This window comes from Pogona vitticeps, chromosome 1 (genome assembly GCF_051106095.1).
Source record: "Pogona vitticeps strain Pit_001003342236 chromosome 1, PviZW2.1, whole genome shotgun sequence".
NCBI classification, from domain to species: domain Eukaryota; kingdom Metazoa; phylum Chordata; class Lepidosauria; order Squamata; family Agamidae; genus Pogona; species Pogona vitticeps.
In genome coordinates this window covers 165,814,779-165,958,957 of record NC_135783.1, presented here as the reverse complement: position 1 = coordinate 165,958,957, position 144,179 = coordinate 165,814,779, and the positions used below count along the sequence as shown (strand labels likewise).

General features: G+C 41.5%; 1 protein-coding gene across 1 annotated transcript; it reads left to right on the top strand.

Annotated features, from left to right (window-relative positions):
* The first annotated feature begins 62,010 nt into the window (after positions 1 to 62,010).
* On the top strand, positions 62,011 to 142,921 carry PTCHD4 (patched domain containing 4). The gene is made up of 3 exons (XM_020796733.3): positions 62,011 to 62,553; positions 106,075 to 106,555; positions 137,514 to 142,921. The coding sequence occupies exons 1-3, from the start codon at positions 62,113 to 62,115 to the stop codon at positions 139,145 to 139,147; spliced, it is 2,556 nt and encodes an 851-aa protein (XP_020652392.3). The 5' UTR covers positions 62,011 to 62,112; the 3' UTR covers positions 139,148 to 142,921.
* The last annotated feature ends 1,258 nt before the right edge of the window (positions 142,922 to 144,179 follow it).

The following is a 144,179-nucleotide window of genomic DNA, read 5'->3' as shown; positions in this document are numbered from 1 at the left end:
GTGTCTTATACATGGGGGCATCTTATACATGAAAAAATATGGTATTTTTACTTCTGCCAAGGAGGTTATGTTTTTATCGGAATATTGTGTTCTTTTTCTACTGAAATTGTACAAATTGTGTATAAATTTCACAGATTGCATACGAAGTTTCCCCTGCTTTCATTTATGGGGGGATTTCCTCCCCTTCAATTTCATGACCCTTGGCGGAGGTCTACACTCTCTGATTGCTCTTGTTATTATTGTATATATTTGTATGTAATTTTTTCATGGCTGCACCATTTGCAGTTTTGCACCATATGGCCCATGATAAATTCAGCTATGGAAAATTTCTGTGGTGCCCCCTCCTCCTTTGATGCCCCTACGCACGTGCTTGTTGTGCTTAATGGTTAATCCACCCCTTGGTGTTAGTCTGTACGAGCATTACAATCTGTTTGCCTGCTATGACAAGTGGCTCTGTTTCATCATGTGTCCCACTGTCAGATGAGAATTTTCACCTTCATTGTGCAAAAGATAACTTTTGAGAGGAGGTAATGATTGGTACAATTTCCACACCAGTCTATATGTGCCTTGCTTGAAATGGCTGCACTGGTCACTCCCAAGGGAAACATGATACCCTCACTCTCTTGAATAGGGTGGGTTCTGTGCAGCATTGTGATTTGATCACCTTAAAGCAGCTGGCAAACCTCATCAGAGCTATGCTGCAGTGAGATGCACAGCAGTGTGTGATCCTTTAATTCTTACCATCAGGGTCATCAGGCTCCACCCTGGTGTGTCAAGTTGTTCTGAATGTCATATATCAATTTATCTTCCTCCCAGACAGTTTGTGTGCTCAATAATACAGACTTGAAGTCAAGTTTACTGACCTGGAGAAACTGAAAGTGGCTAGGAGGTTTCTGGAGATGACCTTTAGGGACTGTATGGTGGTGACAAACAATGAAGTTCTAGGTATAGATCTTATTAGCAAATTAAAAACAAATACTTCACTGGGTGAGAAGTGGGTGTAATAACATTTTGTCCCTAACATTTAGCCTCTCTGGCAGACAACAAAGAAGTGGCCAGTTTAATGTCCATCTTTACTAATGGAAATTCAAACTGGTTTAACATTCGTTTTGGTTAAAGTGGTGGAAAGCAGTATTAAATAAGAAATTACAAGGCAGAAGAAGGACTAGTATAGCTTGGCTTTTGCAAAGTCTGATCTTATGGACATTCCAAAAAACTTTGAGACTGTCAATAAGCACATGAACAGGGATAGCACAGCATGTCATGTTTACTGGGAATTTCAAAGTGCATTTAATGAAGACCCTCATCAAAGGCATGGAATAATAGAAGTTCTCTTCTATTTCAGCTGCCAGGGTGCTTATTGCTCTGCTGTTTCTCACAGGATCTTCTATGAAACCCTTGCTTACTTTTGTGATGAGATGGTAGTCTCAAAAGCTTCCATTATGGTTGGTCCATAGAACTACAGGCCGAGAGTTCAAATCCCCAGGACATGAGCCAATCAAGATCACCTGGGTCATGTGCGACTAAAAGAGTTATGTTCTCTGTCATGTGTGTTGCTGTGGGCTTCACAGTCTCACATTGTCATCAGAAAGAGGGACTGGTAAACCACTTTTTAAGGCATTTTTTAATCTACAAAACCTTGGGAGGGCCACCATGAATTTAAATTGATTGGATGGTGCCTAATTGTTAATTAATAAAGGTATCACCTTGGTATGGACTTTGGAATTTGTTTTGTGCCAACATGGTGACTCCTGCTTTTGCTCAGGATACTTAATTTAGCTGTTTAGCATGGCAGCCTTACACTTGGACGATTTTCTACAATAGGAAGCTTAGGACTTTATTCATCTCAATAGATCTCCAGCACTGATGGTATAAAGATGACTTGGTGGCTCTTAGTTTTCCACTGACTAGTAAGACTGTCTGCTCAGACAGAAGCGATACAGTTATTAGCTTAGCATGAGGGAGTTAAACTGGCTAAGAGCCTGTCCATACAGGGGAATTTTAAGAGATCTGGTTTGCACTTAACAAGTTCTTATCTTCTGTGTGATCTTTTTTCTCTCTCACTTGAGTGATCCTTCTGTTCACAGTGGAGATATTATCCCATGAGAAGAGTCTACACAACTCTACAGATTGCCTGTTTACTCACAGGTAAAAGTACCCAGTTTACTCATGAGTATGTTTATCCAGTTTGCTTGTGAGTAAGGAGGCAGCAGTGGAGGGCTGTAGCAGCAGAGAAAACTCGTGGGAGGGACAAAATTTCTTTCTTTCTTTCTTTCTTTCTTTCTTTCTTTCTTTCTTTCTTTCTTTCTTTCTTTCTTTCTTTCTTTCTTTCTATCCCACCTATCTGGTAACATGACCTCTCTAGGCGGCTCATAACATCATAATACAATAATAGAATAATAACAGCAGCAATAAAAAAAGAATTATTACAATCAATATTAAAAAACATCAAGATGGGAAAAATGAAAAATGAACTAAAAGGAGGAGAGAAGAGAAAAGCAAATATTAACTGGAGGGGAAGGCCTGCCTGAACATCCAGGTTTTTAGTTGACTTTTAAAAATGCCCAGCGAGGGGGTAGTGCGAATCTCTGGAGGGAGATTGTTCCAGAGGCGAGGAGCCACAGCCGAGAAGGCCCAGTTTCTTGTTTTTTCCTTCCAGGCCTCCCTCGGCGTCAGGCTCCTCAACCTCACCTCTTGGCTCGTGCGGGTGACATGGGTAGAACTTGGTGGGAGTAGACGTTCCACCAAATATCGAGGTCTTAAACTGTTTAGGGCCTTATATGTGAGCATCAAAATTTTGAAGTCGACGTGGAACCGAATGGGCAGCCAATGCAATGCGGCCAGAATAGGGGAGATATCTTGGAATTTTCTCGCTCCCATCAGGAGTCTGGCCGCCGCATTCTGCACCACCTGGAGTTTCCACGTCAACCTCAAAGGCAGCCCCACGTAGAGCGCATTTCAGTGGTCTAATCTTGAGATTACGAGCGCATGTATCAAGGTAGTGAGCGCCCCCACATCGAGATAGGGTTGCAGCCGGGCTATCCGCCAGAGATGAAAAAAGGCGGTGGGGACCATGGACGCCACCGGAATCTCCATGGTGAGTGCCGAATCCAGATAGATCCCCAGACTGCGTACCCCACTCTTTGCAGCAAGGGACACCCCCCAAATGAGAGGGAGTCACCCAGTCCACCAATGGTGGGAGCACCCACCCTCAGCACCTCCGTCTTGTCCGGGTTCAGCCTTAGCCCATTTTCGTGCATCCATTGCAATACGGTCCCCAGGCAGCGCTGGAGGGACAGGACGGCATCACCTGCAGTTGGTGAAAAGGAGATGTAGAGCTGGGTGTCATCAGCATACTGGTGGCACAATGCCCCACACCCCCTGATGACCCCACCCAGTGGCCTCATATAGATATTAAACAGCTTTGGGCTATAATTGACCCCTGTGGAAACCCACAATTGAGACTCCACGGGGCCGAGACATTCTCCCCAAGCTGTACTCTCTGGGGGCGGTCCTCCAAGAAGGAACAGAGCCAAGCAAGCGCCAGGCCACCAATTCCCAACTCGGAGAGCCTCCCCAGGAGGATACCATGGTTGATGATATCAAAGGCCACTGAGATGTCGAGGAGGAACAACAGAGACATTTTATCCCTGTCAGCCTCCCTCAACAGGTCATCGCAAAGGGCAACCAATGCCGTCTCTGTACCATGGAGCGGCCTGAAGCCTGACTGAAACAGATCCTGGACAGCTGATCAGGCACCACCCTCTCCACCACTTTGCTAATGAAAGAAACATTGGCGACGGGCCTATAATTGCCAATTTCGTCCGCCGCCAAACTAGGTTTCTTTCTAATGGGCCTAATGAGTGTTTCCTTGAGGGCAGGAGGAACCCTGCCCTCAAGGAAAGCCCCATTAATTATTGCCGTGGCCCATTCTGTTGTTATAGGCCTGGCTGCTTTGATTAGTGGGTAAGGGTCAAGGGAGGAGGTGGTGGTAACAGGAGGGAGGAACCCTTCCCCCCTTCTTCTAGCCTTTTCTCTTCAGCTGGAACTCTCCAGGGACTGTGCTTCCTTGTGAGGGTGAGGCCCATGGAGCTGACATAGTGCCCTTTCCTGTTTTTTCTTGCAGCAGTCATTCAGCCAGCTGCAGTGGCTTTACTTAAAAATAATAATAATGGGATATCAAAAGAGCAATGCTTCAATCTAGCGTAGTATTAGAATTGTGCTGCATCAGTTAGAGAAATATTCTTTTAAAAGAAGACAAAACTAGAGGAGGGGCTTTCTCTTTTCTCCCTTTTAATGCCACAATTCACCTTTTAGATTGCAGGATTGTCACCTCTGAGAATGCCACTCACAGCTCCATTTGGATGTGAACTATCTGCACAATGGGATAACTAGGTGTAGCTTTCACCCTTTGTTAGGTATAAGTCATGTATTATTTATGTGCTATGCTAATGTGGTTGAGAGGTGGAGTCGAGAGAGAGGTTAAAACGCAGATCCTGAAAGGATGAGTCAGTCAGTCAAGAGTCAGTCAGAGTGAGTTGGTGAAAGAGAGTTAGAACAGTGGTCGGAGAACAGGGGTAAATTACCACAAATGGAATAAACGTGAAAATCCTGGGGGTAATGAGCAGAGTGCTACCTCCTCCCTCCCACCCCCACCCTCTGCAGCCAAATCTCAAATTGTAAACCACCTTTCCCTGTTACTTCCTTGGTTGCAGCAGGGCACTTGTAAATCCTCTGTTCTTTCAGAGATCGGAGATAAGCCTGCTTGATTGGTTACAGCTGTGGATTAGCCCCAGGCAATCAATCAATCCAGGGCTTCTGAATGACTACTTCCTCTGGAAATGACTGCAAGCAAGCAGGAGGAGGGAAAGGATCAAGTTACCGAGGGAAGGAGGGAAGGAAGGAAGGTGCAAGAGACCGAAGGCTTCATCAACCTTATTTAAATGTATGTAGAAAATGTATGTAGAAAAGGGAGGGAGGGAGGGAAGGTGGGTGGATGGATGGATGTGTGTGTGTGTGTGTGAGAGAGAGAGGGGGGGGGGAGAGAGAGACTGACTCCAAACTATGAAAAAGAACAGGCAAGCAAAAGAGAAAGCTTGAATTAAGGCATGGGAGGGGAGGGTGGCTTTTTAAGGTGCTGTCTAGGTTTATCATTGCTTTCCTTCCAAGAAGCAGGTGTCTGAATTTCGTGGCTGCTGTCACCCTTTGCAGTGATCATGGAGCCCAAGAAAATCAAATCTGTCACTGCCTCCATATCTTTCCCTTCTATTTGCCAGGAGGTGATGGGACCAGTGGCCATGATCTTAGTTGTTTTGATGTTGAGCTTCAGACCATTCTTTTTGCACTCTCCTCTTTCACCCTCATAAAGAGGTTCTTTAAGTCCTCCCCACTTTCTGCCATGCTTTTGCTTAGCAGAAGTAGATGTTTTTCTGGAACTCTCTGGCTTTCTCCATAATCCAGCGCATGTTAACAATTTGGTCTCTAGTTCTTCTGCCCCTTTAAAATCCAGCTTGTACTTGTGGGAGTTCTTGGTCCACATACTGCTGAAGCCTGCCTTGTAGGATTTTGAGCACAACCTTGCTAGCGTGTGAAATGAGTGCAATTGTACAGTAGTTGGAGCATTATTTGGCACTTCCCTTCTTCGGGATTGTGATGTAGACTGATCTTTTCCAATCCTCTGGCCACTGCTGAGTTTTCCATTGATGATAATTAAAAAAGCACACTGGTCCTTTGATATTGGACTGTGGCACCAGGGTGGGTGACATGACTTTTAGCCTGGTTTGTTCCTTTTTGCACACCACACATAGAATGATTAAAAAGGTAGGGGAAGCCCCCCACCCCAATTCTGCGTTGGCTGTCTCTAGCAAGCATGTCATTGCTAGCACCACTCTGGCAGCCACTGATGATGATTAAATCCTCTGAGAGCTAGCAAAAATTTAATGCAACTTGCTAGGCACGCTGGGCACCTTACTACTCCCTATGCCACACCATGGCTGGAGTGCAATGTGTTCCAGCAAAAATAGTGCACATCTTTATCAAATTTGGTGCATTCTGCTAGTTCGGTACACAGTCTGTGTAGATTGAATAATATTTTTAATTCAAATAATGTATGATTTCCTTCCTTTCAAATCAAAGGGGTAATGTCGGTATATATAAATTGGGGGGGGGGGGGTAAAAGGTAAAAAAGTTCCTTGACCCCTGAGTTAGAGAGTCAGAGAGAGAGAGAGTCAGAAGCGATAGAGATAGAGTTAAAGACTGGTTGAGATAAATATATAGAGAAGGTGGAAATTATATGGCAAAAGAATAGTATGTACATCTGAAAAACTTCTGTGATTAATAAATTGTCTCCATTTTAATGAATAACTTTTGTTTGCATTCACAATACAAGTGTTTGATCAAATGTCATTATTTTGTGGATTGAGGTAATCCACTGGCGGCAGTGAAAGAAAAACACGACTGGAGCCTTTGTGAGGTCACATAACCTAGGTGCCTCAAGGAGGTGAACGTCACACTAGGTGTACACCGAATCATGCAAAAAACAAAACAAAACACTTCGCACCAGAAAGAGAAACAAAACCAGATATCCCTAGCCCTGTGCCAGAAAGGAGCAGGGTAGCTCTCAAGCAGCAGGATGTGTGGATCTGAGTAGAAACATGTGTGGATGACACAATTTGGTTTGAACCAAACTGTACCAACAGTGATCCATATATCAATCAATATATCCTTCTGGACAGGCCCTAAGACAGAGGACCAAACGTTTTTAACTTTCCAGCTTTATTAAGTCTGTGGACTATCCCAGGTAAAGTCTAATACCACTGCATCACTGGATGAGGCTCATTTTATTGTCTGCCTCCTGCCTTCTCCATTCAATTTCAAGACAGCATACAGACTATGTGGTTTTAAAATAAAACCATTTTCTCCACTTCCACTTCCCCATTGCTTACTTTTGTAACATTGTGCTGGATAAAGACATACTAATCTCCAATATTTCCAGACGTCTGTCCCTTTTTTGTTGTTGGTTCATTAAAGGCATGGTTCCCCATATGGATTTGACAGTCTGGTTTGTGAAAGACTGGCATACTGGTAATTTTTCAAAATCCAGTTAGTTCTCTTGAAGCACATGTGGATGAATACAGTGCAGTCTGTACTTTGTTTGTGGTGAGTGTCACATGCTGCATTTGCATTAGGGGCTAGAGACTAAGCTGCTGTTCTTTTTAAGTTTGGCAACTGAATGTACACATTTTTTGCAAGAAAGGAATGTAGGCTTAAAAATAAATCATTTAGTTATTCACAGCTGCAGAGCTCTGTGATAAACAGTGATAAATAGCCTGCACAGTAATCAAGAATTTCCTTCTGCAAAGCTCATCAAAATCCATGTGAATAAGGTTACGATATCTCAGAGTTGGTAGGAAAGAAGGAAGGTAGTCAGGACATGCTGCCATTCCATGTTGTTTTGTTTTTAAGTTCTTAGTAACTGAGCAGGTTTTGAATATGTAAGGTTAAAGTAAGCATTCCTCATGAATGGTAAAAAGCAATACATTTTTTTTTGCATGCCAATCCTGTCAAAATCCCCAAGAGAATAGAGCTAAGGAATAGTAGCAAGATGTGATGGTAGAAGAGGGTATGTACTGCAAAACAAGACCTGTCGCTTTAAAGCTGGTGAAAGTTTAATATTTAATATTCAAGAAACAAAACACACACAACTAGAAGTGCACAAAAAATGTAATCATCAAAAATATTGGAAAGTAGAATACTGAGAAAGAAATACAATATTATCCTATGTATAAAACACCACACGTATAAGACACCCTCCTTTCTAACCCAGAAATTTTTTCTTCACAGGAAAGTGGAGGGGGAAGGAAGGTACCAAAGCACGTTGATTCCTGCTTTCCCCCTCCCCTTTCTTGCAAAGAAAGTGCTTTCCCCCTCCAGTTTATTGGGAAGAAAGTGCTTTCCCCCTCCACTTTATTCAAAAGAAAGTGGAGGGGGAAAGTAGGAATCACCAAAGTGATTCCTGCTGTTCCCCTCCACTTTCCTTGCAAAAAAAGCACTTTATTGTGAGGAAAGTACATTCCCCCTCCACTTTCTAAGTGGAGGAAAGTGCTTTCTTGTGAGGAAAGTGGGGGGGGAGGAGAAAGCACTTTCTTCAAAAAAAAAAGTGGAGGAGGAAAGCAGGAATCAAGGCACTTTGATGATTCCTGCTTTCCCCCTCCATTTTCTTGCGAAGAAAGTGGAGGAAGAAAACAGGAATCAAAGCACTTTGATCCTTCCCCTCTCCTTACTTCTGTATATAGGACGGCCCTAAATTTTTAATCTAAATATTTTAGAGAAAAATATTGTCTTATGCGCAGAAAAATACAGTAAATTGCCTGTATCCCTTTTCACTTTTAACCAAATAGAGTATATTTCCCATGGGTACAGGGGAGTGCTCTATCCCTACTATCTGAGTTTCTGGGTTTTGTTACTATCCTGCATGTGGCAAGCAATGGGTCTGAAGAGGAGAACTCTGCAATTCCTGTGTAGGATTTGAATTGTGGAGAATAAAACAAAAGAAAACAAAAAAGGAATTGAACAAAAGCCTTCTACCAAGAAAATCTCACTGGGATTTCTACTTATCTAAGAATAGGCCATTAATAAGAACTATGTCCCTCTAGAAGGGAGTGATATGAAAAAACCAGATGCAAAAGCTTTGCTATATGTACCAGTAAGTACACCTTGAACAGAATGTGAACAAGATTTTTAAAACATGAAAACAAGATTTGAAAAAAGGGTTGCCATGAAACAATAAGTTTAGTATGAAGCCCCATCACACATCTGAATTTTAGGTGCAACTTCCTTTCATATATATTTTGGGGACTGTGAGTAGGTTGCCAAGGCAGCTGCCTCTAGCAGGCTGTCTAGCCCAAGCCAAAACCAAGGGATTTACAACGGAGACTCTGAGAAGTCCAGGACTAGAGGAGAACAGAGCTTGAGCCAGGCACACATAGAAGCATTGCTCTCTGAGGATGGTGGGGCTGATCAGGGAGACACCGCAGCAAGTGGGGAAAAGAATAAGGTTTTTAGAGGAGGGGGTGACAGTGGAGCAGGATAGGTTATGAGAGAGCCCTAGATGAAAAGGAGGCCAGGAGGAGATGAAGGGAAAAGTAGTGAGTGAAAACGGAGAGGGTACGGAATAGCACTCAGACTGGGAAGAGGAAGGGGCTTGGGGTGATACCCTAGAGCAGTGGTCCCCAATCTTTTCCAAATCGTGGACTGGTTGGGGGGGGGTGGGGTATGTGCATGGGAGGCAGGCCAAGCTTCCGGGTGGGTGGGGTACACTCGTGCACATTTGCGAATGGGGGCATGCTCTCAAGTGGGTATCTTGGATGTTGAACTGGATGGGACCTTGAGCCTTTAGGCCAGGAAAATTCTCTACGTCAGAGACTGGAGTCAAGCTTAAAGGAACTGGATTGATTACTTTAAGCATATGGACAAATTTAACTTGGAATACAAATTTTTGACAATTAGAACATAATGACACAACAAGGACAATTTTAGGGGAAAATGAAATCTACCCTTCAAGTAATGTTAGAAATAGTGAGATGCCACAACTAACAGGCAAAATTATTCATGGCGCAGTCGAAGAAGAATTATAGTCAACAGGAGACAGGAAATAATGATGAAGGGAACAAGAGGGTGGTGGATGGTGTATGCCAACCCAAAGAAGGGCTGACAGAAATTAATGGGGAAAACCTAGTGGAGTTGAGGAGAGTCTTATGGGAAGATAATGGGAGAAAATCAGCAGCATCAATTAAAAATAGCCTGGAAGATCTATTGGAGATAGATCAAGTGTATAAAGATCTATTGGAGGTAAATCAAATGCATAAAATAGCCTCAGAGGACACAAAAGATGGCAGAAGTTTTAGAAAGACAGAAACAATTGAAAAAAGATTAAAAGAAGGAATTACATAGAAAGATGAAAAAGGGAAAAATAGGAAGGTGGCCCTCAATGTTGGAAAGCATGTATATACCTAACTTTGGAATTGCAAAGAGATAACATTTTTATTACTTACAAAACAAACCTTCGTCGTTGTTTAGTTGTTTAGTCGTGTCCGACTCTTCGTGACCCCATGGACCAGAGCACGCCAGGCCCTCCTATCTTCCACTGCCTCCTGGAGTTGTGTCAAATTCATGTTGGTTGCTTCGCAGACACTGTCCAGCCAACAAACCTTACTTACCATTAATTCATATACAACATAACTTATATTTTAAATTAATTTTCAAAGTAAAATACACTCTGGATGTCAAAGTCTTGTAGGTGTAGGGCCCATCTCATCAACTTATTATTGTTCGCTCTGATAGTCCGCAACCACAGCAGTGGGGAATGGTCTGTGCAGAGAACAAAATGTCTTCTCCATATATACTGTCTGAGCTTCCGCAAAGACCATACAATCACAAGGCACACAAGTTCTATAGTGGAAAGGAGTCTCTCGCCATTCTGCACCTTCTTGCTCAGGAACGTTACCGGATGAAGGTCGCCGTTGTTGTCCTCCTGCCTCAGCATGGCTTGATGGAACTCTGGTGCTCTCGGGACAGGACCAGTCATCAGTGCAGTTTTTACTCCTCTAAGGTCTCCTCACAGTCGCTCGACCACTGGATCTTGTCAGGTTTTCTTTTATGGGTTATGTCAGATAAAGGGGCCTCTATTTTGCTGAAGTTCTGGATAGAGTGCCTATAATAGCCAACTAACCCTAAGCAAGATCTGATCTTCTTCCTTGTTGTTGGTCTAGGCTGGTTACTGTTTATTTCAGTATTCGATGTAAGGGGTTTGATTAGGTCTCCCCCAGCAATATGGCCTAAGCATTTTAGCTCAGAGTTACCCAGCTGGCATTTACTAGCCTCCACTGTTAATCCGGCCTCATTTAACCTTTGTAGCGCTTTCTCAATATGGTATAGGTGATCTGTCCTCAATTGGGTATATTTTCTCCTATCATTGATGTATGCTACAGTGAATTATCTAAACTTGATCATGTTTGCATGGACAACTTCGACCTTCTTCTCCCTCCTCCTGAATTATGTAATTTATGGTACTTCCTTCATTTTTGATATTATTCTAAAAGGACCTGCCCAGTTTAATTGCAGCTTATTCCCTTTTATAGGGAATCATCAGGACTTCCTCTCCCGGACTGAACAATCTTTCTCTGGCCTTTTTATTGTACCATAACTTTTGCTTCCCTTGCTGGCTCTGCAAGTTTACTGTGGCTAACTTCAGAGATTGTTGCAAGGAATTCATTAAATTAACTATGTACTGGATCACTGGCTCAGGGTCTTCTCCATGTTGTTCCTCCCAATTTTGTCTGAGTAAATCTAAGCTCCCCGCACTTTCTGCCCAAATAACAGTTCAAATGGACTGAAACTAGTGCTTTCCTGGAGTACAGACCGGTATGCATATAACAAGGGTTGCATCTTGTGATCCCAGTCATTGGGGTTTTCAGCAGTATAAACTCTGATCATTCGCATTAGGGTCCCATTAAATTTCTCCATTAAGCCTTTTGTCTGAGGATGGTATGGGGATGATGTAATCTGAGCTATGTCACAAAGTTGCCCCAGCCTTTTCATTACTCTGGAAGTGAATGATGTTCTTATATCAGTGACAATTTCTGAAGCGAAGCCCATGCGACACATATTGTTCACAAAGGCATTTGCCACAGTTTCAGTCTTTATATTTTGCAATGGAACGGCTTCTGGATATCTGGTGGCATAGTCTATTATTGTTAAAATGAAATGGTTTCCTCTTCTAGTTACTTTAGGTAGTGGTCCCACAATGTCTAGGCCTATGCGTTGAAATAGGGTTGATATAATTGGTAAAGGGCACAATTTAGCTTTCGTTTTGTCATTGCCAATACCCTGTCTCTGAAATACGTATGTCATAGCTTTGACAATATGATCTTATTTGCTTCCCCATCCCAGGCCAGTAATTTTTTGTGGTATCCTCTGCTTTGTGCATGTGGTTCCCAAATGAGCAGCAAACGTGTCTGTATGTCCCTTTTCTATAATCTTTTCCCTATATTTAAATGGGATGACCAGTTGTTTGTGGATGCTTTCCCCTCCCCTCTTAGGATTTACCAAGACCAATCTTTCAGGATACCCAGGGTTGGTCATTTTCTGGTCAACTTAAAACATTGTTGTAAAGTAGAATCCTGTTTTTGTTCTTGTTTAACACTGTTTTCATGAGGATTCCTTATATTCACCACCTCAGCTAGTTCATTTGCTTCATTTTCTCCTATTTCTTCATCAGAAATCTCACATTTTTTTCTCAGGTGTTTCTTTCTTTTCTATCTGGGAATGAGTAGTTATTAAAAAATCTTAACATGCTCAGATAAATCCAACCTAATCAAACAAGGGCAGGAATTTGATTTGTGATGGCTACCTTACACCTTCCATTCCACCCTTGATAATGCATGTGTACTTTAGACATGGGTAGAGTAATTAATTCAGTCCCTATCCCTTTTATGGTTATTTGTTCATTTTTCATGATATCTCCCTGAGGGACAATATCAGAATGACACAAAGTTACCTGAGAGCATGAGTCCTCAGAGCTAGATACTTAGTATTATTTATATAAATATTTTCTCCAGAGCAATGAAGCAGCTTCTGGTTGCTTTCAATAAAATAACATTGCACTACATTTGCTAAAGGTGGCTGTTCTTCCTGGCTCTCTGCTCTAGCAGTCACTGCACCATTTTAACTGCCTCAGCATTTTGTCTCTACTGTTGTATACAGTACACTTTCTTGGGCAACTTCCTCCTCCTTTTTGCTGACTAAATTCTTTATTCTTTGATGTCTGACATTGAGAAATGAAATGTCCTTTTTCTCCACACCCATAACAAATTTTGGGGCTTGTCTCTGCTTCACTGCTTTTATACCTCTGTTGATTTTGCTCTGATGGTTTGCCCCTAAAATGGCTTCCAGTTGCCTGTTTGTTTCTGGGGTAATCCCTGGGCTCTTTCTTTCTGTCCTCCCAGCTTCTACCACCAAATTTTACCTCAGAAAATTTCAGATTTTTGATTTCTGATATATAATTAGCCATCTCACTTGCTTGCTGTTTATCTCTGACTAAATATCTTAGTTTTCCAGGCAGAACTAAATAGAGTTGTTCTAGCCCAATTATATTTTTCATATCCTCTAAAGTTTCAACATTAGCTTGTTCTAGCCATTTTTCCAAATATCTGACCAGATTTGCTCCTGACTGAGAATATGATTCCTCAGGTTTTCTTGTCAGTGCTGTAAATTTCCTTCTGAGGTGTTCAGCATTGATTCCAAATCTCGCGAAAACCAGTTTTCTGAATGCCTCATATTCTCTTGCTTGATCTTGTGGCATTTGAGCATAAATCTCAGCTAGTTCCCCACTTATTTGCGTTCTTAGATTAACCATTTTCTCTTCTCTCACATTATAATCCCAGCACGCTCTCTCAAACAGGATCAAGAAAGATTCTGGGCAATCACCATTTCAAAATTGAGGGAATTTCTTAATGTCCACTTTTCAGATCCCCTCCGCTGAATTATTACTGTTGTTACAGTTTAGAGATGCCAATTCTAGTTTTTTTCATTTCTAATTCGTTTTCCATTTTGCTCTCATTTCCAGCTCTCTCTTTTCTGCTTCAGCTCTTTCTTTTTCCCTTTCTCTTCCAAAATCTAACTCCTTTTGTCTGCCTTTAGCCTCAGCTTTGAGCTGTAATTGTCTTTCCTAAGCTCTGGCTTTTCCCCTTTCCGTTTCAAAATCTAACTCCTTTTGCCTGGCTTCAGCCTTGGCTTTAATTCCTCAGCTCTGGTTTTTTCTCTTTTCTCTAATTCTTTTAATTTAAATTCCTGCTGCAATCTCCACCTTTCAAAGTCCTGGGAGGTCGACCCAGTTTCTCCCCCTGAGGCCTCCTCCTGAGCCTCCTCTTGCTCTCTCATTTCAAGAGAGCTCTCCTCTTCATTAGGTAAAGTTTGCACATCAGACCCCTCCATAGCTTAATTTTTCCCTCTCTTGGAAGGCATGTTTCTATGTGTTTCTTTGGACAAGTTGGCTGGTATTTTTACAGAGGCAGGCAAGCCTCAGTTTAAAATCTTTTTTCCTTTTCTTTTAGAAATATTGAGACACTGTAGCTCTCCGCTGGCAGCTATGGATGGCTATTTTATTTCTTTAGGCACCTAACCTCGCTGTTCCTGTGTCTGAGACCCTGTTTCTTTTAGCCTCCAGACACCCAGCTGTTTTAGAAGTATTTCTCTTCTTTAAGCCTCAGTTAGTTTCAGTTACCTCAGCTATTTCTCTTGATCCTGGGTTCTACTTTAGTCCCCTCAGCACTCCCTTTTCTCGGACTGTTGGGATCTACAGCTAGCCCCTAGGTCCTTCCTTTCTAAGCATGAGGTAAACTTTTAAAACCAGACTTCTCTTCAGAGTCTTTTCCCTGCCTTAGCCTTTCCTAAAGTCTGTGATCTGGATTCCCTTCCAAGATGTTCACTAAGCACTCTAGGGTTCCCTACTCCCTTTCCACAGCCTTCGACTATCACGTCCCTCAGACTCAGAAGATTTATCTTTACTTAGGCTCACTGGAATTCATTCATTTTGAATCCCACCACTGCCACCACTTTTGACTTGTTCTTTTCACCCCTTTTCACTGCCACCAGAGGGTATTACCCTCACTATACCAATTATGAATCTCAGACGCTGTCAAATATAATAAGGTTTATTTATGGTTGGTAGGTACATCACAGAAGTAAAATAATGGGTGTTCTTTTATTATTCATTCAATAAATGTGGATTTAATTACATGTAAGCTTGCATTCATTTACTTTAATCAAGGTCTCAATATATTCTTATTGTCTATGTATTTCTTATTACTTTTAACTCTTATTTTCTCTAACACACCAACTTTCCAATCTCTTGTCTAAATACTTCACAGTCTTCTCCCTAACTGACCCTCTGACTCCCCCAGTTCTGTTGATTCTGCCTCTCTGGTCCTGTCATAGGCTCCTGCACTAGAGCTCTAAAATGACTGACAGGAGTGATGTGTGGGCTGTCCGCCACACTAGGTTTCAGTGGAGGTAAAAAGCATATTTGCAGAGTTTTGACTAGTGCAACAACTGGAGTTCATATGCTAGAATCATTCATCCTGCAATTGCTCTGTTCCTCCCCTGATTTAAGCACGAAGGCAGTGACTCTTTCTTTAAAGGTATATTAAGAAAGCTATATAAGAAAGATAGAGTAATCCTATATTATGTTTTTCAGGCTGTACCTCAACAGTTGCTGCACATGAACATTTTGTTACTATGATGTTCCCCTTCCTTGGAACTGTAACTATGTCCGTAAAGGCATTTTGGCTGCTATGTTCTTTTGCTAATGATAGATCTACCAGACAAACCTGAAGAATTTGTCAGCTGTTCAGTTAAATGGTGGCTATACATTCCAGCCGTAAGTGATTTTCCAGTGGCTCACTAAATCCTTACTCTTTGGCTGGGAATGGAAAAATACAGGCTGTCTCAAATTCTTGGTAGCACTTCCTGTAAACTACTGGATTGTATTTAGATTGGTGAGACTCAAGTTGTCCAAATAGATTTTTTTGTTTCCTTCCTTCCATCCTTCTTTGAGAACCTTTTATGGTTTAAACGCAATCTACCGGATGCTGTTTCCAAACTCTCTTAAGTGTTCAGAAATAATTTAAAGAAAAAAAATCCTCGCATCATTCTTGGTCTTTCTTCTTCTACATTTTCTTTTTTTTAACTGCTGGCAAGAAACTATTATGAAGAAGAGTTTGTAATGTATAATTGATGCTTTGCAAGTATCTGAAAACTTGGAGCAATTAGGCCCAAGGTACAACATTACTTATTCATCACCATCTGGGAACTTACAACTCAGTAAGCCCTGGTCTGTTTATGTTTCCTTGGAAGGAACTTTTGGACATTGGAAGGCTGCATTATGCTGCAGAAAATAAATATTTAATTGTCTCTGTACTTAGTGTAGCTGAGTCATGGAATGTGCATGTTGTGTGGCCAGGGCAGAGTGGCATGCTGATGAAGCACAGTGAAAAGAAGGACACTGCATGCCCCTTTGCATTAAATTGTGTTTTTCTCACTTTTTCCTTTTCTTTTGCTTCCGTGTTGATTAGTAAGTCTCCCTTGGTGAGAGACACATATCTGCCTACAGACAACCGTCCAGCCTCAAGCAAATACTTACACACAACAAACCAAAAACCAATACAGACAGGGCGACTATGCAAAATGGAAACCAGTGATGCCAGGCCAAAACATTCACACCAGGGAGTCAGAGAGTGAAGGCCCAGGAAGGCTACACATAAACATACCAATAGATAAGAGGAATAAATACTCTTTTCCTCCAGACATTCAGGCGCATCTTGGACATGGATCAAGGAAAGATGGGGGCACACAATCTGCATATCTAAGAAACCAATAGATCAGTGTAGTTGGCATCACTAACCAAAGGGGGACTGGATCCAAACTTGGGGTACAAATTACCAATAGAATTGTAGCATTTTATGACTCTTTGTCTGTATCATATAAAACATATGTACACTGTGTTTTCGGGGTCTACTCTGCTTTTAAGAGAAATCCCAGCTGACCTTTTCTTTGCTGTTATTCAAATAAAATTGGGCCTTTGGTTCAGCTGTTGTGTCTGTGCCTGATTCCTTGCCAGAGAATCTTAGAACCCAGGTTTGGCTGGTAACAACTACACGCTGCCACAGACCCAGATGCCAACTCTGCCCACACATCTATTTGGCAACACAATAATGGAACCTAACAATGCTGCACAGTATCAAAGGCAGCTTCACTTGTTCCTCAGCTAATGTGATCTATGCCATCTTTTGCCAACAATGCCCTTTTGCACTCTACATAGGGCAACAGGACAATCTCCAGGCAAAAGGATCAATGGACACAAATCAGACATCAGAAACCACAATACACAGGAACCTGTCTCCAACTATTTCAATCTACCAGGTAACTCTGTAGATCAGTGGTCCTCAACCTTGGGGCTCCAGATGTTCTTGGACTTCAACTCCCAGAAATCCTGGCCAGCAGAGGTGGTGGTGAAGGCTTCTGGGAGTTGCAGTCCAAGAACATCTGGAGGCCCAAGGTTGGGGACCACTGCTGTAGATGATTTAAAAGTCACTATTTCAGAAGAGAATCATTACAAATCAAGAATGTAGGAAACAGCTGAAATGAAATTTATACACATGTTTGACACCAATAGAAATGGATTGAATATCAGCCTAGGTTTCTTAAGCCATTACCAAATGTAACACTTCTATTGATTTCCACTGCCACTGTTATTTTCTTCACTACTACCATGCCCATCTCTCATCACAAGGCTCTAAGGTAAAAACTGTCTATATTTCCTGCATTAACATATGTGGTTCCTCTGCTAACTTTTGTTCTTTCTTTCCCCTCTTGAGGTTTACTGCATCTTCAACCTCCCCAACCCCCCTTCTCTCCCCACCACCTCTCATCTCTGCTCAGACCTAGTGTCTGTTTTCTATCTTCCTGAATTATTTTTACAACAGGACTGTAAAACAAACCTAGGCCTAATTACTGCATGTAACCAATGAACATTTAGAATGTGAAACTGCTATTTAATATACATTTCATTTCATTCAATTCTGTCTCTTCATGTTTTGTTCCTTTGGTTTTTGTCTGATATGACATGGACCAGACACAGAATGAGTCTTCCATCCTCCTAATCAGTGGGGAAAGCTTATAGAGACCAGTGAGGCTGGCTGGGCAGGTTCCTGCTTTTGAGATGGGTTGGCTGGGTGAAGATTATGCCTCAATTTTCAGCAGTTTTGATGGAACCCTGTTAATGTAGGACTGGTGCTTATGCCTGATACTTATGTTTGACTTTCAAAATTGTCTTATCTGACTTTTATACATGTTTCTCCCCATTTATTTATTGCTATATTTATTGCTGTTTAATAAATGTAGAATTCTTTGGAACCCAAAGAGAAACGATAGGACAATAAATTACATTACATTAAATTAAATATGTTCATCATGGCTGATGACATAATTATCCTTGCATAGTGTAAAATTTTACCAACCAGATTTCAACCAGTATCTCAATCTGATACATGAGATTTCCCCTGGAATTTGGGTGGTTGTCCTTGAGTTATCCTTTCTTTCTTGATTTGTGCTTATGTAGCAGTCAGAATCGGCAGCTATGTTAGCATTGTTTCAAGTTTGGACACATCATTTAATGCCACAGTAATACCTTTCAGAACTAGGCAAAACTAGAATGTGGCTGCCCTGTGCTTCCAAGCCACTCTGACGGTGCAATCCTACATGTGTCTATTCAGAAGTAAGCCTGCCCCTGACTGCTGGCCTGGGAAGAACTCTGTGTCCCAGGGGTGCTGCTGGTCTGGGAAGAGGGAAGAGATGACTCTGGGGGCGGGGAGAGGGGGTGGAGCCTGCCCTGCCATTACTGGTTCCAAATTAGACTGGGGATCTTCAGAAACTAGTAATCTCAGAATCCGCTAGGAAGAGGAGCAGCAGTTGTTTTGGCCCATCTGGAAGCTTTGCTTCCATGCCTGCCTGCAAGGCCGCTGGAGGAGGAACGGTGGTGGTGGTGGTGGTGGTGCCACTGCCTAGCCTATGTAGTTTCACAGCCTTCCTCCCCTTTGATTCCCGTGGTGGAGAACTCCCTTCATTTTCTACTGCCTGCCAAAAACCAACTAAACAAATAATAAAGCAATGCAATGAGGAAGGAAGCTAATAGAGTGTCAGAGAGTGTGTGTAAATTTTTTTTAAATGATGGTGGGGAGTGGTGGACTATTTCTTTTACTAAAACCTGCCTAAGCAAAGCCCCCCAAGTGTAATGTAAATTAGGAAAAAGGATTCCAATCCACATACACAAATTCCCCCCACCCACCCACTGTGGCTGAACACAAGCCAAAAATAAACTCCAAAAAGAATTACGCTTTTAAAACTTAAAGTCCTGCCAGCTAAGTCTCAGTCACACACACACACACACACACACACACACACACACACACACACACACAGAGAGAGAGAGAGAGAGAGAGAGAGAAGCAAACAAATCAGTTTTAGGGGAAAGGAAAAGGGATTCCAGTCACACAGCAAATTCCACCCACCCACCCACTGTGCCTGACACAACCCTCCAAAAATAATTAAGTTTTAAAAACTTAAAAAGCCCTGCCAAATAAGTCTCACAGACACACACAGGCACAACCAAATTAATTAGGGGAAAGGAAAGGGATTCCACAGTCACACACCAAATTCCCCCCACCCATCCACCCACTGTGCCTGAAGAAGACACAACTTAGCCTTCAAAAATAAAGTTTTAAAAACTTAAAGCCCTTCCAAAGAAGTAGCCTAAGCTACCTGAAATCCCTCCCTAAATTCTCATTAAAGTTGATGATAATGAAATAAATGAAAAAGAACAATATGTCTTTGCTTTGCTGCCACAAAAGTGAAACCACAAGCGTGGCACAAGCACCAGCAAACCAGCAGCAACTGTTCTCACTCTGGAGAGAATGAACAGAAGTGGGGAAAAGCTGGAGGAGAAAAGCTTGTGAAGCCTTTGTAAAAGTTAATTACACCTTTCAGCAGCACTATTGGCTGCCAGACATGCCAATCCAGGATCTCTGTCTTGATTGGCCAGCGCTTCTAATTGGCAGCAGCAAGCTCAGAGGGCCCCCCAAAAGGGTAACGTATATTAACGAATTGATGGATTGACGAATAAAACCAATAAAATATTCATCAATCCATATTTGTTGTGACTTATAATTTGACGAATATGGATAGATGAATATATGACAAATTGGCTATAATCCTCAAAAAGTACGATCCGTTTTTATATTCATCCCCATCTCTAATTATGAACAATTGGAAACACTTAATGAAGACATCTATATTGAAACTGCAAGCATTTCAAAGAGACACAATGTAGTAGTGATGGGAGATTTCAATTATCCTAGTATCTGCTAGAAGGCAAATTCTGCCAAGTATGGCCCTTCCAAAACATTCCTGGCTTGTTTGGCTGATAATTTTCTCCCACAAAAAGTGGCGGAAGAAACTAGGAGACTAATGGTTTTTCGGGCTCTAAGAGAGTATCTATCCTTGACTTTTCTAACCAATAGAGATGAGTTGGTGGAGGAAGTGACAGTAAGGGGAACTCTGGGCAAAGAGTGACTATGTTCTACTAGAATTCCTGATTTCAAAGGAATCAAGAATATGAGTGTAGCTACACATATATGATGGATTTCAAAAAAGCCTTCAAAGTTCACTTCTGTTCATAAGACTTTGGTAGTCCAATGAAAACATCACCCTTCCTTGCTTCTGGATTGTGTATAAAGACCATGTGCCTTTTTAAAAATTAAGCCAGAAACATGAGCTTCACCAAGTAACAGACCACAAAATGCTTTGTCACCTTCCAGAGAATGTATTCTTCAAATGATGCTGTTTTTAAACTATCGACATAACAAAGCCCACTGTTTCTTCCTGATGAACACTCGCTAAAGGGGTAGGGGGAGAAATGAAAGAGGGAAGCCAAATTGCATCTTGCAAGGCTGCAAAGCAATGATGGATGGTGCTTCAACTTTCAACCATTTTTACTTATGTCTATCTTCTGGAATGGATTATGGTCGTAAGTGGAGGCACCACTGTATCTGGATAATTGAAATCTCCCATGACTACTACTTTGTGTCTCTTTGAAAGACCACACAATTTGTTTTTCAAAAGTTTCATCTGCTTCCTCTCTTTGATTGGGTGGTTATTAGTAGACTCCAACTACCAAGTTCCTTTTGTCCCCCCCCCCAAAATAGATTGACCCAGATGCTCTCAATGGGACAGCCACTCTCCTCCTCCTGTATTTCTGAGCAGGATTGTGTATTTTTTGACATATACTGCAACTCCACCTCTCTTTTTTTCTCTCTGTTCTTTTTGATCAGTTTATTTGCCTCAGTTGCTGTAGTCCAGTCAAGGGAGTCATCCCACCAAGTTTCAGTTATTCCTATCAAATCATACTTACTCTCCTGAATTAAAATTTTGAGTTCTTTCTTGTTTGTTTCCCATACTCCCAGCATTTGTATACAGACACCGGAGGGTGTGTGATTTGTGGCCTGTTTGTCTTTGTACATTTTTATGAATATTAGAATCAAAGAATCATAGAAAAGTGAAGTTGAAAGGGACCTACGAGGCCATCAAGTCCAACCACCTGCTAAATGCAGGAATACAATCAAAGTATATCTGCCAGGTGATTATTAACAATGTCTCAAAGATCATCCCGGAGAAGGAACATGCCCATTTTCAGTTCCCATGCCAAATACTTCCTCTAATTCAATCGGGGAAGTTGAAAATTGGAAGCAGTTGCTGTCATTCTGTTCAAAAATGAGGTGCTATCTCTCACGCTCACACATATACAACAGCAAAAAGCCTGCACCCATAACCTGTCAAAGTATGCAGCACTGTTGATAGTGTTGTTTGAGATTAAGAACTCCAAACATAGAGCAGTGCAGAGACAAAAATGAAAACACAAGATGCAGGTGTGTGCCCTTCACCACCAGAACTGTATTTACAAAATATACATACATATAAGCGCCTCTTCAGAACTGGCAGTACAGAGGTGGTAATCACAGTCCAGTTCAGTCCAATACTCCAAGATGCTGACAGACAAAGTGACATGCTGCTTCTCCATGAATATCCCAACTGTCATGAGATTGAAGGAGAGTGGGACTTGTAGTCAGAGATTAAAGGAAAGTGGGATTTGTGAGAAAGAAAGAAAATGGAGTCTGTTAGGCTTTAAAAATGAAAGGAAGACATGGGAATGTGAGAAAGGCAGAGAGGTTGTTTTTCTTAATTTACAGCCATCCTGGTACAGCGTGAATCCTGATAAGAGGGCAAGGACAAGGAGGCCCAGAGAGCACGAAGACCCAACAGATTCTTTTCTAATTGGAATGGAGATAAACCACCTGCATCTTCATGAGAACTGTGGACGGAATGGACAGTTATGCCTCTTTGAGTTTATTGGTTTATGGTCATGAAGAAGGAGGTCCTAGGAATGTAGAAAATGGACGATGGGTCCATGATGATGGAAAGAGAGTGAACATGATGGTTTGTGTATGTAGCTTGAAGGAAAGAGAATGTAAGTAAGAGAAAGAAGGAGGTGGGGGGTAGCGTCCCCCATTTATTAGGTCTATGGTTCATGTTTTATGTAATGATTCATGATTGTTATGTAAGGTAATGGTTCATGCATATTCATGTTGCTGAGAGGCGGAGCCGAGAGATGCTATAAGAGGCGGAGTCAGAGAGTCAGAGTCAGCAAGAGTAAGAGTCAGACAGAGAGTAACAGAGAGGGAAGAATGAGAAGAGGGAGAAGTAGATAAGAGTGTGGAGTTTGGGGAATTATTCTGAGGTGTGATTAGCTACTGCAGACATTCATGAATCAATCTCTGTAATCAATAAACTGAAGTTTTATTTAAAAGACCTTGAAGTGTGGACATGAATCTTTCTGAGGTAATGGTGATTAGTGATCACCTGGTGGCAGCAGTGAAAAGAGAGATTGTTTACCTTCGTGTGCTCTGAGGCTTGACGGTCAATCAAGGGGCACAAGGGTGAATGCCACATGGGGCTAGCCCACCTTAGCCCAGTTTTAGTATTTGTTATTTTTAATGGGAATTAGTTGTTGTATTTAATTATGGTAATCTTTTGTATATGTTCTTTATGCTATGCTTGAGCAAAAACAAACTGTTTCTATGAAACTATATATTTTCTGAATAAAAAATTAATTATAAAAAACTTCACCAAGGATTGTCTCTTGGTTCAGCAGAGTTTGACTAAATCCAGAGGAGTGGTAATAGCCATTGACTAGCTACCAGAAAAATCCCAATTAACTGAGCTGTTGTGAGTTCTTAGGAACTACAAAGCCCATGTGTCTGTACATGCAAAGTAAAAGTAAAGTGTTCTTTTAAGGTCAGGCTTATTCTAGACGCAAAGGCTACACACTGCTGGAGGTTGAGGACTTGCCCCAGGATAAAGGTGGTAGATTTGTGGCTGAGGAATTCCCTGATCAAAGGACCCATGCTCCTTAGGGAGATTTCGTCCTGACACCAACACCATAGGTTTGTTAACTGCCTGCCTATATACCTGTGTATTGAGCATTGCACATGTGCAGGTATGTTTTGGCTAAATACCAACTAATCTTTCCTTTTCTACTTAGTCATTCTCCCATAATTCAGATTGACAATTCCATATTTTTCTATCATACGTTAACAGCTCCTAACTGTGGCTCTTTTCCATGGTGGTTCCTCCACTATGTTTACACTTTCCTCCATTGCTTTGCTTTGGTTTTCTTCCGTCTCCAGTGCCCCCTGTGACAGCCGCTGCTGCTCAAACGTTCTGTCAATGTATGCTCCAATGTATATTTACTTAGGCAGTCTTTTTTATTATGGCATTTATCATATATAGACACCCAGTCCTGCCTAGAATCTCTCCAATAGTGGGTTTTTAAAAATATATGTCATAATGGAGATCTGCCCCCCCCCCAAGCCCTGGAGGAGCCCACATGCAACCTGAAGGCTACACGCTACCACCACCCCTGCTATTGACAAACATTATTTAGAAATAATCATTTGAACTGTCATCATAGTTTTCATTTATGTTTTCCTGAGCACAAGAACTATTTTGATTGCATTGTTTATAGGCATCATTTGGCTAAACACAGAATAAATGGAACTATATATTATATATTTAATATATAATTAAGCTTATAAATATCTTATAATTAAAACCAAGCTTTGCCCTAGTTACCATAACTGGCTAAACTAATTTGAGACAATTAGTTTAGAGAAGATATGCCAGAGAAGATATGCCATTCAAAATGGGTTTTTAAAGGTTTCGGCTAAGAGGCTTGTTAGAAAAGCCGCTTTTTTTAAAGTAATGAAATCTATCTTGCATACTTCTATTGTGTAGAAAACGTAAGTTTCTGAAAATGCAGCAGAACTATACCAAGAAAAAAAATAGGGTAGATAGCTTAAATGAAAGCTATCTCCCCTATACAAACTATTCAAAATCAAGATGAGTTATTTTTAAGAGGGTTCTTCTCTAGTAATGCTACTGTCTATTTCATGTGGAGTACTGAAATATGTATCTGTATATATTACAAAACACTTTTCTCAGATACAGTTCCTTTTCTCTTTCTTCAGGAATGTCATTGAACGCCCTAAAAGGAAAACAAAGTAGATATGAACTATTGGGACATATGGAGGTATCAAAAAATAATTTCTAAGATTTATGAAGATCTTTTAATAAAGAGGAAGAATGACATTCGAGGCTCCAGGAGGACATTAAAGCCTAACTCTGTTTTAACTGAACCAGATGTATAGAAGAACAATTCTGTCCTTCTGCTGAAGCAGCCTGTTTTTCTATGCCATTCTGTACCTCTGAACTGTTTGCATTCCCGAGAGACATCTTATCAGGCAAGCACTGTTCTGCCCTCTCAGAACATGACAGATTGGTATTAGATAAAGGAGAAGGTTAATAAAATAGAAGTCCAGGTTACAGGCAGTGTTTTAGCCTCAGGCGTTTTACAAGCTTATAGAACAGAAACAGCAGGTTCCTCAGCAGCCACTAGGCACAGTCAACACAGCTCCTAGTGGGCTCTGTTTCAAAGAAGTAACCTGAAAAGCCTTATGCAGCTCTCTTGAGGGGCAGCTGGTAGCACCTGGATACTTCACTCTCCAGAAATTACCAGCCCTTTTGGCATTTCTCACATATTCAGATTTGAAGAAGTGCTGCCAAAGGCAGAAGACAGAATGCAGTAGGCAAGCCCTTTGTGCAGGAGGCAGCAGAGCAAAGAATGGTGAGAGTCACAAAGAAGAGAACAGCAAGTTGTGTTGTTGTTGGTGGTGTGGTAGCCGCAAAGCAGGGGTTTTGAAAAGCAGATGTTCCACCTGCACAAATGCCTTGGCAGGCCACCCCACCCCAAAACAAGTCAAACACAAAGCTTCAGGCAGAGTGGCTTGCTTTAATGTCTGTTATACAAGAGGGCCTGAAGATTTTCAGCACTGATGAAAATGAACAAAAGCTGCCTCCAACCTTTACATAAATTGTGTTGCATGACACTGCCTGTCCTCTTAGGTTCTTAGCAAGGAGCATACATGACCTGTCTCAGTTTTTTTTCCTGTTTCTCTATCTGAATGTCTTATCAGTTTCCAACTGCAGTTTCTTTCCAAGCAGCTCTTTTTGTGTCCAACTGCACACACACACACACACACACACAAAAACAAAACAAAACAAAACAAAAAAACTTGCCATGAGACCTGGTTATACCTGGCCATCAAGTATTCAAGGCGGCAGCTGAAGGATGTCCCCGTACAGGAAAGAAAAGAGAAGTGGAGGAGACAGTGAGAAACAATTATTTAGTGTTTGTCACACTTTTTAGCACAAGTTTGCTGACCTGAGGACATTTTACACATTTTAAAGGATATTGGTCCACCAGAATGATAAATTTCTCACTCCTCCACTGATGCTGAAACAGAGAAAAGTGATTGTTAGAAGGAAGAGGTGGAGAGAGAGAGAGAGAGAGAGAGAGTGAGAGAGAGAGAGGAAGTAAGAAGTAAGAAAGGGTGGGATCTCTCACACAATTCCATTATGGACTGGTGTGGAGTTGGGCAAACTGTTAGATATAATGAAGCCCCAGAAGGTGGTTCAGAATTGTCCTTTCCCATCCCATCCTCTGGCAGTTTTATAACTTAGCCAGGAATACATTGTGCCCATGATATCCATCTGCACTGCACTACAGCCAGGAGCTGAGTGGGTGCTGCTCGTGCCTCCCAATGCTACTGATGGTGGGGGTGGACTTCTCCACTGTACTTCCTGCTCTTCATGCAGCAGTTAGAGAGAGTTGCAGGCATGATGGAGTTTCATTCCAAGGGCAGCAGGGGCAGTACTCTTCCAGGGCAGATGACAATCAGAAATTTATTAAGTGCAATTTTATCTCGGATAGGTGGATGGAAGTAACACCTGTGGATAATCTACCTACATATATCAGTGGATATATTCTGACTGTATAATAGGGTCCATAGGAGGAAGAAGGCCAGTGTGGCTCTGTTTAATAGTTCTGTGGCTCACAGAATGGGAGTTAGTCCAATTTAAGGGGGCCTCAGTGTTGCAGCCCACCAAGTTCTTCTAGCAGTGGGCAAGGGTGAAAGAGACTAGCAAAGTCTGAGGATAGTTAGAAGCAATAGAACAGAAGAAGAAATTGCAACAGATTAGTAAGAGACTTTGAGAGGTATGTGGTGGGAGAGGGAAATGACGTAAAATTAAAAAAACTTCTCTGCTTAGCTAGAACATTTGAATTGAAAATTTTTATCTGAAATAGGGAGGCTCAGTCATAATATTTCCAGAACTGATACTGGAATTTAATTGATGATAGCTGAACTTGCTACAATAAAATTTCTGCAGCAAAGAATTTAGTTGTTTCCAAAGAAGTATTAGATGTTAATCTAAAATGATATTGGTAGCTGCCAACTTGAATGGTTGCCTGCCTTGAAGGGAGCCTCAGGAATTTCATGAGTTCTACTTAAGGAAGGAACGCACAGTTAGGGAGAGATTATGTGAGCTACAAGCCCTAACTGGGGGGGGGGGGTGTAGAATGGAGGCTGGAGAATTCTCCAGGTTTTACTGGAGGATGTTGCTTCAGTGGTTAGAGCTCTGTGGTGCTTAAAGCAGTAGTTTTCAGCAAAATTTCCTTTTGTTCAATATGAGAGTCTAGGTGATAAATCCAACTGTCAGACAAAAATTCAGAAGGTAGAATAAAGTCCTTGATTCTTTTCTTTGGGGGGAATTTATTGCATATATATGTTTGCACAGGATAGTGTAGGCTGAAGTCCTGGTCCTCCCTTAAAAATACATCCTCTCATGGTTAAAAGAAACTTACTTCCAGCCAAAATAGGCTAAGGTGAGAGACAGCGGCCCTGTTTGGACATTGGGTAAACCAATTTAATTACATGCACAAGGAAGGCAACATGGTAACCCCGGCCCTCCTGTGGTTGCTCACCACATCTGGTCCAAAGGGGAAAATATCTCCAAGGTTCCCAGTTGGATGGAGAACCCTTCATACATAGAGATTTTCCTCCTCAGACCATCAGTCTCCTTGTGAGGTAAGCAGCAACGAAGAGGGTGCAATTGGCCCATTTTGTCCTTGTCTATGGCTTTACGTATCAGGATAAAAAGCATCTGTCCTTAATGGATCTGAAAATTAGGAAAATACAACCTTAGCCAACTGCTTAGTTTTTCCATACTGTTACTGCTTCCATAAGAATTAAAAGGCTAAGTAGCAGCCTGGTGCTGCTAACCAAATGCCCTTTAGGTATGACCACCTCCGGTGGGCCAGATAGGCAGGGTATAAAATAAATAAATAAATAAATAAATAAATAAATAAATAAATAAATAAATAAATAAATAAATAAATAAATAAATAAATAAAAGCTGAAGTTTTAGCAGTTTGCTGGTCTAGAGCATTCAGGTATGTGCCAAGGAGGGAACACATCAACAACGATTATTGAGAAGCAACTATTGCTGCCTGTCAATCTAGGAAGGGTTATAAGGCCATTTCCAAACAATTTAAAGCCCATCATTCTATCGTGAGGAAGATTATTCACAAGTGGAAAGCATTCAAGACAGTTGTCAGTCTTCCAGAAGTACACCAGCAAATCTATAACAGAACGGCTGAAAAACAAAAGCATCGAAGTGTTGCAATGTCCCAGACAAAGTCCAGACCTCAACCCAATTGAAATGCTGTGGTGGGACCTTGGGAGAGCTGTGCATAAACAAATATAGCAAACCTCAATGAACTGTAGGCCAAAATTCCTCCACAACAATGTGAGAGAATGATAAACTCATACAGAAAATGATTATTTCAAGTTATTGCTGCAAAGGTGGATCTACAAGCTATTGAATAATAAGGTATACTTAGTTTTTCACACATGGCTTTTCCATTTTGGCTTTATTTTGCAAAATAAATGATGACATGGTATAAATATGTCATGTATTGTTTGCTGTTCATCTAAGATTGTATTTACCTACTTTTCAGAACTGCTAAGGACCAGATGATTTTTATTATGTCCTGATAACTAAAAATACAGAATGCAAAGAGGGTGTACTTTCTTTTTTACTCAGTTTCAGGATCTGTCCTTCCAGTGAGCAGTCAGGGTTGATTTCCTTCAAAATGGATAGGTTTGTTCTCCTTGCAGTCCAGGGGACTCTCAAGATTTATTTATTTATTTATTTATTTATTTATTTATTTATTTATTTATTTATTTATTTATTTATTTATTTATTTATTTATTTATTTATTTATTTCAGATCTTTGGTGGTCTGCTTTCTTTATGGTCCAGCTCTCACTTCCATACATCACGACAGGAAAAACCATAGCTTTGACTATTCGGACTTTTGTTGGCAAGGTGATGTCTCTGCTTTTTAAGATGCTGTCAAGGTTTGTCATCACTTTCCTCCCAAGAAGCAGGCGTCTTTTAATTTTGTGGCTGCTGTCTCCATCTGCAGTCCATGAAGGGGCTGTACTTAATGGCTCTTATCAAAGTTCCATCCATTGGAAGCAATTTGGAGATCATAAAAGAATTACAACAGGCATTGGTGGCTTTGTATGATCCTGTCAGGAGTACAAGATGTTTTTCAGAAAACACTTTATCTACAGGTGATAGATAAATACTTCACCTAGATGCTCATTTTGTTAATCCCCTCATCCTGGTAGAGTCCATAATCTCTTCCAATCCACTGCTATTTACAGGTAGAAATATAGCTAGGGTAGCAAGGGAAGGAAACTCAAAGCAATCTGTTGGAGTGATGGCTAGACTGACCATAAGAGCCCTCTGCGGGCCAGATGACATAGAAGGTACGATATCACTGGATCTGATGTCTGATGTGCTGCAAGGAGGTTTGGTCCACAAGCCTTTTCACCTTGCCAATTCAAAAAGAAATTTGCCACTTTATGATACAGATGATGTGACATTGCAAAGGCATTCATTCCATCTCATGGGCAGTGACTGATCTTAACAATTTTTTGCTGATCATTCATGTATTATTGGCAGTCAAGAGAAGCTGAGTATAGCCGCCACTGTCCAGGCAAAGAAGAAAGAGTGATAACATACAGTCACCCCCTTCCTCTATTAACATGGGAGGCCACAGTAGGTCTTTCAACCACTGACAATCACTTTCTGACAGCCAGAAAGGAGAAGGAAGTAGCAAGGCCAGCTAGGAGAAGTCACTGGTTCCTACCAAGGAAAAGGGCAAGTAAGCTGTATTTTTAAAAACCTGTATGTGATAAGGCATAACATCAGGGGAAAATAGTGGTGGTGATTTTTTTAAATGTACACATATCTGGAAAAGCTTTGTTCAATAAATCTGCCGTGACACCTCCTCCCCCAAATTATCATTAAGGTATCAGGTTCCCTGTTAACTTTTCTCATGTTGCATATTGCTTCTTTTATTAGAGTGAGGGTGTCCATGGAACTAGAGGCAAAAGTAATTTCATTCATGTGGCTGTCTGTCAAATTCTTCAGGAGGATCTGTGATTAGAAACAGAAATAATTCAAGAGAAGTAAATGAATCTTAAAAATATATTTGATCTAGATGATGGAAATGCATCATTAGCACAGTGGTTAAATAATATTTTTAGGTCTACCACTGGTGGATTTCCCCATTTTTATTTTGGTTTTTACATCAGGTGCATCAATGTAAAACAAGACAGCACTGAAACCATACTTTTCAATATCATACATATGTTTTCTAACATTCAAATAGACCCTCTCTTTCTCTCCCACATCCTTAAAATGTAATTAAATAAACTGGTTATATTTTGTGCTGCCTCTTTAAGAAGCAGGCTAAAAAAGGCATTAGTGCTAACAAGCTATGGCAAATTTCATTGATGAAAGTAACATTTTCCCACTTTGGAGCAGAAGTAAGGAGCCGTAGCTTGTACCAACCGCTCAAGAGCAAGGACAATTCTGTGCCTATATTCAAGAGTTTCTGCCAAAATGGATTGCGGCATGTTCCCATAATTTCATGGGTATAACCTTGCCATTACAACAAAATGTGTCTATCTGTGTACATTAAAATAACAAATAAATTTGGGATTGAGAGCAGGTCTCCCCCAGTGCGTTTGGACACCACTGGTCTAACAGGAAGCAACGAAACTTGTTATGCTGTTCTGTTTCTTTGGAGTCAGATGTTACTCAGTCAGCTGAAGGCACCTGTCTGTATTGCTGTTTCCTATTTTCAAATGTCTAATGATAAATGATGTGTTTTAACATGTATTCTTTGCACCCAAAATACCAAATCATTCAAACTGGAATGGTGCATACTCAGAGATACAATACTCTCTCTCTCTCTCTCTCTCTCTCTCTCTCTCTCTCTCTCTCTCTCTCTGTGTGTGTGTGTGTGTGTGTGTGTGTGTGTGTGTGTGTGTGTGTGTGTGTGTGTGTGTGTGTGTGTGTGTGTGTGTGTGTAGTTACAAATGTTAAATTAAGGATGCCTTGTTTTGAATATGCCACTATATCTACTCAGATTTTCTAATTCAGAATAGAACAGATTTTCTCTGGATTTCTAAAATGTTTCCAGAGGAATTTTGCATGGATATTTGTTCTCAAGCGCATTGCATCATACCACTGATAGTTATCAGAGTTATCAAAGTGAGCTCACATAGGCAGTGCATAGGACCAGCCACTCTGAATCCCTTCTCGGGTTTTGATGCAGAAAGGAAGAGAAATGCAATATTTAGATTTTTGGAGATCATTCATTCATAAGGTCGCAATACGTTGGAGGTGACTTGATTATACATAACCAACAATTTAGATTTTAAATGGGTGTTCATACAAAAGGTGATACAGTGGGATTTTTTTAAAATTATATAATAGAAATGTAGGCAATTTTAACAAATTGATATTAAAACTTTAGTTTATCGATACCTTTAATACAAAAGGTACTAATGCAAAAGGTCTGGATTCTTCAGAAGCCACATTACTGGAACCTCCATATATAACTGCACATTTCAGTGAAGGATTTATCAGCAATATTTTCCTGTTGTTCATTCAAATAGAAACTCAAGAATACAAATTTTGTGAAAATTTTGTAAAAAGTCTAAAATTTCTGGACATGTCTATCTCGAGGAAATTTACCTCTTGTCAGTCACTGCATTGTTAGGTGTAACTGTATTTGTCATCTGGAGAGACTGTGCCAATGATTTTTGTTTGGTCAATCATTCTTGCTTCATTCTGTTTTAAGATTTTGACCAGCTTCATTAGTTCAAATTCAAGTCACTCTTCTCCTCTTCCCTTCCCCATCATTTCTTGGCCAATGAAGCTCTGGAAATCCTGAAAACTGTCCTACAGTTCTTCAGTTCATCCTAACATTCCTATTGCCTGGCAGAGGATTTTGGTATTCACCTTAGTACATTTCTGCTGTACCCTCTACCCATGAACATACCAAATATTGCTAGGTTTGCTACTTCCATTGTTATGCATGGACAAGCTGCTTCCAAATCATGCCAGTCCAGGTAGGATTTTTATGATATATATAGGATATATATGGGATGTTTAAGGAATGGGTTTTAGCAATACCATGCCCCCAGGGAATTTCCATGGCCAATCAAGGATTTGAACACTGGCCTCCTGAGTCCTAATTTAGCACGTTACCTGCTACAACCATACTATCTTGTTACAGCTATACCTGTAAGCCTGTTAGTTTTAGGTGCATTATTATGAGACAGCCGGAAGTGTTTTCTCACACACTGAGTCCTACAAGTCCTACTTGTGGGGAAAAATGTGATTCATGACTGGCTGACTGCAATCAGAACTGAACAAGGCTATCACTTTTAGTTGCATTTTATAGCATTTATGGATTGACCCTGCAGTGCCAGTGCTGAGGACAGAAAAACTGATGAATTACAATTTATTGAAAAGTTCCAGTCTTAACTGGTTTCTTAACAAACACTGCCATCATATCTTAATTGGCTTACCTAATACCAGGATGTTTGGGTTAATAAGAACAAAAATCTTGGGGGAATAGCTACTGTTAACATAATGGTGACCAGCAATATTTTTGGCATTTAATTTCCCTCAGGCCTGGTTTATGAAGTCGTTTGATATTTTATCCTTATGTGTTAATTTTTTTTTTCATGCCTTGCAAATAAAAGTCTGGGCTCCTTTGCTGTTAACAAAGTTTTGTAAACACCTGGAAATAATTGTCTCTGAGTAATACAGTTGCTAGCTGGACATAGGTGGAACATGTTTTCATTGCAATATATCCACTTTATTTGTCATTATTACATGAAGACAAGGCATGAAATTAATTTATAGCTCCACATAGCTTTCCTCATTTTTGGGGATTAGGTTGTGCTTTGCATTCAGACCAATCCTGAACCCTCAAACAGTCTATGGTGATTCTGACAGATTCAGGAGATGTCCAAATCAAAGGCAACTCCTCCAAGTTTAACTAAATCCTGAAGATATATTAGCAATTTGGATTTGCAGGAAACACAGACAGTGTGTCTTCATAACTGATATGTATATATCAGTTTGAGGGTTCAGGATTAGTCTGAATGCAAAGCACAACCTAATCCCCAAATCCCCTGAATGCAAAGCACAACCTAATCCCCAAATATATATATATATATAATCCCCAAATATATATATATTCACCCAAGATGTGCATCTAAAGAAAATACCAAGTTGGTAGAAGATAGTGTGCACTTTTGTGACTGACAATTCTATCTGTGGGCATGATATATCACAGTGATTTTTGTTAGGTCTGTGTCTCAGAAGCAGAAATTTTAAAGCTGTTTTGTTGAATTATGTGATACCTGGGAGGGGGTAGCATTGATTGATTGCTTAGAAAATGCTGCCATGTGTTCAGTCCTTTGAAATGAAACTCTGCTCAAGAAGAAAGACAACTCACTGCCCAAGGCAGGAACTTGCTATGATTGTCATGTGAAGAAACTGTGAGTGATAAAAGCTTGCACCACTGATCTGACTTTGTTCTCTGCACCATGAATGTAAAGGAATAAAAATGCCTTTTTAAAAGCATACTCCTGAAATAACTGGATAGTTAAAACTGTTGCCCTTTTTATAGAGAGAGCTTGACTTGCAAGGATTCAGATTTGGATACAGCTTAGCAAAATAACCAACATTATAATGACAGATTGCTGTTTCAAAAACCTAGAAAAATCAACAACCTGCTGGTTTAAGAAGGCTCAAGTTTGATGGCAATCCAAAAGGAAACAAGAAAAAAACCCCTAAGAAACTGGAAGCTAAGGCTGATGTCTTAAGAGATGTGCCCGATGAACAGGAATTATCTTGTGCAGTGTCACAAATGATTGTAAGCAGTGCCCTTGCTTACAATCTACCCTCCATGAACCCACACTCAGCTTTCAGACCCAAATCCAGAGGGACAAGATGGAGTGCCTGGGACTCCCTTTCCTTGGTCTTTTATTGCCTCTTATGAAAATCCACTGGTTCCATCATCGTAAACACCAGTTGTAGTTTTCTAAGAGGTAGCATGTCAGGCAAAAATAAAACAAAAATAAAAAATAAAGAAGACAAGAACATTGTGGCACCCTAAGGTCTAATTGCTATACTTTAATGTGAGCTTCTGTGGACAGATCCACTTCAGAAATTGCATGGGGAATCACTGTTCTTGAAAACAAAAGGACAGTTTTAGCCCCCTGCTCTGTGGAGATGAGTGAGGGATTGCCATGTCTTCTTCCATCTACTTCGGAGGACAAGGAGGTTGTGGGGAGTCAGACTCATCAGTGACTGGAGATAATAGAGACACAACCAAACAATGCGTGTTTACATTTGCAAGTCTTGGAGGTTTGGTACCAACACAATGTCTAAACAGCCCACACACTTCCATCCTCCCATCTTCTGCATGCGCTTGGATTCAAACCTCTGTAATGCTAATTTAATATCTGCCCTAAATGAAAACAAAACAAGTGGAAGACATGCACATCCCTGGTGGGTGTGGGTAGATATTATATCACTCCTTGGAGGCATTGTCTCAGCTCCTCAGGCAGCCAGGTGAGAACGATTAATGGAAGTGTCTAATTCTCCAAGCCTTACATATTGTTGCTGTTGTCCTTTTCATATCCCTAATTAGGGGAAATTTGAGGTGCTGGGCATTACATTTTTTTATGTGCTATCAAATTGTTCCTGACATAAGGTTCAATGAATTAGTCACCTCCACAAGGTCCTGTAATTAAGAGCTCTGCTCTTCCAAACTTAAGGCTGCAGCTTCCTTTATGGAGTCAATGAATCTCACATTTGATATTCCTCTTTCTTTGCTATCTTCAACTTTTTGAGGCTTTATTGTCTTCTCCAGGGAGTTTTGCTTTTTCATCATGTGCCTAAAGTATGACAGCCTCCGTTTCATCATTTTTGCTTCTAGAGAGAGTTCATGCTTGATTTCATTAGCACCCAACTCATTTCCCTTTCTGGCAGTCCATGATATCCATTAAAACCCCTTGAACACTAAATTTCAAATGAACCATTTCCCCCATTCCTGTCTTATTTCACTTTCCAGCTTTCACATGCATGCATAGTAATCACTGATCTGGAACATTACAGGATACCTTATCTTCACCTTGGTCTCCAGTGATATATACTTCAGGATCTCTTCTGGATCCATCCAAGTCTAAGTCACCTCCTGATTCCTTCGTTGCAGTCTCCATTTGGACCAATTATTGAGCCATGGTATGCAAAATCTTTAACAACGCCAGTTTCGTCACACTCAGTGTTAGAATTATTTAGTTCTTCTGTAGTCATGATTTTTCTCTTCTTAATGTTTGGTTGTGATCCTCCTTTTACACTTCTTTTACCTGAAACAAATCCATGCATCGATTATCATTGTTGCATGTTTTAACCATAATTTCTTCCCCCCTTAATTAGTGTATTTAAAAAGCAACTCAATTTAGTTCTCCTAAGTGTATTTTTTCCTCATAAATAATAATTAAACGTGCATTTAACATATAATTAAATGTGCATTTTTTTTCTCAATAATTCTCCTTAAGTGAAGGGGTTGATTAGATGTCTGAAAATTTCTCACAGAATAACTTGTTATTGATTAAATTGTCTGTCTTGGTTTATTAGAGTTTTGACTTGGCAACACAGCCTGTTCAGAAACTGCTGATGCCCTCTAGCGTGAGAATGAGATAAGAAGCCCTTTTCTTCTCAGTGGGGTCTGAGCAAAGCAAAAGCACAAACTCCACACTTTTTCTTTCCATGAACCAAAGCATATACCGAAAGTGCAGAAAGACTGACACAAACAATTTGTCTGATGCCTCTGATTTTTAAACATCTGTGCAACAAAGCATCAGCTCTGGTAGTTTTCTACAGTTTGTACAGTTTACACAGACAGGAAACCCTAACTGACACTGGAAGGAAATTTCATGTAAGCTGGCAATTTATTTATTTATTTATTTGTTTGTTTGTTTGTTTATTCATTTATTCATTTATTTATTTATTTACCACCCATTTAGACCGAAAACTCTGGGCGGCTAACAATAAAAAATAAAATTAAAACAATATGATAAAATTAAAAACAACAATAGTAGTAAAGTTCAAGATGTGGGAAAAATATTCAAGTGATGACAGGAGGGAAAGCCTGTCTAAAGAGCCAGGCCTTAAGTTTGCTCTTAAAAACACCCAGTAAGGAAGCCAGACAGATCTCTAGGAGCAGACTGTTCTAAAGGAGAGGGGCCACTTCCAAGAAGGCCCGGTTTCTTGTTCTTTCTCTCCGGTCCTCCTTCGGCACTAGGCCCCTCAGCCACCCTTTCTGGCTAGAACAAGTGATTCGGGTAGATCTAGCTGGGAGGAGGTGTTCCTCTAGATATCGAGGTCCTAAAGCGTTTAGGGCTTTATATGTCATCATTAACACTTTGAAATCAATCCGGAAACGAATGGGCAGCCAATGCAAGGCAACCAGAGTGTGGGAAATATGCTGATATTTTCTCCTCCCACTGAGAAGTCTGGCCACCGCATTCTGCACCATTTGAAGCTTCCGCATCAATCTCAAAGGTAGCCCCATGTAGAGTGCATTACAGTAGTCTAATCTCAAGACTACAAGGGCATGGACCAGAGTGCTGAGTGCCCCAACATCAAGATAGGGACGCAGCTGGGCAATCCGCCAGAGATGGAAATAGGCAGAGTGGACCACTGACGCCACCTAGGTTTCCATGGTGAGTGCCAGATCCAGATGGACCCCCAAGTTGCGAACTTCTCTCTTTGCAGTGAAAGTCACTCTCCCAAAAGAGAGGGAGTTTCCCAAACCACCAATGGAGGGGCCACCCACTATCAGGACCTCCGTCTTGTCCCGATTCAGCCTCAGTCAATTCTCCTGCATCCATTGCAGTACAGCTTCCAGGCAGCGCTGAAGAGACGGAACGGCATCCACTGTGGTTGGAGAAAAGGAGAAGTAGAGCTGGGTTTCATCAGCGTACTGATGGGACTGACGTATTAAAATAATACAATTCTGTGTTCTCTTAAATGAGATTTAACTGCCCAGGATTTACAGCCCTAGTGTATCACATTCAAACCATTGCAGTGACATTAAAAGATGTATAAAATCAGTTGCGGGGGGGGGGGGTATCTACTTCTCAGTGCAAGCATTACTCCGATACAGATCTGAAGAGTATACCATGTTAGTGTGGAGATATTCATTCATTCGTTCGTTCATTGAAAAGCAACCGTAGCTGGTAGTCTTTCTAGACCAACTTCACTGACTAATTCATCTATCTGACTTATTGACTGACTGTGAGGTCCATCATAAGACAAATTACATGCAATTTGTCAACTATAAATGTACAGGCAAACAGGCATATATGAAAACTGAGCTGTATAATAAAAAAGGAAGGCAAGGTTTTTACATCACACATTCAAGTTATTGTTTGACCAAGAATTAACCCTTTGATCTACTCAGCTACACTTCGTGTTTTTTAAAATAGTGCCAGATTCCAGGCCATCAGAAAACATAAAAAGTTCAATCGATGAAAACAATATTTGGAACATTTTATTACCTTTAGTTCTGGCTATGTATGTTGAGAAAAATTCAGGCCATTGTCTGCCAGTATTTATGATAAAATGTGTCATTTCTGAAATCAACCTCCATCTATCCCTTTAAAGAGAGAAACGTAGCCATCTCTAGTCCTCTAGTCAGAGCTTGGAAAAGTTATTTTCCTGGACTAAACCTACCAGAATGCCCCCAGCCATTATAGCCACTTTCCATAAAGAGTGGGGTATTCTGGGAGCTATATACTCTGTTTTCACCATTACACCTAAATCTCAATAATTCTCAAAGGTTAGCAGCATTGAAAGAACATTTCCAAGTTCCTTCAGAAATGTGGGATGTCCTTCATCTGGTCCAGGAGTTCTGAACTCGTTTTTAAGCAGCTGGTGGTCTCTTACTATTGTGTTACCAATCTGGTGTGCAGGATCCTCCTTATACCACATGCTCTACTCTTCCCATGTTGAACCTAGTTCCTCTTCTGGGTCAAACCGAATGTTAAGGGAGATTAATATCTCTGCCACAAAAACATGTACACTTTAGGAATCGTAATTGTAAATGAAGCGTTTACATTTCAGTAACAAATCACAAAACAAAGCACACTAAGTAGAATACATATAGTTGAGGAAAATAATGTGCAATGAAAAACTAGGAACTTTCACATCTTCTAAAAATGTGTAAAGCGCATAATATAGTTCAGTCTGTATGCAGAACATATTATATGGAAAGCTAGACTAGATTCAGATGAAGAAATGAACATTGGTGGAAGAAATATCAATAATTTAAGATATACAGATGACATCATTTTACTGGTAGAAAGCAGTGATGATTTCAAACAACTTTTAGTGAAAGTGAAAGAAGTGCCAAAGCAGGATTACAGTTGAGCATTAAGAAGACCAGAATCATTACTACCAAGGAAATACACAACATTTGACATTGAGAATGAAGAAATTGAAATAGTTGGAGATTTTGTATACCTTGGTTCAGTCATCAACTCTAATGGAGAGAGCAGCCAAGGAATCAAAAGAAGGCTGAAATTAGGAAGGGCAGTAATGAAGGATCTAGAAAAGATCATCAATTGTAAGGATGTGTCACTGGAGACCAAGACCAAGACTGTTAATCAGGTCCTACATTTATAGTACAAGGATGTAAGAAAATGGAAGGAAACTGGGAATTGTAGTCATGCAAAAATGGAGTCTGTTAGGTTCTGTGTAAGATGAATTTAAAAGAGAGGTTTTTCAGGAGCTTGTTGTGCAGAGTTGTTTGTCAAAGTCACAAGGTTGGACAGTCCAGGAAAAGAAGATGAAACAAAAGACCAAAATGAGACACCTGGAGCCTTGAACATGAGAACTTTGGGCGGTGATCAGAGTGATCTGAGAAGAAGGAGAGGTTACTTACCTGTAACTCTGGTTCTTTGAGTGGTCTGCATAGGCAACTAAGAAAGTTCAGCGAATATTGTCAGCTTAACAATTTAGTTATTAATAAGAGTAAATCAAAAGTTGTTGTCTTTGGTAAGAAAAGGAAACAACATCAGTGGTTCATAGAGGCAAAAGAAATAGAACAGACTGGAACCTATAATTATCTTGGAACATTTTTCTCTGCAACAGGATCTTTGTCACAACAGATAAAGAGAAATGAAACAAAATCTTTACTAGCAGTTAACTCTCTGAACAAGCTATTTAATTATAAATTCCCTGGCTCCCTCCAACCAGTTATAAAAGTATTTAAGGGAAAAGTATTGCCGATACTAATCTTTGGTGCAGAAATATGGGGCCCGGGTATTAATAAGAAAAGTGAAAACGTTCAGAACAAATTTATAAGGGAAATCTTGGGCATGCCAAGAAGTTCGCCCACTTATGCCATTAGAGCAGAACTTGGTTTGGTAACTGCATTCAATATATGTCTTCTTAGAAGTTTTAACTACAGTATTGGATTAAGCTATGCCAGATGTGTGATGACAGGTTACCCAAGATGTGTTTAATTGAGCAAATGTCTAACCCCACAATAAAATCCTGGTTTGCAAATTTTTCTCAAATGCTTTCTAACCAGGGCTTGAGTGCTGAGGCCATTAGTTTAAGTAATTCTACAAGCAAAAATGCATTCAAATAAAGAGTGTTTGACATCAGAGCTCAAACAGATATGGCGACCTTATCTTCAATGCAATCTACAGTATGAACTGGCTAGTGAGGTCTAAAACCATTTTTCAGGTAGAAAAATACATGATCTTTCCAATGAAAAAAGATCTTTGTATGGTGTTTACCCATCTCCACTTTGAGCTAATGGATTCAAGGATGTTATAAGGCCCATATCAGGGCATTCCCATACAGGATAGGCTGTGTATTTGTGGGACAGCAAAAGTTGAAGATCTGGCACACTATCTGTTACATTGTCAGTTATATGCTAACATCAGAAAACTCTACTTAACACCCTATTTGGAGTGTTGGGGGGGCTAGGGCTGATGAGAGTAATTTGACCTATTTACTGAAAGGTGTTAACCCCCACTTAACTGATAAAGTGGCAATTTTTGCTGTAAAAGCAGCAGTCCTGAGGAAACAAGAATTTGGTAAGGGGTCTGTTTAGTCGAGGAATGCCACTAAGGAGGTTCACTACTTAGGTATAACCACTAAGAGGTTACCTGGAGTGTCAATAGGGTTTGTTTTAAATACTGTAGTTGTTTTAAAGGTAATTTTAATGCGTGTTTATACTTGTTTATTAGGGACGTGGTGGTGCTGTGGGCTAAACCGCAGAAGCCTCTGTGCTGCAGGGTCAGAAGACCAGCAGCCGTAAGATCGAATCCACATGATGGAGTGGGCTCCCATTGCTTTGTCTCAGCTCCTTGCCAACCTAGCAGTTTGAAAGCATGCAAATGCAAGTAGATAAATAGGTACCACCTCGGTGGGAAGGTAAAACAGCGTTCCCTAGTCACGCTGACCACGTGACAACGGAAACTGTCTTTGGACAAGCGCTGGCTCTATGGCTTGAAAACGGGATGAGAACTGCTCCCTAGAGTCGGACATGGCTGGACTAAAAAATGTCAAGGGGAACCTTTACCTTTATGCTTATTTATTATGTAATATTGAAACGGTTTGTTGACTTATTCAATAAAAACGTACCCAAAGCTGACTTACTGGCTGGCTGGGCTGGCTGGTTTATAGGCTGTCTTTTCTTCCAATGAGGGCAGCTCACTATGTTAAAACAAGTAAAACTGAAAACACAATAAATTACATATAAAAAGCAATTAAGCTAGAATAATTATCAAAACATATTAAATGATTAAATACATTTAAAACTTTAAAAATAATCTCAGAAAAGCTAAAAAACAACACTCAAGGACTCATGGTTATTAAAAACCTAGCTAAAGAGGTGGGTCTTCAGCTCTTGGCAGAAGGATAAAAGGGAGGGGCCTCTTATGGGAGAGCATTCTCAACCTGGGAGCAGCAATAGAGAAGGCCCTCTCTTATATCTCCATCAGAAATGCCTGGGACAGCAATGGGACCCAGAGGATGGCCTCCTCTGAAGATCTTAAGGGACGAGAAGGCTCCTAAGGGGACATACAGTCCTTCAAATAGCCTGAATCCAAATAGTATAGGGTATCAGTTCTTAACCTGTGGTCCAGGGCCCACAGTGTCCTCACAGGGGGTCTGCAAAGGCTTGAAGAAATGTTATGATCTTTTGCAGTTAAAATAGAAAGAAAGAAAGAAAGAAAGAAAGAAAGAAAGAAAGAAAGAAAGAAAGAAAGAAAACTTAATTTCCCTTGCTTGTCTGTGTGAAACTTGGCTTTTTTAATCTACCACCTCCATTACAATTTATAAAAGTAAAAATTGGATATGAAAATAACTATTTAATAGCAAATAAGTGTTTCATATTTCTGCATACGGTAAGAACATGCAAGTGAATAACACTGGATGAGTGAGAGCATGTGACCTTTCTTGGTACTGTGCAGTTAGAAGCTGCAGGAAGACAGAGTTGGAGTCAGTGTCGGTGTGAGTGAGTGTTTGGATGGACTTTGTGACTGTGTTTCTTCTTTGATTTCTGCTAATAAAACCTTTTGGTTATTGTCAGATAAAGTGACTTCAATATTATTGAAGTGAATTTTATAACAATACATTTTGGCTGAGATTCAGACTGGATCACCAGTTGAATTTGAAACATAAAAGAACTTATGAAGTTGATGAAGGTGCATCTTGTACAAACCAAAATGAAGCTTCATCCAGTCATGTTTAAAAGTGTTACCGTCATAGTAAGGAATATCTCTCGACTTCACATGTGCGGGTCCCAAAGACAAGCAACTACCACAGTATGCGTCGTTTTATGAGATAATTTCCAATCGCGTCATGAAACTGTCAAAATTGCAAAGACATCTTGATGGTAAAAATAAAGAACATGCCAGAAGGAGCATCTTTTTTTTCCACATGTAAGTAGTGTGAGCTTTGGGAAATTAAGAAAATGGTAAAAACTAAAAAAGACTGCAATTGGTTGTAACAATGAAAATGCAGTGAGGGCCTCATTCGAAGTTTCCCAACAAACAGCAAAAATCAGAAAAACACACACAATAGCTGAGGAACTTATATTACCTGCTGTAAAAGTCACGATTTCTCCATTGATTAACAAGAAAGCTGCCAAAGACCTTTCCTTAATACCTTCATCAAATGACACAGTTAAGAAGTGAACCAACAGTTTGCCAGCCAAAACCAAGGAACAATTATTAGAAAGAATTCACATATTCCACTACTTCACAGTGCAATTGGACAAAAGCACAGACATAACAAAGTGACCTTACAGTGCTATGTCAAATATGAGCACGAGAGAAATGTTTTCAAAGACATAGTATTCACATCCTCTTTGGTACACACGACAGCTGAATAAGTATTTAACAGCTTAAATAAGTTAATAACATCTCATGACATGGACTGGTTGAAATGTATTGGAATTATCACAGATGGGGCACAAGCAATGTTGGGAAAGCTTACTGGATTAGAAGCACAGATTAAGGAAACCATACTGTTGCTAACTTGGTGCCATTGTTGCACACATAGAGAAGCTAATAGTTGCCAAGAAGATACCAGAAAAACTACAGCAGACCTTAAATGAATCAATCTAAATAGTCAACTGTATAAAAAGCAAATAGTTGAATATGAGACTTTTTGAACACCTTTGCAAAGATACGGACAGTGAACACCGCCAACTTTTGCTACAGTGTGAAATGTGTTGGCTATCATGAGGTAAAGTTTTGTCTCGTTTTTGGGAACTGAGAGACAAGATGAGCTTATTCTTCATGGAGAAGCAATTTCATCTCAGTGATCATCTGACAGATTTTTCCTGGTTACTCAAATTAGCTTATCTGTCAAGATATCTTCACCCATTTAAATATGCTCACTTTAAATCTTCAAGGAGAAAAGGTTATAGTTTTTCAACCTGAAGATAAGATCAAAACAATGATCAAAAAGTTGAAATAGTGGCATCATCACCTATCGAACCAAAACTATAAGATATTTCCAAATCTCCAAACTATAAGACATTTCCAAATTTCAGACAGAGTTGTCTGAGGAGGACTCACACAACATTTGGAAGACTTGCAGCATCATTTCTGTGAACATCTTCCTGTTTCTGATGCAAGAAAAACTGGATTAGAAATCCATTTTTAGTTAATGTGTATGAACTAGAGAGGCTCATAGCAGCAGAGGAAGACAAGCTCATAGAAATATCCGTGGATGGTGATCTGAAACTGCAGTTCAAGGAACAGTCCCTTCCAAATTTCTGGGCTCACTTACAAGCAGATTTTCTAGAACTATTAAAGAGGGCTATGAAAATATTGATGCCTTTTGTATTGACATACTTCTGCAAAATAATAATTCTCTGCTATCACTTATCTTAAAAATAAGTATAGAAACAATTTGAAAAATGTAGAGTCAGAACTCAGAATACAAGTTTCAGCTATTAAGCATACGTATATAACAAGGCTTGAAAGTGAAATGCAGCACCAGCCTTCACATTAATTATAATTATATGAATACAATATGTTCCTTTTTTTCCCACCCAATTTGTCTTTAATGAGGTACAGTTCTGTACAAATTATATTTATGCTACTTTCTAGCTTTCATTTTCACACGCTATTTTGTATGCATCATATTAATGATTTTATGTGCATTCTCTAGTAAGAATTAAAGACTACTGTGGTGCCTTGACTTACGATAAAAGGTAAAAGGTAAAGGTTCCCCTTGACAATTTTTGTCCAGTCGTGTTCGACTCTAGGAGGCGGTGCTCATCCCCATTTCCAAGCCACAGAGCCAGCGTTTTGTCCGAAGACAATCTTCCGTGGTCACATGGCCAGTGCGACTTAGACACGGAATGCTGTTACCTTCCCACCGAGGTGGTACCTATTTATCTACTCACATTTGCATGCTTTCGAACCGCTATGTTGGCAGGAGCCTGGACAAGGGACGAGCGCTCAATCTGTCACGTGGATTCGATCTTACGACTGCTTGGTCTTCTGACCCTGCAGCACAGGCTTCTGCGGTTTAGCCCACAGCGCCACCACGTCCCTTTGCGGCACCACGTCCCTTTTGACTTACGAACTTAATCCATATTGGAACAGTGGCCGTAAGTCAAAATGTTTGTAAGTCAAAGCAGCACTAGTCTAGAAGAGCAAACCGCATCAGTGGCACTTGACCATTCAAGCCTGGAACCCCCCTTTTTTGCAGGACGGATCTGAGAGGTTTGTATTTTGGTTTGTTTATTTTACCCCACTTTTCTTCCTGTAAAGGACCCAACACTGAACACTGAAAGACAATATTTAAAGTTTAAAACAATGATTAGACAATGGTGGTTAACTTCATCAAAAGACAACGTTAAAACTAGGAACAATATGTATTTAAATATTAAAAAGAAAAAAAATGTTACGCTGAGCAATGGAAGACCTGGAAGTGGAAAACATAATAACGATCTATCTAAATATCACACACAGGCAGCTGGTTGCTGAGGGAAGGCTTGCCTGAAGAGAAAAGGTCTTTGACTGCTTACAGAGGAACAGCAAAGATGAGGCCAGTCTGGCCTCTTGTGGGAGGGAGTTCCAAAGTCTGGGAGCAGCAACAGAAAAGCCTCTCTTCTGTGTCTCCATCAGACACATCTGTGAGGGTGGTGGGACTGAGAGAAAGGCCTCTCCTGATTATCTTAACACCTGAGCCAGCTCATAATGGGTGATACGGTCTCTGAGATAGATTGGATAGGTTCTTTGGCACAGCAGCAGCCTGCCAACACCCAGAACTACACATACCTGTCCTTCTCTTCATCTGATATGGGGATCTGCCAGCAGTGACTTATCATTTGCTTCAGTATTCCCATTAATGATAAATTTAGCCAGCTTAAAAGGATGAGCTATGTGCCCTCAGGTTGTGTCTAAATTGAAACTACCACTTAGCCTGCAATGAAGTGCTTACATTTTGATTAATAGGCTGAATTCCAACGCTGACCTTTTCAAAAAATTTAAATTACTGTATTCCAAAATGGGCAAGAGGGCTCTGCTGATAAGGGGGAAATAGATTGTGAGCAAAGTGCAAGGTCACCTATATGGAATAACCAAATGTGCTGTAGTTGGCTGACATTCCCTTGGAGAGGATATCCTATTTCTGTAAGAGCTCTACACATACCTGGGCTTTAGTATAAGGGAGTGCTTTGTTTCTATAAACCAATGAACCCTCATCCCACCTCAGATGCAGGGCTGTGGCATGTTTTGCTCAGTTTTTCCAGCTACAAGAGGTCAGAAGTGCAAGTAGTAGGCAAGCAGGCAGAACCAGCTGTTGAACTGTGAGTGTTTGTGCCCATCTTTTCTATTTCAAAACTAGGGGGAACCCACTGTAAATTTTATTTAACATCTGCCTTCACCCAATATATGAAAACATTGCAAGCGTTAAGAGAGGAGTTTTTATTCTTAATCACTGTATACCACCTTTCAGTGATGACAGAGACAGTACTTTATCTATCAGTCATAAAATCACCGTATCTAGTAGTTTGTATTCTCAGTAGTCTCTCTCTCTCTCTCCCCTGCAAAAGTGGACCTATTAAAGTGGTCCAACTTTAGAGTTCAAGAGATCTGCTGAATTCCAGCCGGCTGTGGGTGAATCTTCATCACAGTATGTGTATGTGTCCTGTGGACGCTCACATTACTCTGTGTAATAACTTGAAGCCAACATGGATTTGTCAAGAACAAATTCTGTCAGACTAATCTGATCTCATATTTAATTGGATAACCTTCCTGATAGAAAGATACCATGACAAAGCGCCCCCTGATATCCTGATTAGAAAGTTAATTAGGTGTGGGCTGGATAGATCAAGTGTCAGGTGGATACACAATTGGCTAGAGAATCATACTCAAAGGGTGACAATTAATGGCTCCTTCTCCAACTGGGAGGAAGTGACAAGTGGGTTGCCCCAGGGCTCTGTCCTGGGCCCAGTGCTCTTCAACATTTTTATTAATGACCCTGATCAGGGAATGCAAGGAATGCTAATCAGATTTGCAGATGACACAAAAATTGGGTGGAATAGCTAATACCCTGTGAGAAAGAAACAAAATTCAAAATGATCTGGATAGGCAAGAGCATTGGGCTGAAAAGAACAGAATGAAATTTAACAGGGATAAGTGAAAAGTCATCCGAAGCAGAGTGAAACAGGGCTGTGTCCTCGCACCAACCCTTTTTGGGATCTTTTTTGCTGTCATGCTGAAGCATGCCTTTGGAACTGCAGCCGAAGGTGTCTATCTCCGGACTAGATCAGACGGAAAGCTCTTTAACCTCTCTAGATTGAGAGCGAAGACCAAAGTCCAACTGAAATGCATGCGGGACTTCCTCTTTGCAGATGATGCAGCCATTGTTGCCCACTCTGCTGACGACCTTCAACAACTCATGAATCGTTTCAGCAAGGCCTGCCAAGACTTTGGACTAACGATCAGCCTAAAGAAAACACAAGTCATGGGCCAGGGCGTGGACTCACCTCCCTCTATCACCATCTCCACACATGAATTGGAGGTTGTTCATGACTTTGTGTACCTTGGCTCAACCATCTCTGACACCCTCTTTCTGGATGTCAAGCTGGATAAACGCATTGGCAAAGCAGCTACCATGTTCTCCAGACTCACAAAGAGAGTATGGCTCAATAAGAAGCTGACAATACATACCAAGATCCAGGTCTATAGAGCCTGTGTCCTGAGTACACTCCTGTACTGCAGTGAGTCCTGGACCCTTTGTGCACGGCAGGAGAGGAAGCGGAACACCTTCCATATGCGTTGCCTCTGACGGATTTTTGGTATCACCTGGCAGGACAAAGTTCCAAATAGAGTAGTCCTAGAATGAGCCGGAATTTTCAGCATGTACACATTACTGAAACAGCGACATCTACGTTGGCTTGGGCACGTCATGAGAATGGCTGATGGTCAAATTCCAAAGGATCTCCTGTATGGAGAATTAGTGCAGGGAAATCGCCCCAGAGGGAGACCACGGCTGCGATACAAGGATATCTGCAAGCAAGATCTGAAGGCCTTAGGAATAGACCTCAACAGATGGGAAACCCTGACATCTGAGCGTTCAGCCTGGAGGCAGGCATTGCATCACGGCCTCTCCTAATTTGAAGAGACCCTTATCCAGCAGGCCGAGGTGAAGAGGAAGTCACAAAAGCAGCAAAAGCAGGGAGCTGGACAGGGGTCAGATTGGATTTGTCTTCAGTGTGGAAGAGGTTGTCACTCTCGAATTGGCCTCCTCAGCCACACTAGATGCTGTTCCAAGTCCTCCATACAGAGCACATTACCATAGTCTTTCGAGACTGAAGGATGCCTAACTGGTAACTGGTAACTGGTAAGTGAAAAGTACTGCACCTCAAGAAAAGAAACCAAACATACAGTTATAAGAAGGGGGATACCTGGCTCAGCAATACTACAAGCGAAAAGGGTCTTGGAGTCATAGATCACAAGTTGAATATGAGCCAACGGTGTGATGTGGCTACAAAAAGGCTGCTTTAACAGAAGTATAGTCTCTAAATCCTACGAGGTACTAGTTCCCCTCTATTCAGCACTGGTTAGGCCTCCCCTTGAGTACTGTGTTAGGTTCTGGACACCACATTTTAAGAAGGATCCTGACAAATTGGAACAAGTTCAAAAGAGGACAACAAGGATGATTAGGGGGCTGGAAACCAAGCCCTATGAGGAAAGATTGAAAGAATTGGGCATGTATAGCCTTGAGAAAAGAAGAATGAAGGGAATTATGATAGTACTTTTTAAATACTTGAAAGGCTGTCATACAGAGGAGTGGCAGGATCATTCCAGAGTGCAGGGCACACAACAATGGGCTCAAGTTACAGATTTTGGTTGAATATCAGGAAAAATGTACTGTTAGAGCAGTACAGCAATAGAACTAACTACCTTGAGAGGTGGTGAGTGCTCCCACACTGGAGGCATTCAAGAGAAATTTAGACAACCACCTTGCAAATATCCTCTGATCTGTATTTCTGCATTGAGCAGGGGGCCTCTATAGGCCCCTTCCAACTTCATTATTCTATGATTCTATGAACTGCATGCATACTTGCTTTTCACTTATCTTATTACACCTAGCAGGAAAAGGGAATGGCTAGCTGGATGTGGGTGGTTATAACCTTTCCTTTGTGAAATGTTCTTATTTAAAGGAGAAAGTAAATAGACTGTCAAGCTTTGGGCTGAAGAAGCTCAGGCTGAACCTAGAAGATATTAAGGAGAATAGACCAGATGCCAGCATCCTCTTCCCAAGCAAGATGTTTGGGTGAGTCATTGCCAGTCACTTATAGAGTCTTAAATGTCTTAATTCATTTCAGTTAGGCTTCAGATTTGTTTCTGGAAGAAAACCTGACATGGCTACTTTATAGGGTGACCTTGCTGATATAGGGTTGGGCAGGAATGAGCTTTACCTGGTTGAGTCTCTGTTTTGAGAGCTTTCTGTTCCATCAACCATGGTATCTGTCACGATCCCCCACATGGTCCCTGCTTGTTTCATCAAACTAAGAGCTCACGCTATGTGTCTTTCAGCTGCCACCAGTTGATTACATCAACATTATCATTAAGGATAGATGTCCAGGACATATGTCATTTTAAAATAACCAAATAGAAATTGTTTATTGTTACAGAGGTTGACTGAACAAGCAATGTTGTTATCTCTTAAACAAACATTCTCCTTTATCCACTTTCAACCACCACTCTCCTGCCCAAACTCTTAAACTTCCTTAACTAATCTCAAAAACCCTATCTAAACTCCTCCTGCTCCTACTGAGTCTCTTATATCTCGTGACTTCGCCCCACCCACATTCCCATTGATCTATGCAGATAGCATATGAATATTCATGACCTGGGTGGATGCCACATTCCTCCCACCTTAATAAGTATGTTTTAGGAGGGGAAACCTAATGGTTTGCCCTCATAAACAAATGAAAATACCTGGAAGAATATAAATATTAACCTCTTACATTTCTTACAATACTAAGGATACATTACTTACACTAATAAGGATACATTACTCACATGAATATGAATTACATTACATTACTTTTACATTAATAAGGATACTTACTATTATTTTATCATCACTATACAAACCTCAGTTCACCAATATCCAAGCAAACTCTGCACTTTAAGCATATTCCACAACCATTACAGAAACAAAAGAGTTAATACAATATTACAATATTTTCTCCACCCATTAGTCATTTGGCCTTCAAGACAAGGCATCAGCAACCACATTCTGGGTCCCTTTTATGCTGCGGATCTCAAAGTCAAAGACTTGCAGAATCAGCATCCTTCTTGCAAGTTTGCTGCTACTAGATTTCATAGTTCGTAGCCACATCAAAGGGGAATGGTCGGTGTAGAAGATGAATTTCCTTCCCCAAATGTAGGGCTTCAGCTTTTGCAATATCCATACAATAGCTAGGCATGCCCTCTCAATGGTGGACAAATGTCTCTCACCAGGTTGGAGTCTCTTGCTGATAAAAGTCACTGGGTGTTGACTCCCATTGTCGTCTGCTTGGCACAGCACGGCTCCCAGTCCCACCTTTGATTTATTCATGCAGATGATGAACTCACAGTTGAAGTCCGGTGCGACAAGGACAGTTCCTAAAGTCCGCATCTTCTTCAAACAATCAAAGGCTAGCTGGCACTCTTTTTTTAAAAAAAATTTATATCCCGCCTATCTGGTCAGGTCAGGACCACTTTAGGCGGCTAACAACCATAAAAAGTACAATAAAGATATATAAACAATTTAAATAATAAAAGCCATACACAGAGTAAGAGAAACAATAGAAGAGGAAAGAAAAGGCATCAGGAATTATCTTATGGGAAGGCCTGCCGAAACATCCATGTCTTTGATTCTTAAAGATACCCAGCGAGGGAGCCCCGTGAATCTCAGGAGGTAGATTGCTCCAGAGGTGAGGAGCCACCGCCGAGAAGGCCCGATTTCTTGTCTTTTCCTTCCGTGCCTCCTTCGGCATTAGGCTCCTCAGCCTCACCTCCTGGCTCGCACGAGTGACACGGGTAGACCTTGGTGGGAGTAGGCGTTCCGCCAAGTAACGAGGTCCTAAACCATTTAGGGCTTTGTACGTGAGCATCAACACTTCGAAGTCGATGCGGAATTGGATGGGCAGCCAATGCAGTGTGGACAGAGTGGGTGAGATGTGTTGGTATTTTTTTAACTCCACTAAGTAACCTGGCCGCCGCATTCTGCACCACCTGTAGTTTCCGCAGCAGCCTCAAAGGTAGCCCCACGTAGAGCGCATTGCAGTGGTCTAATCTTGAGACTACGAGCGCATGCACCAAGGTAGTGAGTGCCCCCACATCAAGGTAGGGCCGCAGCTGTGCTATCCGCCTGAGGTGAAAAAAGGCGGTGCGGACCACCGTCGCCACCTGGGATTCCATGGTGAGCGCCAGGTCCAGATGGATCCCCAGACTGCGGACCCCATCCCCGGCGGGCAGAGTCACCCCCCCAAAAGAGAGGGAGTTTCCCGGATCCCCAGCTGTGGGGGGACCCACTCTCAGTACCTCCGTCTTGTCCGGGTTCAGCCTTAGCCCGTTCTCCTGCATCCATTGCAGTACAGTCTCCAGGCAGCGGCGAAGGGACAGAACGGCATCTCCTGCGGTTGGCAAAAAGGAGATGTAGAGCTGAATGTCATCTGCATACTGATGACACAAGGCTCCACATCCCCTGATGACCCCACCCAGCGGCCTCATATAGATGTTGAACAGCATTGGGGAGATAATAGACCCCTGTGGAAGCCCACAATCGAGGCTTCATGGGGCCGAGACACTCTCCCCAAGCTGCACTCTCTGGGGGCAGTCCTCCAAGAAGGAATGGAGCCAGGCCAAAGCCAGGCCACCTATTCCCAGCTCGGAGAGCCTCCCCAGGAGGATACTGTGGTCAATGGTATCAAAGGCCACTGAGATGTCGAGGAGGACCAGCAGAGACACTTTGCCCCTGTCCACTGGAAGTCCTCAGCTTGCCTCTTTTGGGTTAAGCCTGTATTCTTTTCAATTAGGGGCTTCATTTTCTCAATTGTGGGAAAGGTAGGCAGTTTCTTCCACTTCTCCAGTACAGCTATGGCTACATTCTTCTTTGAAAACTTCCTATTCTTGCCTTTACCCTCACTCAAACTCCCCCACAGGTACTCTTGTCACAAAGCTCTTCATATGTGGGGGACCACTTTCCCGGGTCACCTCAAAATTCACAGGCAAGTTTCTTTTAAGTGCAATCTCAAACACTTGGCTTATTTCAAATGTATTGAGATTTCCATCATCTGTCCCCTCTGGTTTCTCAGGTAGGGGCTTGTTTTTCAGGATTCTCAGTGCTTTTGCAGCTACACGTGGAACGTTCTTAAATAGTTCCTTGAGTTTTCCAGTGCTGTCATAACAAATCTACAGGTCCTGACCAGGCTAACTGCAATTTATTCCCCTTTATGGGCCTCAGCATCAGTACCTCATCCTCGGGACAGAATGTTCTTTCCTTTTAATTTTTTTTTTAGAAACTAGGGATAAGGTAAGGAATACAGAAGGTAAAGGGGGATGGGGGAAGAAAGAGGAGGGAGAAGAACACAAAATGTACTGTCATCAAATCCTGTTTGTTCGTGTTGCGATACCAAGTTCTCTTTTCACCTTTCTCCTATTCGATTGCCCTCCAGATTTCTACTTACAGTTACATCTTAATTTAAGTTTATGTTACTCAAGCTCTATCTGCTGACTCAAGCCATTTATATAATAAATCCCATCGTTCAGTTGCCTTTTGTATTGGACAGTCTTTCACACTTCTGATAATATATCCATTTCTACCACTTCCCATATCTTCTTGATGAGTTCCTCTTGTTTCAGTATCTCTGATTTCTTCCAGTTCTTAGCATAAAGAATTCTGGATGCAGTGACTACATATATATAACTAGGTAGTTCTTTGTCTTATCTATATTATCTGGTATAATGCTCAGTAAAAACAATTCTAGGATTAGTGGAACATTACAAAGCAATATTTTTTTGTAACAGAGTATGTACTGCTATCCAATACTATTTCTCTACTCTACAAGTCCACCACATATGGTAAAAGCTTCCCTCTTGTGCTTCACACTTCCAACACACATTTGACACCTCTGTATAAATCTTTGACAAATTTCTGGAGTCATATACCACCTATAAAACATTTTATATATATTCCCCTTAAAATTTACTAATTTTGTGAGATTTATGTTATTTTTTCATACAGTGGTGCCTCGCTAGACAGTTACCCTGCATGGCAGTTTTTTCGCTAGACATTGACTTTTTGTGATCGCTATAGCGATTTGCAAAACAATGATTCCTATGGGGGAATTTCGCTGGATAATGTTTGGTCCCTGCTTCGCAAACCGATTTTCGCTAGACAATGATTTTGACAGCTCCCTCCGCACTCACAAAATGGGTGTTTTTGGAACCTAAACTTTGCAAGACAGCTATTTAAACAGCTGATCGGCAGTTCGCAAAGTGGCTTTCCTATGGCCGATCTTCGCTAGACAACGACGATTCTTCCCCATTGGAACGCATTAAACAGGTTTCAATGTATTCCAATAGGGAAATGCTTTTTGCTAGACAATGATTTCGCTAAACAGCGATTTCAGTGGAACCGATTATCATTGTCTAGCAAGGCACCACTGTATTTGCAACCATTGATCAGTATCAACATTATGTCCTATATTTTGTGCCCACCTAATCATACATTCTTTTACAATCTCATTTTGCATTTTAGTTTCAAGCAGATAATCATACACTTTCTTAATTACTTTATTGTTTGAACCCAGCAAAACTTTGTTAAATACTGTTTGTCTGTGTAAAAGCCCTCTATTTTATCTTTTGTGTACCTAGATTCCATTTGGGAGTAATCCATTTAGCTCCTGTCATTCACTCCCAGGTCCTGTCAATCTCAGTTTTAGCGATATTCTGAGCATGAGGTTACATGACATTGATAATCTTATCTTCCGTGGATTTGGATAGGCTTTTCTATGCTTATAAGTAGTTTGTCTGCAACAGTCTGGAGGAGGCTTAAAATGTTGCCCACAAGCTCCAGAAGGCTGTGATACCTTGACTTATCCATAGAAAATGTATTACTGTCAGAGATACGGAACAATCTGGCCCACATACAGTAGGCTTTAGTCCTGTTGATTTCAATTAAAGATATCTAAATGTGAACTCTCTCATCGAAGTGACCAACATGAATTTGACCCAACTCCGGGAGGCAGTGGAAGACAGGAGGGCCTGGCCTGCTCTGGTCCATGGGGTCACGAAGAGTCAGACATGACTTAACGACTAAACAACAATGAAGTGTGAACTCAGGTATGTTCTTGAAACCAATGACATGTCTAACCCAATCCTGTGTTTAGTTAAAAATCCATTCTATTGAGTTTTGTGGCTTTTATTTACTTTAAGTGTCCTTACAACTCCAACTTGAAAAGTTACAATATTGCCCTGAAATGGGCCACAGTCAAAATCACTAACAAATACACTACACTATGGGCTCAATTGTTATTTGTATTATTTTGAGATTTTGAAAGAAGAGATAAATTAATACAGGTCTGTTAACTGGTCTAGAATGTTTTTTTTAAAAAAAACCTTAAATATGTTCATAATTATTGCAGGATGTGCTTCTAGAAAACATGCATTCTTGTAAAAACTTTTCTGCTCTATACTGATTGTAAAGCTCTTCTGATAATACAGTCTGAATCCTCTGAAAACACTACCCCGTCCCGCAACTACAAGACTAGAAATTACAGTCATTGCACAACAGGAGTGAGGTCTATGGGACTACAATCGTCAAAAGACCAGCCAGCATGACCAATGGTGAGGAATGATGGCTGCTCAAATCTAGATGGGGTGGCCCTTCCCTGAACTAATGTAGGCTTGAGGCCTGGTAAATATAGGTTAGGTATTCTGCCAATCTTTCCCTGTTTCCACAGATAAAATCCTTGTGGCTTTGCCTCAGTTCTATATCTTGTTATTTTGCCTCTTTCTTCCTGAACTCATTGAGGAAGAGAATGCAGACCTGGCTTGTATCACAGGGACCTGGGTGGGCTACCTGGGAGGAGTTGCTCTCAGATGTGTCCCCACCCCACCTCCCCAGATTGTACAGCGCAGCATCAGGGCCATTTGGAGTAGTTTATAGGGACTCCATAAATGCCTGTAGGACCACCTTGCTTTTGAGCCTGAGCCTAGAGTGTTTACACCTGATGGTGGGGCATAGGGATAGGGTTGGATAGTGCTAGTGTACCATTCTCCCCACAACCCAGCACTCTCCCTGTTAGGGCTGGGCAAAGTCATTTTGGCAGGAATGTTGAGGTCGTCCAGACTACTGATAGCCAGGGACTTCAACATCCATGCCAAATCAGAACTGTCTGACCTGGCCCTGAAGTTCATGGATACCATGACAACCATGAGCCTATACCAACATGTCCTCTGCCCCACACATTTAGCTAGTCACATTCTGCATCTGGTGTTCTCTAATGAACAGGTGCTGAGGGTGGGGACTGTGAGCTTCTGCCTTCTGTCATGGATAGATCACTTCTTACTGAGATTTGACCCATCTGTGGCCATCCCCCTCTGTGAAGAGAATGAACCTGTGAAACTAGTCCACCCTCAAAGGCTTCTTGATCCAGAATGTTTTTGAGAGGCTCTGGGAGGGCTTCTGACTGACCTGGTAGATGGCCCTGTCAAAGTCCAGTTTGATAGATGGTATCTGGAGACAACCCGGGCAGCTAACATGATCCACCCCAAATACCCTCTCTGCCTCAGAGCTTGCTCTGCTCTTTGGTATACCGAGGAGCTATGAACTATGATCAAGGAGATGGCTAGATAACAGGTGGAGAAGAGATCAGCCAGCACAAAATAGGGCTGCAGTTAAGACCATGACCGATAAAGATGCTAATGTTTTTAAAGGGGTGAGAAAGACTTTGAACTTCCAGAGGATTGGTGAGGCTGTGAACCAACAAGTGGAACTGTTCTGGGTGGTCTGCAGTCTAACCAATTCCTGCTATTCAAGGCCTCATTCTGAGTTCACTAGTGATCATTTTGCAGCCTATTTTCAAGCAAAAATTGAGGCCATTTGTGCCAACCTTGATTCTACCAGCAGCTTAGCTAATCTGGGGGTGACTATCACTGCCCCATCTCTTGCTGCCAAATTGGTTCAGTTTGACCCTGTATCAGTGGAGGAAATATCCAAGGTGCTAGCTAGCTATAGGCCCACTGCATCCTCACTTGATCCCTATGCCCACTAAGGGGGCAATGATTGATTGGATCGTGAACATTGTTAGTTCATTGTTAAGGGAGGGGATTCTTCCCTCCCATTTAAAAGAAAGCATTGTCCAATCCATTATCAAACACATCCAGTTAGGAATGGACAACCTTAATAATTTCTGTCCAGTCACTAATATACTATTCTTGGGCAAAGTGATCAAGACTGGGAGTGGCAAATTAGCTGCAGATATACCTGGAGGAGCAGGATTGCCTTGACTGATTCCAGTCTGGATTCAGGCTGCAATGAGGTACTGAGACAATAGTGTCCTCCTTGAGGATTGTGTCCAGAAAGCCCAGCTGGGGGGGGGAGATGTTGGCACCTTGGACCCTAAGATACGAGGTTCCCCAGGGATTAGCATTATCCCCAATGCTGTTCGACATCTATGTGAAGCTGTTGGGGGAGGTCATCAGGATTCACAGAATTATAGTCACAGAATACAGCAAAGGTTTTAGTAAATGATGGAATAACAAACAAAACATATTTAGGCCAAGGAACAAAGCAAGAATGCCCATTATCTCCAATTTTATTTACATTGATAATAGAGATGTTAACAACTGCAGTTGGAGAGGATAAGAAGAATAGAACACAGGGAAAATAACAAGGTGTATTTCTTTGCAGAACATAAATCACGTCTAAAAACACTAACAACACTTCAGGAAGATCTTAATTTTCCATCTTAATTTTTCTTTAGCCCTCTATCAAATATAAAAGAGATAATAATGAGCCTTTCCCCACAATTAAAAAAACCCATAGAATTTACCTGATAAAAGGAATCTTCATACTCTTGAATTCAGTCTTGAAGAAATACAGCCTTGAAGGATGAACAGAGATAATTAAACACTCCAGGACAATCCTCTGTCCATGTTCCCCCTAAAGGGACCTCTCACTAATTTCAACAGAGATTGGCTGTTGAACTACTGGTGAACTCAAGTCTTCAGGGTCAGCTAAACTGTACGCAAGGGTACAACTTGCCAATGTAATCTCAGTGCCTCCGCCTACATTCTTTGTGAATTCTTGAAGAAATGGTGAGGGTGCTGAAGGCTGGAGGTATTTATTTATTTATTTATTTATTTATTTATTTATTTATTCATTCATTCATTCATTCATTCATTCATTCATTCCATTTATACCCTGCCTATCTGGTCATTGCGACCACTCTAGGTAGGCAAATCTCTCCATCTTTAGAGGGGACAGAGTAGACAATTTGGGCAATTACTAATCAGGTGGCTTAATACCAGTACCAGAACTTAAAGTGTTAGTAGCTGAAAACATAAACAAGAATGTGGCAATTATTAAGAGTCAACATGAGTTTCTTCCAAAAATAAGTTCTGTCTAACAAATCTTACCCTGCCCCCTCCCCAGTTCAGTTGCAAGCTCTAGATCAGTTTCGGAGAAGACCTCCAATTATATCTTGTGCTCAGGCTGGTAACATGTGGGTTTGAAGGGACCGTGTACACAAAAGTACTACATGAAACACGCAAGAAGAACACACCTTTAATAAAATTGAAAACAGTTTGGAAAGATAAAACACAGTCAGCTATACATATATATGTACATGTTTTTTGTTCCCTCAAAGAGTCTCTGTAAAGGAATAAGAATGGCTGGGTTTCGACTCTTTCCCAAGGTGAATACCAGGACCAATCTTATGCAAATTGAAATCTGGAACCTGGACAGTCACTGCACAATCCCTTTTTCCTATATAAACATTTGTTTCCTTCTCACCTTGGAAGTCTCCTTTTCACCCAACCTTGTAACCTCTTTGCAAGATAATAAATTGCTTTCCTTTCAGAATAATACAACAATGTAACAATGTATTTCCATAATCTGCTGTCTATAGACTCTGTTGTAAATTCTATCCCTTTTGTGATTCCCACTCTGATAAATTTGGGATTCCTTTGTAATCTCATCCCTTCAGCCAATAGGTCATGAACCACCCATTTCTCCTCGCATTCCTTTACGTAACCAATGTTTTAAAAGTCCTGGTCTTCCTGTGCATGGCACAGTTTTTCTTGCCTACACTTGGAGGCATGACTTTTGTCTGCCTTTTATTTAGCTAAATAAAACAACAACCATTTGAACTCTCTCTCATGTCAAGGTTATTGGCATTCAAACTGACTTGCTATTCTGGAGACTAGCTCCTGGCTTCAACAGGTTATGTAATGCTGTCTGGTGGATTTGTAGGGCTTATGGGCTGTAGCAAAGCAGTGTTCAGCAATGATTCCTTGTCATTCAAAAGGAAAGTGACAGATGGGGGTGCCACTGGATTCCCTCTTGAACATAGTTTTGTTCAACATCTTTATAAGTGACGTGAACAAGGGCATGAATGCTCATCAGTTTTGCAATTGATTTCAAATTGGGGGCCAGGGCTTAGCTAACACTTCAGAAAGAATTAGGATTCAGATTGGAGAACTGAGTCATCAAGTCACATCCAATTTATGGTGAGTCTATAAATTAATGATTCCAAAATGTCCTGTCATTAACAACCCTGGTCCTGTCTTGCAAATTCAAGGCTGTGGCTTCCTGTCTAACCCTAGTCCAGTTTTGTCATTTTAGTTCTAGTGAGAGTGAGGCTTTGTTTGGTATAAAACCCATTTATTTGTCTTTTTGGTATTCTGTTGGTCTTTTGTAACACCTGTAAAACTCTCCCCCACCACCATATTTCAAACACAACTTTCCCCCCATCAGTTGTCTTTATTGTTCCATTATATAATAATTTGGAATACAATAGTCTGGAAAATTTTGGTCTTGGTGTCCAGCAACACATTCTTATACTTGAGAATGATTTCTAGCTCCTTCAAAGCAACCTTTCCAAGACTCAGTCTTCTGTTGAGTTCTTGGCTGCAATCTCCATTTAGATTGACTATTGGGTATAGAAAATCTTTAATTTTTCTTCATTGTAAACATTAAAGTTAGGTAATCATTTTGAAACTATGTTTTTTCTTCTTATTGTTCAAATGAAATCCTGCTTTTGCATTTTCTTTTTTCACTTTCATAGTGAAGTTGGAAGGGACCTATAAGGCCATCAAGTCTAACTCCCTGCTCAATGCAGGAATACAAATCAATAGATATCTGCCAGGGGGTTGTCTAAGTTTCTCGTGAATGCTTCCGGTGTTGGAGCACTCACCACCATCTCTCGAGGTAATTGGTTTTACCAATCCCACAAGGTGATAGCTCCTCTCTGTTCAGCACTGGTCTCCCCTTGAGTATTGTGTACAGTTCTGGACACCACACTTCAAGGATGCTGACAAACTGGGACAAGTTCAGAGGAAGAGGACAAGGATGATCAGGGGGCTGGAAACCAAGCCCTGAGGAAAGACTGAAAGAATTGGGCATATTTAGCCTTGAGAAAAGAAGACTGAGTGGGAGATAGGATAGCACTTTTCAAATACTTGAAGGGCTGTCATACAGACAGCCCTCGCTTTGACATCCAAAGCGGAGTAAAACAAGGCTGTGTCCTTGCGCCGACCCTATTTGGGATCTTCTTTGCTGTCATGCTGAAGCAGGTCTTTGGAACTGCAACAGAAGGTGTCTATCTCCGGACTAGATCAGATGGAAAGCTCTTTAATCTCATTAGATTGAGAGCAAAGACCAAAGTCCAACTGAAATGCATGCGGGACTTCCTCTTTGCTGATGATGCAACCATTGTTGCCCACTCTGCTGAAGACCTCCAACAACTCATAAATCATTTTAGCAAGGCCTGCCAAGACTTTGGACTAACTATCAGCCTGAAGAAAACACAAGTCATGTGCCAGGGCATGGACTCACCTCCCTTTTTACTATCTCCATGCAAGAACTGGAGGTTGTTCATGAATTTGTGTACCTTGGCTCAACAATCTCTGACACTCTCTCCCTAGATTTCAAGCTGGATAAACACATTGGGAAAGCAGCTACCATGTTCTCTAAACTCACAAAGAGAGTATGGCTTAATACGAAGTTGATGGCATACACCAAAATCCAGGTCTATAGAGCCTGTGTCCTGAGCACACTCCTATACTGCAGCAAGTCCTGGACCCTTTGTGCACGGCAGGAGAGGAAGCTGAACACCTTCCATATGCGTTGTCTCCGACGCATCTTTGGTATCACCTGGCAGGACAAAGTTCCAAATAGAGTAGTCCTAGAACGAGCTGGAATTTTCAGCATGTATACAATATTGAAACAGCGCCGTCTACGTTGGCTTGGGCACATCGTGAGAATGGCTGATGGTCGGATTCCAAAAGATCTCCTGTATGGAGAATTAGTGTAGGGAAGCCGCCCCTGAGGGAGACCACAGCTGCTTTACAAGGACATCTGCAAGCGGGATCTGAAGGCCTTAGGAATGGACCTCAACAGATGGAAAACCTTGACGTCTGAGCGTTCAGTCTGGAGGCAGGCGGTGCATCATGGCCTCTCCCAATTTGAAGAGACACTTGTACAGCAGACCGAGACAAAGAGGCAGTCCCGAAACAAGCAAAACCAGGGAGCTGGACAGGGGACAGATTGGATTTGTCTTCAGTGTGGAAGGGATTGTCACTCTCGAATTGGCCTTCTAAGCCACACAAGACACTGTTCCAAGACCTCCATCCAGAGCACGATACTATAGTCTCTCAAGACTGAAGGATGCCTACATGTCATACAGAGGAGGGGAAGGATTTGTTCTTGAACATCCCAGAGTGCAGGGCACGCAATAGAGATGGGGATATTCATATTCGTATATGAATATCCCTGCACAGGTGGCAATAAAGAGGGTCCAGCTCCATGGGGTCAGATGGTCCACTCACCAATCCACCACTGCTGAGGATGCTGCGCTGCAATCTGCAAGCCATTCTTCAGCCTTGCAGCGAGGCTTGTCCTCCTGCCTCCTGCCAGGAGTGGCTAGCCGATCGTGATCTACAAAGCCATTGATAGAATCATGGTATCTGTGGCAGTGGTGGATTGGTGAGTAGACTGTCTGGCCCCATGGAGCTGGACCCTCATTATCACCACCAACACTGATTCCAACACTGAATTCTCCAACTACATTTGGTTCTGCTTTGTTCCCAACCTTTGTGTTTGAGTTATCTAAGATTATCAACACATGGATTTTTTTACCAGTTTCCTTATGTAGAAAAGTTTTCAGTTTCTTCTTCCTTAGCATCTGCTGTTAAAACTTATACTTGAATGAGGATTATATTGAAACGTTTCCCCTGAAAATTAATTGATATTAATTGGTTAGACTTTGCTTTGTAGTCCATAACTATTTGTACTAAATCCCTTGCTATTACAGCTGCTATCAAGTCCAAGGTAAAACACTTTGTAATTTTCTGATAAAAAATGTCTTATTCCAGATCATTTTAGTTCACTTGTACTGTTACATTTAAACATTCCATTTCTTATTTTCAATTTTGAGTTTACCTTGATTCATTATAAATTCTAAGTTCCAATTATATGCAACATATAGCTTTGGACTTCCTTTTTGCATCTATACACATCAAGAGCAAAAGTCCTTTTGGCTTTAGTCCACTTGCTTCGTTAAGATAATCACTATTCTCCATAGCTCTTCCCCAGTAGCTGCTTGAGTGCCTTCTGATGTGGGAGTTTATCTTACAACTGTCTCCTCATTTATTTTGGATTTTCTTATCCAAAGGTATTCCAGGTATAAAACCTTCAGAAATGGTTCACCACTGTTTTCTGCACAGTGCTAACAAGAATTAGCTTGAGTGTCACTGCTGTAGTCCATGAGAGATCCTCAGGTGGCCTTCACTACCACTGCTATCCAATAGCCAGCCTTCAAGAGCTTCTCCACCCCAGTTGCTGCTGGAGCAGGCAGTTCTCTTCTGCTGGTATCATGGTTCATTCCCAAAGACGGTGGATGCCTCTTAGGCTGGTACCTCTGCTTTGACCTTGGGTGACCCTGCTAGGAGTCCAGAGGCAAAGTCTAACTTTCTGATGGTCTTGTTCTCAGTTTCCCGGGCACAGCTCAAATTCCCTCGCCACTTCGAAATGTGCATCCAAAAGGGGAAGGTTGGACTAGTACTGCAATTTCCTCTCAGTCCAAGAAGTCCATTTTATTTTTCACTGTGTGTGTGTGCGTGTAGGTGTGTGTGCGTGCCCGCGCGTGCAGAGGGGACACCGTTCTCCATTTCCTTCCCCTTCATGGAGTCTCTCGACTACATCCCACTCATTCATCCACAGCCTCATCTCTTGCACCGTCGGGGGGGTGGTGGTGGTGGTGGAGTGTGTGTGTGTGTGTGTGTTCCTCTGAACTGCTCCGTCGGGGAGCTGCAGCGCTCGAGCCCGGCAGGGACGGCTTCGGAAGCTCTGAGGCAGCGGGTCTTTTCCAAGCCAGAGCTGAGCAGGCAAGGGGAGCGAGCGAGCGAGCGGGCAAGACTGTGGCGTGACGGCAAATCAACGGGGCTGGGTTAAAATGCAGCATCATCTTCCTCCCCCTCCCATCCCCACCGAAAGCAAGCGAGGCAAGCGAGCTTCAGGTAGGCAGGGGTGTTTCCCAGCCCGGGGCTCTCCCCCCCCCGCCACTTCCTCCCCTTTTCCACTCAACCCTCACCCGCTGGGTCTTCCGCGCCCCGGCAACCCTCCCGGACCCACAGGTATTCCCCGACCCGCTCTCTCCCATTCTTTTTTCTTCTCTTTTTTAATTTCTTCCTTCCTTTTTTATCGTTTCTTTTCTTTCTTTCTTTCTTTCCTTCCTTCATTTCTTTTTTATGAGGCGGGGGAGGGAGTGCGAACAAAATCAACCAAGAAGGTTCTGCGAAGCTCCTCTAGAGCCCCCCCCCCCACACCCGGCCACTTCGGAAGCGGTGGAAGCCGGCGGAACGCGCTCCGGAGGGCTTCGCGGAAGCAGCCCCGGGAAGGCGGCGGCGGCGGGGGAAGGAGGGGGAGGAGGGGAGTGCTGCAGCGTGCCCTGCCGCCGGAGGAAGAGGAGGAGGAGGAGCGCTGGTGAATTGGGGCCGAAGAGACGAAGGAGGGAGAGCGGGTCCGGGGGAGAGAGAGAGAAAGAGAGGGAGGGAGGGAGGGAGGGAGAGCCCCTCGGGAACTCCCCTCCCCGAGCTCCCCTCCCTTCGCCCCCTACTCCCGGCACACACATACACACACGCGCGCGCACGCGCGCACCCACACTCCCTCACACACGCACGCACGCACCCCATTGATCAATATTGGGTCGCCTTGCTGCAACTTGCTGCAGTGTTTCAAAGGAGTCGTGGCGGCGGCGGTGGCGGCGCGGATCGAAGCGGAGCGGAGCGGGGAGCTGCGGGGCTGGGCTCGGAGCTCCCGATGTCACATGTGCTTTCTAAGAAGAGGACCGGCGGGCGCCTCTGCAAGCTGGCTCGGGTGGCGGAGGAAGAGGATGCTGCGGCAGGTGATCCACAGAGGGCTCCAGTCGTTCTGCCACAAGCTGGGCTTGTTCGTCAGCCGGCACCCGGTGTTCTTCCTCACCGTGCCCGCGGTCCTGACCATCATCTTCGGCTTCAGCGTCCTCAACCGCTTCCAGCTCGAAAGAGACCTGGAGGTCCTGGTGGCCCCGAGTCACAGCTTGGCCAAGATCGAGCGCAGCCTCGCCAACAGCCTTTTCCCCCTCGACCGCTCCAAAAGCCAGCTCTATTCGGACTTGCACACCCCGGGGAGGTATGGCAGGGTCATCTTCCTCTCCAAGCCCGGAGGCAATATTTTGCATCAGGCTGAAGGACTGCTGCAGATCCACCGAGCCGTGCTGGAAATGAAGGTGAACCACAAAGGCTATAATTATACTTTTTCCCATCTGTGTGTGTTGAGAAATCAGGATAAGAAATGCGTGCTGGATGATATAATTTCAGTGCTAGAGGATCTGAGGCAGGCTGCCCTCTCCAATAAGACAACAGCCAGGGTGCAAGTGAGCTATCCCAACACTAAATTAAAGGTATGCTCTTAACTGCATGCTTTTGCCAATTAAAGAGGCAGCACTTCATTTCTTGTCCTCAGCAGCAAAAAATAAGCCTTCTTGTCCTATGTGTTGTTGTTGTTGTTGCCATTGTTGCTGCTGTTGTTGTCATTGTTTGAAAATGAAGGCACCTGCTGCCATGTTTCCATTTGAGGGTAGAGGGTGGGGGGTGGAGAGGAAGAAAATGGACCAGTTTGGAGCTCAGCTGAAAATCAGCCAAAGGGAAGCCTCTGCAATACCCATTTGTGGTCAAGGGTTAATCCATCATAGTATAGTTAATGGAGTGGTCCATAAGAACACAAATGGTTTCTAAAGCAAATGCAGTCACTTGTACCTACCACAAACTCATCTTGGTGCGATAACATTCTTTTTATACAGAACAGGCTTCTCTCAAGTGCCTTGTAGGAAGCCTGCACTGTGATGTGCTATTAACAAGAGTATTGCAGTGATTCTAGGAATTGTGTTCATCAGCTGCAGGCCAAAGGACTGGGTGGCAAGTCCAGTATCAGAATGACCCATTTTGCCATTGGCTTGGCATATCATTGTGCACTATAAGCACAGTTGTCCAGGAAATCAATATGAAGCACAGAGGTTGAAAGTTTGTGCCTAACTAAACAGCTAAAATGTTTTGTATCCCAAGGCAAAATGTTGTACCTGTTAATTCTTTTTTTTTTAAGTGATCACACCTTAGTTTAACATAATTTCTGGATCCAGAAAAAAATGTTTTAGAATGCTTTTTGAACAGGGATGGGGAAAACTGAGATCAGTTTGTGTTGGGTCTCAAACTTACCAACTCATACTTCTCAAATCAATAGCTGAACTGGAACACAATATACTTCTCAAAATGTGGTCAGGCTATTCTCTGAACAACTAGAAAAAAGGCATATACAAAGAGTAAGATAAGGAAAGTGTACTAAAATGTGCATGTTGGTGGAGGAAAAATTTAAACATTGAAAGTTTGTATGTTAGGCAGACTGTGTGTATAAGAAACTAAGTGAATTAGAAATTGACAATTGTAACACATCCTGTGGGAGGGGGAGCTCTGTTGGTGGCATTATTAGCTGGTGCTCACTACTTGAAAAATGTTATTCTGTTACAGTGAAGTGTATCATGGAAACTTAGTCAATGCTGTGAAAGCTATCCATTCCAAACACATGGGAACTCCATCTAAGCCACACTCAGTACGTAATAAGGTGTTTAATTTCCCTTTGAAATGCCACTTGAACCTTTCACCATTCTTATGTAGCCAAATAAATAATCCAATCAGAATATAAAAATACTTCTCTTTTTTCCCCCTCCTCAAGCCAGAGCATCTCCTTAGCCTAGCTGCTTGGTCCTGTCATTTGTTTAAATCCCTAGGGAAACCCATCTCAGGAAATAAATCCAGGCACCACAGCCAGTCAAACCTGCACTTGCGGACCATTCTTCTTCTTTTATGACTAATTTTAAAAAGTGTGTCTTTCTGTGCTATGATGTCTAAAAGCCAAACATTACCAAGCCCAAATGTTAAAACACTATAAGCTCTAATGCAGCACCACGTTTTCTTCCCTTTCAGTTTGTTGAAGGAAAATTGTGTGATTGCAATTTTTTTGCAGCAGACAGAATTTCCAGTATAACCTTTACCATCGAGCCTTACCATTAGCATCCACAGATGGAGAACTGCAGTATTCTAAATGGTTTGAAAATAGCTGCAGGTCTCACTGTTCTATACATCTTATCTCACTCTTCAAACTTTTCAGGCCCTGGTCCCTTTTTAGGCCAGACAGAGATCTGGTAAGTTGCTTTATAACTTTATGTACAGTGGTGCCTCGACTTACGACCATAATTTGTTCCAGAAGATGGACATAACTCGAAATGGTAGTAAATCAAAGCACAATTTCCCATAGGAATGCATTGGAACGCGATTAATCAATTCCAGACAAAACAATAATAATAATCACAAAAAAACCACTCCAAGCCCCATTGGAATGTGATGGGGGTGAAAAATAATCCAAAACCCCCACGCCCCCATACAGCCAGCCCATTGGAACACGATGGGGCAGGGTGAAATTTTTTAAAAAAAAACCACTCCCCCACATACAGCCAGCAGCATCAGAATGCAATGGGGATGGGGGAAAAATCAAATATCCCCTCCACCCACACAGGAACATGATGGGGCTGGGGATTTTTTAAAAAAAACCCCCACTCCCCCACATACATTTGTATTTGTCCTGCACTTTTCTTTAAGCTGTGGTATTATTTAGGGTTCTGTTCTTTACTTTCTTTTATTTTCTATTAATATGGAATGGAAGACCTGTTTGCCCAGCAAGCGGCTTTTTAACATCCCGGTGATCATGGGTAGAGGGAGATATGGCGTTGGCGCAGTCCCCACTCGTGTCAGAAGAACAACGAACAGATGTTTGAAGGCTGTCTGCTGTTCTGAGACTGTGACCAACCCTCAGTATCAAGGTAACCAGCCCAGCCAGCCCTCCACTCTAACTCTGGTACTGTTGAATGCCAGGTCTATAGCCAACAAGCCCCAGATGATTCACGATCTTATCCTGGAGGAGAATGCAGACCTGGCATGCATAACCGAGACGTTGATCAGCGGGGAGGGGGCTCCTCCCCTGGCTCTTGTCTGTCTGTCTGGTTATGCTGTCCAGCACCAGGGTAGACTGGAGGGGCGGGTGTGTGTGAGTAGCCATTGTTTATAAATCCAGCTTGGAGGTTACTAGGCCTTCCTCGGTGGTAAAGCCGGGTCTAGAGGCACTCCACATATCGATTGGGGCCAGGGATGGTATTGGGATTTTGCTGGGTTACCGCGCTCCCCGCGATCCAGCCACTTCCCTTCCGGAATTGACCAACTTTGTCTCCGCAGCACTACTGGGATCACTGAGGCTTTGGGTCTTGGGTGATTTCAACGTGCACGTGGGGTCAGAGGCATCTGGGTCAGCTCTTGAGTTCTTGGAAACCATGGCTTCCTTGAACATGTCCCAACATGTCAACGGCCCCACCCATGTGGGTGGTCACACACTGGACCTGGTCTTTTCCTCCAGTTGGAGTGGTGACGGACCTCATGTCAGTCCCCTTGTCATGGTCAGATCACCACCTAATAAAATGTAACCTCACGGTGGCTCTCCCCCCTCGCAGGCAGCAGGGACCTATTTCTATGGTCCTCCCTCGAAGACTACTGGATCCGGTCGGATTCCAGGATGTCATGAGAGGGGTGATGGCTGACCTGGCTAGCGCTCCTGTCGACGTTCTGGTTGACAACTGGTCTGCTGCTGCCACCAGGGCCATAGACACGATCGCGCCTAAACGCCCTCTCTGTCGTAGAGCTCGGCCAGCACACCAGGAGCTTCGAGTGATGAAGCGAATAAGGAGAAGGCTAGAGCGTAGATGGATGAAGTACCTGACAGACCATAACTGGATAGCTGTTAAGGTCACAACTAGCCTTTACCTGAATAAGGTAAAGGCTGCATGTCGATCATTCTTTGCTAACTGGATAAGTGAAGCGTCCAACCAGCTTCAGGCCCACTTGGATGAGACAGATGCCCTGGATCCATTCCAGTTGGGCTTCAGGCCATGCCACAGTACAGAGATGGCATTGGTCGCCCTGTTGAGGGAGGCTGACAGGGACAAAGTGTCTCTGTTGGTTCTCCTCGACATCTTGGCAGCCTTTGATACCGTCGACCACGGTATCCTCCTGGGGAGGCTCTCCGAGTTAGGAATAGGTGGCTTGGCGTTAGCCTGGCTCCATTCCTTCCTGGAGGACCGACCCCAGAGAGTACAGCTTGGGGGGAATGTCTCGGCCCTGTGGAATCTCAATTGTGGGGTCCCACAGGGGTCAATTATCTCCCCAATGCTGTTTAACATCTATATGAGACTGCTGGGTGGGGTCATCAGGGGGTGTGGAGCCTCGTGTCATCAGTATACTGATGACACCCAGCATTACATCTCCTTTTCACCAACTGCAGGTGATGCTGTCCTGTCCCTCCAGCGCTGCCTGGGGACCGTACTGCAGTGGATGTAGAAAAATGGGTTGAGGCTGAACCCAGACAAGATGGAAATTCTGAGGGTGGACGCCCTTGGAGTTGGTGGCCTGGGTGGCTCTCTCACATTTGGGGAGGTGACCCTGGCTGCTAAGAGTGGGGTTCGCAGCCTGGGGGTACACCTGGACCCGACGCTCACCATGGAAACCCAGGTGGCGTTGGTAGTTCGCACCGCCTTTTTCCACCTTTGGCGGATTGCCCGGCTGCGACCTTACCTTGACATGGGGGCGCTCACTACCTTGGTACATGTGCTTGTAATCTCAAGAATAGACCACTGTAACGCGCTCTGCATGGGGCTGCCTTTGAGGCTGATGCGGACACTTCAAGTGGTGCAGAATGCAGTGGCCTTACTGGAGTGAGAAAACACCAACATATTTCTCCTGTTCTGGCCGTGCTGCACTGGCTGCCCATCTGTTTCCACATTGAATTCAAAGTTCTAATGCTTACCTATAAGGCCCTAAATGGTTTAGGACCTCGATACTTGGCAGAGCGCCTGCTCCCACCAAGATCTACTCGGATCACCCGCATGAGTCAGGAGGTGAGGCTGAGGAGCCTGACGCCGAGGGAGGCCCAGAGGGAAAAGACACGAATCCGGGCCTTTTCGGCGGTGGCTCCTTGCCTTTGGAACAACCTTCTTCCGGAAATTACTGATTTCTTTTGCTTAGCTATTTATTATTTATTTATTCCTGCACTATTTGTTATTTTTGTATGCTAATGTTTTTATGTTTTTTAATTGTTTTGATATTCTGTAAGCCACCCAGAGTGGTAGAATATACCAGATGGGTGGGATATAAATTGAACAAACAAACAAACAAACAAACAAACAAACAAACAAACAAATAAATAAATAAATAAATAAATAAATACAGCCCGCCCAATCGGAACGTGGTGGGGCTGGGAAAAACACACAGCAAAAAACAAATAAAAATCACAGCACAGAAACATAACCACCCAAACTTAAACCCACTCTGCAAAACCCTACAAATGAACTCACCCAGAAGCAGAAAGCAGCACCAGGCAGTCCGAAGCCTCTCTGCAAACGCTCATGCACTAACCGCTACAAGGAAGCTGTTTGCCGACCAACAGTTAGTCCTGTAATCTGAATTCCCCGCCTTTTTCCCCTGCCTCTCTTGTTTGCAACTAGAAGCTCCAGCTGCACGTCGAAGCAAAATTTGGGGGCCAGAGCTGGTTGCAACTCGAAATGGTTGTATGTTGGAACATTCATAAGTCAAGGCACCACTGTACTTTCTTTTTATACTGGTAGCTCTGCAGTCACATTCACCTTGGGGCCTTGACCCATGCTAACTGAAAACTAAGCAGTAAGCGTGTTACACACACAGTCCATCAAACACCAGTAATGTCTAAGTCCCATAGAGATAAATGGGACAAGTTAAGGCTTCAGTTTTTGCATACTTACTGCAATCTTTTACATACTGGGAACTGGTCCCATTAAACAAATTGGGAATTTATTCTATAGCTGTACCTAGGATTGTGCTGCATTTCCCACCCCAATAATGTTACTGGGGCTTTATTATTATTTGACATCCACAGGACTTTGCCTTACATGCCTCTTTTTACTGTTTCATGGATTTCCTTTTTTTCCTTATATGGTAACATCTTACATGAGAAATAATTTTGGTCTAGGATAAAACACTGAGAAGTATGTTGTATCATGTTTACCAGATACCTTGAGGGTAAATACCTTGTACCTGGTCTGAATTAGATGGCATCAGTTTTGCAGATCAGTTAGTGAACGGACCAAGTGCTGGTGCTGTGGACAACTTTTTATCATGGGAGTCTGAGGATATATGCAGAGTGCTTGGACTAGTGTAGTGCAGCTTATACTGAATTCATTATACTGAATCTTTGCCCTTTGTGGCTGATAATATCCCACTGGATCCAGGAGGTAAATAAATCTGCTCTACAAAGGGCAGCCTTCACCACTTTGAACAATGTGGCAACAAAACCATTTCCAGATTATCAGTCAGACCCAAATATTCCCTTCCTGGGCTGGACACATTGGCCAGAGAAGTCTAGGGTTCCTGGATGAATACACATCAGATCATTCCCATATGGTTCCAGTGGGCCTGATTTTGGCACAGGAAAATGTCTTTGTCTTTCTGAATATGTCACCTTTGCTTAGGGGGTGGCGTTGTTTGTTCATTTCTCAGACTTCTCAGTGATTTGATCCCAGTAACTAGGAATAGGTTTCCTGAGTAGAGAGTGAGAAATGAGATGTTCTGATGGTCCTACTCCAGCTTTAGCTGTTGATACTAGAAAATTACTCTGAAGACTACTGATTAACTTTGTGGCTCTTGTGTTATGAGGTCACATAGGGTTCCTTCTTGTCCCCCTGCTGCTTCTCAATATCTGCATGAAACCAAGGGTAGAGGCCATCCAAGAATATAGAGTGAAATTCTACTGATGTGTGGAAACAAAACTTTTTAAAAAAAATATTTCTGTGTATTCAAGTGAGACAGTGGTGTCTGGAGTCAGTAAAGAGCTGGTTCGTGAGCAGTAAACCAAAACAGAACGCCGACCATATTAACATACTCCTGGTGTGACTAGGTGAGATCTCTGTTGAGTGAGATAGTGTTATGTGTGGCTTTGTACTCCCAATAAGGCATCAGGAACTCACTGTAGGAGTCCTGCTTTATCCAGCTGGGAGGTTCACGTAGTTCTATGGAATAGAGCACCCTTCGTTAGTTAAGAAGATTGATGTTCCAGATTTGCTGTCTTCTGGACAGGGATAATCTGGCCAGAATTAGCTATGTTCTGCTAACATCCAGGGTTTACTTATGTGATGAGTTTTATCTGGGGCTACTCTTGAAGACTATCCAGAAACCCAGTTCAAAAAACACCTACTAGAGTATAAATGAATGCTTATCAACTAATGGGAACACTTTATTCCAGTACTAATAGAAATAGCAATTGGGTCCATGGCCATCTCCAAGCGTAATTTAATGCCTATGCAGTTTTGGAGCGGTACACAGTTCAGAAGCTAGTTACCTGAAGAAACACCTACTCTCCACATCAGCCTTCCAATATGCAGAGTTTTCTTCCACGTGCCCTACCTTGTATCTAACAACTAGCATATGACATGATTAACAAATGGACTAAAAAAATTTTTTTTAAAGTAATAGTGCCTGCTCATGGAATTTCTTCAGAGGGCACATCAGGTGCTCACTTCATTACCTTTTTGACATCGTGCAGACATTATTTTTGTCTTTGCCAGACTTTTAAACTTACAAATGTTAAAACTTGAATCTTCTGATTTTATCACTTGTCTCTGTTTTGCATATTAATGTGCAATTTTATACTGATTGTATCATTAAGTTATTCTTGTAAACTGCTCAGGACACAATTTGGTCAAGGTACAATCTATAAATGTGTAAAATAAATAAAAGGTTGCATAAGCAAATGTACTGCCAAAGAAAAAGTGGCAGACAGTGCGATCTGTCCTTCTTAACTGCACACACTTCACGATACTGTAGTAGGAAGCAGCTCGTACTGCCCACAGCCAGCCTTTCTTTTGCTAGTGAAAAAAAAGCCTGTGGTCTATGATTTTTAGAATAATATGTCAACTACTGAGAATGTATTTTCACTTATCAGATCAATTCAACAAAACTTGAATAATCCTTTCATCTGATGAAATAAATATTTTCTCCTATCTTTCTGCAACAAACTGTTTAAAAAGGAAAGAAAATAATTTCAGGGGGAGTTTTAATGGAATAGTAATTACTGCATTTAGCCCACCACTTCCTGCTCCTGAAGTTAATTACACAGTTCTGGATAGGCCTGTGTGGCACCTTGGGGTCACTGCAGATTGTGTCTAGCACATCCTGAATGAAGAAACAGATGCTGTGTGTTGCTGCTCTTAAAACAAAAGATCTTAAATGTCTGCTATTTAGTGGCTGTAGGAAGATAGCACAGTGGGAAACTAATTCTATTTAAGAGAACAAGTTCCTTGACTTGTAAAATAACTCCTAGGTATTGCAATTTCTTAAAATGGCATGTTGGACCAAAGAAGCAAAGGCCATTTCTTCAACTTGTTCTTTAGCAGACAGTAAGTATGGCAGTGGATTAACCCACTGATTCCCAGCCTGGGGCACAAGTAACTCAAGCAGTATAAACCAGGACATTTAGGGGATAGGCAAAAAATTGAATAAAGGCAGTAAAGGTACATATGTCAACAGTAAGGCAAGAGACAAGTCAAACGTTGTGGAATTAATTGAATGTTATGATGAGTGGTGGGACAGGTTCTCTTTGTTATTTAACCTCTAGAAAAGCCCCGTTCTCTTGTTTAGTTATTTTGGTGAATGGTGGAAAATCCCTCCCTAAACAATATCATGTGAAGATGCCACTACATTGTGCATGCTTGGTAGTGTGCCTCTCACAGGCTCAGCTTTCACTCTCCTCCACTTCATGAGCATTCATGTGCTGTTGCCCTGGTTGTTGTTTAGTCATTAAGTCATGTCCGACTCTTTGTGACTCCATGGACCAGAGCATGCCAGGCCCTCCTGTCTTCCACTGCCTCCCGGAGTTGGATCAAATTCATGTTGGTAGCTTTGGTGACACTGTCTAACCATCTCGTCCTCTGTCGTCTCCTTCTCCTCTTGCCTTCACACTTTCCCAACATCGGGGTCTTTTCCAGGGAGTCTTCTCTTCTCATGAGATGGCCAAAGTATTGGAGCCTCAGCTTCAGGATCTGTCCTTCCAGTGAGCACTCAGGGTTGATTTCCTTTAGAATTGATAGGTTTGTTCTCCTTGCAGTCCAGGGGACTCTCAAGAGTCTTCTCCAGCACCACAATTCAAAGGCATCAATTCTTCAGAAGTCAGCCTTCTTTATGGTCCAGCTCTCACTTCCATACATCGCTACTGTACTGGAAAAACCATAGCTTTGACTATGTGGACCTTTGTTGGCAAGGTGATGTCTCTGATTTTTCAGATGCTGTCTAGGTTTGTTATCGCTTTCCTCCCAAGAAGTAGGAGTCTTTTAATTTGGTGGCTGCTGTCACCATCTGCAGTGATCATGGAGCCCAAGAAGGTAAAGTCTGTCACTGCATCCATATCTTCCCCTTCTATTTGCCAGGAGGTAATCGGACCAGTGGCCATGATTTTAATTTTTTTTAATGTTGAGCTTCAGACCATTTTTGCACTCTTATCTTTCACCCTCATTGAGAGGTTCTTTAATTCCTCCTCACTTTCTGCCATCAGAGTGGTATCATCTGCATATCTGGTACCAGTTCATATATAAGCAGAGGACTGGCTGATTGCTAAAAAAAAGTTACTGACAAGCTGTCCAGTGCTTCTGGTTCTTAAAATCCACACAGCAAGGCAGGAACAATGATAATTTTGAGCAATTTGCAGGAGTTGTGCAGTTAGGTGATAGGTACAAGAGACATGATATGTGCATGATATACAATTTGCATCAAAGCTGTTAAGATCATAGGATGAGGAGAACTTTTTTGAAATTCCTCATCCTTGTTTGGGAGAACAACAGAGGCAAGAATTAAACATTCCTAGTGCAAAAATGATAAATGCATTGTTTATAACAATGTGTGTATTGTATATACATGTGTCTGGATGTGGACAAAACATGTATAGTGCTTCAAATTTCCACTTTTCCAACATATAATTTATCCAGGTGCCCCAAAGTCTTCTAATGAGATCTACAGTATGTCTGATTGATATCCCACAATGTCCATTAATGATGTCTATTATTTAGAGCAGCTGCTTCTATTTTGTTTCCTGAATAATTTTTCACACAACAGGTACTACTAGGTGGCTTAAGTTTCGCAAGTGTTTGTGAATGAATCTAATTGTGCTGAAGCGGAATGTGCAGCTTTTTCTTTGTCTGTTCTGTCTCTCCCCCCCCCCCCCCCGTAATTCCCTTACCTCACTTTCTGTTTGCTTACTGAAACTGAAACAAACAGAGTTGGCAGGGATCTAGCAGGTTGTAATCCAAGACTGGTTTTCTGCCTGCATTTGGCCTGAGAGATCAAGAATTGTGCGGCCTCCTATAGATCATTTAGTAGTTATTTTCCTGGTTTTGAGTTCTGTGGATTTAAAGCCTAACTAAATGAAAAACCATCACAAGTGTGAATGGCTTTTAAGAAGCAACAACAGTAGGGAGGTGATATGGATCAAAACAGGGCAGAAAGCAGAGGATCGGTATCTCATGCCCAGTCCCGCCATCCCAGCGGCTATCAGCAGGAAAAGAAAGGTTCCAGATGGTGTAGATGAGAACTTTTGGTACAGGAGCAGGGCCCTAATCCAAACAGGGACCACACAAGGGTGAAGAAATGACTTAAAGCCTCCCTGCAACCGCCTTCCACATCAGAGTCCCAGCCATTAGGGTTGAGGCTCCCATTTTTAGCATTCAAAAGCAGCTCATACAAATGAGGATGAAAGGCAATTGCCATCTTTTCTCCTTTGGCCCTGAGAAATGTCTCTTTGCAATCATGGTACTCATATTCATTAGAGGGTGACTACACAAGACAAAAAAAAAAAAAAAAAAGGAGGTACTCCTGGGCTGGAGTGAACTATTCACATTTTTTCCCATTGATTATTTAATGCAATAGGAAATGTGAATTAGCCTGGAGCCCCACTGCCCCAATCTGGAGTTTTTTCACCCCACCAGAGACCAGTCTACTTTCACTTTACTTCAAAGTGAGTGAATGCTTTGAACTGATGCAGAAAGGAATGACCAGCCAAATTTACACACAGGCACACACACAAACAGCGCTTATACTCACATCCCTCTGCAAAGCCTCTCTCCCAAGACACTCGTCTCTCCCAAGGAAACTGAATAAAATTTGCTTTGAGTGGATCTGTAGCATGAGAGAAGAGTTACGGTACAGTTGTGTCTGGATTTACAAACATCCCAATTTACGACCATTTTGAGTTACGACAAGCTCCGGACACAAGATTTTACTTTGATGCCAAAGCAAAATCTTTTCTTCCATGCCAAAGAGTGCCATAAGTGTTCCATATACAGTGGTGCCTCGACTTACGAACGTCCCGACTTACAACCATTTCGAGTTGCGACCAGCTCCAGCTGCAAAATTTTTGCTTTGACTTGCGGCCGGAGCTTTGAGTTGCAACTGGAAAAAGGCAGGGCAAAAAGGTGGAGAATTCACATTGTTAACCGTTGGTAGGTGAAGAGGCTTCTTCTTTGTAGCTCTTTCGCCCCAACGGTTAGAGTGAGCGCAATCAGAGGAGGCTTCGGACTGCCTGATAAGGTAAGGTGCTGCTTTCTGCTTTTTAAAAAACGGTTCTGGGGGGGGGGTGTTGCAGCATAGTTTTGGGCTGGGGGGTTATGTTTCTGTGCTGTGATGGGTCTTGGGGAGTTTGTTTATTTTTTGGTCCCCCCCAATTTCCAACGAGTCTTGGGAGTTTGTTTGGTTGCTTTTTGCTTTTTTTGCATATCTGATGGGCCTTGCACGCTTTCCTTGCTTTTCGCTTTGCTTTTTTTGCATTTCGAATGGATCTTGCATGCTTTCCTTGCTTTCTGCTTTGCTTTTTTTTTGCATTTCCGATGGATCTCGTACGCTTTCCTTGCTTTCTGCTTTGCTTTTTTTGCATTTCCGATGGGTCTTGCACACTTTCCTTTGTTTGCTTTGCCTTTTTTTGCATTTGCAGTGGTCTTGCATGCTTTCCTTGCTTTCTGCTTTGCTTTTTTTGCATTTCGGATGGGTCTTGCATGCTTTACTTGCTTTTTGCTTTGCTTTTTTTGCATTTCCAACAAGTATGCACGTGTTCCTTGCTTTCTGCTTTGCTTTTTTGCATTTCTGATGGGTCTTGCACACTTTCCTTGCTTTTTGCTTTGCTTTTTTTGCATTTCCAGTGGGTCTTGCACGCTTTCCTTGGTTTCTGCTTTGCCTTTTTTGCAATTCCGAACTGTATTGCACACTTTGCTTGCTTTCTGCTTTGCTTTTTTTGCATTTCTGATGGGTCTTGCATGCTTTTCTTGCTTTCTGTTTTGCATTTTTGCATATCTGATGGGTCTTGCATGATTTCCTTGCTTTGTGCTTTGCTTTTTTGCATGCTTTCCTTGCTTTCCTTTTCTTTTGCCCCTTTGGCCGGAATGGATTAATCTTGTTTCCGATGGGTCTTGCAGTGGTTTGGTGGGTTTTTTTTGGGGGGGGGTGGCTATTTTTTTTCAGATGGAACAGATTAATGGGGTTTCAATGCATTCCTATGGGGAATGGTGCTTCGACGTACGACCATTTTGAGTTACGACTGGAGTTCCAGAACCAATTAAGTTTGTAAGTTGAGGCAGCACTATGCAGTGGTGCCTCGACTTATGACCATAATCCATTCCTGAAGATGGGCGTAACTTGAAATGGTCATATGTCAAAGCACCATTTCCCATACAAATGCATTGAAACCCCATTAATCTGTTCCGTCTGAAAAAAATAATCACACAAAAAACCCCACTCCAAGCCTCATCACAAGGGACTAAAAAATAACCAGCAACCCCCCCCCCACAGCCCCATCTGAACATGTGATGGGGCTGGGGAAAAATACCCCCCCACACACAGCCAGTCCCATCCGAATGCATGATGGGGTTGGGGGAAAAAACACCAAAACACAAAAAACATTACAGCACAGAAACATAACCCCCCAGAAAAACCGAAACCCACCCTGCAAAACAAAGTAAATGTACTTAATCAGGAGCAGAAAGGAGCACTAGGCAGTCTGAAGCCTCCTCCGATCACACTCACTCTAACCGTTGGGGTGAAAGAACTACAAAGAAGCAGCCTCTTCGCTTACCAACAGTTAGCAAATTTGAATTCCCCGCCTTTTTCCCCTGCCTTTTTCCGGTCGCAACTCAAAGCTCCGGCCGCAAGTTGAAGCAAATTTTTGTGGCAGGAGCTGGTCACAACTCAAAATGGTTGTAAGTTGGGACATTTGTAAGTCGAGGCACCACTGTATATGGAACCCTTATGGCACTCTTTGGCATGGAAGAAAAGACTTTCTCTGCTTGTGTTTCTACTTAGAGTGATCCTTCTTATTTAAGGACTATAACACACTTTTCTGGCACAGTGGTAGGGCATATATTGCCATTTCAATATGCCACTTTTTTTAACAAAAGGAAAAGAAAAAAAAATCCACTGCAAGGAACTGAATGATGGCTGAGAGAAGTGGCAGGGAAGGGGGCTATGTTAACTCCTTAGGTTCTACTGCCTAAGGCAGCACAGCCCCAGCCGAGGAAAAAGATGGGGGGGAAATGGGGAGGTTGCCTCCCCAACCTTCAGCCCAATGTTCTCCCCTCACACTGCAGCTGTCCTTGACTGCTTGTGCTGGTGTCTCCTTACTCACTGGGTAAACTGGGTAAACTTTGCTTTTTGAATATCTGGATCACTAGATTCCAGCGATGAGCCTTGTCCTGCTAGGATTCAGTCAGTTAGTGCTTATTAAATCATATTTGCCTTTCTCTACTAAGAGCTTGAGTTTATCATGTTTATTTTCCATGCTCTGTGCATTGATATAGAGACATCTGAAAACATGAGTCTTTTGCTCCATGTGGTTCTTTGTTTTCCTTTCTCCTCCATTGGCAGATCCATGCAGCAGCATCTCAGCTTTTGATGAATCACTGACACTCAGTGTCCAGTGTTGTCTTCCTGTTCTTTGGAATATTCTCCCCAGCAGAATAGCTCAACTTTTTCTGTTCCTAGAGCCAGAGAGCTTCACCAGCAAAACCAGCCGGACTTTATATCATCCTGGTATAAGAAATGCTGAGTTGTTAGTCACAGGGCATTACAGCTAAGCTTAGAGGAATTATGTGCAGTCACAGGAGTCCCACAGTCCTTGTCATATTCCCCACATACATCAAAAGTCTCACAAGAAATATGGTCTTAAGCTATCCTACAGCAATAGCTGTTAATTAGTTATTTTTGCACTCTCCCTCCCCCCAATACATACTCAAAGCTTGTCATTAGGAAACAGCTATAAGAATTAAGCACCTAGCAGTACATAGATGTCCATGTCATTTCTGTGCCTCAGACAAAACCAATTTGCCAGTAAGCCAGAAGAACAAATCAGAGGTTATTGCTTTTAGCTTTATCACATGAGCTGGTGCTGCAGTGTATTCCTGCAACAAAGTGAAACAGGAAACAATTTCCCCCTCTCATATTCTAGCAAGATCTGAAAACAGGAGTCAGCAGGATGTAGCAGATAGGTATATGAAAAGCAACTCTGGGTTAAACTGTTTTCTCAGCTACAAAGTTAGTTTCACTAAAGCCTAACCTATATCTCAAAGTAACTGTGAGGATAAAACAGGGCATCACCTAGATAGGGATTAAATCTGTTGAGATCTGAGGCAGAAACAGAACCCCCATGATGACACGTGACAATAATTTCAGTAATTGACCATTGAGGAAGACATCCCCAAAGGACTCTCTGAATGAACCACACTGTTTCACTTTCAGAAATAAGTGGCATTCCGTTTAACAGAGTTTTATTCCCAGTTAGACTGTGTAAGTATTGCCACCGCAACTACTTAGAGAAAGGGAGAGATGCAGATGTATAAGTAGATGAATAAGACTAATAATTGGATCAGTGGAGTTGCTGAAATGTACATAAATGGTTTGATGATGTATAAATATGTATTTCAATGGATATAATATATTTCCTGTCAAGCGGCCAAATTTTGGAATCGGCCCTGCCAGGATTGCCATATGGTGTGCCTAGCCAGATTCTTGTTTATGCCAGCCACTATTCATTTGGACCATTAGCTGATGCGGATTTTCAGGGTCAAACTGGATGATGGCATTAGCACATCGTTCAAGTAGATCTCCCTTAAAAGGTTAAAGATGTCTGTCTATCCTAATGGAAGCTGGCCTCAGTCCATATGTTGCAAATTACCTTGCTTTCTGTTTTACAAACCCTAAATGTCATTCTGAAGTTCCTGAAAGCTCTAATTCTGGAGAGAATGTGCGCAAAGTTTATTAATAGTATCCATGGACTCTTAACTTGACTGTTGTTTTTACACTATTATATTATTATTATTGTATGTATAGCATGTCTATATCTTATAGAACTTGTACAAAGAACAACATCATGAGATCAATTCCCTCTTGTTCCAATCAACTCTCCTTAAAACAGGACAAAGGGTCCTGATCTCACATCTTGAAACCCCTATTCAGTCACTGATCTTGCTGGCCTCATGGACCGCTCTACCTACACATGCCCTTCTGTGCAGTTGGACTGTGTGTGTTTGTTTAATGTGCCTTTTATGAGCGTGTATGGGCATACTCGTAGTCAGTGTTGACTTTTGGCACTCTTTTCAGGGTTTTCTCGGTAGGGAGTCCTCAGAAGTGGTTTACCATTCTCTTTCTGTGTGGGGTGCCCTGGGATTGTACATTCTGCCCAGTCTGGCTCTTCTGGAATGCACATTGGAGAGCTGAACTCCCAATTTCTGGTTTTGTAGTTATATATCTAACTCACTCATCTATCCACCAGCTTTAATGTACCTGTCTACATTTAAAGAAACACCAGATTTAGTACGTGAGGGCAGGTGCCCTTCCTTCTTTCCCCCCCAGTGAAAATCCTCCATAGTGCCACCATTTTCGCTGCCTTTTAAGCGAGGAAAAACAGCGGGCAGCCATTTTGTTTTCCTGGCGGCCATTTTGAAACCGCCGATCAGCTGTTAAAAAAGGGTCGCTTTGCCATGATCGCTTCCCTGCGATCATCGCAAAGCGAAAAAACCCCATAGGGACCATCGCAAAGTGATCGCTTTTGCGATCGCAAAAACTCCGTCGCTAAGCGATTTTGTCACTCAACGGAGTGATCGCTGTATGAGGCACCACTGTATATTATTGTTCTTGCACTGGATTTTTGCAGTGTCTTGTGCAAGTGGAACCATGAGACCAATTATGTAGATTCAGGAAGATGTTTTGTAAATTCATACCAAGAAAATTCATACCAACAAAGAAGAAGGTGTTTTTTCTGTCCACAGTGGTGAGGAGACAAGAATTAAAGAGGAAGCCAAAATATCAAGGCCTCTGTATATGGGTCCAATCAGCTGTGTTCCTTTTTATAAAATTAACACATGGTGAAGTTATAAGATGCAAATGGCACTTAGTCCTTCTGGATTCTGGAATAGCCCCTAGAGCAAATAAATAATCAGTAAGTGAGCCATCACTTGCTACTTGACTTAGAATGGCTACATGTGATGTGACTTGATTCAAAAAGAAAAATCAAATGGTGAGTGTGTGATCATTAGCAACATAGTAATAGATAAAGGAGAGGAATCTACTAGCCGTTCCCAAGGTACACCTGTTTGTTATGGTCTTACTTAACATCTTCATTAATTTTCAGTAAAGTAGTAGCAGACAGCATGCTAATGAATTTCACAGATAATGGTAAACTGAGAGAAGTGGCAAAAAGGGCAGAGGACCCTTACAAATGCCAATGGAAAAAATTAGGCACTTGGCAGAAAGGAAAAGGTTTGTACAGTACTAAGAAAATTCTTGGCATACCCATACCTTTATTGGTATGTTTGTTAAAAAGTTACTAATTTCTCCAGAACCTTTTTTTAAGTTCATACAAAGGGTTCCTGATGCTGGTTCCAAGGCCAAAGGGCACTGGATGGTATCAGGGAACTACTGTATTGCAACTATCAAGGTCACTAAGAAGGAATTTGAGGTGAGGAGAAAAATGTCTGATTTTTGTGGAGGAGGTGGTTTTAAAGCCTTGGTTCCCATCTCCACCACTTCTCAGCTGGCAGCAAGGCTCGTTGGCTCACCGCTGCCTATTGTGCTTTGTACAGCCTTGGAAACACGTGAGGGAACGGAGGGGTGAACCAGCAGGTGAAGGCTTCAGTTTCGTCATTGCCATGAGATACAAGGCAGCGAGGGAAGGGCCAATGTTGTGATTTGGGATCTTCCTGTTGTGCAAGCAAGTGGCAAAGACCCAGGTGACAAACTGGCTGTGGGCCGATGTAGTTTAAGCCTTTGAAAATACTTATTAAACATATTCTTATGTATGTTTATTTCCTACAATGAATTCAGTGGGTTGGTGTTATTGGGGAATGCTGCAGCTCAGAGAAAGAACCTGCACCTCTACAAAAGGTCCCAGGTTTACTCCCTGCCTGGCATCGTAGATAAGGGTAATCCAAGCAACAAAAATCAGAAAAGGCTTGTGCCTGAGCCTGGAGAGTTGCTGGTGGTCAAAATGGGAAAGCTGCCATTCAGATAGTTACTTGCAAGCAGTAATTCGCTATGGTTACCTTTCCAATATCCCAGACTAGTTACAAGTAAAGCAAAAAAGTTTGTTGCTTATATACCTCCCCATACTGCTTAAAGCACTTTTATTATTAAAATTATAATTAAAAAATATATATTTCCCCCATTTCTTAAAAGTAAGTAAAATACTGTGAGCTGCTTTGAGTCCCTTTATCAGAGACTGTAAATAAAATAGTTTATTTTTATTTATAAAAAAGAACCATTTGAATGGGATCAGCCATTTAACTGTGATACAAGACGTGCCTAAGCAGACTAAGGTTAAAAATGTTGTTTTGCACACATGTACACAACTGTTCTGAGAATGTTATTTGAGACTAAATGGATGCACATAATTTGCTTTAAATCTGACTTGCAAATATCACGGTGTCATTCAAATGTCCTTCTTGAGGGGCTCACCGCAGATCAGCTTTGGACTTGCTTTACCATTGCAATGACACATTTCAGCATAAAATTATAACAAGCTGCTTGGTGATTTCCTCTGCAGCTGCTCTGGGACTACTGTATCAAATCTAACTTACATATTTATGGGAACCAGAAATTATCCTTCCCAGAAGGAAGAGAAATTAAAAACCAGGTTACTGCGAAACATATTGCCTGATGTTGGCAGCATAGGCTGCTGTGGCATTATGGCATGAATCCCAAGGGGCCCAAAGCAGCCGTTCCACATCCACTGAGCACCATTATCCCGTCATGCGCGTACTTCATCAGAGGTTTCCTAATGACTTTTACTCTTTGCAGCAGTTTATATCAAGGTCAAGTAGCGTGCAAAACTCTTGTTAGAAACAGTACCATTTCAAATAAATATGTAAAACCACTAAACAGTGCTCAATTATGATAACAGTATCATCCTATTTATTCAAATATTATTATTTTTTTAAATCAGCGCATGAAACAAGAAATGCCCTATGCTGCTAAGGGAGGTCTTATGATTTTGTGCATTCATTTCACTGTACGTGACCTACTTTGTTCATTATAGAAAAGGGTGTGTAATATATTCTAGTTAACAAGAGAACAGGCTAGCTCAAGTTTTTTGCTGCCTGAGACAAGGAACAAAATGGCACATTAACTCATTAGGTGAACAAAATCCAACTGAATTTGCAGATGAATGTTTCTTCAGCAGTAAACATGAACAGAGCGTGCCCCCGGGAAGTAGCAGGACTAACTCAGGGGGTACAGGGCAGACTGCAAGGCACACAGCACCTCTCCTCCAACACCTGTCTGTTCCCTATTAGTATATATTGTTTGAGGCAACTGCCTCATTCCGCCTAATAATAAAGGTGGTCTCGAGTGAGATCAGCCTTTCAAAACTGCAGGAGTTTCTTTGTGAAATGTTACATGCCAAGTCTTCAGTGAAATGATTTGTAGAACAGAACACAGTCCACGTAATTTATACCTGTGTACTATATTTCAAAGCAGAGTGTAGTCACATATATATGCTGGATTTTTAAAAAGCCAACTTTAATGAGCTCAGAACAAGGATAAGTAAGGTCCCATGGCAGGAGATCCTAACAAGAAAAGGAGTCCAAGAAGGGTGGAAGCTTCTCAAAAAAAGAAATTAAAAAAAAGGCACAACTGCAAACAATTCCAACAAGAAAAAAAGGTGGGAGATAGCAAAAAGGCCAATATGGCTTCATGGAAAGCTCAGGGAAGACCTGAAAACAAAAATGGACACATACAGGAAGTAGAAGGAAGGCCAGGTCACAAAGGAAGAGTACAGACAAGTAGTAATGAATTACAGAGATCACATTAGGAGGCCAAATGCTGTGAATTTGCTGAGGCTAGAGACATTAAAAGCAACTGAAGGGTTGTTGTTGTTTAGTTAAGTCATGTCTGACTCTTCGTGATGCCATGGACCAGAGCACGCTAGGCCCTCCTGTCTTCCACTGCCTCCCAAAGTTGGGTCAAATTCATGTTGGTAGCTTTGATGACACTGTCCAACCATCTCGTCCTCTGTCATCCCCTTCTCCTCTTGCCTTTACACTTTCCCAAAATCAAAGTCTTTTCTAGGGAGTCTTCTCTTCTCATAAGATGGCCAAAGTATTGGAGCCTCAGCTTCAGGATCTGTCCTTTCCTTTAGAATGGATAGGTTTGATCTCTTTGCAGTCCAGGGAACTCTCAAGAGTCTCCTCCAGCACCACAATTCAAAAGCATAAATTCTTCGGCAGTCAGCCTTCTTTATGGTCCAACAGAAGGATAGTACTGTATAACTAATTTCTAGACATTAACCTGTCTCTGATACTTTTTCAATTAACCAGAGACAAGGAGATCCGATACATTTTTGTTTATTTTCAGCTGAAAAGACACTAAAGTACATGGACATAGCTCCGTTCGCCAGAACAAGTAGACGGGAGGCATAAGGCACCTATACAGAATATACATTTTATAAGCTCAGATGAAAAGGAGGGAGGCTAATGGGTGTGGAGAAGGAGGAGTCAAAGGAGGAGGTCACTGGTGCCTAAGCTCTTGGCCATAATTCTTCTCTCCCATCTTAGTACTAGGTACCAAAGCTCTCTTATCAGTAAGCAAGGATAAATTCCCAATTATAACCAGTTACTTGCAAGCAAAGGAATGCAGGTGGTTTTCCTCCTTTTTCTATTTCTAAGCGGAAACCTGATATAATAGGTTACACATTCATGTAGCAAAGCAAATAACAGAGGCAAGATGGCTGCTATTAGGCTAAGTTATTCTTTTATATAAATGTGTTCATGTAACTCATTCATCCCCCCCTTTTCAAATTCTGACCCTTAGCGAAGCTTATGGGTCTGAAACAGGGAAGTGATCCACTAAAGAGGAATATTCCTTTGGAATGCATATTAGGACCATTGCTTTTGTAGGGCCATGTGGCTGTTCAAGGTGGGATGCTATTACTAACATCCCTTCCACAGTATGGGTCACCATGGACTGAATCAAAGGAATTATGCATGGCAACAGCATGACTCCCTCCCCAAGTACAAGAATTGCACAAATTTTGGGGGAGTCTGGAACAGGCCGTGTTACCACAAATCCAGAAGAAACCTCCTGGGGCATGTCAAATAATTGCCATGTTCGTAGGATCTGCCCAGTATCAACCTAGCATTGTATAATTATTCCAGGGGTTATAGTCTACATTATGGGTGGTGTTATTAGATAGCCTCGAAGACTTGCTATTCCCGTTTACTCTTAAAATTGAAGTGCAAATGGTATTCCCCACTAGTTGGTCAAATTTATGCCCACAGAAACAACCAAGGCAATTAGAACCTTTGACTGATATTTCAAGTCACCAAGATGTGGGGCAGTGATCATGAGGTGCTTGAACTGTATGGTTCTAATAAGCAAGCATTTCCGGTATTACCTCCGCCCCTACCCAAGGTCGTTGTTCAGTCTTTAAAGATCCTCCATAGACCCAGCAATTTGTAACATTAAGAGTAGTAGCTATTTGTTCCACTCACGTAGTGAACAGATTTTTACCTGGAGTGGAGAGAGGTAAATCTCGCTCCATTTTCTGATACAGGGATAGAGACACCGGGTTTTGGGGCTTGGCTAGGATTGGACAGGCAGCCGGAATAACCTTATTGTTTTACTGGAGTAGGAACTTGTTGGTCTGTTCCCCCTAGTTCAGAAAGGATTTTATAAACCCACCGTTCCCCTAGGGGCCAAGGTATCTCTGATACAGAGCAAGACCTTCCCTTATTTTGAGACATTTCATAAAACCTCTGGGCATCCTTGCAAATATATATAGGACTCTGTTGACATCGGTAGTCTATGTGCTTGTGTGCCATGAAGGCACGGGAATCTTGTATCCCATCTCTAACAATTCTCCAGCAGTGGTTACACATTTGTGTGGCAGTAGTGTGTGTGTGTGCATGTTTTTAGGCAAGAGAGAGCAAAAAGAAAAACCACAGTCAAATACATTTTTCCCTTGCTCATCCACACATCAGAGGTTGATGACAAAACCAACAGACCGAAAACACCACCAAAATTCCTTCCACAATCCCTATTACAATGAAATCTATCAGGGACATAAATGTGGAACAGAACTTATGGTAGGTGGTGCTTATGCAACTAGGATGGATTCAGGAGCTAGAAATCTACCCACAAACCATCCCCACAGTATATCATGTCATTCTGTTCTCCTTCTTGGGGGTTGATAGTGGTGTAAACTGTCAGCTCCTGGGATGAGGATGGCCAAAACACTGCCTGAGTGTTTCCTTCTCCACCAGTTTTCTGTTCAAGCAGAATATGAGATGTCTTCGCTGAACAAAATTGTAGTCCCGCCTTGGTCAGTTGCCCACTCTAAGGAACACCTTAGAGTGTTGGACAAAGACTCTAGTGCCTCTGAGTCCTGCAGTGTCTGGATTCCAACACCCTCCAACCAGCTCCTACACCCTCTTTATAATTCTATACTCAGTATTTGAGTCCTTGTTGCAGACGACCAACCTCTGTCACGTCTGGTCCACCTGGATAGTTTAAAGCACTTACAAACTGTACCCCCATTTTTCCCAACATGCAAAAAATTGTCCATTCTAATTTATCCTTCTGGTATTGATCTTCTGATAATCCAGCAACCAAAAAGCAATTGGGGTGGGACATTTACTGTTTATTGGGATGGGGGAGGTTCCAATGAGTCCTGCTGCTTGCTTCTAGGCTGCAGAGGAGACAATCTTCAGGATTCCCAAAATCACACACACACACACCCTGAATAAACATAATCAAAGATTTCCTCTAAAGCAATCAAAGGTGCAAGGGCAGTTGTCTCCTAGGGCACATCAGTTGTGCTCATGGGGACCGAGGCTTCCTGGACGGCTCAGATGCAAGGGTGACAGCTGCTCACAAGCCCAGTCCTGGCAACAACTTTCAGCCAGGAAACATGGAACCACGATTTTATCCCTTCAACCTTCATGGTGGTGGAGGGTGCTCAGAAGGATTTGTCTTGCTTCGGATCAGTGGGGCTCTACACAGATGGGGTGTAACTCCTTCACAAGAACCCAGTTGCCAGGCTGTGCTGCCAGAGGGAGGTCTGGATGATGGACGGGGCAATGCTTCCTTGATCTAGCAAGACAATTTTGACAAAACTTCTAAGAGCTTTTTGAAGTAGCTCTGGATAGATTCTGCTGGCTCCTCAAGTTCCCTTGCTACAAAGGGTTCGCCATACATAAGCTCAAATAGATAGATCTCTACTCTAGAGGAGAGTGTTACTCTCACTCTGGTTAAAGCCAGGGGCAACACCTTGGGCCATTTGAGGTTCATTCCTTGACACAGTTTGGCTATGGTCATCTTTAAAATTTTGTTCATTCTCTCAGCCTTGACAGAGGCTCATGGTCTGTAAGGTGAATGCAAAAACCACAGAATGTCCAGTATTTTGCACACATCTTGGACCACCCTGGACATGAAATGCCTTCCGTTGTCACTTTCTAATCCTCTGGGAACAGAAAAATGAGGAATTGTAAATTCAGTGAGAGCAACAACCACCTCTCTTGCTCTGTGACTCCTGGTTGCCAGGACCTCAGGCCATCCGCTGAAAAAGTCTACAAAAATGATGAGATTATTCTTTGCTCCTTGTCGCAGCATCTTTGTGAAGTCCACCTGCCAAGCGACATGGAGCCGGCCCTGGGGGACAGGTTCTCCTCCCTTGGGGTCGTTTCTCCGGTAGATTAGGCAGGTCTATGAGGCTATTTTGCAAGCATTCTTCATTCCCTTATTGGTGTATCTTTTAAGTAGTAATTTGTAAAGAGCTTGTGCCCCCATGTGGCTGCTGTGGTGTGCCTGGTGAATGATATGAGGAACAACACAGGCAGGGATTTGAGTTTTTTCTCCAGCTGCCCACCATTCATTCACCCAATTACTCCTAGAGTCTAGAGAATCTCTGACACTACACAGGTGAGGCATCTGATCCATTGCCATCGTTGGGATAAGGGCTATACAAACAGTGAAACCTGGGGTCTCCTCCCTTTTCATTTGGGGTGCTTCTCTAGCCCATGTGTCTGCAAGGCAATTGCCTTGAGCTACTGGGTTGTCATCAATTTGATGACCATGGCAGTGGATCACAGCAATTTCTGAGGGGAAAAGGAGAGCAGTCATGAGCTGCTCTAAAATGGGTTTCGTTTTCAAAGGCTTTCTGTCAGCACCACAGAAGCCCCAGGCTTTCCAGAGACTTTTGTGTGTGTGTGCATTGCCAGAAAGGAGAAACAGCTGTCTCTGTGTATATTTAGTCGTTTCCCCTCAGCCACAACAGCAGCAGTGATCAGTTCTTCCAATGTTCAGCTGCTTGTGCTGAACACTGGGGAGGGAGTGGATTCAAAATAAGAGACTTTTCCCAAGCAGTTAGCAAAACCTGTGAAACTGATCCCATTCTGGATGTAAGAAGGACCATCAGTCCAGAGGGAGAGGTCAGGGTTCTGCAAGGGTTCTGTGGTAAGATCCGGATGGATCCCCACAACCTCAGCCAGAACCTGGAGGCAGTCATGCTCCTGAGCTGTGTCTGGGAGGGGCAAGAGGGTGGCTGGGTTGAGACAGGTAGATTTCACTAGAGTAACACTATTCTGTTCAAGGAGGACAGAAACATACTTAGCTTCTTGTGATTCAGGAGAAATATTTGAAGTAGGCTCAGTCAGGCAACAGAGATGGGCAGTCTCAAATGGCAAGAACAGTGAAATTTCCTCAGGGGAACATCGGAGAGTAGCTGTTAGTTTACTTACACCAAAGGTCCCTATGTAACAGGTTAAGGGGCATTTTGGCAAAACCAAGAAAGAATGTTGGAGCCCTGGTGTGATGAGGATTGCGGCCGTGACTGATACATTGTCAGTGACTCCTCTGATGCCCATGACAGTGGTAGTAGACAAAACTGGCACAGCCAGGAGTGGGTGGCCCCTGTGTCCACTAAAAATGAATGATTTGACTCCCATTATTTATTCTCAAAAGAGTCTCGGGGTTTAGAAAAAGGGGTTTGCTTCCAGGAATTCGTCAATCCTCATAGTCTGCAGAGGACATCATGAGCAGATGTCAGGCACCATTCCTCATACTCTTGGATTCCAGTCCTGGGATTGATCTGTGGGTTGAATGTGCCTCGGGCGAGACAAAGACATCGGTTTCCCTGGGGGGCTGAGAACCTGCCAGGAAACCCACCCTGGGGGTTCCATTGGCCATGGACACGGAAAGGACCCCATGACTGTACTGACACACTGGTCTCGCCAATGTCCCCTTCCCCCTTTCCTGGTTTGTGAGCCACTCTTCAACCTGGCAGGGAGGCTTGGTGTCCTGCATCCTGCCAGGAGTGGTTAGCTAACCGCGAGCTCCGGAGCAATAGGAAGGGAGCGCGGAGCCCAAGGCAGCAGTGGAAGGGTCCTCCCCCATGGGGGTGGACCCTTGTTTTCTCCATTTATGTGGGGGTATTCGTATGTGAATACAAATACCCCCATGTCTAGTTAATACCTTGGAAGCCAGGAACAAAATTCAAAAATATATTGATAGGCTTGAACACTGGGCTGAAAGCAACAAAAGGAAATTTAGCAGGGATAAGTGCAAAGTTCCACACCTAGGGGGGAAAAAATCAAACACACAGTTACAAGATGGGGAATACTTAGCTCAGTAATATTACAAGTGAGAAGGATCTTGGAGTTGTTGTAGATCAAAAGCTGAATATGAGGGAACAATGTGATGTGAATGCAAAAGAAGAAGAAGAAGAAGAAGAAGAAGAAGAAGAAGAAGAAGAAGAAGAAGAAGAAGAAGAAGAAGAAGAAGAAGAAGAAGAAGAAGAAGAAGAAGAAGAAGAAGAAGAAGAAGAAGAAGAAGAAGAAGAAGAAGAAGAAGAAGAAGAAGGGAAAAAAGGCCAATGCTATTTTAGGCTGAATTAACAGAAATATAGTTTCCAAATCCTGTGAGGCATTACTTCCCTTGTATGCCTCATCTTGAGTACTGTGTTCAGTTCTGGACACCACACTTTAAGAAGGATGTCAACTAACTGGAGCAAGTTCAGAGGAGGGAATCAAGAATAGGGGGACTGGAAAACAAGCCCAAACTGAAAGAACTCAACATGTATAGCCCTGAGAAGACATGGCTGAGGGAAAGATGATAGCACTTTTCAAATACTTCAGAGGCTATCATAGAGATACAGAACAGGATCTGTTCTCAATCATCCCAGAGTGCAGGACATGCAATAATGGGCTCAAGCTACAGGAAGCCAGTTTTAGGCTAAATATCAGGAAAATGTCTTAACTGTTGGAGCAGTAGGACAATGGAACCAGTTACCTCAGCAGGTGCTTCAACGCTGGAGGTATTCAAGAGAAAACTGGACAGCCATCTGTCAGATATGCTTTGATTTGAGTTCCTGCATTGAGCATGGGGTTGGATTGTATCGTCTTCTATGCCCCTGCCCCTTCCAACTCGATTATTCCATGATTCTATAATTTTAAAAATGGAGAATAAATATTTAGAAGGTTACTAGTTTTAGCTGTGAAATTACTGTTTTTTGCTTTATCACTGGAGGTCATCTTACAGAATGTTAGCAAAGTTGTAGTGCCTGTTGCACCAATCTTCTCAATATACAATTGTTTGGTAATTAAGAAAAAACCCACCAAAGATGCTATGTGCATGACATGTCTTCTGTGTGGTGACACCCAAAATGTCCCGTCCTTAACAGCTCTTCTCAGATCTTGCAAACCAACCACATATCATGTTAGGTTTTTGTCTCTTCCTACTGCCCCCTCTCCAACTAGCAATATTATCTTTTCCAATAAGGTCTGCTCAAATCTTGCAAACTAGTAGCTGTGGCTTCCTATCTTGAATCAACTTGTCTCTGGTTTATCCTTCCTCTTTTCCTTTTGCTCTACCCTACTCTTCCCAGCAATATCATCTGTTCTGGTCACTTCTGTATAGGCTCAGGTTACTCATTTTTGCTCTAGTGAAAGTTCAGGCTTGACTTGATTGAACACCCACTTTTCTGCCTGGCTTTCATATCTGCATGGCTCTCCTCGAACACCACATTTCAAATCAGTTGATTTTTGTCCCTATCTTTACTGTCTCTCTTTCACACAGTATGGATGATTTTGACCTTGGTTTCCAGCGACATTCTTTACCAACTCCAACCTCTTCCTTTCCCCCCCCCCACCAAAGGCTAAGGGACATCTTTTTTGAAAACATCCAAACAACATGTCCATAGAGCTTTTGGTCCAATATAGCTTTTCTTCTTCAGCTTGCCTAACTCAAAGAAAGGGGTTGAAAATGGAAACATAGCTTTCTAGTCTGCATTCCAGAGAGCAGGCATGGCAACATTCATTTACCTGAATGGTTAAAGGGTATGTCTGCCTCGCCATTGAATGTATTGTATCTACTCACACCATTGCTTCGCCATTTCATTCAGTCCAAAAAAGCCCTTCAAAATATTTTGGCACAAAGGGACTACAGCCAAATCCCAGCTATTCTTGCTTCTGTCTTCTTCCAGCAAGCACAGTATAGATCATGCACTCATCTCTTGGAATCCTCTAGAACTGGGTAATTCTATTAGAGGGAAAATTCTAGTGAGATTTGTAAGTAATACATATTTAAATTCCAGTTTTAAAAAGCCAGGAAATTCAATTTAAAAAAAAAAAAACTGTGGTTTGTGAATTAGGATATTGTCCATCTATACCCACAATTCAAATAGCCTGGAAATGGCCCAATATTGTGTCCACATTCCCAGCAGGGAAAAGCATGACAAAATTTACAGAGCAAAGGGCAGCCTGAATGTTGACAACATCAATGGCAGCAGTTAAGATAGTTAAGATACCACAAATGAGGAGAATCTTGGAATTGTCGTATATCACAAGCTAAATATGAGGGACCCGTGTGATGCGGCTACAAAAAAGGCAAATGCTATTTTAGGCTGCATTAACAGAAGTGTAGTTTCCAAATCCCATGAGGTGCTAGTTCCCCTCTATTCAGTACTGGTTAGGCCTCCCTTTGAATATTGTATCCTGTTCTGGACACCACACTTCAAGGAGGATGCTGACAAAATGGAACAGGTTCAGAAGAGAGAAACAAGGATGATTAAGGTTAGAAACTGAGCCCTATGAGGAAAGACTGAAAGAACTGGGCATGTTTAGCCTTGAGAAAAGAAGACAAGAGGGGTGAGATTAGAGCTGCCCTTTCACTCTGTACTAGGGCTGTTTTAATTTTGTTTTCTTTGTGGCATTCCGTTCTTTCTCTATACCAGATGCAGGAAATTTTAAAAAAATGCAAAGGCTTGGGGGAAAGTTGGGGAACTGCTGAGGGAGGCTGTGATGACAATTTTTATTTACACCAACAGAGGCATTTACATATGCCAGCACTTGCTTACGTCAACTGGCTTACCAGTCAAAGGAAAAGTAGCTGTGAGAATGAGCCAGTGGAAGGGCTCCTTTAAAGGTAATGCCAACAGGGGGGCTCTCATATGAAGAATTGACTTAAATGAATGGATTCCACACCCAAGTTAAAATAAATGACCCTCTAGTGGGGGAGAAGTGTCTCACACTTGTTGAAAAACAGCCTTGACAATTGCTTTGTGTTTGGGTGAGAAGTAGTTAAAAGATAAAAAGAAATCAGGCAAAATCCAAAGCAAAAAAAAAAAGAAGAAGAAGAAGACAAAAACACGTGGCATCTTAAAGACTAACTGTTATATTTTAATAGTCCATGAAAACTCACATTAAAATAGAATAGTTAGTCTTTAAGGTGCCACATGTTATTGTTTTTTTTTTCATTTGGTTCTTTGGATTTTGCCTGATATGCTTAAACAGACAACTACCTTTCCTCAAACTGCAATGATAAAAAAGGAGCAGCGTCTGTGATTTTCCCTTGTGTGGTATCACTTTGTGAATGGGATATGCTATATGTATCCTCCCTCCTGGCACCCCAAAAATATACACCTGAAATGGAATACCTGGGCCATCCAGTTTTGATTTTTGCATGCTTCAGCATTTTTGAGCTTGCTGCGGTTGGGCCTGTTACCTTAGGGATTCTGACAGCAGTCCAAGAAAGTAACTTTTTAAAAGCTGCAGCTGTTAATAAGTGCAAATACAAAAACCTCCTACACAAATTTTCTTAGTTATGCAGCCCATTTAATTTAGTATGGCATATATCTAAGTAAGCAGTTTAAAGGCCAGTTTGCTTTATTCCTGAAAACAATAAACACAGAATTAGTCCTTCCAAAAATACAGAAGTATTTCTTTGTTTGGGGCCACTTCCCAAAAATCTAAAATTCACAGCAGGCAACAATTCAACCAGGTGAGCATTGGAATCCTTTGTTCAGAACTCTTTATGAAGATGAGTGTACAAAATTTAGGATGGGGGAGAAGGGAATATGTCATCCTGGCCAGATGTTATCACCATCGGGGTCTGCAATTTCTTAAATCCTAGTACAGGACTGAATATAGAACTATTATAGTCCTGTTGAATATAGAATATTTTGCATGCATATATATTTGCATACATATATATAAACCAGAAAACAAAAAACAAACAGCAAGCTTTCAAAGATAAAACACCATCTTCAAAGCTGGGCATCAAGTTCTTGCAGGTAGTTCCAACTTACATGCTGTTATTAATGTTTCAGATTCATATGGCTGATGATGTTGAAGCCAGGTTTGTTTCTTAGATGGTGATAATGCAGTTTTCAAGCTCCTTCCGTGCTAGCAGTTTGGAATTCATGGCCCATCTCTTAAAACAGAGGTCAGGCAATCTGGGCTAGTAGCGCCAAATGTTTAGTGTTTAATTATCAGTTCCTTGCAGATCTCAGTCCTTAACAGTTGTTCCAACTAGGAACATTGGTTCTATTTATAATATTGTGATCCGCATCCATGTTGCCAGTACAGTATTCTTTCTGCTGTCCATGTAATATTCCCCTTATGTTCTCTTTATCTCATCTTGCTGGCTGGATAGCTAAATAGTTTAGGTATGTTTGGGAGTTCAATCTCAACAAATATACCTTGTTATGATTTTAAATTGTTAAATTGTCACGTGATATGTTGTTACCCACCCAGAGTAGTCTATAAGACTAGATGGGCAGGCTATAAATGTAATAAATAAGTAAATAAATAAACTATGCCCCCTGGGAGAAGAGCTGGCCTGTGTTGCCTTGGACAAGTTGCACAGTCCCAGGGCACCCTGAGAATAAAGGAATGATAAACTATTTCTGAGGATTCTCTACCTAGGAAACTCTGAAAAGGGTCACTGTAAATTGGAATTAACTAGATGACTTTATTATTATTATTATTATTATTATTATTATTATTATTATTATTATTATTATTATTATTATTATTATTATTATTATTATTATTATTATTATTATTAGTAGTAGTAGTAGTAGTAGTAGTAGTAGTAGTAGTAGTAGTAGTAGTAGTAGTAGTAGTAGTAGTATGAGGAGGAGGAGGAGTGTCATCGTCGTCATCATCTAATCAAGTACTTTTTTCACCTTGGTTTCACATTCCTTCCTCTTGAAGGCATGATTTATTTTTAGGTATTTTATTGTATTTGAAGGGGGTATTGTTTAGCACTTTATGTTGTAGTCATATCTGTGGTGAGAGCTGCTGGAAGTTTTCAAGGAAAGGAAAGGAAAGGAAAGGGAAGGAAGGAAGGAAGGAAGGAAGGAAGGAAGGAAGGAAGGAAGGAAGGAAAGGAAGGAAGGAAGGAAGCAAGGTAGGAAGGAAGGAAGGAAGGAAGGAAGGAAGGAAGGAAGGAAGGAAGGAAGGAAGGAAGGAAGGAAGGAGATTTTTTTTAAAAAAAGGAGGAGCAGCTTTCATAGAGAAAAATGGGATTTTAAAAAGCAGATTGAATACAAATCCTGGTAAGACCTAATATCAGAAAGGGGGGGGTGAGGAATCAGATGCTCCACCTGGAATAGCCCTAAGATAGCTTCAGGTATTAAATAACAGCATATAAATGCAGTCCCTCTGAAAACTCTGATTTGGGTTCTGATTCTTATTGTACTTTCTACACAGATATTAAACCTGAAGTGGCCTAATATTGTTGTCCACTTGGTGTCTCTTGGACATGGAGAGCAGCTGAGAGCTGTGCAGGACCAGTCACAGACTGCTGAATTTTAGAAAAGAACACAGAAGAGCTGACTGCAGTGCAGTGTTGCGTGATCAGGACTATGCTTAAATAGTACCTTGGACTGTATGTTTCTGCAATTTCTATGTAGCTGTTGCTGAACAACACTATCTTATCATTCTCCTTGCCCCTCACAAAGCACCTTAATTCAAAAGATTGCATTTTGTCAGCTAAGAAAGATCTAGCAAGTCACAACAAAATTCATTTGAGGTTCCTAAACCCTTTTCTTTTAAAATCAGATATAAAGTAATAGCCCTAGGCATCTCCATGGCAGAAAGCGTACCTCCAGAGTGTTTTTATAAACAACAGCTACTCCACCCTCCCAACATCCCGGTGTTGTACAGCATAACCAGGTGGACAGACAAAGGACAGAAGAATACCCCCATCGCTGCCCATCCAGGTTTCGCTTATGCATGCCAAGTCTGCATCCTCCTCCAGGATAAGGTCATGGATCAACTGGGACTTATTGGATATAGACCTGGCATTCAGCAACACCAGTTTTAAAATGGAGGGACGATTGAGCTCGCTACCTCAAGCCAGGCAGTTGGACACAAAGCCAGAACAATGGACAGCTTTTAGACATCTGTCCCTTGTTCTTCTGGAACAAAATGCAATTGTGCCCACGCCATATCTCGCTCTACCCATGATCACTCGGATATTTAAAGAGCCCTCGCTGGGGAAGCAGGCCTTCCACACCAATTCCAGAAGAAAGGAGAAAGACAGATCATGACCTCACCAGCTTTTGGAAGTGCTGGCTGTGTTGTCACCTTTTTCACCTCCAAACATCCAAATTCCAGGGGATTGCAGGAAGTGTCTTGGTGGGGTAAACACAGCCCAACTGACTCGGTAGTTCTAACTTTGAGCACTTTATTTCCCCAGTGGACTCTACCCGAAAAAGGCTTAATGTAGCCTTCTTGAATGGCTTTTTAAAAAATTTCAGACATAATTTGATTTAGGACATAAACATATCTGATTTCTTATAAAGATGATTCTGAAACATTTCCATTACAAGAAGGATAATGTTGTAAGAGGAGACAGATACCCACATGTGTGATCTGAGCATTAATCTACTGTGAACATCCCCCACTCAGGTGAGGCTTCACTTAGACCAACCAAATGTCTTGCCTTTCAGAAAGAGCTGAACTCTCTCCCACTCCTATTTTTCTCTCCCTCTGAAGCAGTCACTGTTTACCCTTCCTCCTCTTTCTCTCCTCATTCTGGGACAATCTCAGATAGTTAACCTTTCAGTTGCATTTTATTTGTTTTCTTTAATGAAATGACTCAGTTTCTGGAAATGTTCTGGTTTCATTCCTCTTATTCCCCAGAGTATCTTAGAAAGGCACTCTGCTATATGTAGACTAAATCATCTTAGGTTATTCACTGTGCACTCCTTTATATTTGGAAAACTTGTTTCTAGGTCAGCTCTATTGAACAGGCAGGCACCTTGTCCTCCAGCAAAAGAGAGCTGGAAACACAATGGGAAAAGATCCCCTCTAGCAGCCTAGAGCTGTATCTAGTGATTTTAGTACCTAGGGCAAATGGCACCATCTCACTTTGCTCTGAGGTGTGGGCACAGTTTCCCCCCATACAGAAAAGGGGGAAAGCAATGTGGTATTCCCCTCCAAAAGAAAGAAGAAATCTTATGCTTAAAAAAAGGGGGGGGGAGATGAATAGGGCCAGAAATTATTACTGTCTCTTTTCCTAACAGTGGATCTTCCTCTAATTTTCAGTTTCCTCCAAATTCTGGTGCCATGGGGCAAATCCCCAGCTGCTCTACTCTAGTTACAGCTCTGCCTAACACTTTTGAGCTAAATTCTCCTCAGCCGTTCACATCCTAGAGCAGGCTTGTCCAACCTGCGGCCCGAGGGCCTCATGCGGCCCAGGTCAGCTCGTAATGCGGCCCAGTGCATTTTTTTATTTTTAAAGAAATTCCAAAGTTTCAAGTTACACTGCCGGCATTTGCGGCTGGAATGTGGCCGGGGCATGTCACAACAGTAGAGGGGGAGAGAGGGAAGGAAGGAAGGAGTGGGAGGGGAGGGGATGGGGGGCTACGTGACTGCATTGCGCCATCCCCGTGGACCCCCTCCCGGCCCCATAAAGCCACCGGAGTCAAAGCTGGCAGCCTCTGCTGTCTGAGATTGCAGCTGCTGGTAAGCGCGCTTGGAGAGGGGCTGCGAAGGATGGCTAGGGCTGCCCCCCCATGCGGCCCAAACCAAATGTATGTGCGGCCCAAACCAAATTTTCATCTTCTAATGTGGCCCAGGGAAGGTGAAAGGTTGGACACCCCTGTCCTAGAGGGATGTGTTCCCTAAACAGGGAGAAGTTCTATGCAAACATGCACAAAACCAAGTGTCTTAAATAAGTGTAGTAACATAGTTCTTCAAGAACTGCAGAAAAGGTTGCAGTAATTGTTATGTATGTGCTTTCTAGTTTTTGTTTTCTTTCTGCGTGTTTGTCACATTCATTCCATCTTTCCACATGACTCCTCTTTTTTAAAAAATCTCCTACCATCTTATAGTAAATAAAAATACAAGAAAAGCAATAACTGGAAAATGAAACACTTGCCTTGCATAATATATGCCTACAGAGGGGTGACAATGCAGGCCATCAAGCCCTGGAGATTTTAACTTGTTCAAAGTAGGAATAGGAATTGAGCACTTCTGTCTTTTCTTTGTTGTTTGTTGTCATTCTTTCATCTCTATTCAGTTGCTGAGCCATTGTTTCTTTTTTTGTCTCTTTCTACGGACATACCTGGAAAAAATGTTTTTTTTGTTGCTTTTAGTGTCTCTAGCTAGACTCAGCAAATTCACAGCGTCCTAATGTGATCTCTGCAATTTATTACTGCTTGTCTGTACTCTTCCTTTGTGGTCTTGCCTTCCTTCTATTTCCTATATGTGACCATTTTTGTTTTCAGGTCCTCCCTGAGCTTTTCATGAAGCCATATTGGCCTTTTTTGCTGTCTCCCACCTTATTTTCTTGTTGGAATCGTTTGTAGTTGTGCCTTTAGAATTTCCTATTTTAGAAGCTCCCACCCTTCTTGGCCTCCTTTTCTTGTTAGGATCTCCTGCCATGGGACCTTACTTATCCTTGTTCTGAGCTCATTAAAGTTGGATTTTAAAAATCCAGCATATATTTGTGGCTACACTCTGCTTTGTTTTTCTTTGAAATCAAGTAGTAGAACATGATGTCTCTTGTCCAGAGTTCCCCTTATTGCCACTTCCTCCACCAAGTCATCGCCAATGGTTAGAATCAAGGATAGCTAGCTAGTTTCTTTCTCCACTTTTTGTAGGAGAAAATGATCTTCCACACAAGTGTGGAATAGATTGGAAGGGCATACTTGGCAGAATTTGCCTCCCAACAGGTATCAGGATAATTGAAACATTCCATAACTACTATATCAAGTCTCTTTGAAATCCTTGCAATTTGTTTTCCATCCTCTCCTTGGTTGGGCAGTTGGTAGTAGACTCCAACTATGAAGTTCCTTTTGTTTTTTACGTCAACTAAATTGATTCAGATGCTCTCAGTGGGACATCCAATCTCTTCTCCCTGTATTTCTGTGCAGGAATGCATAATGTTTGCATATACTGCAACTCCACCTCCCTTTTTAGTCTCTCTGTTCTTTTTGAGCAGTTTAAATCCCTCAATTGGTGTATTCCTGTCGTGGGAGTCATCCCACCAAGTTTTAGTTTATTTCTATCAAGTGATATTTACTCTCCTAAACCAAGATTTTCAGTTCTTCTTGTTTGTTTCCCATACTCATGGCATTTGTTTATAGACACCAGAGATTGTGTGATATGGTGCATACTTTTCTTTGTTCATTTATATTAATATGATTATTAATATTAATGTTATTATTGACATCCATTATGATGATGATGATGCATTTCTCCCAACAAGGGACCCAAAGCAGCTATTAGAACGGTTTGGTCCATTTCCCTTATTGTGCTTAAGGCTTCATCTATCTTTACCTCTGTGCCTTTGTCTTCTTCCTCTTTCCATTTCAGTTTAAAGCCCTCCTGATGAAGTAGTTCATGCTGTGGCCAAGCACATTCTTCCCAGTTCTTGTGAGGTGCAAGCCATATCTTGCTAGCAATCCATTATCTAGAAAGCTTAAGCCATGATCCCCAAACCCCTTCACGTCGACATCACCTTTGTAGCCAGTCATTCACCCATATATTTTCCTTTCCCTATCTATTCCTCTTCCAAGTACTGGTCGGATGGATGAGAAAACTATGTGGGCCCCAAAGTCCTCATGTGTCCTTCCCAGAATTTTGAAACCTGATTACATTTCCTTCCCAGAGTTTCAAAGTCTTTGAAGGCTGTGTTGTTTGTTCCCACATGGCTGAAAAGGTATGTATCCATGGGTTTTATGAGTGATAACAATCTTTCTGTCACATCCCTAATCTGTGCTGTAGGGAGACAGCATAACTGGTGGGTCCATGGATCTTTCCAGCATACTTGTTTCCATCCCATACAGTAGGGAGTCTCCTATTACAACTACTGTACTCTTCTCATCTTTTTATAGGGTGTGGGTTCAGTGCTTCTGCTTGGTCAAGTTTCAGTGCATCTCATATATTCCTGCAGACTTCATCTGATTGATTGATTGAAAAATGATTTTTTAAAAAGATAGATACATCCAAAACCATGAGATACTCATTTGTTGGGGAAAGGTAGGCAGAGTGCCTGGAATCATATTGAACATTTAGGAATGGATTACAGCATTTTACTAGAATAGTCAGTTTTGATAACAAGGAATCATAGAATCATAGAAAAGTAAAGTTGGAAGGGGCCTACAAGTCCAAGTCCAACCCCCTGATCAGTGCAGGAATACAATCAAAGCATATCTGACAGGTGATTATGTTTTTCTTAAAATGCAGAACTCGAAAATATCAGGGCTAATGTTAACTTGTAGCATTGCTATTAAATCGCTGATATTATTTAAGGGGATAATAAAATAAGTTCATTGCATTAATTATTGAATAAAACATTGATCAGAATCCTATTGTCAATTTATTTTTGTGTAAGATAAATTTTAAGGAGGTGCTGGCTCTGTTCCTGGATGTGTTCCCTATCACACACTCAGGAATACAACTAGCACCCTGTTAATTGGTAGAGGTTAGCCACCATGACTTAGTATGCAGTTATATGTTTTTAAAAATCCTATTTTTGAATCAGGTTTAGCATGTTTGAAATGTTTTAAAATTCCAACTTCACAATGCACAGGGAAGCGTGTATTTTGGTGCAACAGCTAAATTGACTGGTGCTAACTACAGTGGTGCCTCGCAAGAGGAATTTAATTCATTCTGTGGTTAATGTTGTCTTGCGAAAAATTCGTCTTGCGAAAAACATTTTCCCATAGGAATGTATTGAAATCTAATTAATGCGTTCCTATGGGCAAAAAAAGTAAGAACAAAGTCAAATTTGGTTTACACAGGGTTTATTAAGTGCATTTTAAAGCCATATATATTGTGCAGATGATTTAAAAAATTTCAATAAAAAAACTTTAACTTTTTAAACATCATAGAAAAACATTAAAAAATCAGCAAACATGAGGCAGGAACAAAAAACAGAAAACATTCGTCTTGCGAAGCATGGCCATAGGAACATTTGTCTTGCGAGTCATCAGCCCCATTGCCAAAACCATTTGTCTTGCGAGTTTTTTGTCCTGCGAGGCATTTGTCTTGCAAGGCACCAGTGTATAGGGAATAGGGAATTTCTATTTCATACCTCACCAGCCCTGCTTGGAAATCTAAGCTTACCGCCAATTCAAGCTTCTACCCACTACTTATAAAGCCTTAAATGATTTGGGATCTGACTCATCTCCTACCAAAGAGTCTGCCCAAATCAATGGAGATCTTCTGATTTTTCCCATCATCATAGATCAAATGGATTATGTCCAGGAGTCATGTTGTCTTGAATTTAGAATACTTTGCTAAGAGTTTAGTATTTAGTGCTGATGTTGATATAATTTAGGGCATCTGGCGGCTGGGGGAAAATGTATCAGCATATTGATGAACTGGTTTTTAGAGTTTTAAAGCTTTTTGTAGGTGTTTATCATTTGGTTATGAACTTCTTTTAAAGTTTGTGTTTGCTTCAGTGTCTTGTACTGAGGAATTTATACAGAAGAGCGGTTAATATATTTGTTGAAATAAGGGAATACATTTAATATAAGGTTGGCATTCTTAGACTGCTGGTGATGCCTACAACTTGGCAGGAGGTCTGACCCTATTTTTCTTTCTTCTTGCACTTATAATTTTGTTGCCCACTTCAGCAATTGAGTTGGTACAGGCCAATGGGTATGAGAAGAAGCATTAGCCAGTGTTTCTGTTTCCTGGCTATGCATCTGCTTTCTCCCCCGAATTACAGTTATGTGAAAAAGAAAGTACACCCTCATTGAGTTCTATGGTTTTGTGTATCAGGACATAATAAAAATCATCTGGTCCTTAGTAAGTCTTAGAATTAGATAGATAAAACCTCAGATGAACGACAATACATGGCACATTACCCAAGTAAACATCATGTTCAGTGTCTCAGAAGAAAGATACTCTGCAACCCCTCACCCTTGCTTTCTTCTTCAAACTGCTGCACTAACCTCAGATGCACCATTTTGTGAAAAAGAAAGGACACTTTCTTTGAGTTCTATGGCTTCATGTAATAGGATATAATATAATAAAATATAATAAAAATCATCTGGTCCTTAGCAGGTCTGAAAATTAGGAAAATACAACCTCAGATGAACAACACATAACATATTACACCGTCATGATTTAGGTAACAAAAATAAAGCCAAAATGGAGAAGTCATGTGTGAAAAATTAAGTACATTCTTACTGCTTCCATCAGAATTAAGAGGCTAAGTAGTTGTTCATCTGAGGTTGTATTTTCCTAATTTTCAGACCTGCTAAGGACCATATGATTTTTATTATATCCTGTTACATGAAGCCATAGAACTCAAAGAAAGTGTACTTTCTTTTTCACACAATGGGGCATCTGAGGTTAGACCCAGAAGGAAAGGCTGAGGAAGTTGGGCGAAGTGCAGCAGTATGAAGAAGAAAGCAAGGGTGAGGGGTTGCAGAGTATCTTTCTCCTGAGACACTGAACACGATGTTTACTTGGGTACTGGAGACTTTCTTGGTCCTCTGTTTTCCTCAGGACATCCAAGCTGACGCTTGTTTATGCAAACATAATTTCTACAGTGCCACAAGTCTGCACATAGGACTTTTAGTAAAGGTGTAAATGGTAGAACTGTTAAAAATCTGTAAAAGCAGAAAACTGCTCCCATGCTGTGAGCGCACAGGGGAAATTAATTGTCAAAACCCCACTGACTCTGAATAGATGAGGGATAGTAGTTAATCAGTTAATGTGAAGTTTCAAGTTTGTACTGTATATCATTGTACATGTTATGATCCAGGAAAATTACTTTTCATGGGTAGGGATCTCAAATCCTAATGATAACACTGGTTGCTGAGTTGACTAGCCACCTCAATAGTGTGTTATGAAAGAAATCACAAAAATACAAATTATCACAAATATTATAGCTCTCTCTCTCTCTCTTAAAATATCAATTTGAGAATTTTCCAAGTGAGTGAAAAACAAAATCAGTGGTGGCCCATTCATTGCTAACTCATCCCTAAATTAAACAAATGGATATTTTGAAATGGAGGGGAAGGATGAATGCAAATCCTTTGATTTATTTTCTCCTATTCATTCCCTAAGGAGGGATTCCTGAATCAGATGAAATACACTGCAATGCATTTGCTGAGCAAACCAGCCATCTTCAAGGAACATTCTGCAGAGAGGATGGAGCTTGGGGTGCTTAGAAACTGCTAATACATACACAAACCCTCCAATGGGAAGCATAACACTGAGATGCTTAGATAGAAAACTTAAATGCTATTATCACTCTTTTTAATTGTTAATAAAATGAGAACCATTTGTCCACCTGAAACTTGGCAGGTCTGCTACCATGAGCATGTTATGTAACCCCCGGAAATTATAAGTCGTTTGGATGGAAAACATCAAAGACAAAGGCATCAGCAGAAAGGCCGAGTCTTCATGGTAATTGGTGTAGGGGAAAAAAGCAAGAGAGAAATGAAGAACAAATGAAACACTAAAGAAGGAAAGCTGAAACACATGAGATGAAGCAAAAATGAAATGAACAAGCATATTGTGAAAGAAATGAAAAATTTAATTAAATAAATTTTTCAGGCTGATATCTCTGTTTTATAATAATAATCATGTGATTCACTAATGTCGAGATTTCATGATGATAAGTTTTAAAGCCGTTCTTTGAGAAGCATATAGAAACTTTGTAATACATTATAAGTCAAACATTTCAATCTTTAATTATACTTTTATACTCTGTTAACTGTGCAAATTGGGCAGTTACTTCCTTTAGCATTCACAGTAACCATAAAGAGATAATGGTTCTTCTATCCTTTTACATTTGAAATTAGTTTGATCAAATTGGTAATATGACTTCTGCCAGCTACTGGATAGGAGTGTGTCCCTTTAAGTTCTGCCATATTCCAAAGTGGCTTGTGCTACCATCAACTATGATATCCTTTGGGCTATCTCTGTTCAGTGGGTCTTGGAGGTACTGTCACATAGTAATTCCTGTCCTTCTTGAAGGAGCCAGCAGAGAACCTGATGGGAAAGGTCCTAACCACTGGAGTCCCGCAGGGTTCTATTCTGTCCTCCCTGGTATTTAACATATATGTGTTATTGGTTGGAAAGTTTGGGGTTTCAGTGCCACCAGTTGCAGATATTTCTTCCTTCCTTCTAAGTTCAATGAGACTACTTTGATTCTAGACTGGTGTCTGATGTCTGTAATGGCCTGGATCAGAGCGAACAAAATGAAGCTTAATCCAGAAAATGAAGAGATACTACCGGTCAATTGAAGGATAAATCAGGGAGCAGAGATTCGGACTGTGCTGGACAGGGTTACACTCTGCCTGAAAACTATGGTTTGCATCTTGAGTGTGCTTCTAGATAAATCTCTGAGTGCGGCTGCCCAGGTTTTGGTGGTGGCCAACGGTACATTTGCACTATTACAACTAGTGCATTAGCTGTCCTTGAGATGTCTACCTGGTCACAGTGGCACTTGACTTTGTAACTTCCTGCTTGAATTATCACACATGGGGTTGCTTATGGAAAGTGTTCAGAAACTTCAGTGGTTCTAAGATATTGTGGCCAGACCACTGACTGGAGATGACAAGCATGAACACTGAAATTTTTGATATGATAGCTTCACTAGCTACTGGTTCGTTTCTGGGCATAATTCAAAGCAATATAAAGCCCTAAATGACAGGCGCAGGCTATCAGAAGGATTATATTGCCTTATATGAATTTCTTCATGTTTGAAGTTCTTCTGCAGCGGTCTTCATCTTTGTCCCACCATGCTCGGGGCTCAGCCTGGTGAGGACATGAGACAGGGCCTTTCTGGTGGCTGCTCCCAGGCTGTGGAACCTCCCACTAAGAGAAGCCAAGTTGGACTCCTCCTCACTGTCGTTCCAGTGCCTAGCAAAGATTATTCTGATCAGTCAGGCTTTTGGCAAGTAGTTGCCTGCCAAGAAAGGGGCTTTAAAGTGAGGATGCTGCATATATAACCTTTTGGATGTTGTGTTTTAAAATAGTTTTAAATAGTTTAGTTTATAACATTGTAATCTGTTGTATTTCAATTGCATTTTTAAAATATTGTATGCTGCCTAGAGCAGTGGTCCCCAACCTTTTCCCAACTGTGGACCGGAGGAGGGGATGACATGCTTAAACGAGGGGGGGTTGTCACGCTCGGGGGGACGTGTCACTTTCACTCTCATGCGCACGGGGGGGGGTGTTGCGCTCGCTGGGGGCAGGAGATCTGTGTCCACAGCCCAGTGCTGCCTAGGCCGTAGACCGCTGCCAGGTCATGGACCAGGGGTTGGGGACCGCTGGCCTAGAGTTCCTTTATCAGGAGAAAATAAAATTCATTAATGATTGAATGAATGAATGAACAATCCTGTGAAGTAGGTAGAGACAGGCTAGAAGTTGCTTACCCAGCCGGATGCACAAATGGGGATTTGCTTAGAGCATCAGACCAGGCTGCACTGTGCTAGCCTGACACTTTAAGCAAACCACGCTGGCTTGCCAGCATTCTCCAGGATGAATGAAGTAATTTTTATCTGTCATAATAAAATGTGGAGGAAAGAACAGCTCAGTCAACAGATTGGTATAGCAACAGTAAAGTTTATTTTTCATGCAACAAGAAATGGGAAGGAGAATATACCTTCACATTCCTTTGTTGCCTTACGCTTGGCTAGGGGTGATTCATAAACAGAGGAGGAGGGTCTAGGGTTGCCAGATACATGTGTACGTAAAGGAGGACAAAGGAGGACATATTGGGGGGGGGCTCTGTGCACGGGGTGGGGTGGGGGGCATGTCACTTTTGGAATTAGATACTGGGGAGAATAGCTCTTTGATCATGGGGCAATACCATAACCATTCAACCTACTCAGTCTTGAAAGGTCAAGACTGGGAAAGTTACATCTTTGGACTACAAAACTTAGAATCCACTGGCCTCTGTGTTTTCATGTTTTTAAAAATGTTTAAAAATAAAAACGAAACAAAACAAATCTACATATACACGTACTGGGCTCGCAGGACCAATGGAGACAATCTATTCCTTCCTTTAATGGAGACCCATCCCCCTTGTTTTATTTATTGATTTTTTTATTTTAATAAAAGCATAATAAAGTGAAATAAAAAGTTTAAAAAGTTGTGTGACAGATTTGAAACACTTTATAAAAAACAGAAAAACCATTTCTCTCAGCTTGAGAAATGCAAAGGGTGGAGAAAATGGATTTGCAGACAGACAGGCAGACAAACACACATACACACAAAGCCATTTTCTTCACCCTTTGCAATTTCTCAAGCTGAGAGAAATCCATGTGTGTGTGTGTGTGTGTGTGTGTGTGTGTGTGTGTTCCAGCTCCCACAAGCATAGGGGATAACTCTGCATATGCTCCTGGACCTGGAAACACACTCTGCACATGCCCCAGGGTTGGGGGGGTCAGGGCAGAAGGGGGGGGGATAAAAGTGCCTCCTGTTCCCTGGCTTTAGGAGGAAGGAGGGACCAGACCTGGCTTTGAACCACCACCACCCCAAATCCCAGAACAGCCTCCCCTATATAGGATCCCTCCCACTCACTTCACTCCTGTCCAGGTTTCCATCCATCCATCTCTCTCGCTCCTTCCTGCCTTATTCAGCTCTGGGCAGGAGCAGCCATCCACAAGTCGGGGATTGATTGCTCGGGGCTGGAACAGCCCTAAACAATCAAGCCACCTTATCTCCTTCCGATCTCTCTGGAAGAACTGGAGGATTTACAAGGGCCTCAACCAAGGAAGTAACAGGGAGAGGTTGGGCTGCAAGGGGTGGGGGAGAGGGAGGGGTGGGGGTGGAGATACAAAAGCTGGACATTTTGAAGTTTTTTAGTCTTGCCTGCCGGACGGAGGACATGCTCCTGAAAAGTAGGACATGTCCTCCTTTTGCTGGATGTCTGGCAACCCTAGCTGTGTCCCAAGATGGTGGTGGATGAAGAGAAGGAGGCAACAGGACTAAGTAGGGAGGCAACAGGGGCAGGGGGAAGGGGGAAGGGGGAAGGGGGCAGGCTGTGGGGGTGGGGGATGAACCAGGAAGTTCATTAAATCATTTTAAAAGTTCATGGTTCAGGTTGGTTCAAGTTCATTGATTTTGACAAACCCAGACCAACCCAAACTAATGAACTAATGGTTTTTAACAAACTTCCTGGTCTGTTTTTTTTAGTTCGTGCTCATCTCAACTCTTGGCTATCAACAGAAGTTCCTGGGCATGGGGCTCTACTCCTCACTCCTTGTTGTGGAAGCCAGATCCACTTCTAATGATATGAGTTCTTGGGGGAAGAATGAAACTAAAAGGTAGCAAGCCAGTACAGCAGGAATGCCGAACGAGTAGTCTTTTGTATGTATGTTGTATGCTGTAGAGCTGTTGCCACCTATCATCCCTAGCCATCATACGTCATGTGATATCTGGGGTGGAGTCATGCTTGCCTTTTACACTCAAGGAATGATGGAAGAAATTGCCTCGCAGGCATGTTAAACTACATAAGTGTACAGACAGGGGTATGAGCAACTTCCCCCTCTCTGCAATTGCTGTGATCAACCCATCACAGGTTAAAAAAATTACATATAAACATGGGCATTTCCACTGCTCATTGCCTCCCACACAGCTGCAGCATCCTCCTGACTCTACTGACTCTCAGATTTTGCATCCACCACGTGCTTTAAACTTTGGCCAAATACGTAGCTTAAAATTTTTGTAACACAAGGAAAGATGTAAAACAGAATGCTTTAAAAACTCTTGGGATTAGAGGGTTATTATCAGTTTAGATCTAGCCAGGGGGCCCTTTCGAAAGAGCCGTCCCTTAAGGAGATAAGAGGGAGGGCTTGTAGACAAAGGGCCTTTTCAGCAGCTGCCCCCAGACTATGGAATGCCCTCCTGACTGAGATTTGTCTGGCGCCGATGCTGATGACATTTTGGCGCCAGGTCAAAACCTTCCTGTTCCAGAAGGCTTTTAATTGAAATAATATCAGCTGTGGGTCCTGATGGCAATTTTTAGAGTATATATTTCTATTGCATTTCAATTATTTTGCCTCTTTTTTGTATTTTAAATGTTGTAAGCTGCCCAGAGACCTTCGGGTAGTGTTGGCGGCATATAAGTTAAATAAATAAATAAATAAATAAATAAATAAATAAATAAATAAATAAATAAATAAATAAATATATTATTATTATTATTATTATTATTATTATTATTATTATTATTATTATTATTATTATTATTATTATTATTATTATTATTATTATTATTATTATTATTATTATAGCAGTGGCTATTGTTATTTTATGTCTTAATGGGAAGAAGAGGCAAACACCCATGTTATTGCTGGTAAACAGATAATTTGTTTTTGACCCCTTCTTTCTTCCCCACAGGATGGAAGAAGCAGTTTTATTGGTCATCAGCTTGGTGGAGTCATGGAACTACCAAATAGCAAGGAGCAAAGAATCAAGTCAGCCAGAGCCATCCAGATCACGTACTACCTCCAAACCTATCATTCTGCAGCCCAGGATCTTATTGGGGAAAAATGGGAGAATGAGTTTTGCAAGCTGATGCACAAGTTGCAGGTTCGCCACGAGGACTTGCGACTCTATTCTCTTGCCTCCTTCAGCCTGTGGAGGGACTTTCATAAGACCAGCATCCTGGCCAGGGGCAAGATCCTAGTGAGCCTCATGCTCATTTTGATGGCAGCCATCCTCTCCAGCTCCATGAAAGACTGCCTACGCAGCAAGCCCTTCCTGGGTCTCTTGGGAGTGCTCACTATCTGTATCTCCAGTGTCACTGCAGCAGGGATTTTTTTCATTACTGATGGAAAATATAACTCAACTCTTCTGGGAATCCCTTTCTTCGCAATGGGTAATTATTTATCTTCATAATAATAGGATTAGTGCGGCTTAATGCAGGATTATAAATTGCATCCTGTGTTCCAAAGGTATTTATTTATTTATTTATTTATTTATTTATTTATTTATTTATTTATTTATTTATTTATTTATTTATTTATTTATTTATTTATTTATTTATTTATTTATTTATTTATTTATTTATTTATTTATTTATTTATTTGCCTTCAAGTTTTCCCCCCTTGTTCTAAATTCATCTGTTCCCTTTGCCAGGGTGGAGAAAAAAAGAACCTCTAAACAAAAGAAAATGGCAAGGGTGAAATGACTGTGTTAGAACATCAGCCAATATGAGAAAGGTGTTTTTATTGATCCAAGTTACAAAATGAAGGAGAAATTGTTATTGAAAAGTAGTCAGCTCAGCAGAGGGAATGAATAGCTTCAGAGCAGAGCCTGATGGGAGAACTGATAAGGGCAAAAAATGGAATGGCAGGGAAAGGGAGAAATTAAAAACTTGGAATATTTCTATCCTTCCCCATTACATTAAGAAGCAAGGGTTTAAGAAGGGCAAATGCACTGTACTTTGGGCAGATTAAAATTCTGTTCCCTTGTAGTCTATTTGGAATAAAGGCCTGCGGTCTCCAATTACATGTTTATAATTGGGTCTGTCAATATTTAGTCTGAAGGAAAAATCCTAAAGAAAGAGGTATACACTATAGCAGAGGTTGTCAACCCCCAGTCCGCAGCCTAGTGCCAGTCCGTGGCCTGAGCCGGACTGGGCCACGAAGACAGACCTCCCGCCCCCTGCACCTGCACACATTCCCCTCCCCACACCTGCTTTGTGTTATGCACGCGCATGCCAGTGCCAGCATGAGCGCACCCCCACCCCTTCATGCATGCGCCTGAGCGCCCATGCGAAGGGGTAGGCGGGCATGCGAGCAGATGGGTGTGCAGGCACTCCTGCGCATGCACGAAGGGGTTGGGGAACATGCACCTCAAGAGCACACATGCACCTTGAGAGCCTTCCTAAGAGGCTCAGCCAGTCCATGGTCCCAAAAAAGTTGGGGACCGCTGCACTATAGGACTGTACTTACATTCAAGTAAAGAATAATATGTCAGTTTTCAACAGCTGTTTGCTTCATAGGCATGACTCCATCAGCAAAGAAACCTTGACCAGAAAAAGTTTAAATGCCCTTCAACCATTTATCTAGTTTGCATATTCACTTCCATTTAACTTTATAAAGGGATTGCATTACTTCTGGTAATAATACATGTAAGGTAAGGGCCTTTTCTATTTATCTTTCATTGTTACTGTCCCTGCACCAGGAAGAATTTGATTTGGTGGATAAAACTGAAGGCATGAATATTGAGGTACAGGTTGCAAGTATAAATTTAATTATGGATGAATTGTGTTGTTTTGTTTTGTAGTGTGGAATATTTGTGCAGCTTTGGGGGCAAATTTTGACAACAGTTCTATTTGACAAGAATAATATTTGTTCATCTGAATTATATGGTAACATTTATTACCCCCAAGAATCTCCACATGCCCTGCAAGGAAACTACACAAAACACAATCTGCCTGATGAGCAGAGAGGTCTTCCTATGTAGACATTATAATCATATACCCCAAACATAATGCCAGTATGTTCATGTTGGAAAGTGTCCAAAAATAGCCTACAACAATATATATGATTTACCTGAACGAAAGAATCATTTTGTGTCCCTGATGGACAGGTATTTCATACCTACCTGCTAAAGACATGGGCATGTTGTGTGATACTGAAGGAATTACAGATGTGATAGCAATGTGGGCAGAACAGCATTTGGATGCTTTGTCTCAATGTGTTCCTCACTGGTTCTGGTGTGTACAGCTGTTCCCTGGGTTCCAATCAAACAAAGCATTAAGACAGATAATCATAGAATCATAGAAAAGTGAAGTTGGAAGGGGACTACAAGGCCATCAAGTCCAACCCCCTACTCAGTGCAGGAATACAATCAAAGCATATCTGCCAGGTGCATAACTTAAGTTTTCCTTGAATGCCTCCAGTGTTGGAGCACTCACAAACTCTCAAGGTAACTGGTTCCACTGCCGTACTGCTCTAACAGGAAGTTTTTCCTGATATTCAACCAAAATCTGGCTTCCAGTAACTTGAGTCCATTGTTGCGTATCCTGAACTCTGGGATGACACAGAACAGATCTTGCCCCTGCTCTGCATGACAGCTTTTCAAATATTTGAAAAGTACTATCATATTTCTCAGTCTTCTTTTCTCAAGGCTAAACTTAAGAGCAAACTTAAAACCTGGCTCTTTAGGCAGGCTTTCCCTCCTGTCATCACCTAATGACCTTGCCATTTCGAATTAGTCACTGTTGTTTTTATTTTATATTACTTTTATGTCTTATTTTTAGCTGCCCAGAATAGACTTCAGTCTAGACAGGCAGGGTATAAATCAAATAAACAAATAAACATGCCCAATTCTTTCAGCCTTTCCTCATAAGGCTTGGTTTCCAGCCCCCTGATCATCCTTGTCACCCTCCTCTGAACTTGTTCCAATTTGTTAGCCTCCTTCTTGAAGTGTGGTGTCCAGAACTGGACGCATTACTCAAGGTGAGGCCTAACCAAGGGGGACTAATACCTCACAAGATTTGGAAACTATACTATATGCAGTCTAAAATAGCATTTGCCATTTTTTTAGCCACATCATACTGTTGGCTGATATTTAGCTTGTGATCTGCAACAATTCCAACATCCTTCTCGCTCGTCGTTTTGCTGAGCCAGGTATCCCCCCATCTTGTAACTGTGCAGTACTTTGAACTTATCCCTGGTGAATTTCATTCTGTTGCTTTCAGCCCAGTATTCCATCCTATCAAGGTCATTTTGAATTTTGTTTCTGTCTTCTAGGGCTATTCCGCCTAATTTTGTACTGTCTGCAAATTTGGCAAGCATTCCCTGCACAGCCTCATCCAAATCATTAATAAAAATATTGAAGAGTACCTGACTGAGCCTTGGGGTACCCCACTTTTACCTCTTCCCACTTAGAGAAGGACCCATTAATCATCACTGTCTGAGTACGATTCTGTAGCCAATTGTGTATCCACCTGACACTTGATCTATCCCAGTGGTCGGGGAACAAAGATAAATTACCCCAAATGGGATAAAAGTGAAAATCCTAGGGGTAATGAGCAGAGTGCTACCCCCTCCCTCCCATCCCCAACCCTCTGCAGCCAAACCTCAAATTGTAAGCCACCTCTCCCTGTTACTTCCTTGGTTGCAGCAGGTCAGTTGTAAATCCTCAGTTCTTTCAGAGATCGGAGATCGGCCTGCTTCATTGGTTACAGCTGTGAAATAGCTCCAGGCAATCAATCCGGGGCTTCTGAATGACTGCTTCTGCCGGAGATGACTATAAGCAAGCTGGAGGAGGGAACAGATCAAGTTAATGAGGGAATGAGGGAAGGAATGTGCGAGAGACCAAGGGCTTCATCAAGCTTTTTTAAATGTATGTAAAAATGGATGGAGACGATGGAGAGAGGGAGGGAGGGAGGTTGGGTGTGTGTGTGTGTGTGTGTGTGTGAGTGAGTGAGTGAGTGAGTGAGTGAGTGAGTGAAAGAGATTGACTCAAAACTATGAAAAAGAAGAGGCAAGCAAAACAGAAGGTTTGAATTAAGGCGGGGGAGAAGGGTGGCTTTTTAAGACGCTGTCTAGGTTTGTCATTACTTTCCTCCCAAGAAGCAGGTGTCTTTGAATTTTGTGGCTGCTGTCACCAGTGATCATGGAGCCCAAGAAAGTAAAATCTGTCACTGCCTCCATATCTCCCCTTCTATTTGCCAGGAAGTGATGGGACCAGTGACCATGATCTTAGTTTTTTTTTATGTTGAGCTTCAGACCATTTTTTGCACTCTTCTCAGTACCCTTCTCTTGTTTCTGTGACTATTTTCTTCCAGTTTTAGGGAGATAAAATTGAATCCAGGACAGTAATCTGATTTTTAACATCATCTTTTCTGACTATTATAGCTGAATCACTCACAGGGTAACTCTTAATCTCATCTATGTTACCTGGCATCACTCTCAATAAAAACTGTTCTGGAGTTAATACAGTTTCATTTAACTGTTGTTTAACCTCTGATGGTTTCCCTTTCATCAGGTCTTCCACCTGGTTGAGGCGCTCGTTTACCTGCTGAAATCCTGTTATTATTGTCATTTGCATGGTAACCTGCCATTCTTTACCTGGCAAAGTTCCCAACCGTTGATATTTAAAATAATCTGGAGAAAATCCAGACTAAACAGCAAAAGCAGGGAGCCAGTCTCTCCAAAAGATATCGTTTTATTCCTTCAAAACTCCAGTCCTGATTTTCCTAAGTCCTCAGTCTATTTATTCTGTTGCGTTCCTCTCGCTGATGAGCTGATGATTCACTGTCCATTGCTCCCAAAGATTTATTCCTCCTTCTAAAACGAAACACGCTTATATTATCAAAGTCCCATTCGACTCCAGTCCTGGCTTCCCCAGCTCTTCAATCTAGCCGATTATGTCGCCACACTGATGATTCATCGTCTGTTTTTTTATTCCCAAAAGCTTATTCCTCCTGCTCCAAAGGAAAGATTTTATTTTCAAAGTCCCACTCAAACTAGGGAGAAAAATCCATACTAAATAGCATTCGCAAGATTTCAGTCCCTTGAAGCCTGTTGAGTAGTATTTCCTCTGGGATTTTTTTTCCAGAAACACAATTTTTTTTCTGTCTCACTGTCTATCTGTGAGCTTGAGCCAGCCTGCTGTTTATGAACTTACTGTTTAAGAGTCAGTTCGCTATGAAGAAGCAGGCTGGCAAGGATGGCTCGCCGCTTCTTCTCTTTTCTTTCAGTCAAATGTTTTCACTTTAGTTTCTTTTACATCTTAATAAGGTTATTCATAAATCAAAGACTTGCTTTGTTATTGTATTTTTGGCCGTATTTTTGTTCTCCTCTCCTCGGGAATTTGTGGGTGGAGTTTTCTCACAGCTTTCTGCCATATAATGGCTTCCCATCTTCGATCTGTGCTCGGGTGAATTTTCAGAGGGAAGAAAGATCCAGTTGCTGCCAAATCTTCTACCATCTGGGCTCACCAACTGCTTCAGGGTGACCCCTCCTGGTCTCCCCTTCGGTCCCCCCCTTTCTAGAGGGACCCCAAACAGAGCTGTTCCCGGGAGCTGCTGGCTTCACTGCGACCAAGCTCCACCTCCATTTGTCAGGTTTTGTTTCAACTGCAACTTATCTGAAGCTAATCTACTTTCCAAAGTCTCATTTTTTTTTCTGTCTTTCTCATTTTTGTTTTGCTGCAAATCTTACAGCTATTCCTCTAAAAATGCCTTACTTGCCTCCCAGACCATTATCATTGAAGTTTCTGGCTTTATATTCTGTTTAAAGAAAAAATCTATAAGGGGGGGGAGTCAGAAGCGGTCAGTAAGAGTAACAGTAAGAGTGGAGTGTGTGAGAGAGAAGGGGATAGAGTGTGGAGTTTGGGGAATTCTGAGGTGTGATTAGAGTTAGGAATGTATTATCAGATAGAAAATTGTTGTTAATAATAAATTGATTTAAAGAAGACATCCATGAATCAATAACTGTAATCAATAAACAAAAGTTATATTTAAAAGACCTTGAAGTGTGGACCTGAATCTTCCTGAAGCAATGGTGATTTAGTGATCACCTGGTGGCAGCAGTGTAAAAGAGGGGATTGTTTGCCTTCGTGTGCTCTGAGGCTTGATGGTCAAGCAAGGGGCACGAGGTGCAAATGCCACAGTGGCTTTTATCCCTGTGGCATTTTCTTGATGGTTACACACCAACCAAAAGTATCCTTACCAAAGCATCAAAAATACCAGCAGTTTAAAAACACAATCTCACAAAATTGGGTCAATCCAAGGGTGAACATTCTGTTTTCACAGTTGGCAGCTGGACATTCCAGAAAGTTACAGGAAAAGGGAAGAAGTAGCAATGAAAGATAGGGATCCACGCATATCGTTCTGCCTGCAACAATGGCTTTTCACTTGAAGGTTCCAACACATTGCAAGAACCCAGTAGGATCTGGAGCTGAATGAATCTCAGTTTGGAAATAAAACTTTTTTTCTCACTGACCCTCACTGGAAATCAAGAAATGACTCTAAATTTTCCCCCTTTTTACATATTTAGATGAGATGTACGTTTCTGATGAAGGAAATGGGAAAAGAACAATCTCTGCAATCTGAGGGTCCTCCTCCTTCCCTAAAAAGGATGTGCTCATCCTTCTCCTGTTTTTGTGAGTGATTTTTTTGTGGCAGTGAGGAACATTATAGAAGTGGTAAACCCTGTGCATCAGAATAAATGTTACAGAGTGCAGTGCAAGATCCTTTTAAATTCTGGAATTAGCATGCGATTCAAGAGATCTAATGGCTTTAACTGTGCACTTACAAAATTTGTTTTATGTACTGAGGGTGAATGTTGCATTTCTTCTCCAAAATCATCACCATTAAAGTCAGCAGGATATTGCTCTAATAAAAATAAAGCTTTTCTCTCCTCGTCACTTTCAGACATGGTGAGATATTGCTACAAGAAACCAAATTTTTCTGCCAATTGCCTAACAGCATTGAAGCGAACAGTTAATCCTGCTGTAACATTGTCTACCAAAACGTAAAACACACACTTTCTGAAGCAGGCCTCTTCTGAAGTATCATCTATGTCATTTGTTTCTTCCAAGTTGTCATGTGGACTTACCCTCTTGCGCCTAACTCCATCACATCTACAGAAGAGTTTTATATCTATATTTAGGTTTGACGCAACCAATTTGGCTTCATTCCACATGCATTTCCAGTTGTTTCGAAGTTTTGTCAGCTCCGTGAGGAGAGTTTCTATGTTTGCTACCTCAACTTCCAGTGTGGCACCTTAGATTGGATGATCTTGTTACAAATGTCTATGCCAGTTAATATTTTGTACCACATAACCGACATGAACACACAGGCAATAATAAAACTCCATGGACCTAATTTCTTGTTTTGGCCATCAAATTTAGTTCTATGAGGTCTTCCGGTGCTAATTTAATGCCAGACAAGTGGGATGCAAAAGGTTTTATACATTCAACGTGTTCTGACCATCTTATTCTAGACATACCATGATGAGAAGAACAAATACAGTTTTGTAGTAATTCCCACTGCTTATGAGGACTGGAACTGAACACTGTTTGAATTGTTCTGAAAAAGGTTAATTGCTTCAGGTATGCATTCAACAGGACCATTTTCGTATACGTTGAGTGTGTGACAACTGCAAGGTGAAAAAATAGCTGTTGAGCATTGTTCTAGTATTTTTGTTTTTGCGCCTTTGAATTTTCCGGCTATACTTGTTCCATTATTGTAGGCTTGTGCTCTACAATCACTGAGAGGTGTAACATGTTCTTTCAATGTATCAGTTATCAACTGAGCAATTTCTTCCCCTGTTTTGTTGCTACAATCTGCAAACTTGAGAAATATTTATTTATTTATTTATTTATTTATTTATTTATTTATTTATTTATTTATTTATTTATTTATTTATTTATTTATTTATTTTTACTATTATAGAATAAACAGTGGTAAAAATCCTGGAAATTGCAGAGATGGACACTTTAACAGACATATTAATAGATAGGACATGTGAGACAGATAAGAAGATATGGGGATCAATCTACAAATGGATTGAATAGAACAATTAGATAAAGCAAGTATTGTATAGGGAGAAGAAAATAGTAATGATGTACAGATATGAAATTCCTAACATTAAATTAGGCATCCTTCAGTCTCAAGAGACTATGGTAATGTGCTCTGAATGTGTCTTGGAACAGCATCTAGTGTGGCTGCGAAGGCCAATTTGAGAGTGACAATTCCTTCCACACTGAAGACAAATACAATCTGTCCCCTGTCCAGCTCCCTGATTTTGCTGGTTTCGGGACTGCCTCTTTGCCTTAGCCTGCTGAACAAGAGTCTCTTCAAAATGGGAGAGGCCATGATGCACAACCTGCCTCCAGGCTGAACGCTCAGATGTCAAGGTTTCCCATCTGTTGAGGTATATTCTTAAGGCCTTCAGATCCTGCTTGCAGATATCCTTGTATTGCAGCTGGGGTCTCCCTCTGGGGTGATTTCCCTGCACTAATTCTCCATACAGGAGATCTTTTGGAATCCGACCATCAGCCATTCTCACGACATGCCCAAACGAACGTAGATGTTGCTGTTTCAGTAATGTATACATGCTAAAAATTCCAGCTCATTCTAGGACTGCTGTATTTGGAACTTTGTCCTGCCCGGTGGTACCAAAAATCCGTCGGAGACAACACATATGTAACGTGTTCAGTTTCCTCTCCTACCATGCATAAAGGGTCCAGTACTCACTGCAGCACAGGAGTGTGCTCAGGACACAGGCTCTATAGACCTGGATCTTGGCAGATGCTGTCAGCTTCTTATTGAGCCATACTCTTTTTGTGAGTCATGGTAGCTGCTTTGCCAATGCGTTTATCCAGCTCGACATCTAGGGAGTGAGTGTCAGAGATCATTGAGCCAAGGTACATGGAATCATGAACAACCTCCAGTTCTTGTGTGGAGATGGTCATAGAGGGAGGTGAGTCCATGCCCTGGCCCATAATACTGGGAAAGCTGGAGCATCTAGTGAGGATCAAATCGAGCTGATGCCAATGCTTCAATCTTGGATGTCTCCAGGAAACTCTGTGTTGAAGCTTCATATTAAAGAACGTGTTGCTGACACAAAGACCATGGTAACAGCAAAACTCCAGCAAGCGTTGGCCATTTTCGTTCATCTTCCAAAGGCCAAAACAGCCTAGACAAGTGGGCCAAGAATTGTGATCAGCACCAACTCTATTGTTAAAGTCTCCGAGAATGAACAGCGGCCCTCTCTCGGGGTGTGGGGAGTACAGTGCTGTTTTTATGTGATTACTTCCTTTGTTTCTCAACCAATGCTGGAACTTCCCAGACATAAATTCTGATCCTTTGTCAGTTTGCAACGGACATACCTGCCATTTACCGTATTTTTCCATGTATAAAACAACACTTTCCCCTAAAATAATTAGAGGAAAAATCGAGGGTTGTTTTATACATGGTAGTAAGGAGGGGGAGGGATCAAAGCACTTTGATCCCTGCTTTTCCTCTCCACTTTTTGTAAAGAAAGTGGAGGGGGAAAGCAGGAATCTGCTTTTTTGTGAGGAAAGTGCTTTTCCCCTCCACTTTCTTTGCAAAAAGCTGCTTTCCCTCTTGCAAAAAGTGGAGGGGGAAAGCAGCTTTTTGCAAAGAAAGTGGAGGGGAAAAGCAATTTCCTCGCAAGGAAATGGAGGGGGAAAGTGATTCCTTCCTTTTATTTGCAAAGGCTTTCATGGCCGGGATCTAATGGTTGTGAGTTTTTCAGGCTCTTTGGCCGTGTTCTGCAGGTTGTTCTTCCTAACATTTCGCCAGTATCCGTGGCCGGCATCTTCAGAGGACAGCACAGAGTGGCCGGCATCTTCAGAGGACAGCACAGAGTGCTGTCCTCTGAAGATGCCGGCCACAGAGACTGGTAAAACATTAGGAAGAACAATCTTCAGAACATGGCCAAAGAGCCCGAAAAACCCACAACAACCATTAGATTCCTTCTTTCCCCCTCCACTTTCTTGAGAAGAAAGTGCTGCACCCTCTGTATAATGTATAGTACAAATGACCAATCAGGTAACATTAGCTCATCCTAGGTGATCTCATAATAATTACATTAGCCTTCTGCCTAGTCAGCATGACTCAGCTTTATACACAGATGTACAATATGGCTGTTAACTACTTCCTTTATACATTGAGTCTAAGTTTCTTCTGTTACAAACCTTGTAACTACCTGACCGTCTTGCAATCATTAATCCCGAAAAGCCTGTTTGCCTTAGAAGGAGTTAAAATGTTCTCCTGAGTGTCAGCTAATTGGGTCCTGATTGACAGGTCCAAAAATTCAGATTTCCCCAAATGGCTAAAATGTAGTCTTTGCTGAAGTGCTTTTCCCTGGCAAGCCTGTACCACACATACTCAGGTGTTATAAATAGCTCTCTGCCCATTTTGAAAGGCCTTTTTTGAGGACCAATAATTCTGCGCGTACATTGATAATTTTTAAATATAGAAAAGCACCTGGAGCAACAAATCTCTTTCATGATAAGCAAGGTTAGTCTTTTCAATTTATGTGAGCTATTTTAAATCTAGTGTAGGTTGGGGTTGCTTATTTCTGAAGAAGGAGGTTAAACTATTTTGTTTGAAAAAAACATAAATTGAAAACCCTGTGTCCAAATGTCCTCATATTGGACACAGAAGGAGAGCAGACTGTCTGCTACAACAGTACCAAAATTGGTGTTGATTTGAACTCTATTTTGAAATTATTATTTTTTGCTGCTTTCAACTTGCCTTGTAGAATGTTGATTTGCTCTGCTGCACAATATTGTTGATCCACTCTTGTGCAGCTATAATCTTAATATTATCGCTTTGTGTAGTGTTTTGCTGATGTGCACATGCAGTCCTATATACAGGCAAGACATTATACAGTAAGGATTTTGTTATAAAAATATGTTCAATCACATTACATTTTCTTCATGTTTTTTACACAGTGCATCCAAATGTACATGCATATTGGCAAAACCTTTCTCAGAAACAGCGTTCCGTGGCTAAATCACACTGGCCATGTGACCACGGAAAGATTGTCTTCGGACAAACGCTGGCTCTATGGCTTGAAGAGCGGGATGAGCGCCGCCCCCTAGAGTCGGACACGACTGGACAAAAATTGTCAAGGGGAACCTTTACCTTTACCTTTACCTTTCTCAGAAATATATTTAATATATCATATCAAGATCAATTTTATATTGTGCTATCAATGTAGATAGGAGCATTAGGTTTACAGAGTCCAAGGAGGTTACTACTTGGAAATAAAACAGATGAATGGAGAAGTTCTAAGTCAGTGGTTCTACCTTGGAAACAACATGCCTTACTTCAGAGCTCCAGCATCTGCAGCATAATTGAGTAAGGAAAATTTTGAAAGTGATTCTCCTTTTTAGGTGAAGCTCACTGTGAGCAATATCAGCTAACAAGTCACTTTGCTGGTACCTCACTAAACACTTCCTGCATTTAGAAGGGGACAAAATGGTCCGTGCAGCAGTACTATTAAAAATGTGTACGGGCTTGACGTCACGACGAGACAGCAGGAGGAGGACAGAGCTCTGTCCCCTGGGCTGAATTCTGACCTGTTTTGGGACACCGCAGGGTGTCGGAACCACCCCGGAGGGGTGGTGAACTGGGGGGGAAGCCTGTTGATTACGGGGGGCAGCGGTCACCCCCGTTTGAACCAGGAAACTCCCTAATCAGCCAACGGGCAGAAACAAGCAGCTTGGGCTCGCTTGCAAGTCGTCGGTAGCCAGCTAAGAGAAGCAATGATCAGCATCTGGCATTGCTGTTTACCATCGGGTGAGATTTTTTTTACAACTAATTGCCTATGTACCCCTGGAGAAAACAATTTCTATATATGGAAAAAAAAGAATCGCCATCTATCTCAGTAACCTATAAAGCGGCAAAAAATCTGGTGAGAGGGATAGCTGAAGAAAATAACCTTTTAAAAATATACTTCAAGAATATTACAATTTGGCGTTATAAAGCTTAAGAGATTTTCCTGTAAGCTAAACCTGGACATTGTTTTGACTACTTGAAGTCGTTTGGCATGGAGCCCAGGAGGGGTGACCTTGAGCACTCTGCTGTTGCTTAAGTCTGAGAATCTGTTTATTTCTTCCTGATTTTTTTATGCGCCTGGCTGGAGGAATTAACCCTAAAGTGGAACTTTAAAAAACTGTTCCTTGGGTATTCATAAACCTGTGGAATTAGGCCATCAGGCCGCGGATACAAATATTGCACCCTGGTATTTTGGGGGTTTGAATTTGGTTCAGGCCTACTTAGCCAAAGTGGAATTTTTGAAATGACTCTGGAAACTTTGAATATCTGTTTATAAGCATTTGGGCAGCAGGAACAGAATGGCACAACAAGGACAATTTTGGAATGAAATAAAATCTACTCTTCAAACAATACTAGAAATAGTGAGATCCCACTATCAAGAGGCAAAACTATCCAATCAACATCAGAAGAATTATAGTCCGCAAGCAACAAGGAACAACGAAGAAGGAAATGAGAATATTCCAGATGATGTATGCCAATCAAAGCAGGAGCAGGAGAGAAGAGTACTAAGGGAAGACAAAGAGATAACAGCAAAATTAATTAAAAAAAGCCTGGAAGGTCCATTGAAGATAGACCAAGTACATAAAGAGTTAGTGGACATAAATCAGATGTATAAAATGGTTTCAGAGGATATGAAAGATGGCAGAATGCTTAGAGACACAGAAATACTAAATGAGAAAAGAGAAATCAGAGAGGGAATTACCTAGAAAAATGAAAAAAGGGAAAACAAGGAAGGGCCCCTTAATATTGAATATATGTATATATTTAACATCGGGAACTGTAAAAGGGTATACTCTGTATATTAAGAAGGAGAGCTAAATTGAAATAAGGGAGCCCTAATCAGGGTAAAGATGTAATATGGTGGTTTTTTATTTTAAATAAACTAAATTAGATATAAAGTTGGGTCATGGATCTGGAACCACTTTCAATAAGAATGTTATTAGAGGACCTTGAGAATATTATATAATATGAGAGTAATATTATGATAGTAGTCATACTATATACTAAAATTTGTACATGAATGGTTTGAATGTTTGAAAGATGTTTGGAATTTGGGGGGACAACCGGGAAGACACTGAGATGTAAAAAACAAATAATTGTAAGCAAGCATGTAGCATGATGTTTTATAAGCACAAAACAATGTAGATAGATTGAAAAACGAATAAAATGTTTATTAAAATGTGTACATTGGCTAGATCACATGTTGCATTATTAAAGATACAGTGGTGCCTCAGTTAACGGGCACCCCGTTTAACGACGAATCCGCATAGCGATGCAGATTTTGCGATCGCCAAAGCGATCGCATTGCCATGTTCCCTATGTGGAAAAATCGCTTTGCGATTTTTCCCCATAGGCCCCATTTTCCCCCAGCTGACTGGTGGGCGCTTCGGAAGGAGCCGGCTGGTTGAAAAAGCTGGCAGGCGCTTCGGAAGGACCTGGGGGAGCCCTCCCCTGCGCTCCTTCCCAAGCGTCTGCCGGTCAGCTGGCCAAAAAAGCCGGCGGGCACTTCAGAAGGAGCACGGGGGAGCCCTCCCCCGCACTCATTCCCAAGCGTCCGCTGGTCAGCTGGCCAAAAACCTGACAGGCGCTTCAGAAGGAGTGCGGGGGATGGCTCCCCCACGCTCCTTCCCAAGCGCCCATCACTCAGCTGGGCGAAAATGCCAGCTAGGGATTTGGGAGGACCGTGGGGGAGCCGTCCCCCGCGGTCCTCCCAAAGGCCCCATTTTCGCACAGCTGATCGGCAGTTCCAAAATGGCCGCCCGCAGCATTTTCGCGCCAATGCCTCGCTTACCGAGGTGGCAAAAATGGCCGCCCTATGGCGGATTCCCGCTTAGTGGTGAGTTTACCCCCATAGGAACGCATTAAACTGAGTTTAATGCGTTCCTATGGGGTTTTTCTTTCCGTATAGCGATGTTTCCAGATAGCAGCATTTTTCCTGGAATGGATTAACGTCGCTATGCGGGGCATCACTCTACTGTGATGAACCTTAACATTTAAGCCTGTCCTCCCTTTTGCTAGATGTCCGGGGGGAAATAACTTCTATTAATAAGAACATATCATTCATCTTCATAGGAATTAAATCCTTACAGTCATATTCATGCAGTACATACATACATACTTTATTGTTACGGCATCAAGCCGTACATAAGACAAAATTGAATGCAAAACTTCGAGAACTGGCATAAACTGCAAAAAGCCAGACCGGACAAACAAGAAGTAAAATATCTGAAACAACAAATATAGCAATATAAAACCAGGGTCTAAAGGTTTGGCTGTCTATTCTGGCTATTATAGCATGCCGCCCAACATTTCACTACCAGTTTCATAGTAGTCCCATTTTGATCAATTAACATTTGGTTACAGTAATCCAAGTCCGATTGACCTACATGATCACATGTTGCATTATTAAAGATACTGAGATGGACTTTAAAATTTAAGCCTGTCTTCCCTTTTGCTAGGTGTCTGGAGAAAAATAACTTCTGTTAATAAGAACATATCATTCATCTTCATAGGAATTAGATCCTTACAGTCATATTCATGTGGTAAATTTTATCCAATGGAAGGGCACTTATAAAGTGCTCTCTGTGGAAATCTGCAAATCTGTCTTTGGGAACTATTTGCAGTTTTCATTTAGGAAGTGGACAGCCTAAAGTAGTCATAGTAAAGATGAATAAGCAACCTTCTTATGAGAAATGCCATTGATTGATGGCGTATTTTATTATTCATTTATTTATCTTAATTTAATTGGAATCAACAATACAAATGCATGTTACTTAGGTGCCATCTCAACGCAAACCAAGGAATTGTTGCAAAGTTTCAAATTTTGATTAAAATCCTCTAGCTGTGCAGCAGACATGTAGGTATTCAAGGAGTAGAATAACTTCAAGTTTCCCAGTTTAGTCCACATCTTTTTCTCATCAGCTGGCACTTACAATATCAATAACTCTGGGACATTAGTAACATAATAAAAGCTTTTCCTTACTTACAGGGAATAGATAACAGCAAGCTTAATACATGAATGTTTTGAGCGACAGGTAACAACAGACTCGCTGCTTCCAAAAGTTGGAGAGGGGAGAGCTCTTAGCAGGCATCCGTGGACTTCTTTGGATTCAGAGATAGGGAAGGAATGATTGGTTGGTATTGGATAGATTGACAGTCATCCCTGCCCAGAAAGGTACCTCCCAGTCATACGTACTAGAGGCAGCATGTGAGATGGCAAAAAACTCAAACAGAAATAGAGCATGGGATGGAGTAGAGAAGAAAAGGTTTTCTTGATGTGTGGGTGAGATACAATGAACACAATGAATTCAAGGATGCATTCAGTTCTAGATTTACATAGTTCAGCACTGTCCAGTGACAATCTGTTGCCACATTTCTCCGGTAGACTCTATAACACAATCTTGGAATCACAGAATAATTGAGTTGGAAAGGGTCTATAAGGCCATTGAGTCCAACCCCCTCTTCAATGCTGGAATCCAAATCAAAGGAAGTCTGACAGATGTTGTCCAATATCCTCCTGAATGCCTCCAGCGTTGGAGTGCTCACCACTTCCTAATGTACTTGGTTCCATTGTAGTGCTGCTCTTAACAGTTAAGATGTTTTTCCTAATATTCAGCCAAATTTTGGCTTCCTATAGCTTGTGGAAATAAATAGGGACCAGATCATATCATAGGTACAGTTGCCTGGTATGGTTCTATGTCTCTGGTTTTTCAGATTTCTTGTGTTAGTTGCTCTGATAAGACTAAGTCCCATCTTCCCATTTCTCCACTAGTTTGAGTCTCTTTGTCTTCAGTTAGTATGTGATGGTATATTTTATTAAAAGTGAGCTATTTAAAAAAATGGATTTACTTCATCTTGAACCTTTGACCATTTCACCTTTCACCCTTGTTATGCAATAAGTTATGTATTATTCATGAGTTATATGCCAATGTGGTTAAGAGATGGGGCCGAAAGGGATGTTAAAAGGCGGAGCCTGAGAGAGGAGGAGTCAGTTGACTCTGAGTTCAGTCTGTGTTAGGAATCAGAGAGAGAAGTATAGTTTAGGGTCTGAGGAGTGATTAGTCTGAGTGTAAATTGTGATAATAACTATAGAAGGTTAATATTGAAGCTTGATGAAACTTGAAGATTGTGCTTATAAATTGTCCCAGCAACCCAGTGTAATCAATAAACCTGTTCTATTAAAAAGTCAGTACTGAATGGGCCTTCATCTTTTCTAAGTAAAGTATGTTGATACGGAGATCAACTGGTGGCAGTGTGTCAAGAGGTGTTTTGGTTTGCCTTTGTGAGCTCTGTGTTTAGTGAGACAAACAGGAGCCACGAGGGTGAACAACACAATTGGTGTCCAACTGCTGGATATGAAACAGTCCAGTAAAGCCAGAAGTTTGAAAGTGACGTTTTTTGAGTCGTGGGTACCTTTTTAGTCAGAGGTCTGTGGTGAAGATGGCTTGCTAAAGCTTTTGTGGAAAAGTTTAGTGGCGGGGCTTCTGATCCCAGATCTGGGGGGATTAAAGATAGGGAATGATTCTGCAAGAAAAAAATCCTGTTTATTTACCTCAGAATTTGAGAGACCAGTGGGCTAGCTTAAAATCCAAGGGTCTGAGAGAAGGGAGCGCTGGTGGATAAAAGCAGAAGCCAGAGGTCAGAGCAGATCTGAGGGGATAAGAAAATCAAAACAGAGGCTTGAAAAATAAAATTATTTTGGCTGCTGAGAACAAGAATACCTCAGATATAGAGAGACACAGTAACTAAAAGGTTGTTAGCTGAAGTACAGCTAGAGAGAGAGCTGCTGAACAGCACAACAATAGTTACTGGAATTAAAGGCAGAAAGACAGGTCCTTTTAAAATCAGTACAAACACTCAAGACTAATTATCTCAGAAGTAAACATGCCCCCCAAACGTAGCCAGAAGGGGAGTCGTGAGGCAGAAAGTTTACCTCAATAAATGGAGGGAAATCAGGACCCTTTAACTCCAAGGGAACAGGAAGAAATTGGTGAGGGTGCCTCAGAGAGACAAAAGGATCTAAGTTCCCAAGATTTTGAGAAATAGAAATTAAAACAATTTTAATTGAAGGAATTAGAGATTAAGGAGAGAGAAAAGCTAAGGAGCTAGAGATTAAAGCCAGAGCTGAGGAGAAAGCTGAGGACCTGCAGCTCAGGGAACTAGAGATTAAGGAGAGAGAAAAAGGCAGAGCTGAAGAAAAAGCTAAGGAGCTAGCACTCAAGGAATTGGAAATTAGAGAGAAAGCCAGAGCTGAAGAGAAAGCTCAGGGACTCAAAGATGAGCAAGAGGCCAGACAAAAAGAAGTGGCATTGAGACAAAGAGAAATGAAATTAAGACAAAGAGAAATGGAATTTCAAATACAGATGAAACAATTAGAAATTGCTGCTCAAAACAATAATAGTAACAGTAACAACAGATCTAGTGAGGTAAATCTCTCAAAGATTGATCTAAAGAATTTCCCCCCAATATAGGAAAGGGGATTGCCCAGAATTTTTCCTCATTTCATTTGAGAGAGCGTGTTGGGACTTTGATATCAAGGATGATGAAAGGATGATAATTCTGAGATCACAAATAAGTGGAGATTTAGCTGAACTGTATTCTCAGGTGCCTCTAGAGCAAGCTAGAGATTTTGAAGCCTGCAGAAAAATGGTATATTCAAGATTTGGCATAAATGCAGAACATCTGAGGAGAAAACTTTGTTCCCTTACCAAAAAGCCTGAAGAATCTTGTTCTCAGTTAGGGGCTAAACACACTCAGTGTTTGGACAAATGGATGGAACGTGAAAATGTCATTTCTCTAGAACAAATGAAAAATGTGATTGGGTTAGAACAATTTTATTCTATTTTGCCTGGGGAATTGCATTACTTAGTTAAAGACAAAAATCCTAAAAATCTGTAAGAAGCAGGTGAAACAGCAGATTCAATAAGTGAGATTCAAAACCTCCAGTTATCTTAGGTAAAATTTAACAGACCAAACTGGGACAACAGTAAGAAACCCTTCAATAAAAATTACATCAGTAAAACATCAAGGAAAGAAGGCCAGAGTTGCCAAGGCCGAAGTGAATGAACTCTGAGGAAAAGTTTAATAGATCACCTCACTGTGATCGAAGGACTTATAGACAGTGCTATAACTGTGGAGAGTTTGGGCATATTCAATCAAATTATATGAAAAACAACAATAAAAATGGAAAAGATGATAATCAGACCAAGAAAGTGTACTGTTTAAAACCAGTAGAAACCAATGAGGGAGGCTGTAATCATAGGTCTGTCTCCATGGCAAGTATCATGACAGAGAATTCTGATCTGCCACTAGCCAGGGTTGTTCAGTGTTTTCTTGAAAAGACAGAAAATGTTTTAGTACAGAACCCTGGTGAGGAAATACATATTAATGAGAAGTCTTATGTGGGAGTTGTTGATGCCTGTTCCAACATAACCCTGTGTCATCCTGATGTGGCTCCTAAAGAACAAATGCTTCCAAACCAAACTGTTACAATCAAAGGAATAAGTTCTACTCCAGTGATTTTACCTATGGCTAAAGCTAAACTATAGAGATTGGGTTGGAATTTGGGATGTGGCAATTTCTGATCAAATTCTGGTACCTTGTTTCATCGGGCTAGATCTAACTAAGCATGTGCAGAGTGCTTTTGGGGTATCGTGCCCTGGGAGAGCAGTTAACAATCCCTGATGGAAACATGGAATACCTAATTTCTGAATCAAACCAGGGATGCCCCAGTTTAGAGGAAAACCCTGAGGTAGCAGAAACAGCTGAGGAGGTCATATTGAAAAACCCTAATGATACTTTGTGTATTGATGAACAGAAGGAAGATAGTACTTTCAATGATGGTATTAGAAAACCTAGAGAGAATCCCATTCCACGGACCCCTGAACACCCAGAGAGGTCTATAACTGATAAAGACCTGACATATAGAGAGGGCTTAAAGGCACCTCATAGAGGGGGACGACCCCACCAACAGCTAACTGTCCCTGGGTAACATGAGGAGGAAATAACAGCTTCTTTTCTAATTGTTTGGGACTTGATAGAGCATGTTAAGAGTGCTTTTGCACTAACTTGTTCACAAGGGAACCAGAAATCACCCACTGCAGTAGAAATGGATACTGTAGCAGAGGGAGGCCTGGAAGGAGAAAGTCCCTTAGAAAGTCAGCTTAATAACTGTCCAGAAACTGATCTCATGCTTTTAAAGAATCCCAATAAAAATAGTTTTGCCCAAGAGCAGAAGGGGGACATTAGCTTAGTGGGTTGCTTTGAAGCTGCCAGTTCACCTACTTTATTATCTCCTGAATGCCCTGAGAGATGTTGCCTGGATAAGACTATTTTATATAGGTAAAAGTCCTTAGAAGTGGCAGACCCAAGCTTGGGAAGAGAAAGGCTTGTATGAGACCCAGAAAAAAGCATTCTGCCCTGAGGACCAAGTAGTGGGACTGAGATATATAGAGGGGAGTAAATTACTTTTGACAGGGTCGGAACCTAAAGATGTGTTGCACCAGCACTGGAGGGCTAGAGAGTCTAGTAGCTCTGCAGATGAAATAGACCTTAAACCTTGCAAGGCAAACTCCTACCTAGCTTTTCAATGAATAAAGAAATAGAATCAGATAACAAGCTCAGTGCATCTAAGACAAACCAATTGTTTGAGATTGCACTTAAAAGAAACTCACCTGAGGATCTTAAAGTGAACCATGATAGTGGTCCCCCAAATAGGGAAAACTTTGCAATAAAAGTACTTGTGGGTGAATTTGTGAGTGAGGAGGAAGGCGGACGCACTAAGATCGCAAAGAAGGACTCATCCAGAGATGTTCAGGAGGAGGAGCGGGAACTGCCTACCCTTTCCCCAGCTGAGAAAGTGAAGCCCTGAGCCAGAAAGAAAGCAGGCTTCACACAAGGAAACAGCAAGCAGAGGACATCCAGTGGACATCAGAGGGCCTGATGACTGCTAGTCGACTGAAGAGAACGTGGAAGAAGGAGCCAAAGATCATCAGAGGGACCCGTGAGTGCCAGTAGTCGTGTGACCAGGTGAAGGAGGTGGTAATGACTGGATCAGTCCACAGCGCGCCTGCCTACAGCCAGGAGTTCACCATCTTCACAGAGGTATTGAGCATTGGACTTGGAGAGGTGGTGTGCCAAGCAAATGACAGCAGGAATGTGCAAGACTTGGACTTTGTAATCCACAGCATAACAGGGACTCAGATCGTGGATGCTGGTACCTTGCCTTGAAAGCCAAATGACTAATGGGGGAATAAACAAATTTGGTAATGTATAATAAATGTTATTTTTGTGTATAGTGATGAAAAATTGAATACTGATGAACTGAGACATGGAGAATGATTCAAGGACTTTTAAAATGAACCTGAATTGACTACTGAGTAATCATGGCCAAAGAGCCCAAAAAACCCACAGCAACCATATTGAGTAATCGTTCAAATACAGTGCTGCCTCGCAAGACAAAATTAATCTGTTCCACAATTAATGCTGTCTTGCAAAAATTTCATTTTCCGAAGCAAGTTTTACCATAAGAATGCAATGAAATTTGATGCATTCCTATGGGGGGGGGGAGTCAGAAAAAAAGTCACCAGGTAGAAAGACTGAGTAGACTGAGCCCCGCTCCTCCTTGATAGCCCTGGAACAGTGTCACACAGCTCACACTCTACTGTGTGAGCAGAGTGCTGAACAGCTGACCATTGGGAACCAGCAGAGAGGCGGCAGCCATTTTGGAGAGGCGGTAGCCATTTTGAGAGGCAGCAGCCATGTGGTCGCATCTCAGAATGGCTGCCGCCTCTCCAAAATGGCTGCCACTTCTCTGCTGATTCCCAACGGTCAGCTGTTCAGCGCTAGAGTCCGGCTGTCCCTGGGCTACCAAGGAGGAGTGGGGCTCAGTCTACTCGGTCTTACTACCAGGCAAGTGACTTTTTTCTGACTCCCCCCCATAGGAACGTATTAATTAAATTTCAAGGCATTCCTATGGGAAACCAGCCTCACAAGATGAAAAATATTGCAAAAAACGTGCGAGTTTTTCATCCCGCGAGGCGTTTGTCTTGCGAGGCACCACTGTATATATGTAAATATTCATGATTGTGTTATTTTTCTGTAAGGCTGTGATATTAAATGTCATACGTATAAATCATAAGGTAAAGAATATAATTGAACTGTATTGAAATGTTTAGAGTGACATTGTGTTTGTTATATAAAATGTTGTTATTGATTGCAGAATTGTGCCAGAGGGTAAGTAGAATTTTTATGCAATGATGCATGTTTGTTAGGAGGGAAAACGTGTTTCGCCTCCGAAACAAACATATTTAAAGGGGGAGGAATGTAGCATTCACACTTGTTATGCAATAAGTTATGTATTATTCATGAGTCATATGCTAATGTGGTTAAGAGGTGGGGCCAAAAGGGATGTTAAAAGGTGGGGCCTGAGAGAGGAGTCAGTAGAGTCTGAGTTCAGTCTGTGTTAGGAATCAGAGAGGATAGTTTAGGGTCTGAGGAGTGATTGGTCTGAGTGTAAATTGTGATAACTATAGAAGGTTAATATTGAAGGTTGATGAAACTTGAAGATTGTATGAATTGTTTTTGAAACCCACTGTAATCAATAAACCTGTTCTATTAAAAATTCAGTATTGAATGGACCTTCCTTCATTTTTTCTAAGTAAAGTACTGTACGTTGATAAGGAGATCTATTGGTGGCAATGTGTCAAGAGGTGTTTTGATTTGCCTTTGTGGGCTCTGTGTTTAGTGAGACAAACAGGGGCCACGAGGGCGAATGCCACAGACCAAAACATTGGAAACAAGATAATCCTATCATAGATGGAATTAAAGTAGTTTGGTTTACGTGTGTGAATTTGGCTGAAATACAGCTTATAAAGAAGTTTAGTAGTAGTCTGCCTGACTCCTGCTGAGATTGATTAAGTGGCTTGTTGTTCCAGGCTAAGTTCCATAACTCTTCCTGAGAAAACCAATCTAGGTCTTTGAGATGTTTACCCCATGACCCCTGCTTGTTTGACCCAACACAGAGCTCACGAAGGTATCCCAACACACCTTTTAACACAATGCCACCAGTTGATCTCTTTATCAACTTATATTTCTTTATGAAAGACTAAGGTCCATTCAGTACTGACTTTTTAACAGAAACAGGTTTATTGATTGCACGTGGTTTCAGGAATAAGCACATTCTTAAAGTTTCACAAAGCTTCAATATTTTTCTTTAATCTCTTCTATATTAATTAGCACAGGTCACACTCTGCCTAATCACTGCCTAATCACTCCTTAAACACTCACTACCTCAAAACTCCAAACTGTCTTCTTCTCCACTGGTTCTTAACCTTGAGTTACTCAGGAGTTTTGGACTGCAACTCCCAGAAGCCTTCACCACCAGCTGTGCTGACTGGGGTTTCTGGGAGTTGCAGTTCAAAAGCACCCGAGTAACAAAGGTTAAGAACCACTGTTCTTCTCTAACTCTCTCTGACTGAACTCCTTCTCTCCCAGGATCTGCATCTCAGCATCCCCTTTGTCTCTGCCTCACAACCACATTAACATACAACTTATGTATAATGTGTAACTTAGGGTGAACACCACATTCCTCCCCCTTAAATATGTTTGTTTAGGATGGGAAACTCGTTTTCCCTCCTAACAAACATGCATCATTGTATAGAAACTCTACTTACTCTCTGGCTAAAATTCTGCAAGCAATAAAAACATCTTATCTAGCATATCTTGTCACTCTAAGCAAGGAGAAAGCTTGTTTCATCTGTTGCAATCCGGTACAGTTCAGTTATATACTTTACCTTATGACTTATACTTTTGACATTTAACATTCAATGCATCGGTGAAGATGGTGAACTCACGGGTGTAGTCAGGTGCACTGAGGACAGGTCTGGTCGTTAATGCCTCGTTCAGCTGGTCAAATGCCTGCTGGCAATCAGGGGTCCATCTGATGCTCTGTGGCTCCTTCTTCGGCGTGAGGTCTGACAATGGAGCAGAGATCTCACTGAAGTGTGGGATGAATCGCCGATAATAGCCTGCCAGTTTGAGGAAAGATCTGATCTGCTTTTTGGAAATGGGGTTTGACCATTTAATTATTGTCCCGATCTTTGTCTTGTTGATTACTCCCCTACCCACTAAATGTCCAAGGTAGTTTAATTCAGAGTGTCCAGTTTGGCATTTACTCAATTTCACAGTCAAACCGGCTCTCTGGATTCTTTGCAGCACCTGTTCTAAATGTTTTTTGTGATCAGCCCATGTCTGACTGAAAATGCTGATGTCGTCCATATAGGCAACTGTAAAATCTCCCAGGCCATGTAATTTCTTGTCTACCAATCTTTGGAAAGATGCAGGAACATTTTTCAATCCGAATGCTGTAACCTGGAACTCAAACAGGCCTAGAGGACTCCGGAATGCAGTTTTCCTTTCTGCCTCGGGGTACATCTGAATCTGCCAAAATCCTTTGGTGAGATCAATGCATGGGATAAAATTGCACCCTCCTATTGTTTCAACCAAGTCATCTAGATGTGGCATGGGATATGCATCCGCCTTGATGACATGGTTCAACTTGTGGTAGTCTATACAAAATCTGACACTACCATTGGGTTTGTCTATTAGTACTATTAGTGCAGCCCAGGGAATCCCAGATGGGGTAATTATTCCTGCCCGTAGCATTTCCTGGACCTCCTGTTGTACTTTATCAACATAATCCCCCATAATTCTATAAGGGCTGACAGCTATGGAACTGGCATCCCCTGTGTCAATTCGGTGGACTACACCCTTTGCTTTCCCAGGCATATTGGTAAAAATGGTTTGTATTTCTGCAAAATCTTGGTTACTTCCCCCTTTCTGTGGTATAGTAAGAGAGTGGCCTAGGTTTACTTCCTCTGGGTTAAAGCGCTGTTCACCTCTCCCTTCCCAGCACATAAGTTCCTCTTTACCACCTGGGTCCTCTCTGATAGTATATAGGGTCCAGAGATTCCTTCTATAATTAGGTTTGAGCATGCAACACTCCTCTCCCTTCTGAATCACATACAGTGGTGCCTCGCATAGCGAGGTTAATCCATTCCGGATTAACCTTCGCTATGCTGAAGCATCGTTGAACGGGGCAAGGATTTCCATTGGAATGCATTAAACATGGTTTAATGCGTTCCAAATGGGCCAAATACTCACCTTTCAGTGAAGCTTCGTAATGGCCGGCAGCCATTTTCGCGCCCTCGCCTCTCTTAACGAGGGTGCGAAAACGCTGTGCACGGCCATTTTGGGCCATTTCCGGGCTTCCGGCGGCTGAACAGCTGATCGTCGGGCTTCGTTTTGTGAAAGGCTTACCGGTCTTCGCAAAGCGAATTGTGCCCTATAAGAAAAACGTTAAGCGATCGCATTAGCGATCCGAAAAAACGGATCGCTATGCGATTTCGTCGTTATGCGGTGCGCTCGTTAAGCGAGGCACCACTGTAGTTTACATTGCTCATTTTTGACACTATTTTATAGGAACCCTCTCAAGTTAATTGTAACTTATGTCCCTTGACTGGTCCAAGTAAAAGAACTTCATCTTTGGGCCCAAAAGTTCTTTCCCTGGCCTTTCTATCATATCAGGTTTTCTGCTTGGTCTGGGCAGTCCTTATATTCTCTCCTACAGTGGACCCTTGACTTACAGACGGCTCGACTTACAGACTTTTCAAGTTACAGACTTCTCTGGCTGCAATATTTAGGTTCGACTTACAGCCGGAGAATCGACCTACAGACCAGAAAAAAAAACAAAATGGAACAAAAGCAGAACAAAAACGGCCGGTTACGGATTAATCGACCTACAGACTTTTCGACCTACAGCCACTGTTTCAATATGGATTAATTCCGTAAGTAGAGGGTCCACTGTATTTCCATAGACCTTTGCAAGGTGTTCTGCAATTTGTCCATATATTCTATTATAGATTCTGGGTCACCCTCTCTATGGTCTTTCCAATTCATATGGAGCAAATCTAGAGGTCCTTGCACCCCTCCCCCCATCCTAGTAACAGCTTGAAAGGACTGTATCTGGTACTTTCTTGTGGAATACTCCTATAGGTATACAACAGAGGTTGTACCTTGCAATCCCAAGGACTTAGGTTCCCTGCCACATAGGCCTTGATCATACATACTAATGTGCCATTAAATTTCTCAATTAACCCATTAGTCTCAGGATGATAAGGTGAAGAGTTGCCATGGAGACAGAACCATGGTTACAGCCTCCTTCAGTGGCTTCCACTGGTTTTACACAGTAAACTTTTTTGGTCTATAATCTTTTCCATTTTTGTTTTTCATATAACTTGATTGAACTGCCCAAACTTACTGCAGTTATAACACTGTCTGTAAGTCCTTCAATCATAGTCAGGAGATATGTCAAACTTTTCTTTTGGGTTCATTTGCTTCTACGGACTAGGCCCTGGCAACTTAGGTGAGGTACTAAGCTGGCCATCTTTCCATGACATTTTACTGTGGTAATTTTTATTGAAGGGTTACTTACTGTTGTCCCAGTTCTGCCTGTAAAATTTTACCTCAGAAAACTTAGGATCTCTAATCTCACTAATGGAATCAGCATATTCAGACGCCTGTAATACATTTTTAGGATTTCTGTCTTTGATTAAATAATGCAATTCCCCAGGCAAACTGGAATAAAATTGTTCTAAACCAGCCACATTTTTCATTTGGTCTAAAGAAGTGACATTTTCATGTTCCATCCATTTGTCCAAACATTGAACTAATTTAGCCACCACTTGGGCATAAGATTCTTCAGGCTTTTTGGTAAGGAAATGAAATTTTCTTCTCAGGTGTCCTGCATTTATGCCAAATCTTCAATATACCATTTTTTATAGGCCTCAAAATCTCTAGTTTGCTCCAGAGGCATCTGAGAATACACATCAGCTAAATCTCCACTTATTTGTGATCTCAAAACTATCATCCTTTCATCATCCTCAATCTGAAAGTCTCAGTCTCTGAAATGAAATCAGGAAAGATTCAGGGCAATCTCCTTTCCTATATTGGGGAAATTTCTTTAGGTTGATTTTTGAGAGATTTCCCTCACTAGAGTTGTTGTTGTTATTACTATTATTGTTCTGAGCAGCAATTTCTAATTGTTTCATCTGTATTTAAAATTCTATTTCTCTTTGTCTTAATTCCATTTGTCTGTCCTCAGCCTTTTATCTGGCCCTTTCTTTCTCCATTTCAAAATCTATTTCCTTTTGTCTGGCCTCAGCTCTCTCCTTGAGTTCTAATTCCCTAGCTCTATCTTCAGCCCTCGCTTTCTCCAATTCTAATTGGTTTTCATAGCTAGCTCCTTTTCTCTAAGCTGAAATTCCTGTTCTAATTTCCATTTCCAACAGACTCTTCTTCAAGTAGCTGAAAGTGGTTTTGTAGTTCCATCAGTGAAAAGTGTCTTCTCCTTCTTTTGCTCCTAATGGTGATTCTTTTTCATGGTGGTTCCTCCACTGTGTTTGTAACCTCTACAGCATTTTCCTCCATTGCAATGTTTTTTTTAATTTTTCTTCCATCAGCAGTGCCCCCTCTGACAGAGTTCTATCAATGTAGGCTCCATCTTCCCTTATAGCCTTGAGTGTGGCTACTTGCTGCTCCAGGTCTCTGACTTTCTCTTCTAACAGTGTTACACGTATACAACATTTTGCACTCAGGAACAAAGATAAACATAGCACAAACTTGCCAGGTAACCACAACTGAGTTGTCTCTGCCTTCCATAATCCCTTCTAGCTTTTTTACTTTGAACTGTTTGTTTAGGATACCTGTCCCTCTTGTTCTGTTAGTTTAAATGTAGTTGTAGATATTCCCAAGAAATGAAAAAAAATGTTTGGGGCTTCCCCCTTGGCCTCACCCAGTGAACTCCCATGGCAAACTCCCTGTTTGCTATCCTGTTCATGAGCTCTTGTCGCAAGCTCGCTGGGTCTGCCTTTAGCTTTATTTGTCAGCTGTGCTCTGCCCAGAATCAAGAATCAAAAGGCCCTCCCAGAACTTACAGCTGCTACTTATAGCCCTCAGCAGTAATCAGGACACTCTCCTTTCTGTTACGCCAATCACATGACTCTTCCTGTTAAGGACACACCCCTTCCTGTTCTGCTAAGCACACGGCTCTTTAAGTAAAGTACATGGTGCTTCTGTCTGGCAATTCCTTGGAATTACTTCAGGCCCTTTCTTGCTGTTACTTAGAAAAATAAGCCACGTTTGACTGCTCAATAGTAAAAATCCTCTTATCTAGCTACACAGATGATATAACTTTTAGAGGCAAACTGACCCAAGTTAAGAAATCACCAGAGACAGTGATTTCTTGTACAAAGTTATTGTACATTTCATGCTTAATTACACAGTTCAGTATCCAACAGAAAATGTTTATAGTGTTTTCTTATCTTCACTTTCCGAAGTTACACTATTTGTGTTACAACAGCATAATGAGGCAAGCAGATATAGGCCATTATCTATAAAAGCATGCAATAGTCACGGTAAGTCAGAACTGATTTGACAATACATTGTTGTTAATTATGGTAAGGAAGAGATTTGGATGTGGGGTTTTTTCAGCAGAGTTATTAATGAAAACTTGTATTTTGTGGCAAAAACTATTTTCTGAGGAGAAATTGGTTCCTGCAAGTTAAACATTTTTTAAAACATAATATAACTTTTAGAAAACAAAAACCATGGTGGTTGGGTTTTGGTTTTTGTTTGTTTGTTTGTTTGTTTGTGGGTTTTTTGCAAAATCTACTTCTGTACCGTTTTCCTCATAAGAGGCCCCCAAACACACAAAACTCTCTTAATCTCATCAAAATTTTAGAATTTGAATAAAATAAGCAAAAAATTTGCTTCCCTCTTTCACACACTGAAGTGCTCCATACACTCCTAGCTCCTCAAAAGTATATATACTGTATATTACTTGTCAGCTCGGCTTCATAACTTTCTGGAGAAAACAACCAAATTACTTTCATTTCACTTAGTGGAATTTCATTTCACCAGCCTGGACACGATTGCCTACTTGTTTAAAATACAAAGCTTTCTGAAACAGCTGTATAATATGAACTGAATGGAGGATTTAGCATAAGACACTGCTCTCTAATTTTCATTTCCTGCATTAGACTGGATGGCCTGAAGGACCACCTCTGATGTCAGAATTGCTTGTATTTACTGTGCATTTTGTGCTGAAACATCAACCATCAATACAGCAGTTTGATGCCACTTAAACTCCATCTTATAGAATGTAGGAATAGTACTCTGATGAGGCACTTGAAATTTTCTCTTTCAATCAGTGAACTTGTTGTTGTCATGTGACATCAAGTCACTTCTGACATATAGTGACCCTATGAATTAATAACCTTCAAAATATCTAATTAATAGAATATTGACGGCTCTGCAGGGCGGATCCATAATTACTCCAATTTCTCTTTCTTGCCTTGGGGTACAGATAGCAAAACAGATGTGAAACTGGCAAGGTGGAATGGGAGTGAGAGAGCAACAAAACCTGGGAAATTTATGCTGGGAGTGAAATGTTCACTTTTGTTAAGTTCATAGGTAGGTTTGAGCAAAGCACAGAGATTTCCCCTGAATTTTTGGAGTGAGCCACTTTCCCCCCACTATGTGCATGAGCCACTCCCATTAGTGTTCACTGTAAGAGTCAGGGGAGCATACTGTAGTTTCTGACTACATGTTTACCTCTGCAGTACGAGAAACGATGTAGCATTAGTCCTACTTGTTCCATTCAGAGACCTGCATAACATTATCACACATTCAAATCCACACTGCACTTCCGTCCTATAATGCTGTAGTTTTTGGGAGGGATGATGCTGATACAGAAATAAGTTTTTTGAGGATTTCTCCCATCTAAAGTAACCATCTAAAGGACTCAGAGACCTGGGTTCAAATTCTGGTTCTGCCATGGAAACTCACTGGGGAGGGGGAACTAGCCACCTAGAGTGGTCTTCACTGACCAGATAGGCGGGATAATAAATAAATAAATAAATAAATAAATAAATAAATAAATAAATAAATAAATAAATAAATAAATAAATAAATAAATAAATAAATAAATAAATAAATAAATAAATATCTCACTTACTTTGAAAGCCCTATCAGGATCACTATAAGTCACCTCCAACAGCACCACAAAAACAAAATAACCCAGGGCACCTGAAATTGCCCAAAGTGGGCATGAAGTTGCCAAACTGCATGAATTCCATGCTATTGAATTGAGATCAAAATGGACAATCAGTGGATGAGGCAGAACCAAGCAATCTCTTTTAACAGGTGACACCTAATATCTGTGGAGAATTTTCGTTAAAGCAAGAGAGGAATTTGAGACTTTTCAAAGTGGTCAGTCTTGCCAACGAAGAACTCATGGATATATAAAGAGACCTTTGGGTAGTGTGGGCAGCATATAAAATAAAGAAAGAAAGAAATGGTTCTGGCCTAAGCAGTTCTTTAAAATTGTTTGCCTTGTTTATTGCCTCGATATTTTTCTTGGTATCATTAGGCAGGTAGGCGGTTTGGTAGGCATGCAGAATCTGAAGGCCTGTTGGGATTGCAAACAAACAGCATTCTGGTCCTATCAATTCATTCTTAAAGGACAATATTTAAACTAAAAACAGTAAGTATACAAATACTGTAAAGGATAAAAGGATAAAACAAATACTACTCTGGAAAATGATGAACAAAAGTAATACTAAAAACACATTCAAAACAGTAATTCATAACTATCAATTTAAAAATCCCATTGCCTGAAGATTTTTGCCTGCTTGCTGAAGGACAACAAAGGTGGAGTCAGTCTGGCGTCCTCATTTAAATCTAATCTAGTTTTTTTACATATTATATTTTGTATATAAATTAAACAAATAAGGAAGAAGAACGTACCCTTCATTTCAAAATATCCTGTGCTGCCTGCAGTAGCTTGTCTGCAGTACAAATTATACATCAGCACAAACAAGTATTGTGGCATAAATCCTGCTTTTGCATTTTCTTTTTTCACTTTCATAGTGAAGTTGGAATGGGCCTACAAGGCCATCAAGTCCAACTCCCTGCTCAATGCATGAATACAATCAAAGCATATCTGCCAGGTGATTATCCAAGTTTTTCTTGAATGCCTCCAGTGTTGGACCAGACGTAACTGGTTCCACTGTTGGACTGTTCTAATTGTTAGATTTTCCTGATATTCAACTGAAATCTGGCTTTCTGTAACTTGAGCCCATAGTTTCCTGTGCTGCACTGTGGGATGATCGAGAACAGATCCTGCCCCTCCTCTATATGACAGCCTTTCAAGTATTTGAAAAGTGCTATCATATCTCCTCTCAGTCTTCTTTTCTCAAGGCTAAACACGCCTGATTCTTTCAGTCTTTTCTCATAAGGCTTGGTTTCCTTTGAACTTGTTCCAATTTGTTAGCATCTTTCTTTTTCCGAGGTGCAGTACTTTCCACTTATCCCTGTTGAATTTCACTGTGTTGTTTTAGCACAGTGCTCGAGCCTTCTTTCACTGCTTGCTTAACTTGGGAGGGCAGATGAACATTCATCTGGGAGAAAAGAAGCAGCGCCACAAAGCTCCAGGGGTCATCTGGAGGGGTCCAGTGGTCCTGATCCTGACACAGATGACCATCTGGGGCACGTGTACACTGAAGTGAGCTCCATTAAACTCAGTTTGTCTCACTTATTAGGAAATATAAAAGCTGTAAAACGTATTACAAATTTTGAATAATTTAAAATTACCCGTTTCAGAATTGTAGTCCCATCAAACAAACAGAGAAATACCCAGCCTTCCTCATGTGTCACATCCGGCCATAATAAGTACAGATAAAAAAAGAAGTCACCTTGGTCTTCCTTTTGTTTCACGTAGAATCCTGGTTTGCTCTGAGTCCTAAAAATGAGATAATTGGCCCCCTCCTCCCATATTCCACACTATCAGAAAAAAATGATTAAGAGGGTCAGGGCTTCTATGCAATTAATAGTTGTGTAGAAAAGGTAAATTTCAACAAGTATAGGTTCTATGACAGTGAGATCTTTAGAGACCTCAGTGAGTGTTATTTGCTGAGTTACAGTCTCACACTGGCATAATTGTAATTTCTGTTAAGGCAGAAGGACTAGAAAGAAAACAGGTAAAGAAAACTGTCAGATATTACCCAAACAACAGACACCACTTATTCACATGAAAATGTTATGAACATACTACATCAGTTATACAAAGATGTATAATGCTCACTCGTAAGTGCAGGTAAAGAAGGGAATGTGATAATCAGTGAAAAGGAATTAATATATCTCCTCATTGTCATTGCTTTAGGTCATGGAACAAAAGGAGTGTTTGAACTTCTGTCAGGATGGCGCCGAACCCGAGAACACTTGCCATTCAAAGACAGGGTTGCAGATGCCTACTCTGATGTAATGGTCTCCTACACCATGACAAGCTTCTTGTATTTTATAGCCTTTGGCATGGGTGCCAGTCCTTTCACCAACATTGAGGCTGTGAAAGTCTTCTGCCAGAATATGTGCATCTCTATCCTGCTGAACTACTTCTATATCTTCTCGTTCTTTGGCTCCTGCCTGGTCTTTGCTGGACAGCTGGAGCAGAATCGTTATCACAGCATCTTCTGCTGTAAAATCCCTTCGGCTGAATACCTGGAAAGGAAGCCTGTTTGGTTCCAAACCATGATGAGTGATGGCCATCAACACACCTCACATCACGAGACCGACCCATACCAGAATCACTTTATCCAACATTTCCTACGGGAGCATTACAACGAATGGATTACCAACATCTACGTTAAGCCATTTGTGGTGATATTGTACCTCATTTATGCTTCTTTCTCCTTTATGGGCTGCTTGCAGATCAGTGATGGGGCCAATATTATCAATCTCCTCTCCAGCAACTCTCCCAGTGTGTCGTATGCTATCATTCAACAGAAGTACTTTAGCAACTACAGTCCAGTGATAGGCTTCTACATCTATGAACCTCTTGAGTACTGGAATGGCACTGTGCAAGATGACTTAAAGAAACTGAGTGAAGGCTTCAACACACTATCCTGGCTTCAGCAGTACTACCAGTATCTGAAAGCTGGGAACATTAGTGCCACAAACAAAAGTGATTTCCTTAGCATCCTCCAAAACTCGTTTTTAAGGAAGCCAGAATTCCAGCATTTCAAAAATGACATCATTTTCTCCAGGGCTGGCAATGTGAATAGCATCATTGCTTCCCGCATGTACCTGGTAGCTAGGACTAGTGAAAAAACACAGAGGGATGTTATAGAGTTGCTGGAAAAACTAAGACCACTGTCTCTGAAGCAGAGCATCAAGTTCATAGTGTTCAACCCAACCTTTGTCTTCATGGACCAGTACAGCCTCTCAGTAACTATGCCCGTCTTGATTTCAAGCTTTGGCATCTTGCTGGTGTTGTTACTTACCTTTTTCCTGGTTATTCATCCTCTGGGGAACTTCTGGTTAATTCTCACTGTCACCTCAATAGAATTAGGTGTCCTAGGCTTGATGACTTTATGGAATGTAGACATGGATTGCATTTCTATATTGTGCCTTATTTATACTCTGAATTTTTCCATAGATCACTGTGCACCCCTGCTTTACACATTTGTACTAGCAACTGAGCACACTCGAACTCAGTGTATAAAAAGTTCACTCCAAGAACATGGAACAGCAATTTTGCAAAATGTTACTTCTTTTCTTATTGGGTTGGTCCCTCTCCTTTTTGTGCCTTCAAATTTGACCTTCACACTGTTCAAATGCTTGCTGCTCACTGGCAGTTGCACACTTCTGCACTGTTTTGTTATTCTACCTGTCTTCCTAACATTTTTCCCACCTTCCAAAAAATACCACAAGAAAAAGAAACGGGCCAGAAGAAAGGAGCGGGAAGAAATTGAATGCATAGAAATTCAAGAGAATCCTGACCATGTGACTGCAGTCTGAACGTCGGACAAACACATGTGGCTTTTTTAAACTAAGAAAAAATGTTACACAGAGAGCTGCAGGGAAAATAGAGTAAAGAGCTCCACTGCTTGTGCTGGCCCGTGGCGAACAAGACAACGGAAGCCCAGGAAAGGAGTATGAGACACATGGAGGTGAAAGTATTGTTCAGATAATAAAATAATAAAAAAATAACCATTTTTAAAAAGGAAAAGGAAGAAGAAAAAGAATGGAAAAGAGAGAAAAAACACTTCAGCCCCCTCACTTTTAATTGTATCACTTTATGAAGGCAAATGTTTATTGGCAATTTTATCCAAACATACCAACCACAACACAAATGAAATTACTACATTCGGTTAAGTTACAGAATTAAAAAAAAAAGTCACAAAGGTTTCAGACCAGAAAAGGCAAGAAGAATACACAGGAAAAAGTATTTATGGCTATGTTGCTGATTATATTTTTAAAGGTGTTGGCCTAAGTAAAACCTATGCAGCTGGGTGGTAGATATTCAGTCAGTCTAAGCCAAAGTACTTCATTGCTCTCGTATACCGTTCTGAACTTATAGGCCACAGCTGGAATTTGTGCCATTTTTTTTTCAGAAAAGGGAATTGATGCCCTCCTAAAATGTAAGCACAGTATGTGTTGGAAAAGAATTCGCTAGATGACTTTAGCTTCTAGAAATCTGGCATTGGATAATGCTCTCTGTTTCGTTATAGAACCCCTGAGAACCAGTGATTTTATGGTACAGTATACTTGAATTTTGTGAAATATCCCAGGTCTCAACTACTGCAGTACTCTCTATAATTACTGCAGTGCTGTCCTTTTGCCTCCTACACATTATCTGTACCAACACAAGACCCAGAATACTAATCAGGCAGATGTGTCAATAGATCACCCTCCATAGGCACAACATGGTGACATTTTGTGCCTGAAATCAAGTCTTGAGCACACAGCAGTTTTATGTGTCACAAATGAGGTTCAAAGCAAAATTATACCATTCCACTGTTAAAATATTATCCAAACTGCATGCGTTTTACATCTTTTTTTTGGCAAACTGATCGACTAACTATGCCTTTTGCCACAAGAAAAAAACAAACAAACCCAGTTATGTTTTATTAAACATAAAAAAGCCAGGCTGCTTTGGGAATTTTTTTTTTATAAAGCATTAATGTCAAATGCCTCATAGAATGTCTGTGGCAAAACAAAGCTTTGTAGCTGTTGCAAATTACAGATTAATGCAGTAAATCCGTTTCTTACTGCATGAGACTAGATTTATACTGTAACAAAAGGAGAGTCCTTACTTTACAGAATATTCATATATACAGTAGAAGTGCAGCAGAAGGGATGGAAAGAGAGTGATCCAATAATATCCAGAGAGAGTGTGAAATTCCACCCTGTGTTAAGCCACATATTTCTCTTTTTCAAAAGCATTTTAGAAAGCGTTTGCATTATGCATTCTTTGGTGCATCCAGCCTTGCATAAAGAAGAAATGTCTTCCTGAAAAATGTATTATGTATCTTATGATCATTGTTTAGAAGAAATGTGAAAGGGAATGTGGGGTGGAGTTGTTACTGATTCCTTGCAAAAGAAGTCTGTTTAGTTTTCATAATGTCTTGATCTGGAGGCAGCTGTGCACGTGAGAAGGGATTAACCCAGTGGTCAGCAGCATCTTCCCTTCCTTCTTCCACTGGCATGTAAGTAATTGGTGCAGAGGAACCTGTAAGCAAAGATGGGGGGAGGGCAGGAGAGGGATGCCAGCAGGAGTATGCAGGTGAAAGATGTTCATGGTCCTGCCACCAAAGTTAATGGCTACTCAATTCTTCTGACAAGCAAGGGGGGGGAAGGGTTCTGTGAATCTCTACACTGATCCAAACTACATGTTCTTTGTTAAAGCAGATAATCCTGTTTCATGGTACCAGTGCTATAAAGAGATTTTGGTTAGCTAGTTACCTGATCCAAAGCCATATTTTCCAAGAACATAAAATATTATACTGATTCAGAACTTGGGTTTATTTAACCCTAATTCTGAACCTTGGTGGCCATTCTATGATTTCAGCACATGTATTATTTTGATTTGGGGATAACAAAGATTGGAGACAGAAATTTCTGCATGGTAAATAAGCCTTCTGTCACAGAATGGTTGCTCCTCCCTCTGACATGTTGAGGGAAATTACCCTATACCACCACATGGTATATGCCAAAAATTTGCATTTTCAGAGAAACGTCTCCCAAAATATACAGTAGCTGGTATAAAGATCTCCATGAATATATTCTGTTACTTTCAAAATTATTCCTGTAATAAGACTCCCATGGGGATATCACTGGTGAGTTTCCATTTCACTGGCACAGAGGACCTGGTTGGAAAGGGAGAAGAACTGGGTAGACATCATGAGCAGGTTGACATACGTCAGTGGGCGCTATTTTCCAAAACAGCTCTCTTCTAACCTCCTGCAGCATGACATTCTCATGAACTATGGCTCCTTTATCCATAAAATGCATCTCAGACTAGAGGCTTCAGTCAGAATAAAGCCAAGGGTAGCACATTCAGAAGATTGTCAGTGACATTTGAGTGGGGTGGGGTGAGTTTATATTAAAAATGTAAAATGAAAGTCTTCAAGTCCCTAACAGGCCAGGTTTACAGTACATTCGATGACATGACAAATATCTGCTCATGAGAAAATAGGCAGATCCACTATTTTACACTCTAATGTGTAAACCCTTTAGATGTGGTATGCAAGTAAGAGACCTGAGATTTCATGGAGTAATATTACTATATTTGCTTCAAACTAAAGCACAACAGCCCTGCTCTATTTGAGGATATCTGTGCCCCAAAGTCCTGTGCTGGTCAGCATCACTGGATGTATCTATCCATCAGCATCATGCACCCCTGTTTAAAGGGGACTCTGAAAATTGACATGGGAATGCTAATGCCAAAGAATCAGATAATTTGTCCTGCCTACAGAGCATCACAATTTGCTTTGTCAAATGCACCAGTAATGCATATTAGATTCCTATTGGTGTACACTATTATGCATAACATCCTCAATATTATATTACAGCTCAGGGTTCTTTTTTTCTATGATGACAGACTCCTCCCGCATTTTTGTGTTGCCATTGTTTCAAAATGTCCAGATAAGTATGACAGCCTAAATCACAATAGCAAATAATTGTTTGATATTTCTGCACAGAATGAGAACATGCACGTGAATGACGCTTAGTGGTTGAGAGACAGCACGTGACATTTCATGCACAGACAGTCAGAAGCCACAGGAAGAGAAGAGTCAGAGTCCATCAGTATCAGTGTGAGTGATCAGAGGGACTTCTTGATCATGTTTCTTCTTTGATTTCTGCTAATAAAACCTTTTAGTTATTGTCAGGTAAAGTGACTTTTCAATATTATTTCATAACAATACATTTTGGTTGAGCCTCAGAATGGATTCTTGGCTGAATCTGAAATGTTAAAGAACTGATGATGTTGATGAGGCTGCGTCTTGTTCAAAGCAAAATGAAGCTTTTCCCAGTCATCTTGAAAAGTGTCGCCATTAGAGGAAGGAATATCTCTAGTACTTCACGTGTCCGGGCCCCAAAGACAGGCAACTACCACAGTGTGTTACAAGTTATTGTCCAATGAGGCCATGAAACTATCAAAATTGTGAAGTCATCTCAATATTAAACATACACAACATGCCACAAAGAGTATCAATTTTTTCAAAAGTAAGAAAGAGCTTTGGGAAAGTAAGAGAATGGCTTTTAAAAGGCTACAACTGGTTGTAACAATGAAAATACAGTGAGGGCCTCATTTGAAGTTTTTCAACTAATGGCAAAAACCAGGAAACAGCATATAATACCTGGAGAATTTATATAACCTGCTGCAAAAATAATGGTTTCTGCATCGATCAACGACAAAGCTGCCAAGGACCTTTTCTTAATACCTTTGTCAAATGACTCAGTTAAGAAGTGAATCAATGGTTTGCCAGCCAATATCAAGGAACAATTATTAGAAGGAAGTTGCATACTTTGCACTGCAATTGGATGAAAGCACAGACATAACAAATAAAGCAACCTTACTGTACTACATTAGATACAAGCGTGAGATAAATGTTTTCAAAGACACACTGTTCATCTCTTTGGTACATACTACAGCTGAAGAAGTATTTAACAGCTTAAATGAATTCATAACATCTCATGACATGGATTAATGTCCAGAAAGCTTACTGGACTTGTAGCACGGATTAAGGAAATCATACTGTTGGTGACTTGGTATCATTGCTGCATACATAGGGAAGCTGTTGTTGCTAAGAAGATATCAGAAAAACTAAAGCAGACCTTAAATGAATCAGTCAATATTAGCAATTTTATAAAAAAAACAAATCGCTGAATTTGAGACTTTTTAAACAGCTTTGCAAAGATATGGACAGTGAACACGAATTTTGCTACATTGGCTATCATGAGGTAAAGTTTTGTCTTGTTTTTGGGAATTGAGAGATGAAATAAGATTATTCCTCATGGAGAAGCAATTTAACTTCAGTGATTGTTTGACAGATTTTTTGGTTAGTCAAATTAGCATACATGTCAGATATCTTCACCCATTTAAATATGATGTAGTAGTAGTAGTAGTAGTAGTAGTAGTAGTAGTAGTAGTAGTAGTAGTAGTAGTAGTACTTTATTACGGTCAAAGACCAGTGAAACCAAAACAATATAAAATAGATACATACAATTATAAAAAGAATGCTCAACTTCAGTCCTCAAGGAGAAAAGATTAAAGTTTTTCAAGTTGAAGACAAGATTGAAGCAATGATCAAAAAGTTGGAATTGAACCAAAACTGAGACATTTCCAACTCTCACAAATTTTCTTGGTTCCACCGATGAAGAATTGTCTGAGGAGGACACATCACTTATCACACAGCATTTGGAAGATTTGCAGTATAGTTTCCCTGAACTTTTTCCTGTTCCTAATGCAAGCAAAAGCTGAATTAGAGATCCATTTTCATTTAATGTGTATGAAATAGAGAGGCTCATAGCAGCAAGATAAGCT

Bases quoted from the DNA above. Each gene is read 5' to 3' on its own strand.
- PTCHD4 (XM_020796733.3), top strand. From the start codon at position 62,113: ATGTGCTTTCTAAGAAGAGGACCGGCGGGCGCCTCTGCAAGCTGGCTC. The intron at 62,554-106,074 runs GTGAACCACAAA...TCTTCCCCACAG, and splicing joins GAGCCGTGCTGGAAATGAAG to GATGGAAGAAGCAGTTTTAT. The intron at 106,556-137,513 runs GTAATTATTTAT...TCATTGCTTTAG, and splicing joins AATCCCTTTCTTCGCAATGG to GTCATGGAACAAAAGGAGTG.